The 144,179-nt window shown below is 49.3% G+C and overlaps 1 protein-coding gene across 1 annotated transcript; it reads right to left on the reverse strand.

Annotated features, from left to right (window-relative positions):
- Nucleotides 1-12,164: 12,164 nt before the first annotated feature.
- On the reverse strand, nucleotides 12,165-14,246 carry LOC135375867 (uncharacterized). The gene has a single exon (XM_064608504.1). The coding sequence runs from the start codon at nucleotides 14,195-14,197 to the stop codon at nucleotides 12,260-12,262; it is 1,938 nt and encodes a 645-aa protein (XP_064464574.1). The 5' UTR covers nucleotides 14,198-14,246; the 3' UTR covers nucleotides 12,165-12,259.
- Nucleotides 14,247-144,179: the final 129,933 nt, after the last annotated feature.

Here is a 144,179-nt window from a genome sequence, read left to right on the forward strand (position 1 = left end):
ACGCAGACTTGTTGTTGACTACCGTAAGCTAAATGGGAAAACCGTCAAAAGAGTGTATAGTATGCCTCGAATTGATGATACTGTTGACAGAGTAGGGAAAGGCAAATACTTTTCCACTATGGACATAAAGAAAGGTTACCTAAACATCAAAATAAGGGAATCTGACCAGCATAAGACAGCTTTCATTACACCTGACGGTCTTTACGAATTCGTTCGAATGCCTTTTGGTCCAACTGGTGCTCCCGCCACTTGGCAAGCAGTAATGGATGAAGCCTTTCATTCCCTCAAGTGGAAGGACGTTGTAATCGTCTATTTCGATGACATCTGTATCTACACTTCCACCATAGACAAACATCTCGATGTTCTTGACCAATCTATGTCCATACTGGAAAATTATGGTTTCAAAATCGAGATCAATAAGTGTCAGTTCATTCAGACCCATATAAAGTTTCTGGGTTACATTGTATCTCATGAGGGTAAACTGCCAGATCCGGAGAGGTCAGCTGCTGTTGACAAATACCCCGATACATTGAACACAATACAAGACGTAAAGAGATTTTTGGGCTTTGCTTCTTACTTTCGCAAATTCATCAAAGGTTTTGCTGAAATTGCGCGACCTCTATCACTCCTCTTGCGAAACAAGCAACAGTCCAAAAGCACTGGCAAAACCAACATTACGTCAGAGTGGACACCTACACACACTGAGGCTGTACGTAACCTCAAATCTCTCTTAAAATCACCACCTATTTTGGCTCATTTTGATCCAGACAAAGAAACTCATGTCTATGTTGACGCTTCAGCGAAACATCTAGGAGCGTTCATCTCACAGAAACACGATGGAAAAGAGTACGTTGTTGAGTATGCCAGCAGAGCAACCAACACAACAGAGGAAAAACTGCATTCAAACATGCTCGAATGCATTGCTCTTCATTGGGCACTTACAGACAAATTTCGTATTTATGTGTACGGGTTGCCTATCGTCCATGTTTGGACAGACAACTACAGTGTCTCCTTAATGACCAATGCACAGCAAATCAATAGAAAATTTGCTCGCATGGTTCTCGATCTTCAAGAACTTCCTCTGAAGATTCACCATCGTTCGGGAAAAACCAATGTTGTCGCTGATGCTCTATCACGCATCCCACAAGCTTTGGTTGCGTCACTAATTCTCACTGCCGAGAATTCTCATCTCTCCAATCACCAACAGTCAGATCCGTCGTTATTAGAGATTTTTGAAGTCCTCAAAAATCCTAATAGTTCTTCTCGCAAAGCTGAGAACATGCGGAATACATTCATGTTGTCAAATGGCATACTCTGCCACAAAACCACTCAACAAAACGGACTGACAAAAACAAGGATTGTCATACCAGAATCTCTTAGGAAAGAGATACTGCTTAAGTTTCACGATAAACGTGGTCACATGGACAAATTCAAGACCAAAAGCAGTATTCTGAGTAAATACTGGTGGTCGTCCATTAATAAGGACGTCAAAGAGTACGTCCAGGGTTGTAACATTTGTCAGCGCTTCAACAGACAAACATCGAAGCCCGTGGGATACTTACATCCTCGACCAATTCCCACACAACCTTTCACCACAATATCCCTCGATCACATTGGTCCACTTCCGGAAACAGGAAATGGAAACAAGTACATCATTGTATGTGTTGACCACACTACACGCTTTGTAGTAACACAGGCTGTGAAATCAACAGCATCGTCACATATCATACATTTCATTAAGGAAAATATCAACACAACTTTTGGTATTCCTATGACAATTGTTTCTGACCAAGGTTCAGGTTTCATGAGTCAGAACATGGAAAAATTCCTAACCACAACAGGAATTGAACACACAACTTCTTGTCCTTATTTCCATCAGGCAAATGGTCTCGTGGAAAGATCTGTAGCCACCATAAAGAATATTCTCAAAAAATATTGCTTTGAGAATCCGTCAAAATGGGACCAATACATTGCAAACACCACTTCTTTCATAAACACTTCAAGACAAGGTTCTACTAGATTTTCACCACATTTCCTTCTCTTTGGATTTGAACCTCGTATTGAAAACGAGATTCAGGTTGGTGTAATCGTTGACGACATGTCGCGACTTCAGAGCATTGAAATGCTACACGACATACGTGCAGAAGCACGGGAAAACCTAGGAAAAGCTCTATCCTCTCAGAAGAGACGTTACGACTACGGTCGAAACCCATCGCAGTTCTCTGCGGGTGACTTAGTTTGGATAGAATCCTTTTCAACTTCACCTTTTGATCCTAAGTACAAGGACAAGGTATTCAAAGTTATTTCCACTCATCCCCATGACATTTGTACTGTTCAAAGTCTGGATGAAGGAATAACAAAAACAGTTCATGTTTCACAAATGAAACTGTTCAAGGATCAGCCAGATTGGGATCCTAACATTACGTTTCATCATGCAGACAGTGACGAGAATGTCTCTGTTAATCAAGACAGTTCTTCAGAATCCGAAGAAACACTTAGTCCACCTTACACGACAAGGTATGGACGCGTCACCAAACAAAGGGTACCATTACATGCGTACGACCTTGTTTGACTGTTTCAAAGTACATACATTCCATAGGGACGCCTTGGTGAATGTCGTTCATTCATGGACAGGGGACGCTCTGGTCCATAAATGACTTTGTACTACATTGCGTTAAATGTATCCAGTGTCTGCAATATGAATTTTTGCGGTCATTTTTGTGCTTTTCGCTTTGGGTTACTTCCACATTTCTTAGTTACTCACGCACACACCCACACTCAAACACACGCTTACATTGTTGCTGTTTAGCATTTCCCTTCTACTGACCTCTTCAGATCAACTTTCTGCATTTCGAATTTAGTGTTTCGAATCTAGTGTTTCGAATTTAGTCACTACTTCACACTAGTTCTCTTCATTTTCGTATCACTGCATGTACTGTGTATGTACTGCATGTCACAATGCTATTCATGCTATGCTGTGCTATGTCATGTACTACGAACTTGAACTACGAACTTTCTTCTTCAATGTTAACAAATTCACAATGTGTTTAGAATCAGGAGATTCTACTACTTCCTTTGAGGGTGGATTATCAAACTCTCTTAAATCTAGGTTGTTCTGCATTTCAGGACAAAAGATGCTGCATGCTTCTGCCAAGGGCCCTGGCATGAATCATGTTCTCTTTTGTTTGTTTTTTATCCTGTTTCAGAACAGCTTCGATGTTCAACTTCTGCATTAACGCTATTGTAACGTTTCATTTTTCCTCAGTGTAATAACGAAATGAGGACATTTCTTCTTTTTGTTAGAGGTGGGCGTGTGAGAGCCAAACTGTTCAATTCGGCCTCACCGTCATCGTCATAAGCCAGCAGTGGCGCCGCTACATGCTTATAAGCGCGCGCCACGTGCTGTTCTGAGTTCTTTCATTGTACGACGTTCATCAACATACGTCGTTAGTCTGTTGGATCCTCGCATTAGCTCATTCGGCCCTTCATCACCCAAATTGCTAGGTATATCTTTCCTGTCTTTCATTGTATGTATCATACCAGAGTGTTAGTAAACTGTCTGTGTGTTATCCAAATGCCGTATTCCTGAATCTTACTTTTGAGTTTGGCAGATAGCCAGGGACATCGGGTCCATCACCCGCGTTAACACCTTTCTTCACCCCTTTCCCTTGGTCTATCTTGCCTCACACCACAGGCTGGGGGCGAGTGGCTTCCCCCTGTTATCCAGCAACATGGAAGCCAGACAAGAGGAGGGGACGACTCTTGTCTCAATGCCGGGGGTGGGTGGCTCCCCCCTGTTATCCAGCGACTAGGAGGCAGGTGTTGAGGGACAAGAAAGGGTCCGTACGTGCCTGTCGCCATTAGCGGGACCGTGTTGCGGCGGTCTGTCACCCAGTGAATTGGGCGCTGGCGGCTCGTATGTGCGGTTAGGGGTCAAACGATGCCCGCTGCAAGCCGTGGTGATGCGCAATACATAGCCTCTCCCATGGAAATGGTCAACTCCACCTTCTCGTGGTGCTACCTGTTACCCCTGGTACCGCTCCGGCGGGGCAGGGAACTAACGGAGCTGTGGCCTACTGACTTGGGCTGCCAACCCGGGTCAGCGGAAAATCCGCTAGGTGCAAGTCATGTTACAAGTCAAAGAGGAAGCCGACGCCGTGGGGCGCCGGCTCCTAGCGCTAACCCGCGCCCAACGGAACAACCCGCACCGGTCCAGGAAGTACAGCAACACCGAGACCCGTCTGGCGCCACCTGTTCTTGTGGCCGAGTCTTCAGTACCATGAGGGGCCTTCGGGTCCACGCGACTCATCATCAACATCAGCTAGTCTCTACTGCCGTTGACTCTGGGACGTCTACTTCTGCATCTGCTGCACCTTCTGGCGCAGCCGTTCCAGCCAACTCTTAAGTCAACCTGCGGCCTGATCTTTCCACTGCATGCCCGGATTGCGCTGCGGCATTTACCACGAAGAAGGGCCTTAGCCTCCACCGCCGAGCTGCCCACCCCGTGGCTTACCACCAAGAAATCAACACTCAGCGGTCAAGACCTCGGTGGGCTTCAGAAGAAGAACATGTCCTAGCAAGAGCAGAGGTTCGCCTTCTACAAGGACCCCCCCCCCCCCCGCTTTATCAATCAGGCTCTGCATGAACTGTTCCCGGATAGAAGTCTGGAAGCCATAAAGTGTCATCGTAAGAGGCCAGACTATCTCCTTCTCGTCCAGAGCCTCATACAAGATCAGCGTAGCCAAACCGAGAGAGGCCTTCCCGAGGAACAAGGGGCGGTTCCAGCCGAAGCTGATGTTCCCGAACCTACTCCAACGACTGGACCCTCCTCCGAGGATGGAGTCATCGAGACAGCCGAACCCGAAGCCGCTCCAGACAACCCACAAGCTCAAGAGCGAACACGACACCAAGTTATCTTGACAGAACTACGGAAGATGGCTAGCCGCCCTGCCCCAACAGGCTTCCAGGCGGCCCGACTGTTCGATCTAGCGCGCCAGGCTGCCGGCGGCTCCGATGTGGCCGTAGAGCTTAGGCGAGACAATTATATCATGGACGTTTTTATGGTTCTTGACAACCGAAAACCCCCGGCCACCCATCACCAACGACCACGACGCCCTCTAAGCCGTCGGAAAAAGAAGAGACTTGAATTTTCCCGCATCCAGAACCTTTTTCGACGTCGTCAGTCGGATTGTGCCCGCTCGATCCTCGATGGTTACGCGAGAGCTGCAGTCGAGGACGAGCGGGTATTCTTAGACAGCTGGGAAGGCATAATGACGAGTCCGCCCTCATCGCTCCCGGAGACCACACGAACTCCCGGAACACCGACTTTCCGCCCGCTATACTTGATCACGGCCCAAGAAATCAAGAACAACATGCCGTCACTCAACTCAGCCCCTGGCCCTGACAATTTCACGGCAAGAAGCCTACGAGCGGTGCCAATGACTGTGCTCCGAGTCTTAATGAATCTGCTGATAGTCGTGGGCGGGGTTCCTACCTTCGGAGGAACGCAAGGACAACTTTTGTCCCAAAGAAAGCTGATGCCTCACTGCCCACGGACTACAGACCGATCACCATCACTTCGGTTATCCTGAGACTGTTTCATCGCATCCTCGCCAAGAGACTATCTCTGCATCTTGACCTCGATTTTCGCCAGCGGGTATTTATTCCGGCGGATGGCTGTGCAGAAAACGTCACATTGCTCAGGACCATCATAGCGGAAGCAAAGTCGCAGGGCAAGTCCTTGTGCCTGGCCGTAACGGACCTCACCAGGGCCTACGATAGGGTTACCAGGGAGGCAATCTTCAGAGCGGCAATTGAGGCGGGCCTGTCTCCGGATTTTGTCGCATATATTACAGATCTTTACAGAGATGCCCCCACGCTGTTGCGGATCGGAGCGTCCACACGACTGGTTCAACCAACGACGGGAGTCCGACAGGGTGACCCTCTCTCGCCGATACTGTTTAATCTGGTGTTGGACGGATTCCTCAGAAAGGGAGGGGACGGCACTGGATTCAGGGTGGGGGAGTCGACGGCCTGGATGCGACGGCCGTGGATGCGATGGCCTTCGCCGACGACCTCATCCTCGTCGCGTCCACCCCTGTCGGCCTCCAACATCGCCTTCATGAAGCTGCCGCCTACTTGGCAGCACGAGGCCTCATCATCAACCCTGCTAAGACTTTTACTGTGGCCTTGGTACACGCCGGAAAGGAAAAGAAGATGAACGTAGATTCCGCTGCCATATTCAAAGCAGCAGGGCAGAGCGTGACAGCTGCAGGACCAGATTTCACATGGAAATATCTTGGAGTGGCTTTTACCCTGGCCGGTCGACCAACACCACCGACCCAGGAGCTAACCAACGTGCACCAACGCGTCCAGATGGCCCCCTTAAAGCCTCAGCAACGCTTGGTCGTTTTACGCTATTATCTATTACCGAGACTACACCATCGGTTGGTACTGGGATACTGGTCCCGAGAACTTTTGGAGAGACTAGACATCAACGTTAGGGCCGCCGTCCGTCGCTGGATAAAGCTTCCCCATGATGTCCGAGTGGCTTTTTTCCACGCGCCAGTGGCGGGCGGCGGCCTGGGAGTCCCCTCTCTACGCATCTCCGTTCCTACCCTCCAACGTGCAGGGATCCTGGGACTCCGAGACTCGACGCATCCGGTAGTGAGAGAAGCCACATCTACAACCTTTATGAAGAAAGCCCTGCAGAGAGCTGAGGAGGCGTCAACGTTTGAAGGCCGTCTCCTCCGTTCTGCCACAGCAACAAAGAAGTTCTGGTGCCGTCGTCTATACCAGACAAATGACGGGAAGTCGCTGGCAGACGCCCCCCTGGTGCCCTTCGCGCACTCCTGGGTCGCTGAGGGTACTAGGGTGATGCAGGGTAGACAATTTATAGATGCGGTCAAGGTACGCGTAAACGCTCTGCCCTGTCGTACCAGGTCCGGTAGGGGCATCGACTCGGAAAAACAGTGGCGAGCGGGCTGCCAGTCGCAAGAAACCCTCGCCCATATCCTACAGACCTGCCACAGGACGCATGGAGCCAGGACGCAGCACCATGATACCATCGTTCGCTATGTCAGCATGAGATTGCAGGAGCTAGGGTGGCAAACAACTATAGAGCCTGTCATCAGAGTGGCCGAAGGGACCTTAAAACCCGACATCGTGGCGAAGAGGAACGACCGGACCGTCGTGATCGATGCCCAAGTAGTGGGCACGGGTATAGCTCTAGAGTTAACCCACGGACATAAGGTGCTCAAATATAGTAGGCCGGAGATCTTCAACTATGCGTGTGGTGACGGCCCAGACCCCGAAGTTTCCAGTGTAACTTTATCTTTTCGGGGGATCTGGGCCCGCGCCAGTGCCGATACACTCCTGGATATGGGACTGAATAAAAGAGACATTTCTACGATTTCGATCATGTCACTGCAGGGGAGTACTCGATGTTACAAGGTTTTTGGACGTATGACCGCGGTGGTCTCCCACCGGTGAAGGAGGTGCGGGCTCCTGCGGCACGCGGTGTCTTTACCCTCTATTTGTAACTTTCTTTTTTGGGGAAGGTTTTGAGGGCATGTCTTCCCATTGTAAAGACAGAATGATTAAAAAAAAAGACACAAAGCACGGCCAAGTATGACTCTCACCATGTTTTTGAAATGCAATCCGTTCAAAGACGAGTGATAGGCGGCAGTAAGAATAATCTGCCTTCGGTAGCTAAATGGCACAAAGCACGGCCAAGTATGACACCCACCACGTTTTTGAAATGCAATCTGTTCAAAGACGAGTGATAAGCGGCAGTAAGAATAATCTGCTTTCGGTAGCTAAGTAACACAAAGCACGGCTAAGTATGACTCTCACCATGCTTTTGAAATGCAATCCGTTCAAAGACGAGTGATAGGCGGCAGTAAGAATAATCTGCCTTCAGTAGCTAAATGGCACAAAGCACGGCCAAGTATCACGCCCACCATGTTTCTGAAATACAATCCGTTCAAAGAAGAGTGATAAGCGGCAGTAAGAATAATCTGCTTTCGGTAGCTATATGACACAAAGCGCGGACAAGTATGACACCCAGCATGTTTCTGAAATACAATCCTTTCAAAGACGATGGATAGGCGGCAGTAAGAATAATCCGCTTTCTGTTACTAAACTAAAGCCGGGGAAATGGCTCTGAGAGCTAGGAGTCGTGGCGAGCTCCTGTAACCCAGCTTGTTGGGGGCTGGAGGTGTTGGGGGGTAAGCCTTTGCGGAGAGGCCCCCTCTGGCATTACGCACTGGAGATGAGGTGTAGGACAGCCCTTGCAGGCCTACTGGCTGTGGCCGGCCCATTATCTCCAGAACCCTGGGAAGGGACGCTGGCATTGCCGACCTGGATCGTTGGCTTATCGAGTTGGGTAGCACTGGGACACGGCAACCTCCCCGCCGACCCCTTCATACTGTACCATCATCTACTGTGTCGAATCGGGTTAAACGTAGAAGGCAGTATGCGGAATTTCAGCGCCTATTTCACAAAAACAAGCGGAAGCTTGCGTCCAAAATTTTTTACGGCGACAAAGAATGTCGTGGTGATCCTTCTGAGATTGTCGAGTTTTGAGCCCGTATTTTTGAGGAGGAACCTGAGACTGCATTATTTGATGAATCTCGGTGCAGGGCGAGGTCCTTTTGTTTAAACCCGATAACCTCTGCTGAGGTCTCGAAAGCATTATAGGGTCAGTCTTCCGCACCTGGGCCTGATGGTATATCTCCCATTGACCTTTGTAGAGTACGTCCTGAGGTCCTCGCGGCTCTATTTAACTTTTTTTTTGTGGCTGCGTAAGTTGCCTCCTAGTCTCACTATGTCTACAACTGTTTTTCTTCCTAAGGTTGCGCTGAGTGTTGCGCCTATTCTATGATCGTGAGAACATTCCATAAAGTTCTAGACGCACAACTTCGCTCCTCGTTAACTTTACATGCTTGTCAACGTGCTTTTCGGGCCACCGAGGGCACTTTTGAAAACCTGTTCTTACTTCGGCACCTAATCAGAGCAGCTAGGCGTGGGTGTAGGGGTCTTGCTATAGGGGCAATTGATCTTAAACGGGCGTTTGATAGCGTCCCGTATCCTGTAATTTTGCAGATCTTGAATCGTAATGGGATCGACCCCATTGTTGTCGAATATATCACTAATTACTACGCTTCCAGTTCTCTGGTACTGGAGTCTGGTAGCTGTTCCAGGCTTGTTATGCCGCGCCGGGGAGTCCGCCAGGGGGACCCTTTGTCCCCATTATTGTTTAACCTGGTTTTAGATTCTTTCATCCAGGAACTTCCTTCCCACATTGGAGTGGACATAGGGTCCCTGCGCATCTCAGCGTTGGCTGTCGCCGACGATGTGGTGCTAGTGGCGGAAACCCCGGGCGGGCTCCAGGACTTTCTGGACAGGTTCACCCTTTTTACGGGTGCCAGGGGTTTAGAGATCAATGCTGCTAAGTCATATACCCTCACTTTGGAACCTTCCGGTAGGCAGAAGTTGGTAAAAGTTACCCCAGAGTGTTATTATGTTGGACAAGAAGCATTGAGTGTTCTCTCTGTTACGGACTCTCTACGCTACCTTGGAGTACAGGTCGACACTTTCGGTAGGGTGACCCCTCAGATTTCTAATATATCAGTGCAGCTAAGAAATCTAACCAAGTGTCCCTCGAAACCCCACCAAAAGCTAGTAATGTTATTCTATCATCTTTTACCTGGTGTAGTTTATGATTGGTCGGTGGCCGAGGTTAACCTTCCTCTCCTGCAACGTTGTGACCGAAGTATTAGGGCGTTCACCAAGCAGTTCTTACACCTGCCTCATGACACCCCTAATGCTTTCCTCTATACTCCCATTTCCTTAGGGGGCCTGGGGCTGCCTTGTTTCCAGCTGGCCATTCCCTGGATCAGGCGGGATCGCATCCTCGCTTTCCAGAGTAGAACGGATGACCCAGCCTTGGCGGCCTTGGTGGGAGAAGATATATATATATATATATAAGGCAACTCTCCAAGCTGCACGATGCTCTCCAGTGGGGTCGCTGGGACCTGGGAACGAAGGGTGCTCAGCACGAGTATTGGCGATCCCGCCTGGTCCATTCTACAGATGGTAAAGGGCTCCGGCAAATTAAAGGGAATCCTTCTGCCTTTTGGATCTATCACCCCCCCCCCCCCCGCTTTCTTACAACTAACGAGTATGTCGACCTCCTTAAATTACGCACACATGCTCTCCCAACTAGGGTACGCTGTGCTAGGGGTCAGAGAAAGGTTACGCGCTGTAGCGCCGGGTGTCTCATGGCGAAAACATTTCCCATGTTCTTCAATCCTGCCCGAGGTCTCATGCTGCTCGCATCAAACGCCACGATAGAGTGGTTCGAAAAATTAAAACGACGTTAGAGCAGCAGGGGATTATGGTTTTTAAAGAGCCTCGCATTCATGTTTCTGAGTGCCTTTTCATACCTGATGTTGTTTTCTGCAGGCAATCCACTGCTGTGGTTATGGACATTCAAGTGAGGGGAGAGTTTAGGGCTCTCTCGACGTTCGCCATGGAGAAAACGCAGAAATATGCCATCCCGGAACTTGAAGAGAAAATTAAAGATCTTTCCGAAGCGGTGGACCTTGTTCACATGCCCATCACGTTCTCCGAACGTGGCGTAATGGAGAGGATGGCTATCTCCTTCCTCCGTGAATTGGGATGGCCGTAGAGGACCCTGGCTCTCGTGTCACTATTGGTAGCTCTGGGGTCTATTCACTGCTTCCGAATGTTTCGCGGCTCAACCCGCCATGCTTTCTTTTAAGCTTTTGTTGTAAAAGCAAATGATCTATTGGACTTTGTGGTCAATAAAGTATTAATAGGGTGTTTTCACGTCAGATGAGCCAGTTTTGTCTGGACCACATCTCCGATTTTTCTGAGAACACGACACACTATGCCCCAACACCTATTTAGTGCATTCATACCAAGATTAGTTCAAAATATTTGATATTTCGTTTCCTCAAAAGCGCAAAAGCTAAGAAGGTATGCCGTGCACTTTCCAAGTTTAGCATTTTTTGGCAACTTTAGGCCCCCGTATCGCAGAGACTTGTCGTGGTAAGAGAGTGAAAATTAGTAGGATAGAAGACACCCACCTTCTCCCTCTCTATGTGAATTTTAATCGCTGCAGATCTAGCAGGTAACTCTACATAAATTTCCAAACTTCGAGAAAATTGAGTTTTTCTCTTAAGTTTGACATTTAATTTATCTGAAGGGTGTTTTCACGTCAGATGAGCCAGGGTGGTCTGGACCACATCTCCGATTTTTCTGAGAAGATGACACACTATACCCCAACACCTATTTAGTGCATTCATACCAAAATTAGTTCAAAATATTTGATATTTCGTTTCCTCGGAAGCGCCAAAGCTAAGAAGGTATGCCGTGCACTTTCCAAGTTTAGCATTTTTTGGCAACTTTGGGCCCCCGTATCGCAGAGACTTGTTGTGGTAAGAGAATGAAAATTATTAGGATAAAAGACACCCACCTTCTCCCTCTCTATGTGAATTTTAATCGCTGCAGATCTCGCAGAAAACTTTACATAAATTTGCAAACTTCGAGAAAATTGAGTTTTTCTCTGAAGTTTGACAATTAATTTCTCTGAACACATTTGGAATTTATGGATGTGTTAGGTATCATTTTGTTTAGGGTAACATGCTCATTCTGCTCATATGTCTTCTCCTTCGCTAAACAAAAGGGTCTCTGCACCTGGGACGTTCCTAACGGAGCCACTCAGCGAAAATTAATAAGTTTGAGGCGCCTCGTTCTCAAAAACACCCACTTCGATTTCGTTGAAATTGCTCACCATGCTAGGCCAATGTATCAACATCAATATCTGACAATCAAACTTGCCATAAATCAGCTGGAGGTGAAGTGCGGCCATTCCCGCGTACCCTATCCAAGCACTGCGTGTGGGCCTGCGCGCTGTGGCGCAGTCGAGAGATCGTACTGTTCTCCCTCTCATGTATTGCTCAAACATGCGTCGGTATTGTTTGTGAGCGGATTAAGATAAACAAATGGTCTGAAAGCAAGGCCCCGAAGAGGATCTCTCTTTCTTTCTTGAAAGCAATCGGCGGAACTTTGACCGCTGGTGTTCGATTACGCTTACTTCCGAAAGCGGCATCGGAACTGCTGTTGGCTTCGTTGGCGCGGCTACATTCCACTAATAAAGTGACAGTGAGAAAAAAGATTATGAAGCGTGCAAGCACACGCGTTCATCTTTATTGCTGAACGCTGCAGTTTCCTAAAACACCATTTTAGGGTCGCTCTTCGCAGTCCTCGCCATGTACACCTGGCGAGTCCCGTTGGTTGCATTACATATCCACATATGAGACATCTGTATCCCAGGAACACCTTTTAAGCCCTCCCATTCCTGTTTCTTAGCTGCACGAAACGATGAAACATGCTCTGCAGGAAGAAGCAACAGGTGTACTCCTTTTAGCTTCGTTGAGAGCCGATGGATGATATCCTGGGGCGTCATGATGGCTTCTTGTGGTAGAGATCTCAAGTTGTGAAGTGTAGCATGGTGCTTCAGAACTCCCCCTACTCCATCACATGCGCTTTTCCCATGTCCGGTGGCTGTGAAAATCCATCTTGCTTCGACAAACCCAGTCTTTGAAAGCTCATACAATCTGAAACGCTTCTTAAAATGGCTCGCTGCACCATCTGACATGTACACCACGTTCGTGGCAATAGTTCTATTTTCGTCAAGCCACTCCTCGATAGCTTCCGTTGCAAACAGTGCATGCGCGGAGTCATGAGAGAGGTCCTCACTTACTGCAGCAAAACACAGTCTTTCAAGTTGTGTGGTAACAACACACGTGAAGATTGATATCTGCTTCTTGCTCCAATGGTACAACTGCACTTCATCTGGTAACACAACCGTCCAATTTTCAGCGAAGTCAAAATGAACTATGTACATTCTGGGTGCTGGACACGACTTATATTCATGAATGACGCTGCTCTGAATAGCCCTTATGTGCTCGTGAGTAACATGTGCAGACGTCCACTTCCTCACCTCTGTGAGGAAAACAGACGCCTCCACTTCCTTCTTCACCAGTGTTCCACCCTCCCAGGTTGCCACTTTAATTTCCTCGTCGTCTTCGATGTTTAGTGTTTGCAGTGAAATCCCGTTCTCGCCTGGGCAGTTATTACAATTCTTCAGGCGACAGGCCTCCGAAGCGTCACTACAGAGGTAGTAAGACTTAAGTAAGTCCCCGCTGAAGGATCGTCGAGTACTGTTTCGGATAGCAGAGACGCACAACTGGAAATTAGCGCAGTACACACAAACGCACACCTCTTGCTGAGGGTTTGCTTTTACCCATTTTGGACGTAGTGAGTAAAACTTTGTAATGCCCATCTTCAGGTCTGGGTGGTGCTCCTTGAAGAGGTGATATGTCTCACGTATCGAGCGCGTCATGTATCTCTTCGTCACCTCGACTTTCTCATCGTCAATTAGCGCAGTCACTACGTCTTTTCGATTAGGGCTCTGCAATGTGCATTGCATGTCATCATCTGTATAGTACTTCACTGCTGTGGCCACATCTTCTTCTTTGAGCTTCTTTCCTTCGTACCTGTCGGGCTCTGCCCACACACCGCTCCTACTTTTCAGCTTGCGAGCCTTGACAACCATATATTTTGTAGCCTCTGGAATCAGTCTTCTGATGTCGTTCATTGACAGTTTGTCTGGGATCAGAGTGCAGAGGCGACAACGCTCTTGATGGGTAGTGCAGGCCAACAATGCGCCACGAAAGTTGTTTACCCATTCCTTACAAATTTCGCAAGAGGCGTCATCTTCTGACGTTTCGGTACCGTAAACTGCATTTAGCTTGCGAGACAACTCGTGCTGAATTTCACTGCTCTTCCTTCGGGTGTACGACACGCGCAACTGTTTTTTTATTGCACCAGAGGGTTTTAGAGGAGTTACGTCGATATTCGCTAGAGGTAGGCTACGGTTTACGTCAGCGAGAATATCATCTGGCGAAACAAACGTCCGATCTGATAGAGAATCACTGATTTCCTCATTTACTGCAGTAATCTTTTGCTGGAAGCGCCGAAAACAATTCTGACAGATGTAGTCCTCGTCGCTCACCTGTGATGCTTGCCCAACTGTTAGGACCAACTTGAGTGATGCGACGTCCAAGTCCGAGACCTTTCTTCTCCTTCTTTTCTCAAGCAGCATCTTCTTCTTGTGCTTTCCTTCATAGTCGGCACAAAATATCCGATCTGTACTGTACGCCCGTTTCATAGCGTGCGGCGTTTGTCTAAGCGAACTCCTCAGGAGAAGACACCAAAGACACCGTGGATTCGAAAGTAAGCGTAATCGAACACCAGCGGTCAAAGTTCCGCCGATTGCTTTCAAGAAAGAAAGAGATCCTCTTCGCGGCCTTGCTTTCAGACCTTTTGTTTACCTTAATCCGCTCACAAGCAATACCGACGCATGTTCGAGCAATAAATGAGAGGGAGAACAGTACGGTCTCTCGACTGCGCCACAACGCACAGGCCCACACGCAGTGCTTGGATAGGGTACACGGGAATGGCCGCGCTTCACCTCCGGCTGCTTTATGGCAAATTTTGATCGTTAGATATGGATGTTGACACATTGGCCTAGCATGGTGAGCAATTTCAACGAAATCGAAGTGGGTGTTTTTGAGAACGAGGCGCCTCAAACGTATGAACTTTCGCTGAGTGGCTCCGTTAGGAGCGTCCCAGGTGCAGATACCTTTTTGTTCAGCGAAGGGGAAGACCTATGAGCAGAATGAGCGTGTTCCCCTGAACAAAATGATACCTAACACAGCCCTTAATGAACATCTGGACCCCCATATCCTGTGCAGAAGTGAGTGCAGCTCTTCCAGATAGAGGTTCATCACCCGGCCCCGACGGATTTACACCAATGGCGTTGAGGCGCTGTCACCCGGCGACGTTGGCCATAATATGTAACCTGGTTATGGCAACAGGAGAAGCGTTACATTACCTAAATAAAGCTCGGGTGACGCTCATCCCGAAAACGCAAGCCCCAACGGGACATGGAGATTTCAGGCCTATTGCGGTGGCTCCGGTACTCTTGCGCCTCCTGCACAGAATCCTGGGGAAACGGCTAGCTGTGGAGCTACAGTTAGATGCCCGCCAGAGAGGGTTTATTAGCGCAGATGGCTGTGCTGAAAATGTTACACTGCTAAACTCTCTTATTATGGAGGTCCCTCAGCGTCTGCGTCCTCTATACTTGGCGATGCTCGACTTGAGGAAGGCTTTTGACAGCGTCTCCTTCTCAGTAATCCAACATGCCATGAGGACAGTCGGTATCCCGCGTCAGATGCAGAACTATCTGCATTGAGCATATCATTGTGAGGTGACCTTAACCTCATGAGCTATCAAAGCAACAGTGGTACCATCACGGGGTGTCCGCCAGGGTGACCCCCTTTCGCCCCATCACTTCAGCATCGTTATGGATGGGTTCCTGAGATCGCTACCTGAGGCCGTTGGATACCAGCTGGGGGAGGTGCGTGTAAATGCACTCGCCTTTGCAGACGATCTCGTCCTGGTCGCCTCCACCCCCCAAGGGATGCAGCAGGCCTGCAGGGAGCAAGGGATGCAGCAGGCCTGGACCTACGCATCCGAGCGGCGGTGAGGTCTTGGCTAAAGCTACCTCATGCCCTGCTGGAAACAGTCTCACTGAAAATCCTCTGAAAATCTCATTGAACCTAGTAGACACCATGTACACAAATCTCATTCAGTGACCAGGAAAATTCTCATTTCCAATAGATGATTTGGGACAAAAATAATATTGAAAATGGTGCAATATTCAATGAGTCTCAATGAGAAATCATAGTAAGTGTGAATGAGATGCAATGAGAAGTTGTGCTTGAAAGATCATTAAATATCCCCCTCACGTCTCATTGAACCAATGAGCCACAGCTGCAGATTTCTCATTGGAGCAGGCCTCCATTTCTATTTGAGCAGAGCTATTCTCCAGTGAGCTTTTTGGGGTATATTCACATTAGATGTGCGCAGCTTTCCAATGACTATAAATGATTTCCTGCAACAACGAATTAGACTCAATGTGACTTCAACTTTATTTAATCAAGGCATTACATATGGTATGGTATATATTACAGCACATATATCCCAGCTTGGGTGTCATACAAGGGATAAACTGATGTTCTGAGGCTGGAACAACATAGAAGGGACAGATACAAACAAAGCCAGTATTTGAGGCTGAGTAAAATGAGGCTGAGAGAGGCTTGAGTAAAATTTGAGGCTTTGTTTGTATCTGTCCCTTCTATGTTGTTCCAGCCTCATGAGGCTGAGAGAGGCTTGAGTAAAATTTGAGGATTTGTTTGTATCTGTCCCTTCTATGTTGTTCCAGCCTCAGAACATCAGTTTATCTCTTGTTCAACAGGTGCCGTTTGCGTCGATTTCCGTCGTATGAATGTGTGTATGAGTGAGCAAAAATGTAAGAGTGAAAGGAGGGTGAGTGAGAGTGAGTGGCTGGTTTGTCGCCCCTTCAGATGACGCACCCCGAAAGTCACTGGAGAGGCGTGTTAGCTTAGCTCAATTGGTAGAGCCCTGGACCGGCAATCCAGAAGATGTGGGTTCGATCCCTACAGCTGGCTAACCTTTTCAGTGACTTTCATCTTTCATGGGTGTCATAATCTGAATTGTCCTGTACCTTTACAGAGCGCATTGTTTGACTAGAAATAGTGACTATGGTGAATTATTTAGTGATAGATACAATTGCATAGCGAAATTCCGCGACAGATATTTCAACGCACGTGCGCGTTGTGTATTTTTTCAACATGGAATTAGTTTCGACGCCGAATAGATCCCGTTCTGTTATTTCGCCTTTGCGAGAAGTCCCCTAATTAAAAAGCTAATGAACTTTAGGTAATTCGTGATCATATAGTTGCATGATTTTCTTCGAGCAAATGTTCGCCTGGCCATATAACTCAACTGGAAAATGGCATCTATTTTGCTCTACTAGTTTTTAATAAAAATGTTGTAGCGAATAAAAACAAACACCCTGTGTTTGCAGGAAACAAACAATAATCATCATTGATCATTGATAATCCAGCCTGGAAGCAGAGGGGTGCGGGGGGCTTTGGAAACACCCTGCGCTATTCATCGAGTGGTCTGGTGTGAGGGCGCTAGCCGGTGGTGGGTCGTTGCCAGGCACGTACCTCGGCCAGCTGGGGCCTCTCTCAGGGTTTATCTCTGTTGGGGGGTCTCGGCTATGTACGGCGAGCACTGCCGAGTCATCAAGTGTGCGACAGATGGCAAGGGGTGTCTCCCGGTAGGTCCTGTACTGCAAGTGGGGGCACTCCGCGCCAGACATACATAGCTAAATGCCACAAAGGACGCCAAAGTATAATACCCACCATGTGTTTGAAATACAATCCATTCAAAGACGAGTGATAGGCGGAAGTAAAAATAATCTGCTTTCCCCGCCGCCGTCAATCGAAGAGCCAATGGTGGTTAATCCCCATCAAACGAACCCAATGTACGTGATAACTGCACAGGACGTAAAGTCATGTCTGCCTTCTCTTCGATCAGCCGTGGGACCGGATAACCTCTCATCAAGAAACTTTCGGAAAGTGCCCTCCGTAATCCTGCGGGTACTATTAAATCTTCTCATGCTACTGAAGAAAGTGCCGACGACCCTGAGGAATGCACGTACGGTCTTTGTTCCTAAGAAACCAGGAGCCACTGCGTCGGGCGACTTTCGACCCATCACCGTCAACTCGGTGATTTTTAGAATTTACCATCGGATCCTAGCCAAGCGTCTACTTGCTTTTGCGGGCTTCAACCATCGCCAGAGGGCGTTTATTCCGGTTGATGGATGTGGCGAAAACATTGTGCTCCTTAGCACTGCCCTAGCCGAAGCCAGAAGAAGATGCCACTCTTTATTCTTAGCCACTATTGATCTCTCCAGGCCTTTGATAAGGTCTCGCACGAGGCCATAATTCGTGGAGCCCAAGTAGCTGGACTGGACTAGGATTTTATCGAATACCTAAGTGACCTATACGCAGATGTACCAACACTGTTGACCCTGCAAGGAGAGGGGCTCCTGGTCCACCCCACCACGGGCGTTAGAAAGGGCGACCCGCTGTCTCCTGTTCTCTTTAATCTGATGTTAAATGAGCATCTACAGCAGGTCGAGAATTGGTTTTCCTATCGGCAACACGAATCTAGACACCATGGCCTTCGCGGGCGACGTCATCCTCGCGGCTTCCACCCCGGCGGGCCTACAGTCAAGACGGACCTCAATTGTGGACTTTTGGAGAGCGAGAGGCCTAGTGGTCAACATCAACAAATCCGTGACTATCTCCCTATTGGCGTCAGGGCGACAAAAGCAACTACGCATCGACGAGCGCCAGTGTTTCATCGTCAACGATAGAGGACTTCAGGTCGCAGGTGCCCAGCATATATGGAGATACCTTAGTATTTCCCTTAAGCCAACTGGAAAAGCTAAACCCATATTTGATGAGCTGAAGGAGTGGATCGGGCGAGTGTCCGTGGCCCCGTTGAAGCCGCAGCAGAAGATGGTGTCCCTTAGATATTATGTTATTCCACGGCTATATCATAGCCTGGTGCTGGGCAGATGGAACCTCACGAACCTGAGAAACGTCGACAATCTAACTCGGGCGGCGGCAAGAAAATGGCTCCATTTCCCCCACGATATTCCTACTGCCTTCTTTCACACCTTGGTGCGATGGGGGGGACTAGGGATCCCATCGCTTCGGCTTACCATCCCAGCACTTCAACTTAGGAGATATCGTGTGTTTGAGACCTCCTCACACCCCGTTGTCGTGGAGGCAACTAAGACACCTTTCATCCAGGAAATCATCAAACGCGCTTCTGCCTGCTCCATGGAGGGAACACGTCCTTTACAGACGAAGGAGGCGATCAAAAAATCTTGTGCACGGCAGCTGTATCCCGCCAATGATGGCCGGCCCCTGGAGGAGGCAGCTCTTGTTCCAGCAGCTCACAAATTGATTCTGGAGGGAACCCACGGGATGCAAGGCCATCAGTTCGTAGACTGCATCAAAGTTAGGATAAATGCCCTGCCCTGCATGACTAGGTCCAGACGTGGAAGAGAGGGAGAGCGAACGTGCCGCGCCGGATGCTCAAGCCATGAAACACTGGCCCATATATTGCAACAGTGCCATATGACTCATGGCGCCCGATGCCGGAGGCACAACAACGTTGCCGAGTACGTAGCCCGCCGAATCCGGAGCAAACGTTGGGAAGTGCGAGTCGAACCAAGATTTCAAGTATCTGAAGGCATTTTACAACCGGACCTGGTCATCGGGAAGGGCGACGAGGTACAAGTGTTGGACGTTCAAGTCGTCGGAACAGGGATTGCATTAGGTCTAGCGCATGCTCACAAGAGACTCAAGCACGACCGCCCCGAGGTACTATCGGAAGCTTGCGGGGACACCAGCACTTCAGGCCTCTCTGTCCCTGTCTCCAGCGTGACCCTCTCATTCAAGGGAATATGGGCAGCCAAGAGCGCCGAGAATCTGCTAAGACTTGGACTTACGAAGAACTACATATCATTTATGGCAATCATAGCTTTGCAAGGAGGAGTACGGGCCTACCGGACCTTTGGCCACATGACGAGCGTGGTTACCTATGACGGATGAAGGTTCTGCTGCCCTAGGGTGCGGAATTATGGGTGGGGGATGGGTACTCATTCCCTTGTAAGAAGGAATTTAAAAAAGCTAACTGGCCACAAAGGACGGCCAAGTATAACACCCACCATGTGTTCGAAATACAATCCATTCAAAGACGAGTGATAGGCGGAAGTAAGAATAATCTGCTTTCGGTAGTCTGGTGGGAACACGCCCGCCGCTGTGTGTTTCACACAAGTCTTCTTTTTACACAGGTTGGTTGGTTGGCTGGTGGTTCGTTGGCTGGTCGCTGAACGTGTGGACGTTGTGGAGCAGTAGGAAAACATCGACTGGTGCTGTGGTGGCGAACTATCTCCCTGAGTGGTCTACAGAGAAGCAGTGGTGTTCCGGACTGTGGAAGCGGGCTACGGCAACGGCTGCTGGCTGCGTGAGCCTCACGTGGCAGCTAGTCTTCTTCTTTTTTTTTTACATACCCGTTATACGATGTCCCCGATGTCCACACTGTTGCACTTCGTAGGCAACAATGTGATAAACCCCTACGATAGTACGTGGGGTGTACGTCGTAATAGCCACCAGAGGGCTCAACTGTCCAACAAGTGCAGTTTCCAACCGCATGGTGGAGTAATGCCTTTAAAGCCCATTGGGCGCTGCGAACGAGTCCATTTGCATACCTTCGACCACCCAATCCTGTGCAGCGTGGCATCTATTTAGGAACCACTCTCAAGTCTACCAGCGTAGTCTGGTGGGAACACGCCCGCCGCTGTGTGTTTCACACAAGTCTTGTTTTTACACAGGTTGGTACTGCAAATTTTTACTTCTAGTATTAATCCCACCAGACTACGCCAGCGCATAGTGTTACTAAGAAGTAATGCAAGCTGTAGCATGCAACTTCCCCAGATTATGTGGTATTTTTTGTGTATGTATATATGTAGCTTTTTGTCCCCTTTTTCCACAATCGCAAGATGTTCTGTATTGCCATATTTCCTTGATGGACCTGAGTGGTCTAGAGATTTTGGTCTTAGTGTGAGTGCTATTAATACCGCCGGGACTAGTATAAACGCTATAGATATGGCAGCCCGTCAGGCGACGGGTCCTGCGGAGACCGCTGAGTGTCCCAATTGTCACAGAATTTACAAGAAAAGGGGACTCACTTTACATCTTAGAGTGCCCCAGAATTAGCAAATGCCAATGTTGTTCTAGAAAGAACAAAGAGAAGATGGAATAGAGAGGAGTTGGTACTAATGGCTAGCAAGGAGATAGAGCTTATGAATAATCTGTCGCCACCTAAATTCATCAATCAGGCTCTGGCGGAAATATTCACGACACGTACGTCTGAACAAATAAGATATAAGATAGAGTCAGCAGCGTACCATACCATCATTGCTGAACTACTCATGGAAGATGACAGGAGAAGAGAAGCTGACAGCAATAGGGGGGCTGCTGAAGTAACATCTCAGCTACCTATGACTAGTAGAAGCAACACTGGACGGAGCGATAGACCGAGTAGCCCAGGAGCGTCGGCCGTGTGGAACTCCCGTGCAAATACCTAGGGACCACCCTCCACCGGATCTGGACAACAGTACGGCTGCTAACATCGGGCCAGAAGACCAAATAGGAATTGCCCAAGGACAAAGCTGTCCTGAGGAGCCCACGGATCTCTCAAACCTGGCACAAGAGATAGCCGAAGTTGTACTGGAAGATCAACTGGAGTCTGCTAGGACCCCAAGCAGGAATATACCTGAAAGTAGGGAGGTAAGCTACGTTGATATGTATAACTCAAGATTTGACTCTCTGGCCACGTGTTCTGCGGACCCATTATCGGACACCCCCAGCGAGGAGGTGGGAACGATAGCTCGACTGAAGAACGCTCTTCGTGAGCACTGTGCTACTGTAGCTACACGCGAAAGATCGAGGGAACTAAAAAGAATCACTAATCATATCTTACGATATGACTTCAGCTATGCCGATCTGGATCGCTGGATACAAACCCTAATGAAGCCTATACCTCCTAGACCTGAGCATCACGTCCACCTGGAGAACCAAAGGCCGAGTGCTTCTGGACGAAAGGAAATGGGAAGAGAATACGCTAGACATCAAAGGCTATTCTATCGTGACAAGAGGAAGCTGACGGCTGCATTGCTGCAGAGGAAGTGAAAGAGTCAAGGCAACCCTCAGGAGGTCGTGCAGGCATGGGGGAAGATTCTCATGGATGCTCCGGATATGATGCTGATGGAGGCCATGACCCTGCCCTCAACCACGATGCAGCTAGACCCAGTGACAGCGGAGGAGGTGCGGAAGGTGGTTGCCGACATGAAGTCCTGTCCCGGGGCCGCCCCAAGAACACGCACGGTCCTCAGGATGTCCCCACAGTATCATCGTGTCCTCGTCCTTCGAGGTGTATCCCCAGAACATCCTGAGGATGACACTCGCGGACTGTCCGTGAAGAGTCATTCAGGTACGTCCTGTGCCCGTCCCTGTGGGTAGACAGTGGGACGAGAAATATTACTTTGTTTAGTTTACCAGCTCAGACTCCCTAAACACATTTTTTTTCTTTTTTCGGCCGATCCTTGGACCCGATTGACATTCTTCTGAAATAAAGGGTGGTCTAGCGTAAAATTATCTGCCTCCGAAAAGGATGACTGTCTATGATACATGGAGCATTTCTCGTGGAAATGGACAGAAACGCGCGATTCTGTTATACTGCTTTTGACTTGCAAAGGTCCTACCTGAATGTCTCAAACCAAAATGAGTAAGAAACATAGACTTTGCAGTGATGCAGAGCTAACACGTCAATCAATTCCTCGCTTTTAGTATATTTTCTTCACGTAATCGGAGGAAACATGGACAGCTCACCCTCTGTTTTGTGTCGCAGACGAGCATGGCTGTCGAATTTACGGAGGGTCGCGGGGCGTAATAAGCAATAAACTGTATCTGTTTCTGCTTCGGAATGGCGCGGCCGATAACAAGGTCGTCGGGGCAGTACAGCTTGCGATGCTGTTCCGGGAAAGAATTTTTCTTTCCCCTTTCGGAGTGATTTTCTCAGACTTTTCTCTGCGTCTGTTATATTTCTATCTGCTTTCTTTTTAAACCGTTGCTAAGATGCATGAGGTCAGGATGCGACTGTTTTCTGTGCAATAAAAAAAAAAAACATTGATATGGGTTCTCCGGCGAGTTGGGGGCTATTTTATAAGTGTGTATACTGAAAAAGGGATATGAATATAAAAAAAATGGTGCATCCTAGAAATGCTCTAGCACTGTTCTCAAGTGGTCCTCACGTAGGATCTGTGGATGATCTGAGGATACCATGGGGACGCTATATAGTGCCAAAATGACATGTTGAGGATGATTTGAGGATCAGATTCACCATCCTGGGGATGTCACCCCCGTCCATGCATGATGCTCTTAGGATATCCCTGGGATGACAGTGTGTTGTTGGGGCGATGGTGTGACGGGGGACGATCCTCGATCTCTCGCCTGTGAAGACCTGGCCGCACTCTTCAATCTGTTCCTGCTGCAGGGCAAGCTACCCCCCCCCCTCCTGACATCGGCACGCACGACCTTCCTTCCGAAAAATGAGTTGATCCTTCTTACTATCGGCCCATCACCATAGCTACTATGTTGATTCGCGCTTTCCACAAGATTCTGGATAACTAGCTTCGCAGTTTTGTGACTCTGAACTACCAGCAAAGGGCTTTTAGACCCACGGACGGAACATTTGAAAACGTAATCTTTTATTGAGGCATGTCATCAAACAAGCCCGTAAAGGATGCAAAGGGCTTGCCCTCGTCTCGATAGATTTCAGACGTGCATTTGACAGTGAACCGTTCAACGTGACTTTTCGGGCTCTGCGTGCGCGAGGAGTCGATCCCTACCTCATCGAAGATCTGGAAAATTTCTATAATAACAGATCCACCACGCTTCAAATGGGGAATGTGGAGAGAAGCATTAGACCGAAGAAAGGCGCGCGTCAAGGAGACCCGTTATCCCCTCTGTTAGTCAATCTGATCATTGACGAGTTTCTATCAGCACCAAGTCATCAAATTGGTCCGGAAGTTAGTGGGACACGTCTGGGAGCACTGGCTTGTGCAGATGACGTCATTCTGCTTGCAGAAACCCCTCAAGGGGCTCCAGCATGTCTTGGATATCTTCACGTTATTTGCTTGTGCACATGGACTGCACATCAACACTTCGAAATGTGCTACGTGGACGTTACTGCCGCCAGGTCAACAGAAATTAGTGAAGGTCACCCTGCATGAATATCTCGCCGGACAGGAGCCCCTACCAGCACTATCAGTAACTGACAAGCTGATCTATGTGTGCGTGTCGACGCGTTCGGCAAAGTTACGGCGGACAAGACATTAGCTTCATCACATCTAGAATCTCTGCAGTGCTCTACACTAAAACCGCACCAGAAGCTAATAAGTCTGGTGTATTACCTGCCCCCTCGCTATGTTTATGGCTGGACCCTCGCTGAACTAGATATCCGATTACTATAGAAATGCGACAAAGAGATTAGGAAGTGTCTCAAACAATTTTTGCACCTGCCTCACGATGTTCCGAGTGCCTATTGTTACAGCAGCATCCCAAATGGCGGACTGGGAATACCTTCCTTCGCCTTGGCGATACCCAGGATGCGTCTGGACAGACTTACCCGACTAGCAGTGCACCAGGATGATGAATTTCTACGAGCCCTGGCAGCGCCCACCTACGCTAGCGAACTGGCCAGGTTACAGGGAGCACTGCAGCAGGGTGGTTCCAATCTTACCACCAAGGTGGATCAACTGAATCATTGGCGACCACGACTACTGGCGACTACCGACGGTAAGGGGCTAGGTGAAGCTTCGGGTAGCCCCCCTCCTTCCTGGTTCTTTAGCCCGCCAAGTTTCCTGTCGGCAGCAGAATGGGTGAACCTGGTTCGCCACAGGATCCATGCTCTCCCCACCCGTATGCGATGTGCTAGAGGCCACTGTAAGAAGACAAGGTGCTCTGGTGGATGCTTGTCTGCGGAAACCCTGGCCCATGTAGTGCAAGCATGCCCGAGGACTCATGGGACCCGCGTGGCCCGTCATGACGGGGTGGTTAAGTATATACAACACACGGCAACGAAACTTGGGTTGCATGTAGTACGGGAGCACCGTGTGGTGGTGGAAGAAGAGGTATTCCGACCGGACTTAATAATATATGCTCGTGGAGTGGCCGTGGTCACCGATGTCCAGATCCGAGGAGACTACCGACCTCTGGCAGCGTTTCGTGAAGAGAAGCGAAGAAAATACGATACGGAGAACTTCAACGAGAAGGGCCGGGGTCTAACGGACTGTGAAGACTGTGAGGAAGTCTACCATGAACCGATAACGCTAAATCAACGCGGTTGTATGGAGAAAGGTGCTGTACGCTTTCTAAGAAACTTAGGGCTAGTCAAACAGCAGATTTCACATATATGTCTACTGGTGGCCCTGGGATCAATAAAGTGTCTCTTTTCTTTTATGCGGGGCACCAGCCGTCATCTATAATTGGTCAATCTCCCATGTAACCAGAAAATGATTTGTTGATTGCAATAAAAGTTCCTAGCTAAATGCCACAAAGGACGAGCAAGTATAATACCCACAATGTGTTCGAAATACAATCCATTCAAAGACGAGTGATAGGCGGAAGAAAGAATAATCTACTTTCTGGCACTGGGGTTGCCTGCCACAGTGCCGGTGTTCAATTGGCACTTCACACAAAGAAAGTTCGAGTTCGAGACCCCCCGCCTCTGCATGGTGGGTCGCAGTTGCCCCCTAGGATGCCTTGCCTGTGTCTTCGGTTGCTGCTCTGCCTGCTGTACCTGCTAATGTGCCTGCTGTGCCGCCTGCGAATGCTTCTGCCCTGAAGGGTATCGTCTGCCCTGTGTCCTCCTGTGGCCGTGCCTTTCCTTCCAAGAGGAGCCTGGCCCAGCACCGCCGCTGGTCCCATTCACAGGTCGTCGAGAGAGGTGCTCTACCTGGGCCTTCAAGGTCCCTGGCTTCTTCCTCCGCTACGTCGGGAACCTTACATGTTACGCCTACTGCCGCACACCTGCCGTGTCACCTACAAGAGTGCCGGACCTATCATCAACGCATCCAGAACCCACGCCTGCTCTGACTTCATCTTCATCACCGACTGCTACCGAAGTGCGAACAGAGGTGGGTCAGCTCGCTTCGGGTCAGCCTTCGACCTCCCGCTACCCGTGTCCGGTTCCTAACTGCTTCAGAGTGTTTACATCCTCTGCCGGGGTTGGCCAGTACGTCTGGCGCACTCATCCCGTGGAAGCGAATGCTGCAATCGTGGTGGAGAGGAAGAAGGCCCGCTGGTCTCCGGAAGAGTCCCGTCTTCTGGCCGAGCTCGAGTTGGACCTGTCACAAGAGGGGGTGCCACCAGCTGGTATCAACCAAGGAATCATGGACAAGCTGCGGGCCCGGGGTGAAACCCGTTCTCGGGAGGCCATGAAGTGCCGCCGTAGAGGCTGGGCCCATAAATCTCTCCTGGACGAGCTGCGGGCCAGACGCTCCCGAGACTCAGCAGCTGCGGGTCCCCTTTTCCTGACGAGATGGGTCGTCCCCCCCCCCCCCCCCCCCGTCGTCGCCAGAAACGATTCGACCGGAAGAGGATGAGATGGTGGGGCCCTCCCCCCAAAGTGCTGTGTCTACTCCCGCTTCCCTCACCTCAGTTCTGCACTCCCAGATGGTAGAGAATGACTGTCATCTAGTGACTCGCACTGGTGTTTCCGAAGGCTCCTGTCCTGTAGGGTCACCTGCAGATAACATTAAATACATTTTGGGTGATCTTGCGCAAAAGTTACCAGACCATCATACCCTGACCCCGAAGGTTAGAGGGCTCGTCGGTCTCGCCCTGATGGATGATCTCTCTCTATCCGACTTAGACAACTTTTTTGTCACTAACTTTCCCCCGAGACCTCGACCTCAACCGCGGCATGCGTCTACCCCTCCGCCTGTGAGCAAGAGGAAGCAGCGTCGCCAGAACTACGCTTTTGTGCAAAGACTGTATTACAAGAACAGACGTGCATGCGCTCACCGAGTGCTTGATGGTCCCCCCGCTAATGTGGCTAGGGATGACGTGAACTTTATTGCTTACTGGGTTTCTGTGTTTTCTTCTCCTACAGAAGCGGTGCGTTTAGGGCCCCCCAAGTGTCGGGCCCCCCTGCATGGCATAAGGGGCCCTATCACTCCTGAGGTAGGTTCTACATGTTTTCCTGCAGTAGGTGTGGCTCCCGGCGCAGACGGTTTCACTGCTGCGGAACTCCGAAGATTGCCTCCGGTGCTGGTAGCCACGATTTGTAACCTGATGCTTCTTCTGGGTACCCCGCCAGCGCTGTTCCTGTCATCCAGGGTGGCCTTCATACCAAAGTCAGAGGTCCCTCAGTCGCCTGCGGAATGCAGACCCATCGCCGTGGCCTCAGTGTGGCTCCGGCTTTTACATAATATCCTGGCGAAGAGGGCCTCTACAGCAGTGGACTTGGATCAAAGGCAGAGGGCCTTTATCCCAGCGGATGGATGCGCGGACAACCTGGTATTGCTGAACGCGCTCATCACTCACGCACGTCAACAACTCCGGCCACTGTTCCTGGCTACGTTAGATATCCGTAAAGCCTTCGACATGGTCACTACTGAGGCGAACCTCCGCGCGGCTGCCCGGATTGGCCTTCCCCAGGAGCTGGTGGACTACCTAGTCGTCCTCTACAGCGGAGCCAGTGTGTCCTTGACATCGGGGAGTGTGTCCTGTGTCCTGTGTTCACCGTGACGCCATCCAGAGGCGTGCGTCAGGGTGACTCCCTGTCGCCCCTTTTATTTAATGCTGTTATGGACGAATTCATCTCAGAGCTCCCTGAGTCAGTCGGCTTGCAACCCTTGCGAAGCAAGGGTAAATTGTCTTGCCTTCGCGGATGACCTTGTCTTGGCGTCATACACGCCTCAGTGACTCCAGCTGCTGCTGGATAAGGCCGCAACCTTCTTCGAGCAACGAGGCCTCCACTTTGGCATCCCGAAATGCCAAACCTTATCCCTGATTCTTTCAAGTAAACAGAAGAAGTCGAAGGTCGCTGCTACGAAGTTCCACATCTGCTCGGCTGTACTCCCGATGGCGGAGGTTCTGGACTCCTGGCGTTACCTGGGTGTCCTGTTCAACACGGATGGATTTGCGGCCGCGTCAGTGCCAGTTCTCCAAGACCATCTCCAGAGATTGAAGGTGGCGCCGCTGAAACCTCAGCAGCGTCTCTACCTTCTCAAGACCTATGTACTCCCGAGATATTACCAACGCCTCGTCTTTGGTCGGCTCTCGGTGGGCCTTCTGCGACGCCTCGACATCCGGATTCGTGCGGCTGTGCCTGCCTGATTCAGGCTCCCACACGATGTCCCGGTGCATATCTGCATGCTGCCGTTGCGGATGGAGGTCTGGGTGTGCCGTCTCTGGAGCTCATCGTGCCGCAACTGAAGCTGGTCCGACTCCGTTGCCTGCTGGACTCCCCCATCACCGCATTCCGGTAGGCTGCAGCATCGAGGAGTGCCATGCGTGATGCCTCCATGGCGGAACGGGCCCTAACCTAGGAAAGCCTCCTCCTGGATTCCGCTGGTGCTGCCAGAAGCTTCTGGGCCTCCTCCCTCTACCGGTCTGTGGATGGCAGAGACTTGAGCATGGCAAACCGGGTGCCCGCTGCCCACTCGTGGGTCTCTGATGGTTCCAGGATGCTGCGTGGCGCAGCATACGTCGATGCCGTCCGCCTCCGTATCAACGCCCCGCCGACCCGCTCCAGGACGTCAAGAGGTGTGGAGACTCCAAGATCATGCAGAGCCGGGTGCCTGGTCCCCAGCACACGGGTCCCCGTCAGGGAGTCGCTCAACCACGCCCTCCAGAGGTGCCATCCGACGCACGGAGCCAGATTCCAGCGTCATGGCAACATCTTTGCCTATGTGTGTGGCCGCCTCAATCAGGCGGGTTGGACGGTACTCAGGGAGCCAGCGGTCCGTACACCGCTGGGAGTACGGAAACCGGACATCGTGTGCCGACGAGATGCCGAGTCAGCTATCTTGGATCTGCAAGTCGTGGGCGGCCGATCCCTGGCCATGGCCCACCAGGACAAGATAGCCTATTACACGGTTCCGGAAGTCGTCGACTTCGCCCGAGAGGATCGCCTGGATCCACCCCTGGTGTCCTGCATCACACTGAGCTACAGAGGCGTCTGGGAACGACGTTCTGCGAGGGATCTTCTCTCCGTTGGACTAATTAAACCGGACCTGAAGACCGTGGCGGTGCGGGCATTGGAAGGGTCCTCGAGGATCTGGCGAATTTTTAACCGCGCCACGTGATGAGTTTCCTGGTGACCACCTTTAATGCCTATGGTCACACAGTTACGTGTGAGCGCCTCGGCGCAGGTTCCTGGCGGGCCACCTTCATGGTCTAGGCCCTGCTTGATTTGTTAGCGCTGTTGCGCAGGTTTGGTGTTCAGCTTTAGGGTGCTGCCTGCCCTCTGAGGTACAACTAAAAGAACTCATAGCTAAATGCCACAAAAGACGACCAAGTATAATACCCACCACGTGTTCGAAATACAATCCATTCAAAGCCGAGTGATAGGCGGAAGTAAGAATAATCTGCTTTCGGTAGCTAAATGCCACAAAGGATGACCAAGTATAATTCCCACCACGTGTTCGAAATACAATCCATTCAAAGACGAGTGATAGGGGGAAGTAAGAATAATCTGCTTAACCCGCCTTCCCTTCAACTTTGGACCTGGTGGCGCCCTTTTCTGCTGAGGAGATCGTGGCTGCGTTCCCTTCTACGGTGACTGCCCCGGGCCCCGATGGGGTCACTTCCGCTAATTTGCGGGCAGTTCCAGTGCCTGTGCTCGACATAATCTTGAACCTCATCCTGCTTGCCGGTGAAGTTCCCAAGTATCTCCAGGAGTCACGTGTTGTCTTCATCCCCAAGGTTGCCCGGCCAGCCTCTCCTGGGGACTTCAGGCCTATTGTCATTTCTTCAGTGCTTCTTCGGCTACTGCATCGTGTCCTGGCCGCCCGTTTTCGCGTGGCCTGTCCCTTGGCTGACCAGCAGAGGGCCTTTATATCTACCTGCTTCAAACTGTTATCAAGGACGCTCGCCGTCGGCATCGTCCGCTTTACATGGCTACCCTGGATCTGAGGAAGGCCTTCGACACGGTCTCCTTTGGAGCCATGTTGTCGGCCGCTCGGCGTGCCGGTGTTCCCTCACAGTTGTTGGCCTATGTGAGAGGTATACTGACAACTGCTCTGAGCGAAGCGAGAAGACAGAAGAAATCTCTTTATCTCGCCGTCGTCGATCTAGCAAAGGCTTTCGATAAAGTCTCCAAGGACGCCATCTGCGAAGCTGCTGAATCGGCTGGTCTGGCCTCGGACATCCTGGGTTACCTTCGTGACCTCTACAACGACGCTCCTACTCTCCTAAGCGCTGGCCGACACCAGCGACTGGTCCAACCAACAACAGGAGTTCGACAGGGCGACCCTTTCTCGCCAGTGCTTTTCAACCTCGTCCTCGATGGCTATCTTTCAACCGTGAATCCCGGCGTGGGCTTCGGCATCGGGGAGAGATCCTTAGATGTTATGGCCTTCGCCGATGACCTGGTCATCGCAACATCATCGCCAGTTGGCCTACAGCATCGGTTGGACGAGGTTGCCACTTAACTGAAAGAGAGGGGCCTGGAGGTGAACACCTCTAAGACGTTCACTGTTTCCTTGGTGGCATCAGGGAGAGAAAAGAAGGTGAAGGTGGAGACGGAAAGCAGATTTTGCGTCCTTGTGGATCCGGTTCCTGCAGCGCCTCCGGGATTTATATGGAAGTACCTGGGCGTCACCTCTTCGACCTCTGGACGTGCTAAGCCAGCGCTTGAAGATATGGATACTTGGTTGAAGAGAGTCCGCACTGTGCCCTTGAAGCCACAACAACGGCTGGTTCTGCTCAGATTCTACCTGCTCCTTCGAATCCATCACCGGTTGGTCCTTGGATCCTGGACAGTGCAACTACGCCGCAAGGATGACGTAACCATTAGGAACGCGGTTCGTCAGTGGTTGTGCTTACCGCACGACACACCAGTTGCGTATTTTCACGCCCCTGTCCCCTCGGGTGGATCGGGGATTCCATCATTGAGAGTGAGCGTCCCCGTTCAGCAGCGTCAACGTCTCATCAAGCTCTCCAGATCTTCCAATCCGGTCGTGAGGGAAGCTCTTCACAGTGCAGGTAGTGCAGCAGCTTCAGAAAGCTAAAATGTTCTCCTTTCATGTAGGGAAGTTGTTGTCTACAACAACCGCTGCGAAGAAGTACTGGGCATCAGTTCTGCATTCACCTCATGATGGTAAAGCCCTCATGGACGCTGAGCTTGTGCCCTATGCCCACCAATGGATAGGGGAAGGAACCAGAACCCTACCTGGGAGGCAGTTCATCGACGTTGTAAAGTTGCGTATTAACGCCTTGCCCAATCGGACCCGTTCCGGGAGAGGGATCATGAGCGAGCGAAGCTGCCGGGCTGGTTGCAAGTCCGAGGAGACGTTGTCGCATATGCTGCAATCATGTCATCGCACGCATGGCGCACGAACAAGACACCACGACAATATTATCAAGTTTGTTAACAAGCGACTCATCGAAGGCGGATGGACCATAGAAGTTGAGCGCTCCTACCATGTCCCTGAGGGTACCCTCAAGCCCCATGTGGTTGCAAAGGGGAACGGCCAAGTCGTGGTGTTAGACGCTCAAGTGGTCGGCACAGGCATCGCGTTAGAGCTAGCGCACGCCCACAAGGTCCTCAAATATGATCGCCCGGATATAACGGAGCCACCGAGGGGCGCTTCTCGGGGCGAGGCGATTGTGGGTAGCATCACCCTCTCCTTCCGCGGTGTATGGGCAAAGGCGAGTGCCGACCAGCTTTTGGACATGGGCCTCACCAAACGGGACATTGCGATGACAGTGATCGCGCTACAAGGGGGGGGGGGGGTCCGCTGCTACAGAATCTTCAGTAAAATGACGACGATAGTTAGCAGCCATCGGTGAAGCGGGCCCCGGACCTGGAGGGATGCATTTTTTGGGGGGCTGTGTTACAGTCCCTGTTTGGGTATTGCTCCCCTAGAGCAAGAATTGTTTAAAAAATATAGCTAAATGCCACAAAGGACGACCAAATATAATACCCACCACATGTTCGAAATACACTCCTTTCAAAGACGAGTGATAGGCGGAAGTAAGATTAATCTGCTTTCAGATTCCGAGGTTGCGGTTGGCCCGTATTCTTTCCTTGTCTACCTCATCCTGGAGTGCGGCGGCTGCCGCCTTTACTCAGCCTCCTATGCGGTCTGAGTTAGCGTGGACCAAGCGGGCGGTGGTGTGGAACGGCCGGTCACTAACAGCGGCCCACCAAGTCAGAAGCCATTGGGCCAGGCAGTTGTATGCCACGATAGATGGACGTGGCCTTAGGGAGGCCCCAGCCCAGCCCTCGACCCATTCGTGGGTATCTGATGGAACAGGCTTGCTGTCGGGGCGTAACTATATTGATGTAGTCAAAGCCCGTATCAACGCTTTACCGACTAGGGCTAGGTGCTCTAGGGGCCGTCCTGGCACATCGCACGAGTGCAGGCTGGGTTGTCATGCGTCAGAAACTCTAGCGCACGCGGTACAACACTGTCCTGCTGCCAACGCAGCAAGGCATCACAGGCATGACAAAGTTGCCAGACATATAGCCACCAGCCTACGTGCCAAAGGCTGGTTTGTTCAGAGGGAGCGGCACATCCCAACTAGTATGGGATTACGTAAGCCGGACATTGTGGCCTCTCGACCCGATGCCATCTGGGTCATTGACGTTCAGGTCGTGGGATGTTGCAGGGTGTTGAACGTTCTTCACCGACAGAAGGCTTCCGTGCATAATGTCGCGGAGATTGCTGACCGCCTTCGTGCCTCTGCCCTGCCTACCACGCCGGTCATGTTTACCTCTGCAACCTTGAATTTCAGAGGGATCTGGTCATCTGAGTCTGCTGCGGATCTGCGCTACCTAGGCTTTCCCATGTCGGCTTTGAAGCTTGCGTCTGTTATGGCCCTGAAAGGTACAGTCTTCGCTTGGCGGACATTCAAGAGCTCCACCGCTCGTACCACCTCTGCAGCTCTTTGCCCGGCTTAGCCTTGCTACTCTGAAAGGTATGCTCCGGTCGCTCTTAGCTTTTACACAGCCTTGTACGAGCCCCAGTGGGTCGAAGACTTCTGTGCGGCGAGCTCCCGCCTGGTAGGAGTTTAGTATTGTCTGAGCCCGGTCGGGACGAAGAAATATGTACGGCGAGCTGCCGCCAGTAGGAGCTAGAATTGTTTGAGCCCACAGGGACGAAGATTTCTGTAAGGCGTGCTCCCGCCTCGTTGGAGGCGCGTGCTTCAGCCGTCGCGGCTAACGGCCACTTTTGTAAGGTGTACTCCGGCCTAACGGGAGGAATGTGTTTTATAGACCAGGGTCTAATAAACATTTTCATAGCTAAATGCCATAAAGGACGACCAAGTATAATCCCCACCATGTGTTCGAAATGCAATCCATTCAAAAACGAGTGACAGGCGGAAGTAAGAATAATCTGCTTTCCGTCCATAATAGAGGGCGTGGCTGTGCGCAATTTGCATATCTACTGCAGCTTCGACCAATCACACGCCTCTCGGCTAGGCATATAAGTGGTGCTCGACTTGCCTGGATCTGCAGTCTGGTGGGACTCCATCAGAGACCTAACTTGCTCGACTCGACCTTTTGCTGTACAGGTTGGTACCTGAATACTATCTTTCAATCAGTTTTCTGTTCCCCCCAGGCTGCAACCTATGAGTGTGTTATGTCATGTCAAGTGTGGGTTTTTTCCGCCCCTTTTTACCGATCTATAATATTGTTGTTAAGTGATCATGGTGCCCCCTTGCCCCTTGTCGGGTAAGGGGCTTTGATCTTGTGTTATAGTATTTTCTCCACGGGAACGTGTAGTACCCCTTGTTGTTCCCTCCATCAGGTGATGGAGCCCGTGGCGATGGAACGTTGCCCACGATGTAGCCGCATGTTTAAAAAAAGGGGCCTTACGCAACACCTTCGTTTTTGTGCCCCGGAGCTCGCGAAACAGAGAGTTAGTACTGCCAGGCACAACCTAGTTTGGACCCGTGAAGCGCTAGTGCTATTGGCCCAGAAGGAGGTCGAACTTAAAGAATCTGAGAATCCTAAATTCATTAACATGTCTTTAGCGCGTTGGTTCCCTGAGATAACAGTGGAACAAATCAGATATAAGCCTAAGACAGCACCCTACAAGACCATCCTTGAGGAGATCGGATTGGAAGCGTGCGCTAGCTTATTAGCCCGCGAGTGCTCCCCTCCCCTAGTACGAAGTAGCCGGAGTTCGTCTCCCACTGTGGACCTATCAAAGGGTTGTATCCCCCTGGAGTCAATACCATCTAGAACGGTATTCGAGCAATCGTTGAGGGAGTTTTGCGAACAGAGGATAGTAGGGGGTCCTGAGCGGGAGCTTCAGCGCATTATATCGCGCTTCCTGGGGGGCGATGTTGGGATGGCGGATCTGGATAGGTGGCTCATGGCGCTGGGGGGCGAAAAGAGGCACCCCCGGGCAACCACAATTCCACACCCCAGCGACCGGGGCATCTCGGGAGGTAGGGCGCGTGGACAACGTTATGCGGAATTTCAGCGTCTCTTCGCGCGGAACAAGAGAAAACTAGCAAGCAAATTGTTCGACGGGGATAAGTGTGGCACTCCTCAGCCGGAAGAGGTGGTGCAATTCTGGGCTGATGTATTTTCACAGGAGCCAGACGCCGCCATTTTTGATGATCCCGCCCAGGGTCCGGGGGCCTTTACTTTGACTCCAGTCTCAGCGGATGAGGCCAGTTGGCTCTGCACCAGCAGAACTCAGCCCCCGGCACGGATGGCATCACGTTTGATCACTTAAGGCGTCTTCCGGGTGAGGTAGTGGCCGCTCTTTTTAACCTTATCTTATTGATGGGTCGTCTTCCCCCGAGTTTTCTAGTAGCGAGAACCGCGCTGCTACCCAAAAAGGATGTCAGCACGTCCCCTGATCACTTCCGCCGAATCTCCATCGCCTCCATGGTGGTGCGTACCCTGCATCGGGTTCTTGACCAAAAGCTTCGTGCGTCTATTTCGCTCAACGATATACAAAGCGCTTTTGCGCGAACGATGGAACCTTTGAGAATATCCATATGCTTAGGTACTTGTTACGGGACGCGCGTAGGCGGTGCAAGGGCATTGCCCTTGCGACAGTGGACCTACGCCGCGCTTTTGATAGTGTGCCCTTCACTGCTGTCCAACATGCCCTAACTAGCCGGAACATAGATGAAATGGTCGTTAGTTATATAACCAACTGCTACAACCACAGCTCGGTTACGCTTGAAATGGCGGGGTTAGTAGAAATGTTCGTCCTAGGCAGGGGGTGAGGCAGGGTGACCCCTTGTCTCCCCTACTGTTTAACATGGTTCTAGACTCATTCATTTCGGACCTCCCTCCTTACATTGGACCGGAAATCCAGGGTCGCCGTGTGGCTGCCCTGGCTTTCGCGGACGATGTTGTATTGGTAGCTGACACTCTGGGGGCCTGCAGTACCTCCTCGATGCGTTTACTTTGTTCGCAGCGGCACGGGGGCTGCATGTCAACGCAGCCAAATCAGCAACCCTTACTATTATACCCTCCGGCCGCCAGAAACTGTGTAAAGTGGTGGAATCCACTTATAAGGTTGGGTCTGAGGATTTGCCGAATATGTCAATAACAGACCATATGACTTACCTTGGTGAACAAATCTATAGCTTTTGCAGAGTAGCCCCGAGGTTATCCTCTATTGAAGGGCAACTGAGGGCTCTGAAGACCTCTCCGCTAAAGCCTCACCGGAAACTCATATTGCTCTTATATGATCTTTTGCCCAGGGTGACCTACGAGTGGTCGGTCGCGGAAACATCCATCCCTCTCCTGCAGCGCTGTGACAAGAGTATTACGCGGTTTGTAAAGGCCTTTTTACATTTGCCTCACGACGTCCCTAGCGCTTTTCTATATGCATCTGTGGCGGACGGTGGTTTAAGCATCCCCTGTTTCGAGTTAGTTATCCCTCGTATCAGGCTGAATCGTGTGCAGCGTATATGTAATAAGCCCGAGGATGTTTTCCTGATGGCAGTGTCCCAATCAGTACAGTTTACTAAGGACACCCTTAAGCTACGGGGGATTTTGCGCAGAGGAAATGACGTATTGGATACAAAAGAGGCGCAACGCTCGTTCTGGGCTACCAGATTATGGTGCACCACGGATGGAAAGGGATTGGTCGAATATCGGGGCAATCCGACCCCAACCTGGATAAGGGACCCACCCCGGTTTCTCTCACCTGCGGAATACGTGGATATGGTAAAATTAGGATTCATGCTCTCCCCACTAGGGTACGGTGCAGTAGAGGGAGGAACAAGACCACGTAGTGCAGGCTGCCCCATGTCCGAAACGATTCAGCATGTTCTGCAGGCTCGCCCCCGCACACATGGCCCTAGGGTCAAGCGTCACGATACAATAGTGCTAAAGATCAAGAGTAAGCTAGAACGTGATGGAACACGTGTATACAGAGCCTCAGATAAAAATTCATGACAATGTGTATAAACCTGATTTGGTGTTTTGCAGAGACGGGGCGGCTTTTGTGATGGATATACAGGTCCGGGGAGAGTATAAACCGCTGCCGTCATTTGCCCTGGAGAAACTCCGGAAGTACTCCTGCCCAGGATTCCCCGAGAAGATTGCTGATCTCACCGATGCAACACAAGTACGACACGTACCGGTGACCTTCTCTGCCAGGGGGATCCTGGAAAGGGGTGCTCTTTCCTCCCTCAGCGAATTGGGCTGGACGAAGCGGGGTATTGCTCTCCTCTCATTGTTCGTCTGTTTAGGATCGTTGCGTTGCTTTCGCACGTTTCGTTGTGCAACTTTCTATCATTCTTAGGTTTACTCTTTCCTGTAAAAAAGATAATGATTTATCCAGTGTATGTGCATTGAATAAAGAGTTCGTAGATAAATGCCACAATATTAAACGGTTGGGTAAACGGCGGGAGCAACTATGACTCTCTTTCCTCGGGTCCGAGGGTCCTTGGGTCCTCGGAGGAATCTAAGGGCTCATTATAGGTCAGAAGCTCCTCGGAATGTCGGAAACGGTCTGGCCTGGCTCCTCAACCCCGCCTCCTCGTGGCAGGACACGGGCAACGCCATTGGCGGCTAAAGGGGGCAACTGAGGCAACTGAGGGCAGCGACGGTCTCGCAGCAGTCCCAGTCCCGGGAGATAGGAAACGTGATGGCTCTTAGGGTTCATCACTGGTGTCCTTTCACGTCTCCAACGGCGGCAATCCCTGGTGGTACCTGGTGTTCGGGAACAGTTCCTGTGGCTAACTTCCGTGGCGAGTGGTTGTAACCCAGCTTCTTGGGGGCCAGAACCTAGCCTGCAAGACACGAATACCGGGAGGTGTGGCGGCCTCTTGTAGCAGCAGCCGTACGGGATAAAACCCTGTTTCCTTTTGCTGGGTTTAATTTCACTGGGACCGCTTTGTGGTGAAGGGGAAGTTTACCCGTCCCCTTCCCCGTTCCACAGGGGCCCTCAGGGAGGCTAGGAGGGGTGACGTCCTCCTGTATCCAGCCTGGAATCTGAGGGGTGCGGGGGGCTTTGGCAACCCCCGGCGCTATCCGTCGAGTGGTGTGGTGCGAGGGCGATAGCCGGTGGTGGGCAGGAGCCAGGCACTATCTCGGCCAGCTGGGGCCTCTCTCAGCAGGTGTTGAGGGACAGGAAAGGGTCCGCACGTGCCTGTCGCCCTTAGCGGGAACGTGTTGCGACGATCTGTTACCCAGTGAATTGGGCGCCGGCGGCTCGTGTGTGCGGTTAGGGGTCATACGATGCCCGCTGCAAGCCATGGTGATGCTTTCCTGTGTTCCTGCGGCCGGGCCTTCAGCACTAAGAGGGGCTTGCGTGTACACGCAACCTATCAGAAGCACCCCATTGACGACCCCGCTGCAGGACCCCAGTTACCTGATCCTGAAACCAATGTCCAAGGGGCCCAGTCCGGCAACCCTTTACTTGCTGCTCTACCTGGACCAAGCGAAAATCTTCCAGTGGACCCTACTCAGTCTGCAACAGTGCCTGAACCTATGCCGCCTAGCTGTCGATGTCCTGAGTGCGGTGCCTCCTTTACGACACGACGTGGCCTCAGTCAGCATCGTTGAGTTGCCCAGCCAGCGGAGTACCACCTACAGATCGACACGCAGAGGGCCAAAGCAAGATGGTCAGCGGAAGAAGAGCGTACCCTGACCCTAACTGAGGTGCGAGTGGTTCGACAGGCGAACCCGCCTCGAACCTGCCCACGACATCGAAGAGTTACTACGGCGCATCCAACGTGCCCCACTTAAGCCCCAACAGCGGTTGGTGATATTGCGGTAATATCTGATTCCGCGACTTCACCACCGTTTAGTGTTCGGCTATTGGTCCCGAAAGATCCTTGATAGACTTGACGTCAATGTGAGGAGCTCCGTCCGCAAATGGCTCAGGTTACCTCATGATGCTCCTTTGCCCTTCTTCCATACCCCAGTCTCCCATGGAGGGCTGGGCATTCGTTCGTTCAGGACAAGCATCCCTACAATGCAGAGAGCCCGATTGCTAGGCCTCAGGGGCTCTACCCACCCTATACTGAGGCAGGCCATGGCGATGAGATGCATGTCTGGTGCACAGGAGAATGCAGTGGCGGGATGCACGCACGAGGGGCGGCTGCTTCGTTCGGCGGAAGCAGTCAAGAAGTTCTGGGCACGAAGAGTGTATGCCTCAAATGACGGGAAGGCCCTAGAAGACGCCCCCCTCGTACCCCATGTACACACCTGGATAGGCGAGGGTACGCGTGTGCTGCAAGGCCGCCAATACATTGATGCGATGAAACTGAAGATTAATGCCATGCCATGCAGAACCCGATCTGGCCGAGGACTACCGTCGGAGCGCTCCTGTAGAGCAGGGTGCCAGTCCGACGAGACGCTGGCGCACGTTCTGCAGACTTGCCATCGAACCCCAGAACATCGAGCCAGGACACGTCGTCATGATAATGTTGTCAAGTTTGTGACTAAAAGGCTTCGGGAGATTGGGTGGACGGTCACTGTGGAGCCTGTGTACGGATTGATCGTCGGCAGCCTCAAACCTGACATCATCGCTGTGAGGGACGGGCAGACTGCTATCCTGGACGCACAGATCGTGGGCACGGGGAAAGCACTCGAACTCGCCCATGCCCACAAAACTTTAAAGTATTGCGGACCCGACCTCTGGCTACAAGTATGCAGCACTGGCCCAGAACCGCTGGTATCCAGTATCACGTTATCGTTTCGAGGTATCTGGGCCAAAGCCAGCGCAGATACCCTGATCGACTTCGGCCTGAGCAAGCGTGATTCGCAACCATATCTATGATGACCTCACAAGGAGGAGTACCGTGCTACCGAATCTTCGGACGGATGACAACAGTGCAACCACGCTGATGAAGTAGGTGCGGGCCCCCACGGCACGCGGATTGAGCTGCGATTGTAATTTACTTTTACGCAGCGGTGTTTCGGGTAACTTCTTCCCTGTAAAGAAGGAATTAAAAAAAGCTAAATGCCACAAAGGACGACCAAATATAATATCCACCATGTGTTTGAAATACAATACATTCAAAGACCAGTGATAGGCGGAAGTAATAATAATCTGCTTTCGGTAGCTAAACGCCACAAAGGACGACCAAGTATAATACCCACCATGTGTTTGAAGTACGATCCATTCAAAGTCGAGTGATTGGCGGAAGTAAGAATAATCTGCTTTCGTGACATCGTGTGCCGACGAGATGCCGAGTCAGCTGTCTTGGATGTGCAAGTCGTGGGCGGCCGATCCCTGGCCATGGCCCACCAGGACAAGATAGCCTATTACACGGTTCCGGAGGTCGTCGACTTCGCCGAAGAGGATCGCCTGGATCCACCCTGGTGCCCTCCATCACACTGAACTACAGAGGCGTCTGGGAGCGACGTTCTGCGAGGGATCTTCTCTCCCTTGGACTAATTAAACCGGCCCTGAAGACCGTGGCGGTGCGGACATTGGAAGGCTCCTCAAGGATCTGGCGGATTTTTAACCGCGCTACGTGATGAGTTCGCTAGTGACCACCTTTAAGGCCTTTGGTCACGTAGTTATTTGTGAGCGACTCGGCGCAGCTTTTCGGCGGGCCACCTTGATGGTCTAGGCCCTGCTTTATTTGTTAGCGCTGTTGCGTCTAATGTTCAGCATTACGGTGCTGCCTGCCCTCTCAGGTGCAAATAGAAGAATTCATAGCTAAATGACACAAAGGACGACCAAGCATAATACCCACCACGTGTTCGAAATACAATCCATTCAAAGGCGAGTGATAGGCGGAAGTAAGAATAATCTGCTTTCTGTTTGATCTGTTAATCTATTTGAAGTCATCACCACCGATGATGTCCGCAGAGCTTTGGTCGGTATGAAGTCTGCCCCTGGCCCGGATGGTACGACCTGTGATGCCCTGAAAGGCGTCCCGGCAGAGGACCTTGCTGCCATCTACAATTTGCTGTTGTGGATTGGTCGTCTTCCTCCCTTTCTAACCGGAGCCAGGACCATCTTTATTCCTAAAACAAAGATAAGTACAAATCCGTAGGACTTTCGCCCGATAACAATTGCGCCAGTTGCCCTCCGCGTCTTCCATAAAATTATTGACCATCAGCTCAGGCGTTCTATTAACTTACATACGGTCCAGAGAGCTTTTAGGCCCAGTGATGGCGCCTTCGAGAATCTAACCTTACTCCGAACAATGTTGAAGGAAGCCAGAAGAAGATGTCGGGGCCTGGCTCTTGTATCAGTAGACCTCAGACGGGCATTTGACTCGGTTCCATTTGCCGCCATCTTTAAGGCCTTAGAACTACGAGGTGCTGATCCGCTGGTGAGGGAGTACATCCGAAACTTTTATGAGAACAGTTCTGTTACCTTGGAGTTTATGGGTTCCACTAAAATTGTTAGGCCAGCAAAAGGAGTGAGGCAGGGTGATCCCTTTTCTCCCCTGTTTTTTAACGTTATAATTGACAGTTTCCTGGCTACACTTCCGGAACACATCGGGCCCGATATCCAAGGGCAACGGTTAAACGCATTGGCTTTTGCCGATGACGTTATCCTCCTGGCCTTCAGCGTCTTCTTGATCAGTTCACGTTGTTTGCCGGCGCAAACTCTTTAGAATTTAATTGAGGGAAATGCGCCTCCCTGACCCTTACTCGTTCCGGCAAACAAAAATTGGTTGCAGTAACCCCACATCAATATCTGGTGGGAGCTGACCACATTCCGGTGCTCACAATTTCAGAAAGATTAAAATATCTAGGCGTCTGGGTCGATTCCTTCAGGCGAGTTTCCCCTTGTCTAGATTCAGCAGGAGAGGACCTTTTGCCCTTCGCAATAGTCCGCGAAAGCCTCACCAGAAAATGGTAATCCTACTATATTACTATCTGCCTAGGCTAACCTATGACTGGTCAGTCTCCGACATCAATATCCCGATGATTCAGAAATATGACCGGCTGATCCGTAAATGTGTTAGAGAATTTATTCATCTACCCCGCGATGCTCCCAACGCATTCCTCTACACGAAGTTGGCTGATGGCGGTTTGGGCATTCCGTGTTTAGAATATAGCCTACTGAGGATACGGTTATCCCGGCTTCTGGCCATCCGGAATAAAATTGATGACCTCTATCTGATGGCTCTTGCAACATCTCCCTTTATTGTGAAAGAATGTAACAGGATTGTACACCAATTACAGGTCGGCAGTCATGATCTGACATCGAAGCTAGCTCAGCAGCACTACTAGAGAATCCACCTACTCGGCACTACTGATGGACGAGGCCTGGAGGAGATGCGGTCGTCCCCGTCAGCCTTTTGGATCAGGGACCCTCCAGCCTTTCTGTCGGCGGCCGAGTGGGTGGATCTCATAAAACACCGCATCCACGCCCTTCCAACACGGGTGAGATGTGCACAGGGCCGTTTTAAAATAACTAGGTGTAGTGCTGGGTGTCACTATGCAGAGACTATAGCACATGCAATACAAAGCTGTCCCAAAACGCGTGGTGCACGCACTAAGCGTCATGATAATATTGTACTTAAATTACAGAATTGGTTAACTGGTATTGGTGCTACTGTGTTAACGGAACCGAGGATACTCATCCAGGAGAATGCATATAAGCCAGATTTAGTAGTTTGCAAAGATGTAATCGCATACATAATGGACGTACAAATAAGAGGTGAATTCAGACCATTGAGTGTATTTTCACGTGACAAGATTCTAAAGTACTCCATTTGTGGGTTTGATGACAAGATTATTGAATTAACGGAAGTTTCGAGGGTGTTGCATGTTCCCATAACTTTCTCGGAACGTGGTTGTCTGGAAAGGAGGGCCAGCACAGTATTAAAGGACCTGGGTCTGTCCCCCCGGTGTCTGGCCCTTCTGTGCTTATTTGTGTGTCTTGAATCGCTGTACTGTTTTAAATTTTTCTTCAGGTCAACCGGCCGTGTGTAAGGGTTTTTAGCTCTTCCCGAAAAAGAGCAAAGAATTTATTGTACTTTCCTGCAATAAAAAGTTGAGAGCTAAATGCCACAAAGGACGACCAAGTATAATATCCACCATGTGTGTGAAATACAATCCATTCAAAGACGACTGATACGCGGCGGTAAGAATAATCAGCTTTCGGTAGCTAAATGCCACAAACGACGACCAAGTATAATACCAACCATGTGTTTTAAATACAATCCATTCAAAGACCAATGATAGGCGGACGTAAGAATAATCTGCTTTCGGTAGCTAAATGCCACAAAGGACGACCAAGTATAATACCCGCCAGGTGTTTGAAATACAATCCATTCAAAGTCGAGTGATAGGCGGAAGTAAGAATAATCTGCTTTCGGGATCCGAGTACATAGACCTCGTGAAACTCCGTGCGCATGCTCTTGCTACTCGGTTCAGATGCTCCAGGGGACGGAGTAAGAACACAAGATGCAGTGCGGGCTGCAACATGGCCGAATCTGTGTCTCATGTCATCCAGAGCTGCCCGAGAACCCATGGAGCGCGGGTTAAGCGCCATGATAACCTGGGGTCGGATTCACAAAGAGCTCGTGCGACGGAATCTGTCGTATCTCCGTCATACGGGAAGGTTACGACGAAGTGTAGATTCACGAAGAGCGCGCGTCGCAAAATCTTCGCAGCTTAAGGCGGAATCCTGCGAGAGCACTCGAGCAGTCTTACGAAGAAAGATGGCGGCGTTATTTGGCAGCGGTGGATTTGGAGACGGCAAACAAAGACTCCGTAATACGCGCCAACGCATTGCACTTTGCCACAGAACCTTTGAGACCATCCCCGAAGTGACATTGAGGCACTTTTTTGACTCTCAAAACTGAGTGCCACACACCGCTTACAAAACACCCTCACCCACCCCCTCCTCGAGACGAACATACTGGGAATAGATTGCTGTGTCATCGAACGCGTTTCGCCTGTGATTGCATGGCATCTATTATGGTTACCGAAAGACCGAGAGCACGTGCAGTAATAAAACATTTGGGGATGAACAACTTCGTCTTCTTCTAACGGGACGACTGTTTGGTGCGACTACAAATTTTCGTCGTCGTTACCACAGCAAAAACATGTCCTGCAGGAAAGTGCCTCGCACCCGTTGGCTGTTTCTCTCCGAGGTGCACGTGACAAGAAGCGATCAACTTCCTCTTCCTCGTCAAAGGGGGTACCCTCTCCACTACGATAGCTTTGTGAATCGCGCTTACGACGCCGTGGTACGCACATCGCAGGCTACGACGTCTTAGCCCATCTTAGCGTAACTTACGATCGCGTTTGTGAATCAAACCCCTGGTCAACATTATTAAGAAGAAGATTGAGGAGGACGGAACGAGAGTGTACAAAGAACCCCAAATTAAGGTGAACGACCTTGTCTTCAAACCAGATCTGTTTTTTTTTGCAGGAACAACCAGGCGTTCGTAGTGGATATTTAGGTGCGAGGATAAATTAAGACGCTGACCTCCTTCGCCAACGAGAAGAAGAGAAAGTACGGGGTCCCTGGCCTAGAAGAAAAGATAGGGGACCTAACCGACTGCCAGGTGGTGGTCCACCAACCGATTACGTTCAGCGAGCGGGGGATTATGGAGAAATGGGGGCTGCCCTTCTTCATTCTCTCGGATGGTCCAAAAGAATGGTGACCTCTCATACGCTAATTGCCGCGCTAGGGTCGGTATACTGTCTCCGCACATTCCATCTGGCAACCTTCCGTCAGAATCGGTTTTAATCTTTTTTCCGGGAAATAAAAGAGAAGGATTTATTTGTACCTTGTGCAATAAGGAGTTTATAGCTAAATGCCACAAAGGAAGACAAAGTATAATACCCACTACGTCTTCGAAATCTTGCCTTCTGCCTGGATCCAGGACACCCGTCTCGGAGAGCGTAGGACATGTGCTGCAGAAATGTCATAGGACACACGGCCTGCGTGTGCAGCGGCACGATAACGTCCTAGCTTATGCTTGTGATCGTCTCCGCCAGGCGGGATGGGATACTACGAGGGATCCCCCCATTGCCACAGCTGAAGGAACCCGGAAGCCAGACATCGTCGGATTCCGAGCAGACACCTCTATCATCGTTGATGTTCAAATCATCTCCGGAACCCGTGACCTCGCCCTGGCCCATGCGGACAAGGTCAACTATTATACCAAGCCCGAGGTGATGGCCTTTGCCCAAGGACCTCGTCCTACTCCTCCAGAGGTCGCCTCGGCTACATTGAGCTGCCGGGGAGTGTGGAGCAGGGAGTCAGCAGCCGATCTACTGCACCTAGGGTTGAAGAGGAACGACATCAAGATGATGACTGTCAGAACCATGGAGGCTTCGTCACGAATCTGGAGGACCTTCATGAGGAGCACACAGCGAGCGCCAGCAGTCCCCCACCGTGGGCCACAAAGAGAGGACCTTGGATCTCGCCGACAATGTCCCCAGCAGCCGCCTTAGGGCCTTAGGCTGATGGGTTATTTGTTAATCGTTAGGAATCAGTGCTATTTTGTTATCTTTTTTCTTTTGGGTGCTACCAACCCTATTTGGTATAAATAAAATAAGAAATAGCTAAATGCCACAAAGGACGACCAAGTATAATACCCACCATGTGTTCAAAGTACAATCCATTCAAAGACGAGTGATATACGGCAGTAAGAATAATCTGCTTTCGGTAGCTAAATGCCACAAAGGACGACCAAGTATAATACCCACTATGTGTTTGAAATACAATCCATTCAAAGTCGAGTCATTGGCGAAAGTAAGAATAATCTGCTTTCCATTCCATTTCGCATGGCCCCTAGGGCTAGGCGAGCTGACGGTTTTTTTCTTGAACTTGAAGCATTCCTAACCCAGTGTATCCGCAACCCCACCTCCTCGTTGTAGGGGCCGGGCCCATCCTTGTGGTGGGGCTAACGGGGCTCTGCGGTACACTCCCCCTTGGCTCGCTCTGAAGTGGCCGGGGGAAAATTTGCGTTGGGTCAGAGCAGACGAACCTAATATTTTCTACGCATCAGCAAGTTGCTGTTGCTCTCAACTGGAACCCACCCGACACTCGGTTTACAATGTACAGGTGTTCTTGCGGCAGGGGCTTTACCACGAAGCGTGGGCTCGGAGTCCACATGACGCATGCAGGTCATCTGCCAGCGCAGGAACCTGAGAGTGGGGACTCGGGCCCTACTGTGGCTGAGGGTCCCGTGGTTGTTGAGGTCCTTCCTCATGTGTGTCCCTTATGTCAGAGGGGATTTTCGACAGCAACTGGTCTGGGTCTGCACAGGAAAGCAGCTCATCCGGAGGCGGTGAACGCCGAAATTAGAACTGAAAGATTGAGACCAAGATGAACGATCGAAGAATCACGTCGTCTGGCGCGTCATGAACTTCGCTTGAAAGCAGCTGGTGTGAGATTTATTAACCAGGAACTGGCTAAGTACTTTCCAGGTCGCACTCAGGAAAGCATAAAGTTCCATCGGTAGTATGAAACTTACCGATCGTTGCTCCAGGAACTGGCGGATCACGATGCCCAGGTTCATATGGTTCCCCAGGACGTGGCTTTAGGGGAGCCTGATGTTGTAAATGGTCTGCTACCTGTGACGGAGAATGATACCCCGAGTGGTCAAGAACAGGAAGCGATGCACACAGTTCGAGTGAGTTCGGCGGAAGAGATTCGTGCTGTGCTAAGGGAACGAACAGAAAGAAGCCCACCTGTTGGGTGTCAGGGTCATAGACTCTGGCACATTATATGGTCGGCGGTGGAAGGACATGACTTCGGGCCCTCGTTGAACGATTATCTACGCGAAGTCTTCTTCAGAGATCCCGCCCCCTGGAACACCAGTCGCCCTCCTGGTGACCGTTCAGGCCCTAGAGTCACCAGGCGTAAGGAGAAGAAGCGTGCCTATGCAAGGACTCGGGAGTTATTCAAGAAGCGCCAAGCTGAGTGCATTAGGCGTATTTTGGATGGGCCGAGTGATGTGGCGGTAGAGGATCTGACCGTCATTCTGGATGAATGGAAGAGAGTAATGGAAATGAGTACCAATGCTGGAACTGGTCAGACTGAGTGCTTCACGTCCGGCCGAACGATTGATCCTTTTGGACCAATCTCGGCTCAAGAGATCCGCCAGGTGTATACGAACTTTCGGAGTGCTCCAGGCCCGGAGGGTCTCACCCCTGGCGAGCTTAGGAAAGCGTCAATGATCATTCTTCAGACAATCTTCGATCTGATTATGTTATACGGCAAGCCCCCAGTGTGCCTTGCTGGGGGCTAGGACAATTTTCATCCCTAAAAGCCCCGGAGCCAAGGAAGCAAAGGACTTCCGCCCTATAACTGTGACCCCAATACTATTAAGACTTTTTCATAAGGTGCTGGCGCGGCGTCTCTCGGCTGCTGTGGATTTCGACGTTCGGTAGCGTGCTTTCCAGCCTATTGATGGGTGTGCTGAGAACATTATGGTTCTGGCAACTGTTCTCCACGAGGCAAGGTCCAAATGTAGACCATTGTATATGACTAGTGTTGATTTAAGAAGAGCCTTCGATAGTGTCTCATTGTGGGTAATTCTGGAAGCGGGACGATCGCGCGGACTTTCTCCAGGATTTTTGAGTTACCTAGAGTACTCATATCGGAATAGTACGAGCGTGCTGAGTTTCGGAAGGATTACCGCTCTGGCCAAGCCCGCAGAGGAGTTCGACAGGGTGATCCCCTTTCCCCGCTGCTTTTTAATCTGGTACTGGACTCGTTCCTCGCCAGCGGGAAAGGGGATGTTGCCTTCAGAAGTGGCACCTTGGTGGTCGACTCCCTAGCTTTCGCAGATGATATTTGCCTCTACTCCGGATGGTCTACAGGAGCGTTTGGTGGCAGCCACCGCTTTCTCCGAGAGTAGAGGCCTGGAGATTAATGTCTCGAAGTCTTCTACACTTTCACTCGTTCCGTCTGGTAGTGAAGCGAAGACGAAGGTTCTAGATACGACTTTTCAAGTGAATGGAGTCAACTTGCCGACAATGGGTACCGCCAACACGTGGCGTTATTTAGGAGTTCAGTATTCTACAACTGGCCTCGTTAAGCCACTGCCACTTGTTCAAGAGGTTGGAGCCATGCTTGATCGCCTACGAAAGGCCCCTCTCAAGCCGCAGCAGCGACTGGTGGCCCTGCGAGGATATCTGCTGCCTCGACTTTGTCATCGTTTGGTGTTAGGCCCGTGGAAAATAGCCTTGCTCATGAAGATAGACTATGCTGTGCGAGCCTCCGTCCGCAGGTGGCTCCGTCTGCCACATGATGTGCCTTTGGGCTACTTCTATGCCCCTGTTGGTGAAGGAGGGTTAGGGATTCCCTGTTTACGGACTGTTATACCCTACCTCAATCATGATCGGATATCCAGAATGGAAGATTCGGCGGCGGAACTGGTCAGGAACATCACCCTGTGCAAGCTGGTGAAGGATATCATTACACATGCAAAACACTGCATGCGGTACGAAGGAAGGTGTTTGTCTTCAAAGCAGAGTGCAACCTCCTTTTCGTCGGCGGCTCTTCATTCGTCGAACGACGGGAAGCCCTTGAAGGATTCGAAGAATGTCACTGCAGCTCAGAGATTTGTTAGAGAGGGCACTAAGCTCCTGCCAGGGAGAGAATTCATCGATATCAACAAGCTTCGAATTAATGCCCTCCCTACTCTGACGAGAACGAAGAGAGGTAGGGAAACGTCGACCTTGTGCAGGGCTGGCTGCGACAAGAACGAGACGCTCTCCCACGTTCTGCAGCAATGTCACAGGACGTACCAGGTTCGGATGAAGAGGCATAATAATCTCGTGAAATATGTCTCTCATTGTTTGCTTCAACTTGAATGGCATGTGAAGGTTGAGCCAAGGGTGAAAACCTCTACCGGTCAAGTCTACGTCCCGGACATCGTCGCATATAAGGGTGACACCACAGTGATCATCGACGGTCAAGTAGTGGGGTGTGGACTACCCAGTGAGTGCGCGCATATTAGCAAAGTCCGCGACTACACGGTGCCCAGTCTTCTGGAGTCGGTCTGTGAGGGTCGTGCGGGGGACCCTATTGTAACCACAATAACAATGAACTGTTGTGGCGTTTGGTCGAAATCAAGTGCTGACTGTCTGCTGGACCTCGGCCTGAACAAACAAGACTTGAAACTTTTAACAGTGAGGTGCTTGCAGGGCGTTGTTCGCTGTTTTAAAGTGTTCAATAGGACCACGTCTGTAGTCCGCTTTCACCGCGCTGTACACTGATGTGTTGGGTGGATGCAGTGTTTTTTTTTTTTTTTGTTATCTCACTGTTATTTGGGTTTCTCTGCCCTGTGCAGCCGTACATAAGAGAGTCATAATAAAGAACAAATAGCTAAATGCCACAAAGGACGACCAAGTATGATACCCACCATGTGTTTGAAATACAATCCATACAAAAACGAGTGATAGGCGGAAGTAAGAATAATCTGCTTTCGGTAGCTAAATGCCACAAAGGACGACCAAGTATAATACCCACCATGTGTTCGAAATACAATCCATTCAAAGACGAGTGATACGCTGCAGTAAGAATAATCTGCTTACTGTAATCTGCTGGCCCCTAGGGCTCGGCGATCCTGTTCGCGTCTCTCCTTGTGAGTGGCGTTGCGTTCAGAGGAACCGTGCTCGTGCTTCCGCAACCCCACCTCCACGTGGTAGGGACTGGGACCCACCCTAGGGTGGGTGCTGACGGAGCTCTGCGGCACACACCCCCTCGACTTCGTGGCATTGTTAGCTGCGAGTGCGAGGGAAAATTTGGCTGAGCATTGGGTTCAACAGTTCTAAGAATAAGCTGTGGCGAGTCGCCCCCGCTCTCAGCCTGAACCCGCCCTTCTTGTTACGATGTTCCAGTGCTCGTGTTGTCGGCAGTTTACCAGTGTACATATTGCTCATTCGGGTCACGTTCGACCCACCTATGTTGAACAGCTGAACGCGCAGCCAGGCCAAGATGTCCTGGTACGGCACGCTGGGCCGAGTCTTCAGAGAGTGTCACAGGTGATGTCAGATACTCAAGAACTGGCAAGCAGTCATGGAAATGAGAATATCCCAATTGGTACAGAAAGGACGGCACCTCAGATGTTTCAGTGCGTCAATTGCTTGAAAACCTTCACTACCAATACTGGGTTGGGTGTACATCGTAGAAGAGCTCACCTCGATATTGTCAATCTTGAGGTGCAGACAGAGAGGACGAGGCCGAGGTGGTCGGTTGAAGAGGAAAGACGTTTGGCAAGACAGGAGGTCCGCTTGCAACAACTTGGCGTCCGCTTCATCAATCAAGAAGTATGGAAACTCTTTCCAGAAAGGTCACTGGATAGCATCAAGTCGCGTCGAAAGCAAGCCACGTATAGGACCCTTGTGCAGGAGATGTTCGAGGAGGAAGTTGAGCCCACGGTTGAGGATCAGGAGGCTGGGCCTAGCAACGATCGTGATATAGTGACCCCCGATGGGGATGTCCTTGAAGATGTCTCGCGTCCCTTTCATAACCCCTTCTTCGGAGGAGGATCTGCGGGCTGCAGTTCGGTGGCTCTTGAAAAGAGGCCACCTTCTACCCATCAAGGTGGCCGTCTCTGGGACATTGCCAATATAGCTCTACTGGGCCACGACTTCTGCGGTCCCTTGAATGACTATGTTCGGGATTTGTTCTTTCGTGACAGTCCGGCAGGCTTCCGAGCGGATAGAGGTTCTTCCCATTCCCAAGCGCCGTTGAGTCGAAGCCGGCAGAAAAAAGTCGACTATGCGAAGACCCAGTCCCTCTTTCGACGAAGACAAGCTGACTGTGCCCGGCAAATATTAGATGGGCCCTGTGCGGCGGATGTCACTGATAAGGATCGTTTTCTGGCGGATTTGGAGGATGTATTTAAACCGTAGCGCCGCCCCTCGAGGAGGACTTAGATGTGCCCGGTGGGGATATGGGCATCCTGGGCCCTGTTACTTCACCGGAACTGCATGAAGCCAGGCTGAACGGCCGTGCTGACGGCCTGATGCCTAGGGACCTTATGAAAACTCCTTTTCCGGTGTTGGAGATGGTCTTAAACTTGCTGTTGCTACTAAGGAGGCCTCTGACTTGTTTGATGGGGGCACGGACTATCTTCATACCCAAGAAGCGCGGAGCCCAAGTTTTTGGCGACTTCCGTCCGATTACAATTGCACCTGCCTTGTTGCGGCTGTACCACAAAATCTTGGGACGGCGTATCGCATTAAAGGTTGAATTCGACTTTCGCCAGCGAGCTTTTAGGCCAGCAGATGGTTGCGCTGAGAATGTGCTGTTACTCGTAACAGTTCTACATGAAGCTGTGGCGGCTCGTGGAAGACGACGACGACGCGCCTCTGCTGCCACGCGCTACGGCGCTGGCACGGCAGTTCTACCGGCACCGTCCTAGTGTGAGGCCACGTCCATCTGCCCGCTGGGACATTCCATCATCGCCGGTCAGGACTCATGTAGGGGAACACCACCTCCTCTACATTTGGCGACCCGAACAACGAACACCATGTTCGGCGTAATTCGGCCACTCAACATCCTAAATTTTTCGTCGGCAAACCAGCAGCGAACGACCCTATAGCAGGCAAGGCGCACCGGGACCACTGTTCCACCGGGGACCCGCAGGGAGACCACAGTAAGCTGGCTTTCCGGCCTCCACCTGCTTCATGATGGTCCTCCCCGGCACTTCTCTGGCGGCAACCGGCATTCACGCTGTCGTACCGGTCGCGGTACTGTCGCCCACTCAGCAACTCAACACAATCAGCAACAAACACCTCTCAACAACGATCACTCAACGCACTCCCTCAGCAACAAGCAACGCAGCAACTCAACGCCACACAACGCACTCAAGCACTCAACCACTCAGCACTCACAACTCATCTCTGGAACCCGCCCGGATCCAGCGCCCTTGTTCCCGCCATCCCGCTGCTGCATCAACAGCCACAATCGCAGGCCGTATCTCCAATCGTCCACCATCCACGAGTCGTCCTCATTCTCCTCTTCATGGTATCGACGCGGACCTCAACCGCATGCACCGCTACGGGTCTGAGGGGGGAGTGATGTGGCGGCCCGTGGAAGGCGACGACGACGCGCCTCTGCTGCCACGCGCTACGGCGCTGGCACGGCAGTTCTACCGGCACCGTCCTAGTGTGAGGCCACGTCCATCTGCCCGCAGGGACATTCCATCATCGCCGGTCAGGACTCATGTAGGGGAACACCACCTCCTCTACATTTGGCGATCCGAACAACGAACACCATGTTCGGCGTAATTCGGCCACTCAACATCCTAAATTTTTCGTCGGCAAACCAGCAGCGAACGACCCTATAGCAGGCAAGGCGCACCGGGACCACTGTTCCACCGGGGACCCGCAGGGAGACCACAGTAAGCTGGCTTTCCGGCCTGCACCTGCTTCATGATGGTCCTCCCCGGCACTTCTCTGGCGGCAACCGGCATTCACGCTGTCGTACCGGTCGCGGTACTGTCGCCCACTCAGCAACTCAACACAATCAGAAACAAACAGCTCTCAACAACGATCACTGAACGCACTCCCTCAGCAACATGCAACGCAGCAACTCAACGCCACACAACGCACTCAAGCACTCAACCACTCAGCACTCACAACTCATCTCTGGAACCCGCCCGGCTCCAGCGCCCTTGTTCCCGCCATCCCGCTGCTGCAGCAACAGCCACAATCGCAAGCCGTATCTCCAATCGTCCACCATCCACGAGTCGTCCTCATTCTCCTATTCATGGTATCGACGCGGACCTCAACCGCATGCAGCGCTCCGGGTCTGAGGGGGGAGTGATGTGGCGGCCCGTGGAAGGCGACGACGACGCGCCTCTGCTGCCACGCGCTACGGCGCTGGCACGGCAGTTCTACCGGCACCGTCCTAGTGTGAGGCCACGTCCATCTGCCCTCTGGGACATTCCATCATCGCCGGTCAGGACTCATGTAGGGGAACACCACCTCCTCCACAAAGCCAAGAAGAAATTTCGTGACCTCAACATGGCGAGCCTCGACTTACAGAAGGCTTTGGACAGTGTCACTTTCAAGCCATATGTAATGCTGCTCGAAGGAAGGGGCTGTCTGATGAGTTTATTCAATACCTCAAACTGCTGTATGCTGACGGTTCGACAGTGCTGACCTTCCAAGGGTGTACCCGACTTGTCAAGCCTACACGCGGTGTATGCCAGGGAGACCCGTTGTCGCCCATACTCTTCAACTTTGTGTTGGATGAGTTTCTGAGTAGTGGTTCTGGGGACACGGCCTTCAGGAGTGGTGAATTTGTGGTGGACAGTGCGGCCTTCGCCGATGATCTGCTGATCTTTGCAACTACGCCTGCCGGTTTGCAAGAGCGATTGAACCAGGCCATGTCCTTCTTTAGTGATCGGGGCCTGGTTATTAACGTGAGAAAGTATTTTGCTCTTTCACTGGCTTCATCCCCTCGAGACGGCAAGGTGAAGTGCCTCGACAGAGGATTCAAGATCGGCAGGGAGACTCTCCCGGCCAGAACCACCTCCGACGTTCGGAAGTATTTGGGCGTCACCTATTCTCCTCTTTGCTTGAAGAGGACATCACTGGAAGCTGAGGTGAAGATGCTCCTTGAGCGAGTGAAGAAGGCTCCCCTGCGACCTCAGCAGCAATTGGTGATCTTGAGGTTTCATCTTATGCCTCGCCTGTACCACCCTCTTGTGCTGGGACCATGATCTACGACCCTTCTCGACAAACTAGATCGACTGATCCGAGCCTCAGTGAGGCAGTGGACAAAGCTACCGCACGATGTGCCCCTAGGATATTTTTATGCCCAGGTAGGTGAGAGTGGCATGGGCATTCCCTCTCTCCGGACGAGCATCCCTTATTTGAAGAAGGAGCGGCTGTCCAGATTGGAGTTCTCTACCTCTGACACCATTGTGAAAATGGCCGCTTTGCCCATGGTGAAGGATGCATTGAGGCATGCTGACCGTTGTATGCGGTACAAGGGCAATTCACTGGATACAAAGCGCAAGATTCAGAGATTTTGGGCAGACTCGCTACACCGCTCCAATGATAGCGCTCCGTTGACGGTGTGTAAGAAGTTTCCTGCGGCCCAGTCCTTCATGGGTGAGGGCACTCGTCTCTTGCCTGGTAGGCAATTTGTCGACATAACGAAGTTGAGGATCAACGCCCTTCCGACGTTGCCCCGTACGAAGAGGGGACGCAATATAACCACACTATGTAGAGCTGGATGTTCAGCCAATGAGACTCTTTCGCATGTGCTACAGACCTGCCACCGAACACATTCTGCGCGGATTCGGCGGCACAACAACTTAGTGAAGTTTGCGGCAGCTTGCTTGGAGAAACTCCACTGGGAAGTGAGTGTGGAGCTACATCTGCGGGTACCTGATGGTACTATGTTTGTTCGGACCTTGTTGCTTATCGGGGCCAGAACTCCGTCATTATTGACGCCCAGGTAGTGGGAAGCGGAGTAGATTTGGACCTCTGCCACCAGAGCAAAGTGAGGGATTACTCCCGTACCGATCTTTTGGAGTTGGTTCGCGGTACGCGTTCTTCAGAACCGCAGGTGACGTCCCTGACCCTGAATTACAGGGGCGTTTGGTCGAGAGGGTCGACGAAGGACCTCCTCTCCCTAATAACTAATGACTCAGCAAGATTTCAAGTTAGCTACGGTACACTGTCTTCACGGGGGAGTGAGGTGCTTCTATGTATTTAATAGCACCACGAGTGTTGTACGTTTTGTGTGGGAACGTTAGGCTAGTGGGGAGGACCAGTGTTTACACTGGTTAGGTTTCGGTTCCTCTTCCGGGAAGAATGGTATTGTGAAAAAAAAGCTAAATGCCACAAAGGACGACCAAGTATAATACCAACCATGTGTTTAAAATACAATCCATTCAAAGACGAGCGAGAGGCGGAAGTAAAAATAATCTGCTTTCCACCCCACGCTCGACTAGGCTACTTACCTGCTCGCGTGAAAATTTCCTAGGTGCAAGTCAGGAAATTCAACAAAGAGATAGCCGAGGCCAAGCGGCCTTGGCCCCTAGTGCCAACCTGCACCCACCTGCCTCCTCCACCGCCAATCAAGACGCCCAAAACTTCTTGACGCCACCTGTGTTCGCCTGTTCCTGCGGAAAAGTATTCGCTACACGTAAAGGCCTTCGAGTGCATTCTTCACTAAAGAAGCACGTCCTCCCCAAGTTCATGGAACCCCTGGATACTTCTTCCCACCATACCACGACCTCTCTGACTGGTTCTACATCTCCTAGGCCTGGGACTTCTCGTGACCAGCGGGCAGCTGGATCTCCGGCCCCAGGTGCAAGCACGGATCCTACCTCACGTCGAAATCCATTGACTCATGAAGACTCCCCTGATGGCGCCACTGCCCTGAGCTTCCCCTGTTCGGACTGAGGAGCTGCCTTTCAGAAGAAGGTTGGCCTTAGCCTACATCGCAGAGCAAAGCATCCAGCGACCTATCATGCGGGCATCAACACTCAACGAGCGAAGGCCCGATGGAATTCCGAGGAAAACTATCTCCTAGCCAGAGCGGAGGCGCAGCTGCTTGACAACGAAAACCCCACAACGTTTATGAACCTTGCCCTCCAAGACCTCTTCCCCGCAAGAACGGCGGAAGCCATCAAGTGTCACCGAAAGGACCCTGCCTACAGAACGCTGGTGTGTGACCTGCGTGCACCCGGTTTAAACTTGGATCCCAGCCTTGGTCACAGTTCATCACCGCACCAGCCTCCTGTGATGCCTTTCCCTAATGCACCTGCTGATACGGATCGAGTCTTGGTTTGGAATCTTCCACCTGTGGGCGCCGCTCACGATGACCTACCGTTCGATCCCAGTTCCATCCAGTCACCTAGGACCACAGCTTCAGGTCCCTGGCCGACTCTGCTTTGGTACCGTTTGCCCACTCCTGGGTTGGAGAGGGCACCAGGATCCTCCAAGGACGGCAATTCATTGATGCTGTCAAAGTTCGAATCAATGCTATGCCCCGTCGGACTCGCTCTGGGAGAGGCGTGGTGTCTGAGCGGTCGTGCCGGGCGGGGTGTCAATCTGAGGAGACCCTGGCGCATACACTCCAAATCTGTCACAGGACCCATGGCGCCAGGACCCGCCGGCACGACAATGTCGTCAACTACGTGGCCAAGCGACTCGCCGAAAATGACTGGGCCGTCAGCGAAGAGCCGATCTATCGAGTGGCCGACGGAGCCCTGAAGCCGACCTCGTCATTTCAAGAGGCGAGACGAAGATGGTTCTCGACGCCCAGGTCGTCGGGACTGGAATACCGCTGGTGTTGGCTCACGGGCACAAAGTACTTGAATACAGTCGTCAGGACCTGCTGGACCAAGTTCGCGGAGGATCCGAGACGGACCCCTCAGTCTCCAGTATCACGCTATCCTTCCGTGGCGTTTGGGCGCGAGAAAGTGCGGACACTTTGTTAGGCTTAGGACTGACTAGAAGAGACATTTCCTTGATTAGTATAATTGCCTTACAGGGCGGCGTAAGATGTTACCGCGTGTTTGGTCGTATGACCTCGGTGTTGACCCGCCGGTGAAGTGGTTGTGGGGTGGTAGTGTGGTGTGTGGACTTAGCCTTCGGGCGTTGCCGGGTATCTCTTCCCTGTGTAAAAAGAGAATTATTAAAAAAAAAGCTAAATGTCACAAAGGACGACCAAGTATAACACCCACCATGTGTTTGAAGTACAATCCATTCAAAGACGAGTGATAGGCAGAAGTAAGAATAATCTGCTTTCCGTCTAAAATCCTTCCGTCTGGCGACATTACTGCAAGTTTTGACAAGGTAAAAGCGGCGATACTCAAGCTTTGCAAGACACCATTGAAGTCTCACCAACGGTTGGTCCTGCTCCTCTGTCATATTCTTCCTCGTTTCATCTATGAATGGACTGTATCAGATATTCATATCAACGAGCTCCAGAAGGTGGATAGAATAGTGCGTAGCCATGTAAATGCGATGTTGCATCTCCCACATGACGTACCGTCAGCGTTTCTTTATTCCTCCATCAAAGACGGGGGTTTGGGAATTCCGTGTTTTGCTCTCTCAATTCCAAGGTTTAGACTGGCAAGACTTGTAAGGTGTACCATGAAAGATGACCGATTCCTGAACTATCTCACTTGTACAGACTTCTATCACAGGGAAGTGTCCAAACTCAAAGGGTTCCTTCTCAGAGGAGATGTCCTGGACCTTTACCTCGCACCTCTACGCATCGACGGATGGGAAAGGTCTGCGAGAATCTAGAGTCTCGTCGTCTCCATTCTTGCTGAGAAGTCCACCTCGTTTCCTGAAATCATCAGAATATATTGATATCGTGAAACACCGAATACATGCTTTACCTACTTTGCAGAGATGTGCTAGAGAGAGAGAGAGTGCTAGGGGACGGAATCGTGGTACCCGTTGTAGGGCTGGCTGCAACATCGCGGAAACCAACGCTCACGTTGTACAAGGATGCCCAAGAACCCATGGCATTCGAGTCAAGAGACACGACAGGGTCGTGAAAAGGATCCAGCAGCACCTGTTGAGGCTGAACAAAGATGTTGTAAGGGAGCCACTGATAAAAGCAGGTGATGAGGTGTTCAAGCCTGACCTTTTGCTCACGGAGGACAGGGTAGTCAGACTAATCGATGTACAGATTAGAGGAGAATATAGGTCACTACGAGACTTCACGAGAGAGAAAGAAGCAAAATATTCACGGAGTACCATTACGGAAGCAATTCGTTCTACGTATGGGGTCGAATTAGTACATTGTATGGCAATAACCTTTACGGAAAGAGGTCTTCTACGTAGATCTTTCCAAACTTATCTTTTTTCATTAGGGATAAGTAACTTTGTCATGGGTCTGTTAAGTTTTTGGGTCTGTCTTGGGTCAGTTAACGCATTCAAAGGGCACTTATGGGCCCTAAAGGGCACTTACGTTCCGCACTTAACGTTTCTATCAAAAAGGGAACGATTTATTGTACACTGTTGTGTCCAATAAAGTATTTATAGCTAAATGCCACAAAGGACGACCAAGTATAAAAACCCACCAGGTGTTTGAAATACAATCCATTCAAAGACGAGTGATAGGCGGAAGTAAGAATAGTCTGCAGAAGTAAGAATAATCTGCTTTTTGGGGGAGGAAGTCCTTGCCAGTACCTCCACGTGGTGTCCCCTGGGCCCTGTCTTGGTGTGATGCTAGCTTGGTTGATCGGACAGGTTGCTAAATCTGGTTAAGGTGTTAAGGTGGTGAAGCTCTTGGTGCTGTGCTCTCTGCTCTACAGCGCCCCTCTGCCGACACGTTGTTACCGATTGTTCCGTGCCTCACCGCCACGGCGTTCTGAGGTCCGGCAGCCAGTTTTGGACGCCGCACTATGTTTGTCTGTGCCTGCGGTAGGTCCTATGCCACACGGCGGGGTCTTCTCCAGCATCACAGGCACTCACATGCGCCTGACTCCCCAAGTAGGGAGCAAGCTGTTCCTGTTCCTGTTGGTGTTGTTCTTGTTACTGATGATCCACCTGGAGGAGCTGTTCCAGATATCCTTGTTCCTGAGGATACTCCTCCTAACCCAGCTGTTCCAGCTAACCACCCAGCCGTCTCACAAGACGGGAGACGCTCTGCAAGTTCCGTCAGCGAGGAAGTCCTGCGGCGGGCTCCTGCAACTGCTCCTGCTGTTCCCTGTTCCAGGTGCGAACGACAATTCTCTTCGGTTTCGGCTCGAAGGGCCCATCACAGCTTGCGACATCCGGGGGATGACATCGTCCTGCCCCCCACTTCTTCTAGGCCTGGGACCCCTGATGCCCGCTCGGTGGGGCATGCTGACCTACAATGCCAGGTTGCGGGTTGAGGGCCTGGTGGGGGGGTTGGGGGTTGGGGCCTGGTGGGGGGGTTGGTTGTGGGCCTCGGCCAACATATGCCGCTGTCAACGTCGCCAGGACGCATGCTCGCTGGAGTGAAGAAGAACGACAGCTCCTGGCGTATAAGGAAGCTGAACTGACTGTCCAGGGTGTCAGGTTCGTGAACGTTGCCCTGGTATCGGAGTTCCCAGGCCGAACCCTCGAGGGTATCATGGGGATTCGGCGCACTGAAGAGCACCGTCAACGTCTTGCCGCGGCTGCTGCAGTTCTCCAGCACAGACCCTCCGCCGTAAGCCCTGTTCGGGGTCCCCCGGTGTCGCCTTCTGATGTCGGTACCAGTCCACCACAGTTTTCTGCCTCCGGGATTGGCTCTGCTTCATTGTCTGCGCCTGTGCTCTGCTCTGGTCACGTGGGAAGCCCTGACTCTGCCACCTCATCAGCCTGGCCCTGACCCTCTCCTTGGACTGAGGGTACACCTACATAAAGATCAGAAAAAAGATACATACAAAAAAAAATACAAAGACTGCCCCTCCGCACCACACGAGGTATCGCAGAGGAAACAGCCAAGAAGGAGTGAAAAGCAAAAGAGGCCAAAAAAATTGTGAAGAAAGAAAGACCGACAGAACCCCCCCACCCCACCCGAGTTAAAAGAGGAAATCAGAAAATAGAAGAGAATTATTAATTACACTAACGAAACCACAGGCAAGTGAACGGGCCAAGCAAACCAACGGCGTTTATTGAAAACACACCATAGAAAAAAACAAGAAAGCCCCCAACAATAAAAGCAAAAAAAAAATTCCGTCACTTGACTGACAAAATGCACTTCCAGGACGAGCTCCAGCCTCCAGTTCCAATCCAGAGTACCAGCTCCAGAGTACCTTCAACTCGAAGTCGCAGTCCATGACCATGTACTGCCAAGGTAACATAACCACCACGAGCTCCTGCCTAAAGAATCTAGAAAAAAACGAGGATGCCCCCAGGCAAGCCACACCCTAACCCTAAGTAATAAAAATAAAAAAAAAACGTTAATAATAACAATACCTAATATACATAATATATGTATATCATAATAATGTAAAAAAGAGAGAAGAGAGAAAAAAAAACTACTCATAGCCGATAGCCAATATGAAATCCAGCAAGACCACCAGCCACACACTGTAACTGAGACAATGTCCTCCGATGCGGCCACACACACCACAACCCCAACATGTAGAGCAGGCAAGGCCGTGAATAGGAGAAAAAAGAAAAACAAGACGAAAAGGACAAAAAATCACATGTCCAAGAAGAAAAAAAACTAACACGCAGACAAGGCAACCCACCGGCAAAAAAAAAAACTAAAACAATAACAATAACAATAAAATAAAATAAAAAATAAGACCAAGAAGTGCCACCGAAATGCCAGAGCTACCTCAATCCCTACGAGACCACGGGCTGCAGCTAACGCGTAACCACCCGCAAGCGCAGGCGGCCCCCCGGTCCGGCGGGGAAACAACGACCACGTCACCACCCCCCCCCCACGCCGAGCCCCACCACTCAACTAGGTCGGGACGAGGCACCAAAATCTCAAGAAACAGAACCAAACAAAATACCCACCCCCACCCCCATCAAGCCGGGCACCTGCCGGCGACACCGGCTGCAGCCTAAGCCTAACCACCGAGAACGCAGGCGGGCGCCCAGCCCGACCGGGGAACGTAAGAGAAACAACAAAACATAGTGACAAACGCTACAGTTGCGGAACCCCCAAGAAGTACGGGTCAGGGGGACACCAAGGCGGGGATGAGCCACACCTGCGTATCACGCAGCCAGTAGTAGTACCTGTGTATTTCACCCCACCAAGAACGCCCCCCCCCTTCCGAAGAGGGACACACAACCCGCAGTACGCACAACAACCTTAAGTAAGAAAATAAAATAAAAATTGAGAGACAAACGGTCAGCATGAAAGGACTACGCAGTGTATCCAATAATCCCAGACCAACAAGGCTCCGAGGAAGTAAAAACAAAATCAAAAGCAAGCAAGCGCACAACCCCAGACGCGGCAGTGCTCCCAACAATAAGCAAAACCGGGGAGAAAAAAAAAGATCCCACGGTACGAAAATGATATGACCAACCCCATATGTTCAAAAGTGATAGCGCACTCTCTAGTGATAGCCACTCTCCAAGGTCGAAAATAAAGTTGTTGTTTCTAGGGGGAAAAAACCCCAAAGCCAGTGCCACGAGCGCACGTGTAGTATGTAAGTACGTGTCACAAACACCTCACAACCCTGTGTCCCAAAAAGACACGGTGTTGGGACAAAGGCACGGTGTGTGTGGGCCGAGGTCCCAGCCCCAAGTGCTCAAGTAGCACGGCAACGCCCCCAAACCGGCCACATGAACTCTGCATCGCACCCTAATATCAAATAATATGGACCACAACCAACCCAACCGCCACACCAACGGCATGGCGGCCAAGAAAAAAAAAAACTAAGTCTGCGAAAGCAAACAAACAAAACATGAAGTAAGAATAATCTGCTTTCCTGGGTCCTGGGTCCTCGGAGGAGTCTGAGGGCTCGTTATAGGGCGGAGCTCTAGTTGAGCGTCGGAAACGGTCTGTCCTGGCCAACCAACCCCGCCTCCTCGTGGTAGGACCTGGGCAACGCACAGAGGCATTACGCCCTGTCCGGCTGAAGGGGCTCTGGAAGGCGAATCTCGCAGTGGGAGGTAGCTGCCCCACGATGCTGCGCACCCTATGGGTTGACCCTCACTGGGGAAGCCTCCAGGATGACGTAAGGCCGTGGTAGGGTATATACCGGAGTGGTTATTCCCCAATGGTACTCGGCGCCCGGGCAAAGTCCCTTTGGCTAACTTCTGTGGCGCGTGGTCGTAACCCAGCTTCTTGGGAGCCGGGACCTAGCCTGCGTAACACAGGTACTGGGAGGTCTCGGTTCGTCCGATGTTATGGCAGCCTCCTGTAACGGTGCCTACGGATTTATCCGCAAACCGGGGAAAGGTTGGTCGAGGTCTCTTTGGGGCCCTCGGATGAGGCCGGGAGGTATTGCTACCCTCCTGTAATCCAGCACATTTGGAGGCTGAGGGGTACGGGGTATACCCTTGTGCTACCCATTTCCGGTATGCTTTTTCCACAATGGCCTGAAGTCGGAGTGGTGGTGGAACCTTTTAAAAGGCCGTCAGGCGACATGCCTCGCAGCATCTCCCTGCCGGGAGAGAGGAAACGTGATGGCTTCTTTTGGTGTTCATCACTGGTGTTCTTTCACGTCGCCAACGGCGGCAATCCCTGGTGGTACCCGATGTTCGGGCAAAGTTCCTATGGCTAACTTCCGTGGCGTGTGGTTGTAACCCAGCTTCCAGGGGGCCGGAACCTAGCCTGCAAGACACGAATACCGGGAGGTGTGGCGGCCCCTTGTAGCAGCAGCCATAGGGGTAAAACCCTGTTTCCTTTTGCTGGGTTTAAGTTCATCGGGACCGCTTTGTGGTGAGGGGAAAGTTTTTCCGCTCCCTTCCCTGTTCCACAGGGGCCCTCAGGGAGGCTAGGAGGGGTGGCGTCCTCCTGTAATCCAGCCTGGAAGCTGAGGGGTGCGGGGGGCTTTGGCAACCCCCTGCGCTATCTGTCGAGTGGTGTGGTGCGAGAGCGCTAGCCGGTGGTGGGCCGGAGCCAGGCACGTATCTCGGCCAGCTGGGGCCTCTCTCAGGGTTTATCTCTGTTGGGGGGTCCCGGCTATGTACGGCGAGCACTGCCGAGTCATCAAGTGCGCGAAAGATGGCAAGGGGTGTCCCCCGGTGGTCCTGTACTGCGAGTGGGGGCGCTCCGCGCCAGACATACATAGCTAAATGCCACAAAGGACGACCAAGTATAATACCCACCATGTGTGTGAAATACAATCCATTCAAAGACGAGTGATACGCGGCAGTAAGAATAATCTGCTTTTAGCAGCAGCAAGCAGCAAGCAAGCAAGCGAAGGCAGCGAAGGCGTGAAAACGCCAGAACTCAGTATTTATACTCGAAGAATCGTCGTGCCTGTGCTGATAGAATCTTGGACGCCAAGGAAGAGGTGCCTGCAAGAGGTGACATGAATTTTGCGGCGTATTGGGTCGCAAATTTCACTATGCCTCCCCCCGTGGTGCGACTCCCGGAGCATGTCCCAGTGAGGCCCCCTAATGCTGCCCTATGGTCGCCCATCTCGGTCCATGAGGTCCTTCAGAACTTGCTCAGGAGAGACTCTGCGGCGGGTCCCGATGGCTTTCTACCGAGGCAACTACGGCGACTTCAGCCACCTGTCCTGGCGATTATCTGCAACCTAATCATGAAGAGTGACCGAATTCTGAGTTACCTGCTTCATTCAAGAGTAACTTTTGTCCCGAAGATAGATGCACCTCGGCTAACTGGGGACTAGCGGCCGATTTCGGTAACACCATTGATGCTTCGTCTGCTTCATGGCATATTGGTGAAGAGGGTGTCCCAGTCGTGTGCTTTGGATTTGAGACAGAGGGGTTTAGTCAGTGCTGATGGCTGCGCCGAGAACTCAGTCCTGCTACAGGCGTTAATTACGGAGTCTAGGCGTCGGCTATCCCCTCTGTTTATGGCCACATGGGACTTAAAGAAGGCGTTTGACCTGGTGACAACTCAAGCGGTGCTTTTAGCGGCAGAGAGGACGGGACTTCCTGGAAGTTTCCGAAGCTACCTGCATCAACTCTATTCAAGTTGTGAGACTGTCATAACATCTGCGCAAGTATCTACTAGAGTGCTCCCGGCTAGAGGGGATCGGCAGGGTGATCCCCTATCGCCCTACCTATTTAACCTGTTGATGGACGAATTCCTGTGTGAATTGCCGGACTCCATTGGTTTCCAGGTCGGTGAGGCGAGAGTCAATGCCTTAGCATTCGCTGATGATTTAGTTTTGGTGGCGACGACTCAGCAGGGTTTTCAGCTTCTCCTGAATCGGGCGACGACCTTTTTCGGGCCACGTGGACTGGAAGAAAATTAAGATTGCGGCCGTCTCTTTCACCATCAGTGGGGAAGCTCTCCCAGTGACAACCTGTATGGAGGAGTGGCGATACCTTGGACTATCGTTTAGTTGTATGGGTGTGACAGTGCAGGGTGGTGAAGGTCTTGATGAACTCCTGCGTCGGCTCACCAGGGCGCCATTGAAGCCTGAACAGCGGCTTGTTATTTTGAGAACTTTTCTTATGCCCAGACTTTATTACCACCTCTCTCAGGGACGTTTGTCGGTGAGGTTGCTCAGGAGACTGGACAGTAGTGTGCGGAATGCGGTGCGAGGATGGCTGAGGCTCCCCCACGATGTTCCTCTGGGTTTCATCTACGCTTCGTCCCAGAGTGGAGGCCGGGTGTGCCTGCCTGGAGTTGCTGATCCCACGTCTGAAGCTAGCCCGGCTGCAGAGGTTACTCTCCTCGAGGGACGTCATCTTCAGGGAAGCAGCGTTGGTTCCGGCGGTACAGGCTGAGCTGGACAGGGCGAGAAGGTGTCTACACTATGGGGACGTCTACCTTGACACCAAGGCGCGTCAGCGTGTCTTCCGGGCTCGACGGCTCAATGAATCTACCGATGCCGGGGCCTTGCGAGAAGCTAGACGGGTTCCTTCCGTGCACACGTGGCTCACGGATGGGAGTCGACTTATGACTGGTGCCTCTTTCCTGGATGCTGTGAGGATCCGTGCCAATGCCCTTCCCACCCATGCGAGGATGTCACGTGGGCAACCGCAGCGGGAGCGCGACTGCCGGGCGGGGTCCCTGATACAGGAAACGAGGGTCCCTATGTCTGAGACACTGGCTCATATCGCCCAGAGTTGTCCACGGACACATGGGGCCCGCATTCGTCGCCATGACTCCATCGTCAGCATCGTGGGAAACCGGCTCCAACAACAAGGGTGGTCCATGCTGCGGGAGCCCGTGTACAACACGGGTGCGGGTCGGAGGAAGCCTGACCTCGTGATCAACAAAGGCAACGACTCGGTGCTCTTGGGTGTCCAGGTAGTTTCCAGGCAAACCTTGGATGTCCAGGGCCTGCCTTGAGGGATGCCCATCTGCGGAAGATCGACTACTATTCTACGAGGGAGGTGTTGAGTGCGGTACAGGGGGATAGATCGTCGATACCCAGTGTAACTTCTGTGACATTGACCTATAGGGGAGTGTGGTGCCGGGACTCGGCGGATGATTTAACTTGAGACTCACCAAGAGTGACTTAAAAGTGATTGCGGTGCGGGCGCTTGAGGGAACGGCGGCGACGTGGCGAATGTTCAACAGGACGACGACTCGGACTGATGGCCGCCCTCCTTAGGGTTTGGGTCCCCAGTTATTTGTGAATGTGAGGTGTATTAGTTAATGTTAATGTTAGTGTTAAACTGGTTATTACTTCATACTCATTCTGCTTCTTTAACAAATTTAGCTAAATGCCACAAAGGACGACCAAGTATAATACCCGCCATGTGTTCCAAATACAATCCATTCAAAGACGAGTGATAGGCGGAAGTAAGAATAATCTGCTTTCGGTAGTTAGATGCCACAAAGGACGACGAACTATAATACCCAACATGTGTTTGAAATACAATCTATTCAAGACGAGTGATACGCGGAAGTAAGAATAATCTGCTTTCCGTAGTTAAATACCACAAAGGACGACCAAGTATAAATACCCACCATGTGTTTGAAATACAATCCATTCAAAGTCGAGTGATAGGCGAAAGTAAGGATTATCTGTTTTCCGTAGCTAAATGCCACTGCTAAATGGCTCCTGCTCTTCTTCCCAATGCGGCATTTTCGGCCTCGACCACTCCTGACAACCAGACTAGGTGTGGAACCGGTGCTTCGGCTCCTGCTCTTAGTGCGGCATCTTCGTCCTCGGCTGGTGATGCTGAACCTGGCACTTCTCAAACGGCTGCTACTTTCAGATGTCCAGAATGTGGAATGTCCTTCACAACGAAAATTGGCCTCGGCCTCCACAGGAAATCTCGTCATCCGATCGTTTACCACTGTGGACAACAGAAGACGAGCTACTTCTGGCAAAGGCGGAAGTGCGTCTCCTTCGTCAGGAGAGGCCTCCAAGGTTTATTAATATTGCTCTACAGGAGGCCTTCCCTGAACGTACCTTAGATGCCATAAAGTGCCATCGAAAGCAGACTTCCTACAGGAATCTACTGCAGTCCCTCGTCGACCTTCCCACAGCTGCGGAGGAAAGTCATCCCGCACAGTCACCGGCCCAAGACCACCAGCCTGTGGAACAATCAGAATATCGCCCCGGTCCGTCCAGAAGACAAGCCATCCTCTCCGAAATTGGAAGAATCGTCGCCCGTGCACCCCCAGAGAGTTACCAAGGTGCCAGATTATACGACTTGGCGCGAATGGCCATTAATGGGAGTGATATTGCGTCCTCATTCAATGACTACTTGAGGGACGTTTTCACTCTACCTGATCCTCCATCCAACAACTTCCGGGACCGAGTAACAGGAGCCCACCTACGCTGAGTAAACGTCCCCAGAAGAGGATACAGTATGCGAAGACGCAGGATCTATGCGGCCGTTGTGAACCCAAGTGTGCCCGTCTCGTCCTCGATGGTTACGCTCCGGCTGCAGTCGAGGACGAGCGGGCCTTTCTGGACAAATGGGAGGAGACTTTTACTAGTTCTGAAGAATTCCCCACTCTCGAGCACAATCGAGTAAGGACTTCCGTTAATCCATTCTACTTGGTCACCGCACAAGATATTCGCCGGAACATGCCTTCTATCAACTCAGCCCCAGGCCCCGAATATTTTACTGCTCGTCAACTGCGAGCAGCGCCATCCACTATTTTGCTTTTAGTCCTGAATATCATTATTATTCTGGGGAGACCACCGAAAAGCCTCCGCAACGCCCGGATGATATTCATTCCTAAAAAACCGGAAGCTCAGCAACCCTCGGACTTCAGGCCTATAACCATATCATCAGTACTCCTGCGCCTCTTCCATCGTATTCTTGCTAAAAGGTTGCTAAAAACTTCTTTCGTGGACTTTAATTTTCGACAGCGTGCTTTTCTACCACTAGATGGATGTGCCGACAATGTCTTGCTGCTCCGTACTGTCATCGCCGAGGCGCGGCAAAAGAAGAAATCTCTGTTCCTGGGTATTCTAGGCCTGACAAAAGCTTTTGATCGGCTCTCCAGGAGCGCCATCCTCCAGGGGGTCCGCCTAGCTGGTATCTGTTCGGACTTCACTGACTATCTGGAAGACCTGCTACAAGACTGTCCGACTCTACTTTGCGTCCACGAATCAAAACGCCTCATCCAGCCGACAACTGGGGTTCGTCAAGGTGACCCCCTTTCCCCCATCCTGTTCAACTTAGTTTTGGACAGGATGTTGAGGGACACTGATTCTGGGATCGGCTTTCCAATTGGTGAGGCGACACTTGGTATGATGGTGTTTGCGGACGACCTTTGTCGTGGCTGCTTCTCCGCTGGCAGGACTACAACACCGTCTGGATAAAGTGACTTCCTTCCTGAAGGAGCGACGCCTCCGAGTGAATACCAATAAGACCTTCACGGTGTCCCTCGTATCATCTGGACGTGATAAAAAGATCAAAGTGGACACTCAAAGGCAATTCAGCATCTTGGGCTCTCCAAGTGCCGCAGTTGGCCCATAATTTGTCCGGAGATATTTAGGGGTACAATTTGATCCCTATGACAGGGCTCAGCTACAATGCCTGGATTTATTCCAAGGCCTCAGCAAGATAAAAAAAGGCACCACTAAAACCTCAGCAGAGAATGGTTCTTCTCCGGTTTTACTTACTTCCACGAATCCAACATCGACTAGTGCTCGGACGCTGGAATATCAAACTACTCAATAAACTGGTCCTTGCCATCAGAAACGCTTTAAAGAACTGGTTGTTCTTACCCCACGACACGCCAATAGGTTTCTTTTATACTCCTATTAAACTTGGAGGCCTGGGCGTGCCATCTCTTCGTGTGGGAGTACCTGTTCTTCAGCGAGCAAGATTTCTACGGTCGTCATCGTCCACTCATCTTGCGGTAAGGGAAGCCTTGAAGACTCCATCGATCCAGTAACTTCTGAGATGCTCAAAAGAGGCATCGACCCTCGACGGATGCCTCATCCGGACTCCTCATGCCATCAAAAAATACTGGGCTGCCCGCCTATACGCGAGCAATGATGGCAAAGCTCTATCCGAAGCATCCGCGGTGCCCTTCGCCCACACTTGGGTTGGTGAGGGTACGAGACTCATGCAGGGCAGGCAATATGTGGACGCGGTGAAGATACGAATAAATGCCCTGCCGTGTAAAGTTCGCTCTGGACGCGGATTTTCTTCTGACAAAATCTGCAGGGCCGGGTGTCGTGCCCTGGAGACTCTAGCACACATCATGCAAGTGTGCCGAACCGAACATCGTCGCAATGAAAGGAGAAGAAAAGGTCATCCTAGACGCGCAAGTAGTGGGCACAGGGATCGTCCTCGATCTAGCACATGCCCACGAAAAATTAAAGTACGGAAGGGAAGATGTGCTTCAGAGAGTAAGGGAGAATGACGAGGGCCCTGTGATCGCCAGCAGCGTAACAGTTAACTTCAAGGGACTCTGGTCACCGAAAAGTGTACAATAACTTCTACGAATGGGACTTACAAAGCGCGATATTAGTACGATGTCTGTTGTAGCTGTGCAGGGGAGTGTCAGAAGTTACTGGATTTTCGGCAAAATGACCTCGGTGCTGTAACCCAGACTTGTTACGGTATCTCTTCCGTCTAAGAGAGATTTGATTAAAAAATAGCTAAATGCCACAAAGGACGACCAAGTATAATACCCACCATGTGTTCGAAATACAATCCATTCAAAGACGAGTGATAGGCGGAAGTAAGAATAATCTGCTTTCTTTCAGGCTCTCAGGCCAGACCATCGGCCAAGCAAACCCCACCTCCTCGTGGTAGGGCCCGGGCAACGTTCCACGGAACGGCTAACGGGGGCCATGCTCTTATGCGGCGGCGCCGCCAGTGGCGACAGCGTGCTGTGGGTGGCACATCCACTAAGCAGCCCATATCTGTTCCACGCTCCCGCTGGAGATGTGGCCCACCCTCCCAGAGGCCCTGGTGTTGGGGACGGGAGGCCCTAGCAGTTGGTGGGGAGGAGGGGTTGAATCCTTGCCATGCTCTATTGGGATTATTCCATACAGGCACGCTTTGGAAAAGTTCCGGGTGGCTCCCGCCTCGTGCGGATGTTGATGGTAGGCCCCTGTAGCGGTAGACTTGGAAACTAAAGCCGGGCAAATGTCCTCAACTAGGACCGTATGGCTCCTATAGCCAGGAGTGGTGGCGTACTCCTGTAACCCAGTTTCTGGGGGGCTAGAGATGTTGGAGGGTAAGCCTTTGCGGAGAGGCCCCCTCCGACAGTACCCATTAGCGATGAGGCGTAAGACAGCCTTGGGTGAATCTTTGCTATGCTTGAGTGGGATTATTCCATACAGACACGCTTTGGACAAGTACCGGGTGGCTCCCGCCTTGTGCGGATGTTTAATGGTAGGCCCCTGTAGCGGTAGCCTTGGAAACTAAAGCCGGGGAAATGTCCTCAACAAGGATCGTTTGGCTCCTTACGCCAGGAGTGGTGGCGGACTCCTGTAACCCAGCTTCTTGGGGGCTGGAGATGTTGGAGGGTAAACCTTGCGGAGAGGCGCCCTCTTGCATTACCCACTGGAGATAAGGCGTAAGACAGCATTGCCGACCCTTGGCCATTGCCGACATTGTCGACCATTGCCGACAACATTGGCTCTGGCCGGCCCGTGACCGGGGTGCTGGGATCCTCCTGGAGTTTATCTCCTTCGGGGGACCTGGCTAGTTCAGGGTGGAGTACTACCCCACCATCAAGTGTACGAATCATGGCCGGGGGCGAAAGCTTCGTGGCGGTAAACCCCTTATGCCGCGGAGGGAGTTCCCTGTGCCTACAGAACTAGCTCAATGACACGAAGGACGACCAAGTATAATACCCACCATGTGTTTGAAATACAATCCATTCAAAGACGAGTGATAGGCGGAAGTAAGTATAATCTTTTTCGCGAGTGTGTGTTATCACCCTCAAGTTTTCAACCGCAATCAACCAATCCGGCGGCAGAAGGGGGTTATATAACCTGTCCCATCCCGAGGAATCATCGCAGTCTGGTGGGACGCTACCAGCAGTTAGTAACTCTTTACCTCTTGCAGGTTGGTATTAGTAGCCCTTTTTTTGTCTATGTGTTTGTCCCTCCAGACTGCTAATAGTGTTTAGGCCTTGCCTAGCGTGGTGTGCGGGTTTTTAGCATTACCCCTTTTCCCGTATTTTGTTGTTGCTATAATTTACCACTGTACCCTGAGGCGACTGCCAGTGGGTTTTGGTACCATTTGTAGTTTATTCTCTCACGGGTAGTTTTGTATCGAGCAAATTTGGTACCCTGTCAGGTGATAGGGCCCGTGAGTGATGGAGGGTTGCCCACGTTGCGGGAATATCTATAAAAAAGGGGGTTTGACGCAGCACTTACGGAAGTGCGCCCCCGATTTCGCAAACGCTCGTGTCAATCTTCAACGTCACAACTTTGTTTGGAGCGAAGAACTCATGTAGCTAGCAGCGCGGAAAGAGTTAGAGCTCAGAGAAGATAACCCACCCACCCACATCAATGTTACACTAGCACATTATTTCCCTGGGATAACGACCGACAACCTGAGGTATAAAAGGAAAACACCGGCCTATAGGGCTATTTACGAAGAGTTAGAACTTAGCCACCTTGCCGAAGTAGTCGCGGAAGCCGCGGACGCAGATGAGGCTCCGCCGTCGAATACCTCAGAAGCAGAGGATCCCCAGGATACGAGGCAACTCCCGCAGGAAGCCTTAACCAGTTTTGTTGCAGCTACCCCACCTGGTGATGGGGTTCGGGATCTCCAGCGCATTGTTAATAGAATTCTCCTTGGAGAGTCCGGCTTAGCGGATATGGACCGCTGGATCCTGGCGCTCCCAATGACCCAACGAGAGGCAAAAGGCAGGGCAGCGGATAACTCACGACCCGCTACTTCGAACAGGCGGGCCAGGCGGCGACGCTATGGGGAATTTCAAGGACTCTTCAACAAGAACAAGAGGACCCTGGCCGCTCGTCTTCTCGAGGGGGACAAAAAGGCAGAATGTGACAAGGGAAAAGTTATTGACTTCTGGGCGAACATCTTTCAGGAACCTAGCGATGAGGTAGTGCTGGGGAACTGCGAAGCCACAGGCCCGGGTCTCCTCATAACCCCGGTTACACCTGAGGAAGTGACCGCAGCATTGAAGCATAGTAGCTCTGCCCCGGGACCGGACGGCCTGATGGTGACCACGTTGCAGGAGCTCCACCCGGCCTCCCTTGCCATTTCAGCATTAGCTTTTGCTGACGACGTTGTCCTGGTTGTTCGTACTCCGCAGGGCCTTCAGACTATCCTGGATAACTTTACGTTGTTTACGAGTGCCAGGGGGCTCCACATTAACGCCGCGAAGTGTACTGCGCACACCATCAGCCCGTCGATCAGGGAGACAGATGCTTACGAAGGTAATCCCGCACGGTTACTTCGTAGGGGATGAGCAGATCCCTGCCCTTCAAGTGCAGGACAACTAAATTTACTTGGGTGTGGATATTAACTCCTTCAGGAAGGTCTCCCCCGTATTAACGACATCACACTGCAACTGGAAGCGCTTCGTAGATGCCCATTGAAACCCCACCAGAAGTTAACCATGCTTCTCTTCTATTTGTTACCTCTGCTCATCTATGACTGGTCCGTCTCTGAAGTCGACACCGCTAGGCTACAATTCTGGGACAGGCGGATCAGACATTACGTAAGAAACTTTTTGCACCTTCCTCACGACGTGCAAAATGCATTTACCTGTAGTGCTGTAGGAGATAAAGGTCTCGGCGTCCCTTCATTTGAGCTAGCACTCCCACGGATACGTCTGGCCAAGTTGAGCAGAATGAGTGAAAGAGACGACGATCTGCAAGCGGAAGTCTCAGCGTCTCCCCTGTTTCTGAAGGATTCCGCTAAACTCCAGCACCATCTACATCGTGGGAATACCGTTCTGGATTCACCAGCGGCACAAAAAAACTACTGGAAGACCACCCTGTATGCTACGACAGATGGCAGAGGGCTCATGGAAGCTTCCAAGGGGCCAAAGCACGGTTGGATACGGGAGCCTCCTAAATTCATCTCGGGATCAGAGTACATCGATCTAGTGAAGCTCCGAGCACATGCATTACCAACTCGGCTCAGGTGTTCCAGGGGTCGGAACAAGAACTCAAAATGTAGTGCGGGCTGTAATACGGCCGAGTCCATATCACATGCGTTACAGAGCTGTCCGCGGACCCATGGAGCCCGGATCAAGCGCCATGACAGCCTCGTCAACAGGATTAAGAAGAAGATTGAGGAGGATGGCACGAGGGTGTTTAAAGAACCACAGATTAAGGTGAACGACCTCGTTTCTAAAAACGAGACCTCGTCTTTTGCAGGAGTGGCCAAGCATTCGTAGTGGACATTCAAGTGCGGGGGGAATTCAAATCACTAACCTCCTTTGCCAATGAAAATAAACGGAAGTACGGAATCCCCGGCCTGGAAGAGAAGATAAGGGACCTAAATGATTGCCAGATAGTGGTCCAACAACCCATCACGTTCAGTGAACTTGGATCCATGGAAAAATCGGGGGCAGCATTTCTCCACTCTTTTGGGTGGTCTAAGAGATTGTTGACCTCGCTTACGTTAACTGCCGCACTGGGGTCAGTCTATTATTTTCGCATATTTCACAGGGCAACTTTCCATCACATCCGGTTTTAATCTTTTTCCTTTGATGAAAGAGAATGATTTATATGTACATTGTGCAAATAAAGAATTATAGCTAAATGCCACAAAAGACGACAAAGTATAATACCCACCATGTATTCGAAATACAATCCATTCAAAGACAAGTGATAGGCGGAAGTATGAATAATCTGCTTTCGGTAGCTAAATGCCACAAAGGACGACCAAGTATAATACCCACCATGTGTTTAAAATACAATCCATACAAAGACGAGTGATAGGCGGAAGTAAGAATAATCTGCTTCGGTAGCTAAATGCCACAAAGGACGACCAAGTATAACACCCATCATGTGTTTAAAATACAGTCCATTCAAAGTCGAGTTATAGACGGAAGTAAGAATAATCTGCTTTCGGTAGCTAAATGCCACAAAGTACGACGAACTATAATACCCACCATGTGTTTGAAATACAATCCATTCAAAGTCGAGTGATAGGCGGAAGTAAGGATAATCTGCTTTCTTGCGTATCTTCCCTAATTAATCTTCTCTGTAATCTTCTCTGTAACTTCTGCGGTGTCAGTAAAGCCGTTTTACATCATCACGTCACAAGATATCAGGAAGATTATGAACTGAACTCGTCGCCAGGACCTGATAATTTTTCGGCGCGCCAGCTGCGCGCAGTTCCAGTTCCAGTGTTTCGTCTCATACTAAACATCATCATGATGCTTGGAAGATTACCAACTGCCCTCCGTAATGCCAGAACCGTCTTCATCCCCAAGACCACCCAGGCTAGGCAGCCGTCGGATTTCCGTCCAATAACAATTTCCTCTGAACTTCTTAGACTATTTCATCGGATAATCGCAAGACGTTTAACGACTTTCCTCAACTTCAACTATCGACAACGTGCCTTTTTACCACTCGACGGATGCGCGGACAACATCCTACTGCTCAGAACAGCAATTGCAGAGGCACGCCGCAAGAAGAAATCCCTGTTTTTGGGAACCCTCGATTTAACGAAGGCTTTTGATCGAGTATCGAGGGAAGCTATATTGCAAGGAGCGATTCTGGGAGGTATTGCACAAGATTTCTCGGATTACCTTTCAGATTTACTACAAGATTCACCCACCCTGTTTTGCGTTCAAGGCAACCAGCGCCTTGTTCAGCCCACCATTGGTGTCCGCCAAGGGGACCCATTATCACCCATCCTATTCAACCTAGTGTTGGATAGCATGTTGCGTGAAACAGAGAAGGGCATTTGTTTCCCGATTGGCGAAGAATCACTGGATATCATGGCTTTCGCTGATGATTTGGTTGTCGGCTTGCAACATCGGTTAGACAGAGTAGTGAAGTATCTACAAGATCGAGGCTTACAGGTTAATGCCAACAAGACCTTCACTGTCTCACTAGTGGCCTCAGGGCGCGATAAGAAGATAAAAGTAGACGACCAAAGGCGTTTTACAGTTAAGGTTGCGCCCGTCCCTGCAGCTGGTCCACAATTCGTGTGGAAGTATCTGGGGGTACAGTTTGATCCCCATGATCACGCTATGCCGCAGCTTAATGACCTTGTTGAGGGCTTGAAGAGAATTCAAAAAGCCCCCCTAAAACCTCAGCAAAGGATGGTTCTACTACGTTTCTACCTTCTGCCAAGAGTTCAGCATAGACTGGTCCTGGAACGTTGGAATCTACGGTTATTGGACAAACTGGACCTTTCCGTTCGCAATGCAGTGAGGAGGTGGCTGGTACTACCACATGACACACCTATCCGTTTTTTTTATACCCCTGTTAAAATGGGGGGTCTCGGAGTCCCTTCTCTCCGTATGGACATTCCTGTGAACCAAAGGGCTCGCTTCCTGCGACTATCCACGTCGTCTCATCCAGTTGTGCGTGAGGCATTGAAGTCCTCCACAGTGCAAGACCTTCTGCGGCGATCCAAAGAAGCCTCTACCATTCAAGGAAGACACCTCCGGACGCCCTACCAAGTGAAGAAGCACTGGGCTACCCGCCTTTATGCCAGCAATGACGGGAAGGCCATCAGTGAAGTTGCCGCGGTCCCCTTCGCCGATACGTGGGTGGGGGAAGCCACGCGCCTTATGCAGGGCAGGCAGTATATCGACGCAATTAAAATAAGAGTAAACGCGTTGCCCTGCAGTGTGCGTTCCGGAAGAGGTCGCTCCGTGGAAATAAGTTGCAGAGCTGGGTGCCGATCACAAGAAACTCTAGCGCACATTGTCCAGGTCTGCCACCGCACTCACGGAGCTAGAGTCCGCCTACATGACAACGTTGTACGTTATGTCGATCGCCGACTACGAGACCTAGGGTGGACCACGGAGGTCGAACCCATCATCGACGTCCATGACGGGAGGCTGAAACCTGACATCGTAGCAAGGAAAGAAGACCAGACAATAATCCTAGATGCCCAAGTAGTGGGCACAGGCATCGCCCTCGATCTGGCTCATGGCCATAAGTCTTTAAAGTCATAAGTCTTATGGGCGGGACGATGTCTTCAGGGAGATCCGGAATGGGGCTGACGCTGAAAAGCGTTGGCCGAGGTCTCTTTGGGGCCCTCGGATGAGGCCGGGAGGTATTGCTACCCTCCTCTAATCTAGCACATTTGGAGGCTGAGGGGTACGGGGTATATCGTTGTGCTACCCATTTCTGGTTTGCTTTTTCCACACTGGCCCGAAGTCGGATAGGTGGTGTAACCTTCTAAAGGCCGTCAGGCGACGTGCCTCGCAGCATCTCCCTGCCGGGAGAGGGAGATAGGAAACGTGATGGCTTCCTTTTTTGGTGTTCATCACTGGCGTCCTTTCACGTCGCCAACGGTGGCAATCGCTGGTGGTACCCGGTGTTCGGGCAAAGTTCCTGTGGCTAACTTCCGTGGCGTGTGGTTGTAACCCAGCTTCGTGGGGGCCGGAACCTAGCCTGCAAGACACGAATACCGGGAGGTGTGGCGGCCTCTTGTAGCAGCAGCCATAGGGGTAAAACCCTGTTTCCTTTGCTGGGTTTAAGTTCACCGGGACCGCTTTGTGGTGAGGGGAAAGTTTTTCCGTTCCCTTTCCCGTTCCACAGGGGCCCTCAGGGAGGCTAGGAGGGGTGGCGTCCTCCTGTAATCCAGCCTTGAAGCTGAGGGGTGCGGGGGGCTTTGGCAACCCCCGGCGCTATCCATCGAGTGGTGTGGTGCGAGGGCGCTAGCCGGTGGTGGGCCGGAGCCAGGCACGTATCTCGGCCAGCTGGGGCCTCTCTCAGGGTTCATCTCTGTTGGGGGGTCTCGGCTATGTACGGCGAGCACTGCCGAGTCATCAAGTGTGCGAAAGATGGCAAGGGGTGTCTTCCGGTGGTCCTGTACTGCGAGTGGGGGCGCTCCGCGCCAGACATGCATAGCTAAATACCACAAAGGACGACCAAGCATTATACCCACCACGTGCTCGAAATACAATTCATTCAAAGACGAGTGGTAGGCGGAAGTAAGAATAATCTGCTTTCGAGTTGGGCTCTGGCTTCGGTCTGAGCCGGGCGTCATATCGGGGATGGCACTGTCTGAGCAGTCCCTCTCCCCATTCACCGGGTGGTGTTGCGGCCACCTGTAACCCAGTTAATTGGGGGTGAGGGTGAGGCGCGTCTCAGTGGGGGGCTTGAACCGTGTGTCGCCACAAGCCGAGTGGATGTGCAATACATAGCCTCTCTCTCGGAAGTGGTCATCTCTACCTTCACGTGGTGCAAGCTGCTAACCCTTGATCCTCGCGGGTCTTGGGGACAAACGGAGCTCTGACCCAACACCGCTCTGCAGAGGCTGCCACCCTATGCGGAGTGTATCACACTAGGTACGAAGAAAAAAAACATATTCAAGAGGAAGCGAGCGCCGCACGGCGCAAGCTCCTAGTGCCAACACGTGCTGCGTGAGCCACTCAGTACCTTTCCAAGCATCTACAAGCGACGCTCGTCCGGAGGCCTTCCCATGCCCCTGTAGGAGAGCTTTATCTTCTCTTAAAGGTGTACGAGGGCACGCAAGTCTAAAGAAGCACCAGCTACCATCGACTTCCTCAGCAAATCTTCCTGCTTTATCAGAAGGCTTAAGAAAAAGTGGATCTGAAGGCTTGGGAATGAGTGGACCAGAAGGCGATCGACGGAATACGGGGCCCTCGGGAGCCAGTGCATCAGGGGGTCATGGATCTACCCCGAACCAGCCCCAAAAGCCAGGGAGACGTCTCCAGTTCAGAACAAGCAAAGTGGCCTTGTGTCATATGTGAACGAACTTTTACAACCAAATCCGGCCTCAGTCTGCACCATAAGGCGAGGCATCCTGAAGACTACAACAGGGATGTACAGGTTGAAAGGACTAGACCCCGATGGGTGCCAGAAGAAGAAGATCGTTTGGCGATGATGTAGGTTGCCCTGAAGAGGAGTCAAAACCCACCGAGGTTTTTGAATATTGCTCTCCACGAGCGCTTCCCGGAGAGGACATTGGAAGCCATAAAGTCACATCGAAAAGACCCACACTATCGACGGAGAGTCCAGGACTTGCTCCTTAGCTACTGGAACCAGTAGTTTTACCTGGACCTCATGAAGAGTCCCGGCCAGTTGCTGAAGAAGAGACGGCAATGGAGGCCCAGGAGGTGCCCGCGGACCCGTTTGTGCGGTATGGAAGGGAGATCCCGCCGTCACGTCTTGAAGTTATCAAGACGGAGGTTGAGAGAATTGCAGCTAGAACGCTACCAACTTCTTTTCAAGGAGACAGATTATATGACATTGTGAACCAGGCGGTTCGAGGTGTCGATGTCATATCAATGCTCAACGACTATTTGCGTGATGTCTTCACTCGTGACATGGAGAGACGGGCGGCGTGCCCCGAAACTGCTTCTCTGCCTGCGGGCCTCAGCAGAAGAAAGCAGAGGAAGGCCAACTATAGGAAACTTCAACTGCTCTACCGGCGACGACAGAGGGATTGCGCGAGACTCGTCCTCGATGGTTACGGTACGCCTGCAGTTGAGGACGAGGTCTCGTTCATGAACTCATGGGAAGCCATCATGACGGGGACAGTTCCCCCTCCGATGGATGAAGATGATGAAAATGTGGTGCCGGTAACGATCGACCTTTTCTACGTCATCACGGCCCTGGATGTAAAGGCAAATATGCCGCCACTTGCGTCGGCGCCTGGACCTGATAACTTTTTACCAAGGAGCTTGAGAGCTGTGCCTTCAACAATTCTACGACTCATAATGAATCTTCTGATGTTATGTGGAAGACCGCCAACGGTCCTGAGGAATGCTAGGACAATATTTGTCCCGAAGAAACCGGACGCTAAGCTTCCCCAGGACTTCAGACCAACCACGATAACGTCGGTTCTGGCCCGACTAGTCCACCGTATTATGGTCAAAAGACTTTTGGCATTCGTCAACTTCAACTATAGACAAAGAGCCTTCATCCCTGTTGATGGATGCGCTGAAAATGTTATGCTTCTGAGTACAGCTTTGTCTGAAAGCTGAAGACTGAATAAATCATTGTATATGGCCAACATCGATCTGGCAAAAGCCTTCGATAGAGTTTCGAAAGAAGCGATCCTGCGAGCCGCTAGGAGGGCGGGCCACTCTGGGAGCTTTGTCATACCTTCGGGAGTTATATGACGATGCCCCAACGATGCTACAACTACCAAGATCAAGTAGACTGGTGAAGCTGACTACAGGCGTCCGTAAAGGGGAGCCACTCTCGCCCATTCTCTTCAATCTTGTGAGTAATGAGCTCCTAAAGAAGGTGGATACGGGCATCGGCTTTGGTGTCGGGGGAAGTTCCCTCGAGATCATGGCCTTTGCCGACGACATTATACTCGTTGCATTGACACCAGGTGCGCTTTAGGCTAGACTAGACGCAGTGGTCGAATTTATGAAAACGAGAGGACTGCAAGTTAACGCTGCAAAATCAGCGACCATCCCGTTGGTAGCCTCCGGGCGACAGAAGAGAATGAAAGTCGATGACCAACCGTGCTTCAATATTGACGGAGTTGCCCTGCCTGCTATGACCCCCGAGATATACAAGGAAGTATTTGGGTGTGACGTTCCGTCCTGATGGAAGAGCTACTCCAGCTACCCATGACCTCGAGGATGGCCTCAGAAGGATCCAAACTGCTCCCATGAAACCCCAACAGAAGCTTACAATTCTCAGATGGTATTTATTACCGCGCTATTACCATCGACTGGTACTAGTACAATGGAGCACGAAGCTACTAGATAAGATGGACGTCCTAGTGAGAGCTGCCATCCGCAGATGGCTACATCTTCCCCATGACGTGCCGGTAGGCTTTTACCATACCTCAGTCAAGCGAGGAGGACTGGGGATTCCCCCTATGCAGTGGACAATACCGATACTCCTGAAGAAGAGGATTGCTGCCCTCCGTTCTTCGACGAGCCCGGTGGTGAGGGGGATTATGGATACGCCCTTCATGATGAATGTTTCCGCGAAGACGGAAGGTGCGTTACGCCGAGAAGGTCGGACTATACGGATGGCTGAAGCCATGGACAAGCTATGGGCGCATGCCCTATATGCCACCAATGATGGAAAAGCGTTAAGAGAGGAAGCAGAGGTGCCCGATGCCCACCAATGGTTACAAGAGGGAACTAGGATAATGCAAGGCAGTCAATTCATTGATGCCGTCAAAATAAGAGCCAATGCACTTCCCTGCCTCACGCCATCGAAGAGGGGCCGAGATGGAGATAGAGGTTGCCGCGCTGGCTGTAACAGCCACGAAACTTCGGCACATATCCTCCAGGTGTGCCACCGGACTCATAGTGCGCTTTGTAGAAAACACGACAACGTGGTGCGCCTAGTGGCGAAGAGGCTGGTGGAAGTAGGCTGGAAAGTGGAAAAGGAAAGAAAGCTCAAAGTATAGGACGGATTCCTGAAGCCCGATCTCATGCCCAGAAAAGATGAACAGGTGCAGGTTCTAGATGCTCAAATCGTTGGCACTGGTATCGACCTCCCAGCAGCACACGCACATAAAGTGTTGAAATATAATAGACCAGACCTGATTGATGCCATTAGGAAGGAAGATGCTGCGGGTGATTTCCAGATTGGAAGTATCACCATGTCGTTCAAGGGGATCTGGGCCAAGGATAGTGCTAACCTACTACTGGAGATGGGAATCCGTAAGACCGATATTAAGTTATTGTCGGTGACCGCTCTACAGGGAGGCGTCCCGGACTTATAGGATGTTTGGACGCCTGACGTCCGTGATATAACCCCACGGCTGAAGAAGGCATTGCTGTTACGCGGCGCGGAGTTTATGGGGTTTGGGGGGAGAGGTACCTCTTCCTTTTAAGAGGGGAAAAATAGCTAAATGCCACAAAGGACGACCAAGTATAATAGCCACCATGTGTTCTAAATACAATCCATTCAAAGACGAATGATAGGCGGAAGTAAGAATAATCTGCTTTCTCTCAGGCCAGACCATCCGCCAAGCAACCCCCACCTTCTCGTGGTAGGGCCCGGGCAACGTTCCACGGAACGGCTAACGGGGGCCGTGCTCTTGTGCGGCGGCGCCGCCAGTGGCGACCGCGTGCTGTGGGTGGCACGTCCACTAAGACCCTTATCTGTTCCACGCTCCCGATGGAGATGTGGCCCACCCACCCAGAGGCCCTGGTGTTGGGGACGGGAGCTCTAGCAGTTGGTGGGGAGACGGGGTTGAATCCTTGCCATGCTCTATTGGGATTATTCCATACAGGCACGCTTTGGACAAGTACCGGGTGGCTCCCGCCTCGTGCGGATGTTGATGGTAGGCCCCTGTAGCGGTAGCCTTGGAAACTAAAGCCGGGGAAATGTCCTCAACTAGGACCGTATGGCTCCTATAGCCAGGAGTGGTGGCATACCCCTGTAACCCAGCTTCTCGGGGGCTGGAGATGTTGGAGGGTAAGCCCTTGCGGAGAGGCCCCCTCCGACAGTACCCATTAGAGATGAGGCGTAGGCCAGCCTTGGCTGAATCTTTGCCATGCTTGAGTGCGATTATTCCATACAGGCACGCTTTTGACAAGTACCGGATGGCTCCCGCCTTCTGCGGATGTTTGATGGTAGGCCCCTGTAGCGGTAGCCTTGGAAACTAAAGCCGGGGAAATGTCCTCAACAAGGACCGTATGGCTCCTATAGCCAGGAGTGGTGGCGGACTCCTGTAACCCAGCTTCTTGGGGGCTGGAGATGTTGAAGGGTAAGCCTTGCGAAGAGGTGCCCTCTGGCATTACCCACTGGAGATAAGGCGTAAGACAGCATTGCCGACCCTTGGCCATTGCCGACATTGTCGACCATTGCCGACAGCATTGGCTCTGACCGGCCCGTGACCGGGGTGCTGGGATAATCCTGGAGTTTATCTCCTTCGGGGGTCCCGGCTAGTTCAGGGTGGAGTACTATCCCACCATCAAGTGTACGAATCATTGCCGGGGGCGGAAGCTTCGTGGCGGTAAACCCCTTATGCCGCGGCGGGAGTCCCTGTGCCTACAGAAGTAGCTCAATGACACAAAGGACGACCAAGTATAATACCCACCATGTGTTTGAAATACAATCCATTCAAAGACGAGTGATAGGCGGAAGTAAGAATAATCTGCTTTCCTTGTATAATGTATTTCCTTGAATAATCTGCATGCTTTCCCAATAATCTGCTTGGGTCCTGGATCCTCTGAGGAGTCAGAGGGCTCGTCATAGGGCAGAGCTCTAGGTGAGCATCGGGAACGGTCTGTCCTGGCACCCCAACCCCGCCTCCACGTGGTAGGACCTGGGCAACGCCTTTGGCGGCTAAAGGGGCAACTGGGGTGCGAACTTATCAGCGGGAGTGGCTCCCCCGCGGTCGTAAGGCTTCGTGATGTGCAGTTTCTCGACCCAACCTTTTCTCCCCCCCGTCAGTTGACGTGGCCGCAGCACCCCCCGATGGAGGGTAAGGAAGCGTAAATGGTCCATGGGTCTGTTGTTCGAGTTCCTGCACGTCTCTAACGGCGGGGCTCCCGGAGGTACCTGTTGTTCACCAAACCCCCCATTGGCTGAGTTCCGTGGCGGGTGCGTGTAACCCAACTTCTTGGGATCCGGGGGATTTGGCGCAAGACACGATGACCGGGAGGTGTGGCGGCCTCCTGTGGCAGCAGCTTTAGGGGTAACGCCCTTTCCCACTCACGGGTGCTGGGTCAATGTTCATTAGGATCTCGCAGGCGAGAGACGTGAATTTGCCCACACGTCTCGAGTCATGGGCCCTCAGGGAAGCTAGGAGGTGTAGCGATCTCCTGTAATCCAGCGATTGGAGGAGAGGGGTACTGGGAGGCTTTGGCAACCTCTTGGTGCTACCCGTCGAGTGGAGTGGTGTACGTGGCTGGTACGGACTCAGGCCGTGGACCCAGTACGTCTCTCGGAAGAGCTGGGTCCCCTCTGGGAGCTGTCTCCTTTGAGGGGTCCCGGCTATGTCAGGCGAGCACTGCCGAGAACATCAAAGTGTGCAAATGATGGCAAGGGGTGTCTCCCGGTGGTCTTGTACTGCGAGTGCGGCACTCCGCGCCAGACAGACATAGCTGAATGCCACAAAGGACGACCAAGTATAATACCCACCACGTGTTCGAAATGTATCTTCATCGCAACCAACCAATCCGGCGGCAGAAGGGGATCCCGAGGAATTATCGCAGTCTGGTGGGACGCTACCAGCAGTTAGTAACTCTTTACCTCTTGCAGGTTGGTATTCGTAGCCCTTTTTTTGTCTATGTGTTTGTCCCACCAGACTGCTAATAGTATTTAGGCCTTGCCTAGCGTGTTGTGCGGGTTTTTAGCATTACCCCCTTTTCCCGTATTTTGTTGTTTGTATAATGTACCATTGTACCCTGATGCAACTGCCAGTGGGTTTTGGTACCATTTGTAGTTTATTCTCTCACGGGTAGTTTTCTATCGAGCAAATTTGGTACCCTGTCAGGTGATACGGCCCGTGAGTGATGGAGGGTTGCCCACGTTGCGGGAATATCTATAAAAATAAGGGTTTGACGCAGCACTTACGGAAGTGCGCCCCCGGTTTGGCAAACGCTCGTGACAATCGTCAACGCTACAACTTCGTTTGGAACGAGGAACTCATGCAGCTAGTAGCGCGGAAAGAGTTAGAGCTCAGAGAAGGTAACCCACCCACCCACATCAATGTTACACTGGCACATTATTTGCCTGGGATTACGGCCGACAACCTGAGGTATAAAAGGAAAACACCGGCCTATAGGGCTATTTACGAAGAGTTAGAACTTAGCCAGCTTGCCGGACTAGTCGCGGAAGCCGCGGACGCAGATGATGCTCCGCCGTCGAATACCTCAGAAGCAGAGGATCCCCAGGATACGAGGCAACTCCCGCAGGAAGCCTTAACCAGTTTTGTTGCAGCTACACTACCTGGTGATGGGGTTCGGGATCTCTTCCGCATTGTTGATAGAAATATCCTTGCAGAGTCCGGCTTAGCGGATCTGGACCGCTGGATCGCGACGCTCCCAAAGACCCAACGAAAGGCAAAAGGCAGGGCAGCGGATCACTCTCGAACCGCTACTTCGAACGGGCGGGCCAGGCGGCAACGCTATGGGGAATTTCAAAGACTGTTCAACAAGAACAAGAGGACCCTGGCCGCTCGTCTTCTCGAAGGGAACAAAAAGCCTGAATGTGAGGAGGGAAAAGTTATTGACTTCTGGGCGAACATCTTTCAGGAACCTAGCGATGAGGTACTGCTGGGGGACTGCGAAGCCACAGCCCCGGGTCTCCTCATAACCCCGGTTACACCTGAGGAAGTGACTGCAGCATTGAAGCATAGTAGCTCTGCCCCGGGACCGGACGGCAGGAGCTCCACCCGGTCTCTCTTGCCGCTTTATGCAATCTACTGCTTTTCTTGAGACGATTACCACCATCTCTAACGTCAGCAAGCACTATCTTCCTTCCGAAAAAAGATGTGAGTTCGAAAGCTGAGGAATTTAGACCAATTACTACTGCCTCCACATTCATCAGGATGTTTCATCGAGCGCTTGACTCTAAGCTCAGAGCTAGTATTCAGCTGAATAGCACCCAAAGGGTCTTCCGGCCAACAGATGGCACCTTTGAGAATATTTACTTTCTCAGATACCTCCTCAAGGATGCCAGACGCCATTGCAGAGGGCTGGCGCTAGCCTCCATCGACCTCAGGCGGGCCTTTGACAGTGTCCCTTATGATGTCATCTATCGGGCTCTGGCAGGAAGGCGTGTGGACAATGTATTTTTGGACTACCTCAGGGCATTCTATGGGAGCAGTGCTACGACGTTGGAGATGGGTAGCACCCAAAGGACAACCAAACCAGCAAAGGGCGTCCGGCAGGGGGATCCGCTATCTCCCCTGTTATTTAATCTAGTCGTTGATGAGTTTATCGCAGGTATGCCATCCAACATAAGCCCGGTGTTGGTGACCACACCATTTCAGCATTAGCTTTTGCTGACGACGTTGTCCTGGTTGCTCGTACTCCGCAGGGCCTTCAGACACTCCTGGATAACTTTACGTTGTTTACGAGTGCCAGGGGGCTCAACATTAACGCCGCGAAGTGTTCCGCGCTCACCATCAACCCGTCAGGGAGACAGAAGCTTGCGAAGGTAATCCCGCACGATTACTTCGTAGGGGATGAGAAGATCCCTGCCCCTCAAGTGCAGGACAACTTAAGGTACTTGGGTGTGGATATTAACTCCTTCGGGAAGGTCTCCCCCCGTATTAACGACATCACACCGCAACTGGACGCACTTTGCAGATGTCCACAGAAACCCCACCAGAAGTTAACCATGCTTCTCTTCTATTTGTTACCTCGGCTCATCTATGACTGGTCCGTCTCTGAAGTCCACACCGCTAGGATACAATTGTGGGACAGGCGGATCAGACATTACGTAAGAAACTTTTTGCACCTTCCCCATGACGTGCCAAATGCGTTTATCTATAGTGCTGTAGGGGATGGAGGTCTCGGCGTCCCTTCATTTGAGCTACCCCTCCCACGGATACGTCTGTCCAGGTTGAGCAGGATGAGTGTAAGAGACGATGATCTGCTAGCGGAAGTCTCAGCGTCTCCCCTGTTTCTGAAGGATTCCACTAAACTCCAGCACCATCTACGTCGTGGGAATACCGTTCTGGATTCACCAGCGGCACAGAAAAACTACTGGAAGACAATCCTGTATGCTACGACAGATGGCAGAGGGCTCATGGAAGCTTCCAAGGGGCCAAAGCACGGTTGGATAGGGCAGCCTCCTAAATTCATCTCGGGATCAGAGTACATCGATCTAGTGAAGCTCCGAGCACATGCATTACCAACTCGGCTCAGGTGTTCCAGGGGTCGGAACAATAACTCAAAGTGTAGTGCGGGCTGTAATATGGCCGCGTCCATATCACATGCGTTACAGAGCTGTCCGCGGACCCATGGAGCCCGGATCAAGCGCCATGACAGCCTCGTCAACAGGATTAAGAAGAAGATTGAGGAGGATGGCACGAGGGTGTTTAAAGAACCACAGATTAAGGTGAACGACCTCGTTTTTAAACGAGACCTCGTCTTTTGCAGGAGTGGCCAAGCATTCGTAGTGGACATTCAAGTGCGGGGGGAATTCAAATCACTAATCTCCTTTGTCAATGAAAAGAAACGGAAGTACGGAATCCCCGGCCTTGAAGAGAAGATAAGGGACCTAACTGATTGCCAGATAGTGGTCCAACAACCCACCACGTTCAGTGAACTTGGAATCATGGAAAACTCGGAGGCAGCATTTCTCCACTCTTTTGGGTGGTCTAAGAGATTGTTGACCTCGCTTACGTTAACTGCCGCACTGGGGTCAGTCTATTGTTTTCGCACATTTCACCGGGCAACTTTCCATCACATCCGGTTTTGATCTTTTTCCCTTGATAACAGAGAATCATTTATATGTACATTGTGCTAATAAACAGTTATAGCTAAATGCCACAAAGGACGGCAAAGTATAATACCCACCATGTGTTCGAAATACAATACATTCAAAGACGAGTGATAGGCGGAAGTTAGAATAATCTGCTTTCGGTAGCTAAATGCCGCAAAGGACGACCAAGTATAATACCCACCATGTGTTTGAAATACAATTCATTCAAAGACGAGTGATAGGTGGAAGTGAGAATAATCTGCTTTCGGTAGCTGAATGCCACAACGGACGACCAAGTATAATACCCTCCATGTGTTTGAAATACAATCCATTCAAAGTGGAGTGATAGGCAGAAGTAAGAATAATCTGCTTTCGGTAACTAAATGCCACAAAGGACGGCCAAGTATAATATCCACCACGTGTTCGAAATACAATCCATTCAAAGACGAGTGATAGGCGGAAGTAAGAATAATCTGCTTTCGGTAGCTCAATGCCACAAAGGACGACCAAGTATAATACCCACCATGTGTTTGAAATACAATTCATTCGAAGTGGAGTGAGAGGCGGAGGTAAGAATAATCTGCTTTCGGTAGCTAAATGCCACAAAGGACGACCAAGTATAATACCCACCATGTGTTTGAAATACAATCCATTCGAAGTCGAGTGATAGGCGGAAGTAAGAATAATCTGCTTTCGGTAGCTAAATGCCACAAAGGACGACCAAGTATAATACCCACCATGTGTTTGAAATACAATCCATTCAAATACGAGTGATAGGCGGAAGTAAGAATAATCTGCTTTCAAAAAACAAACGTAAATTAGCTAATAAGATTTATGATGGAGACAACAGGAGCGAAGGATCTCCTAGTGAGATAATCTCTTTCTGGTCAGAGATTTTTTCTTCCCCACCTAAAACCTCCCCTACTTCTACTATAGTAGATAGTAGTATTGTAGATCAAACATCACCTACTATAACTCTTTCTCCAATATCTGCGGATGACGTTAAACGAGCCTTGAGAGGTCAGAAATCCTCTCCCGGTCCAGATGGGATCACAGCTGACGACCTCCGCAGAATACCTCCTGAGGCGTTGGCAGCTCTCTTTAATACTTTCTTATTTATCGGAAGGCTCCCGTCTAGTTTACTGATGGCCAGGACCATATTTCTTCCAAAAAAGCAAGTGAGCCAATCCCCGGCTGAGTTTAGACCCATCACGATTGCTTCTATGGTGGTTAGGGTTTTTCATAAAATCCTAGACTGGCAATTAAGGTCATCCTTAACCTTGCATAACCTGCAACGAGCCTTCCGCCCAACGGACGGAACGTTTGAAAACATTTATTTGTTGAGGTACCTTATTAAGTCAGCTAGACGCCATTGCAAAGGGTTGGCCCTGGCCTCTCTCGATTTAAAAATGGCTTTTGATAGCATACCCGTGCATGCCATCTTGCACGCCCTGCAGCGCCAAGGGATTGACGAGATATTTTACACCTATCTCTCGAACTTCTATCGTGATGGATCTACCACCTTGGAGGCCGGGGATTGTAGCAGAAACGTAAGACCAGCCAAAGGAGTGAGACAGGGTGACCCCCTGTCTCCCCTACTTTTTAATTTGGTTCTCGATCATTTCTTTAACCATCTTCCTGCTCGCATAGGTCCTGACATCCAAGGCACCCGCATATCAGCTCTTGCGTTTGCTGACGATATGGTACTGATTGCCGAAACCCCAGGAGGCCTTCGTCAACTGTTGCAGGAGTTCTACACCTTTGCGGTCGCTAATGGCCTTCAAATCAACGCGAGTAAGTGTGCCACTTTAACGTTGGTTCCCTCGGGTTATCAAAAATTAACTAAAGTATCCACGGAGACTTATTCCGTTCAAGATAGCCCACTTCCTTGCTTAAACGTCAAAGAGTCACTTAGCTATCTAGGGGTCACCATTGATAGCTTTGGCAAAATACGGCCCCAGATTACCACCATCAACACCCAACTAGATGCGCTTCTGAGGTCTCCTTTGAAACCTCATCAAAAATTCACCTTACTATTATACTATCTATTACCCCGAGTCATTTACGACTGGTCGGTGGCGGACATCGATATGCCTCTTTTGCAGCGTTGTGATAGAAGTATCCGTCGATACGTACGCAGTTTCCTCCATTTGCCGCATGACATCCCGAACGCCTATCTTTACGCGTCGACCCAAGAAGGAGGTCTGGGGATTCCATGTTTTGAGTTTATGATCCCCAGAATTAAGTTAGATCGGACGCGAAAGATGGCCATGCGACCTGAGGATGAATTCCTGCAAGCAGTTTCTAACTCGACCCTGTACCTTAGAGATACAACGCGTCTGCACAATCTCCTCTATAGAGGGGGTAGTGATATCGCATCTAAACAGTCTCAAAACCAGTACTGGTATACTCGACTGATTGGTACTACGGACGGAAAGGGGTTAAGGGAGGTTATTGGGAATCCGAATCCATTTTGGATTAAAGACCCGCCCCGTTTTCTGAGTGCTTGTGAATATGTCGACCTCATAAAACACAGGATTCACGCACTGCCCTCCCGAGTCCGTTGTGCCAGAGGTCGCGATAAGAACACTAGATGTAGTGCTGGTTGTTGTGCCTCTGAAACTGTTGCCCATATCATTCAGAGTTGTCCTCGGACGCACTCCACCAGAGTGAAGAGGCACGATTCGATTGTACAGAAGATTAAACGTAAGCTCGAGGCTCAGGGTATGGTGGTATTTATTGAACCGCGTCTAATGGTGAATGATATGTGTTTCAAACCAGACATTATCTGTTGCAGAGCCGGCACTGCCCTGGTTATTGATGTTCAAGTGCGGGGAGAATATCGGCCCCTCTCCCACTTCGCCCATGAAAAAATTAGGAAGTACTCTTTTCCAGGTTTGGATGACAAAATTAAAGAGTTAACTGACGCCACCGAGGTAACTCATTGCCCCATCACCTTCACGGAACGAGGCGTCATCGAGTACACAGCAGCATCCATCCTTCTTGATTTGGGTTGGGGGAAGAGGGGCCTTGCTCTCCTAGCACTATTTGTGTGTATAGGTTCGGTACATTGCTTCCGTTTGTTTCAACGAGCAACCTTCCATTGTTATGGTTAATTTTTTCCTGGAAAAAGAGAATGATTTGTTGTATTGCATAGCACTCAATAAAAAGTTTATAGCTAAATGCCACAAAGGACGACCAAGTATAATACCCACCATGTGTTTGAAATACAATCCATTCAAATACGAGTGATAGGCGGAAGTAAGAATAGTCTGCTTTCGGTAGCTAAATGCCACAAAGGACGACCAAGTATAATACCCACCATGTGTTTGAAATACAATTCATTCGAAGTGGAGTGAGAGGCGGAGTAAGAATAATCTGCTTTCGGTAGCTAAATGCCACAAAGGACGACCAAGTATAATACCCACCGTGTGTTTGAAATACAATTCATTCGAAGTGGAGTGAGAGGCGGAAGTAAGAATAATCTGCTTTCGGTAGCTAAATGCCACAAAGGACGACCAAGTATAATACCCACCGTGTGTTTGAAATACAATTCATTCGAAGTGGAGTGAGAGGCGGAAGTAAGAATAATCTGCTTTCGGTAGCTAAATGCCACAAAGGACGACCAAGTATAATACCCACCATGTGTTTGAAATACAATTCATTCGAAGTGGAGTGAGAGGCGGAAGTAAGAATAATCTGCTTTCGGTAGCTAAATGCCACAAAGGACGACCAAGTATAATACCCACCATGTGTTTGAAATACAATCCATTCAAAGACGAGTGATAGGCGGAAGTAAGAATAATCTGCTTTCGGTAGCTAAATGCCACAAAGGACGAGCAAGTATAATACCCACCATGTGTTTGAAATACAATCCATTCAAAGACGAGTGATAGGCGGAAGTAAGAATAATCTGCTTTCGGTAGCTAAATGCCACAAAGGACGACCAAGTATAATACCCACTATGTGTTTGAAATACAATTCATTCGAAGTCGAGTGATAGGCGGAAGTAAGAATAATCTGCTTTCGGTAGCTAAATGCCACAAAGGACGACCAAGTATAATACCCACTATGTGTTTGAAATACAATTCATTCGAAGTGGAGTGAGAGGCGGAGGTAAGAATAATCTGCTTTCGGTAGCTAAATGCCACAAAGGACGACCAAGTATAATACCCACCATGTGTTTGAAATACAATTCATTCGAAGTGGAGTGAGAGGCGGAAGTAAGAATAATCTGCTTTCGGTAGCTCAATGCCACAAAGGACGACCAAGTATAATACCCACCATGTGTTTGAAATACAATCCATTCAAAGACGAGTGATAGGCGGAAGTAAGAATAATCTGCTTTCGGTAGCTAAATGCCACAAAGGACGACCAAGTATAATACCCACCATGTATTTGAAATACAATCCATTCGAAGTCGAGTGATAGGCGGAAGTAAGAATAATCTGCTTTCGGTAGCTAAATGCCACAAAGGACGACCAAGTATAATACCCACCATGTGTTTGAAATACAATTCATTCGAAGTGGAGTGAGAGGTGGAAGTAAGAATAATCTGCTTTCGGTAGCTAAATGCCACAAAGGACGACCAAGTATAATACCCACCATGTGTTTGAAATACAATCCATTCAAAGACGAGTGATAGGCGGAGGTAAGAATAATCTGCTTTCGGTAGCTAAATGCCACAAAGGACGACCAAGTATATACCACAATGTGTTTGAAATACAATTCATTGAAAGTGGAGTGAGAGGCGGAAGTAAGAATAATCTGCTTTCGGTAGCTAAATGCCACAAAGGACGACCAAGTATAATACCCACTATGTGTTTGAAATACAATTCATTCGAAGTCGAGTGATAGGCGGAAGTAAGAATAATCTGCTTTCGGTAGCTAAATGCCACAAAGGACGGTCAAGCAATTGTAATGGCCCTGCGGGATCGTCTTGAGAGAACCCCGCCGGAAGGTGCCCAGGGATTCAGACTCTGGGATATTGTTAGGCTAGCTGTGGATGGACACCCATTCGAAGTTCTGCTGAACGGGTATATCCGTGATGTTTTCTTCCGTGACACTCCACCGGCTGGAAGGAACCCGAGGCAGGAGGTTGTAGTCCAGTCTGGACGACCTAGTAGGAGGAAGCGCAAAAGACGGGAGTACGCCCAAACCCAGGAACTGTATAAGCGCCGCCAGGCCGAGTGTATTCGCCGTATCTTGGATGGCCCGAATGAGTCTTCCGTTAGCAACCCCCAGGACTTCCTGAGGGAATGGAGTGAAGTAATGGAGGGAGGTAGGCCTTTGCCGCCTCTACAAGATTCTACTGAGCCCCCACGTCACCTCATGGACCCCTTCGGGCCGGTATCTGCGCAAGAAGTCCACCAAGCACATGCCAAGAACAGTAGTGCACCTGGCCCTGATGGCCTTACGCCGGGTGATTTAAGGAAAACTCCGATTGTGGTACTGCAGACGGTACTGGACTTGATAATGTTGAGTGGTAAACCCCCTGTGAGTCTTCTCGGCGCTAGGACTGTGTTTGTTCCGAAGTGCTCGAATGCGTCTGAGGTTAAAGACTTCCGGCCAATTACGGTTGGACATGTTCTCCTGAGGCTCTTCCACAAAGTGTTGTCTCGACGCCTTTCACTGATGATTGACTTCGACATCCGCCAACGTGCGTTTCAGCCTCTGGACGGCTGCTGTGAAAACGTGCTACTTCTGGCCACAGTGCTCCATGAGGCCAAAACGAAATGCAGACCGCTGTTCATGGCCAGCGTGGACCTCAGACGCGCATTCGACAGTGTTTCCCTGCACGCCATTCTCGAGGCTGGTCGGCGGCGGGGTTTGACGGAAGCCTTCTTAAAATATCTGGAATTCTCCTACAAGAACTGCTCGACGGTGCTGACATTTATGGGCAAATCTAGAGTGGCCAGACCATCAAGGGGAGTACGTCAAGGCGATCCCCTCTCCCCTATCTTGTTCAATCTTGTGATTGATGCTCTGCTTAATGATGGAGAGGGCGACGTGGCCTTCAGAAGTGGCGACCTGGCTGTGGACGCTTTTGCATTCGCAGATGATTTGCTCATCTTCGCCTCTACAGCAGAAGGCCTGCAAGCTCGCCTCGACAGGGCCTACTCCTTCTTAGCAGAAAAAGGGCTTGAGATCAATACAGCTAAGTCGTTTACCCTAGCCCTAGTGCCGTCTGGACGGGAGTCGAAAGTAAAATGTATTGATACTACCTTTAGGGTGAATGGCACGGCTCTGCCGTCGCTTCAGACAACAAGTGTGTGGCGGTACTTGGGAGTGCGCTATTCGCCTGATGGCCGTGAAAAGCCGGTCTCTATGGTGCAGGAGCTGAGTGCTCTTTTAATCAGGCTGCAGAGAGCTCCTCTCAAGCCGCAGCAACGCTTAGTAGCCCTACGTCACTACCTGCTTCCGAGGCTATATTATAGACTGGTGCTGGGACCGTGGAACTGTGGTCTATTGGGCAAATTGGACTCCACCATTAGGGCTTCAGTCCGGAAGTGGTTATGCTTGCCGCACGATTCGCCAATTGCCTACTTTTACACCCAGGTTGCTGAGGGAGGCTTGGGAATCCCTTGTCTACGAACGGCGATCCCCTACCTATCATATGACAGATTGTCCCGCCTGTGCTATTCCACTTCAGATTTAGTGAAGAAGGCGACCTCCTGTGCCCTTATCAGGAACTCGACGGCCCATGCCCTAAAGTGCACGTCCTACAAGGGACAAGCCCTCACCTCGAAGAAAAGGGCTCTAGCCTATTGGGCGACTTCCCTACACTCGTCCAACGATGGGAAACCACTTCGGGACTGCTCCTTGGTCCCCTCTGCGCAGCGGTTCATTGCGGAAGGGACGAAGCTCCTGCCGGGCAGTGAGTTTATTAATGTCAACAAGCTGCGTATCAACGCCCTTCCTACACTATCCAGGACCAAGAGGGGCAGGGACGCATCTACCGCCTGTAGAGCCGGCTGCAACAAGAATGAGACGCTGTCTCATGTGCTGCAGCAGTGCCATCGTACTCATCACGCCAGGATAAGAAGGCACAATAACCTGGTTAAATTTGTCTCCCAGCGCCTGCTTCAGCTGCAGTGGCACGTGAGGATCGAGCCCCGCCTTCACGCCTCCAACGGACAAACGTTTGTTCCGGATATAGTAGCTTACAAGGAACAAGCCACTGTGGTGATAGACGCGCAGGTGGTTGGGTGTGGACTACCCCTGGAACTTGCACATGCAAGTAAAGTGAGAGACTATGATGTGCCCCCTGTGCTGGACATAGTGAAAGGCGACCGTGCAGAACCTCCCAGAGTGATGTCCGTGACGTTAAATTACTGTGGGGTGTGGGCGAAGACCAGTGCGGTTGGTCTCTTAGACCTAGGGTTGTCGAGGCAAGATCTGAAGCTGATGACTGTGAGGTGTTTGCAAGGTGGTCTGCGGTGTTTTAGGATTTTCAATCGAACGACTGCTGTGTGTAGATTCCGTAGAGAGCACTGAGTGCCTTGTTTGTTATTGAGTGTTTATTGAATGCTGTTCCTCAATTGTGCATTCCACTCTGTGTTATGTCGCACGGTGTCGCGGTGTCGCGGTTATTATGTCGCGTTGTCGTCTCGCGCAGGTACCTGACGCGCATTATTTTGCCGCGGTGTTGTGTCGCGCTGCTTTGGGTGGTACAGTTGGGTTTTTTGTCCATCTGTGTGGATTCTTTCAGGGTTCCTCTTCCCTTGTACTGGTAGTACTTAAGAGTGCAATAAAAGGTTTTCCTAGCTAAATGCCACAAAGGACGACCAAGTATAATACCCACCATGTGTTTGAAATACAATTCATTCGAAGTGGAGTGAGAGGCGGAGGTAAGAATAATCTGCTTTCGGCAGCTAAATGCCACAAAGGACGACCAAGTATAATACCCACCGTGTGTTTGAAATACAATTCATTCGAAGTGGAGTGAGAGGCGGAAGTAAGAATAATCTGCTTTCGGTAGCTAAATGCCACAAAGGACGACCAAGTATAATACCCACCGTGTGTTTGAAATACAATTCATTCGAAGTGGAGTGAGAGGCGGAAGTAAGAATAATCTGCTTTCGGTAGCTAAATGCCACAAAGGACGACCAAGTATAATACCCACCATGTGTTTGAAATACAATTCATTCGAAGTGGAGTGAGAGGCGGAAGTAAGAATAATCTGCTTTCGGTAGCTAAATGCCACAAAGGACGACCAAGTATAATACCCACCGTGTGTTTGAAATACAATTCATTCGAAGTGGAGTGAGAGGCGGAAGTAAGAATAATCTGCTTTCGGTAGCTAAATGCCACAAAGGACGACCAAGTATAATACCCACCATGTGTTTGAAATACAATTCATTCAAAGTGGAGTGAGAGGCGGAAGTAAGAATAATCTGCTTTCGGTAGCTAAATGCCACAAAGGACGACCAAGTATAATACCCACCATGTGTTTGAAATACAATTCATTCGAAGTGGAGTGATAGGCGGAAGTAAGAATAATCTGCTTTCGGTAGCTAAATGCGACAAAGGACGACCAAGTATAATACCCACCATGTGTTTGAAATACAATTCATTCGAAGTGGAGTGAGAGGCGGAAGTAAGAATAATCTGCTTTCGGTAGCTAAATGCGACAAAGGACGACCAAGTATAATACCCACCATGTGTTTGAAATACAATTCATTCGAAGTGGAGTGAGAGGCGGAGGTAAGAATAATCTGCTTTCGGTAGCTAAATGCCACAAAGGACGACCAAGTATAATACCCACCATGTGTTTGAAATACAATTCATTCAAAGTGGAGTGAGAGGCGGAAGTAAGAATAATCTGCTTTCGGTAGCTAAATGCCACAAAGGACGACCAAGTATAATACCCACCATGTGTTTGAAATACAATTCATTCGAAGTGGAGTGAGAGGCGGAGGTAAGAATAATCTGCTTTCGGTAGCTAAATGCCACAAAGGACGACCAAGTATAATACCCACCGTGTGTTTGAAATACAATTCATTCGAAGTGGAGTGAGAGGCGGAAGTAAGAATAATCTGCTTTCGGTAGCTAAATGCCACAAAGGACGACCAAGTATAATACCCACCGTGTGTTTGAAATACAATTCATTCGAAGTGGAGTGAGAGGCGGAAGTAAGAATAATCTGCTTTCGGTAGCTAAATGCCACAAAGGACGACCAAGTATAATACCCACCATGTGTTTGAAATACAATTCATTCGAAGTGGAGTGAGAGGCGGAAGTAAGAATAATCTGCTTTCGGTAGCTAAATGCCACAAAGGACGACCAAGTATAATACCCACCATGTGTTTGAAATACAATCCATTCAAAGACGAGTGATAGGCGGAAGTAAGAATAATCTGCTTTCGGTAGCTAAATGCCACAAAGGACGACCAAGTATAATACCCACCATGTGTTTGAAATACAATCCATTCAAAGACGAGTGATAGGCGGAAGTAAGAATAATCTGCTTTCGGTAGCTAAATGCCACAAAGGACGACCAAGTATAATACCCACTATGTGTTTGAAATACAATTCATTCGAAGTCGAGTGATAGGCGGAAGTAAGAATAATCTGCTTTCGGTAGCTAAATGCCACAAAGGACGACCAAGTATAATACCCACTATGTGTTTGAAATACAATTCATTCGAAGTGGAGTGAGAGGCGGAGGTAAGAATAATCTGCTTTCGGTAGCTAAATGCCACAAAGGACGACCAAGTATAATACCCACCATGTGTTTGAAATACAATTCATTCGAAGTGGAGTGAGAGGCGGAAGTAAGAATAATCTGCTTTCGGTAGCTCAATGCCACAAAGGACGACCAAGTATAATACCCACCATGTCTTTGAAATACAATCCATTCAAAGACGAGTGATAGGCGGAAGTAAGAATAATGTGCTTTCGGTAGCTAAATGCCACAAAGGACGACCAAGTATAATACCCACCATGTATTTGAAATACAATCCATTCGAAGTCGAGTGATAGGCGGAAGTAAGAATAATCTGCTTTCGGTAGCTAAATGCCACAAAGGACGACCAAGTATAATACCCACCATGTGTTTGAAATACAATTCATTCGAAGTGGAGTGAGAGGTGGAAGTAAGAATAATCTGCTTTCGGTAGCTAAATGCCACAAAGGACGACCAAGTATAATACCCACCATGTGTTTGAAATACAATCCATTCGAAGTCGAGTGATAGGCGGAGGTAAGAATAATCTGCTTTCGGTAGCTAAATGCCACAAAGGACGACCAAGTATATACCACAATGTGTTTGAAATACAATTCATTGAAAGTGGAGTGAGAGGCGGAAGTAAGAATAATCTGCTTTCGGTAGCTAAATGCCACAAAGGACGACCAAGTATAATACCCACTATGTGTTTGAAATACAATTCATTCGAAGTCGAGTGATAGGCGGAAGTAAGAATAATCTGCTTTCGGTAGCTAAATGCCACAAAGGACGGTCAAGCAATTGTAATGGCCCTGCGGGATCGTCTTGAGAGAACCCCGCCGGAAGGTGCCCAGGGATTCAGACTCTGGGATATTGTTAGGCTAGCTGTGGATGGACACCCATTCGAAGTTCTGCTGAACGGGTATATCCGTGATGTTTTCTTCCGTGACACTCCACCGGCTGGAAGGAACCCGAGGCAGGAGGTTGTAGTCCAGTCTGGACGACCTAGTAGGAGGAAGCGCAAAAGACGGGAGTACGCCCAAACCCAGGAACTGTATAAGCGCCGCCAGGCCGAGTGTATTCGCCGTATCTTGGATGGCCCGAATGAGTCTTCCGTTAGCAACCCCCAGGACTTCCTGAGGGAATGGAGTGAAGTAATGGAGGGAGGTAGGCCTTTGCCGCCTCTACAAGATTCTACTGAGCCCCCACGTCACCTCATGGACCCCTTCGGGCCGGTATCTGCGCAAGAAGTCCACCAAGCACATGCCAAGAACAGTAGTGCACCTGGCCCTGATGGCCTTACGCCGGGTGATTTAAGGAAAACTCTGATTGTGGTACTGCAGACGGTACTGGACTTGATAATGTTGAGTGGTAAACCCCCTGTGAGTCTTCTCGGCGCTAGGACTGTGTTTGTTCCGAAGTGCTCGAATGCGTCTGAGGTTAAAGACTTCCGGCCAATTACGGTTGGACATGTTCTCCTGAGGCTCTTCCACAAAGTGTTGTCTCGACGCCTTTCACTGATGATTGACTTCGACATCCGCCAACGTGCGTTTCAGCCTCTGGACGGCTGCTGTGAAAACGTGCTACTTCTGGCCACAGTGCTCCATGAGGCCAAAACGAAATGCAGACCGCTGTTCATGGCCAGCGTGGACCTCAGACGCGCATTCGACAGTGTTTCCCTGCACGCCATTCTCGAGGCTGGTCGGCGGCGGGGTTTGACGGAAGCCTTCTTAAAATATCTGGAATTCTCCTACAAGAACTGCTCGACGGTGCTGACATTTATGGGCAAATCTAGAGTGGCCAGACCATCAAGGGGAGTACGTCAAGGCGATCCCCTCTCCCCTATCTTGTTCAATCTTGTGATTGATGCTCTGCTTAATGATGGAGAGGGCGACGTGGCCTTCAGAAGTGGCGACCTGGCTGTGGACGCTTTTGCATTCGCAGATGATTTGCTCATCTTCGCCTCTACAGCAGAAGGCCTGCAAGCTCGCCTCGACAGGGCCTACTCCTTCTTAGCAGAAAAAGGGCTTGAGATCAATACAGCTAAGTCGTTTACCCTAGCCCTAGTGCCGTCTGGACGGGAGTCGAAAGTAAAATGTGTTGATACTACCTTTAGGGTGAATGGCACGGCTCTGCCGTCGCTTCAGACAACAAGTGTGTGGCGGTACTTGGGAGTGCGCTATTCGCCTGATGGCCGTGAAAAGCCGGTCTCTATGGTGCAGGAGCTGAGTGCTCTTTTAATCAGGCTGCAGAGAGCTCCTCTCAAGCCGCAGCAACGCTTAGTAGCCCTACGTCACTACCTGCTTCCGAGGCTATATTATAGACTGGTGCTGGGACCGTGGAACTGTGGTCTATTGGGCAAATTGGACTCCACCATTAGGGCTTCAGTCCGGAAGTGGTTATGCTTGCCGCACGATTCGCCAATTGCCTACTTTTACACCCAGGTTGCTGAGGGAGGCTTGGGAATCCCTTGTCTACGAACGGCGATCCCCTACCTATCATATGACAGATTGTCCCGCCTGTGCTATTCCACTTCAGATTTAGTGAAGAAGGCGACCTCCTGTGCCCTTATCAGGAACTCGACGGCCCATGCCCTAAAGTGCACGTCCTACAAGGGACAAGCCCTCACCTCGAAGAAAAGGGCTCTAGCCTATTGGGCGACTTCCCTACACTCGTCCAACGATGGGAAACCACTTCGGGACTGCTCCTTGGTCCCCTCTGCGCAGCGGTTCATTGCGGAAGGGACGAAGCTCCTGCCGGGCAGTGAGTTTATTAATGTCAACAAGCTGCGTATCAACGCCCTTCCTACACTATCCAGGACCAAGAGGGGCAGGGACGCATCTACCGCCTGTAGAGCCGGCTGCAACAAGAATGAGACGCTGTCTCATGTGCTGCAGCAGTGCCATCGTACTCATCACGCCAGGATAAGAAGGCACAATAACCTGGTTAAATTTGTCTCCCAGCGCCTGCTTCAGCTGCAGTGGCACGTGAGGATCGAGCCCCGCCTTCACGCCTCCAACGGACAAACGTTTGTTCCGGATATAGTAGCTTACAAGGAACAAGCCACTGTGGTGATAGACGCGCAGGTGGTTGGGTGTGGACTACCCCTGGAACTTGCACATGCAAGTAAAGTGAGAGACTATGATGTGCCCCCTGTGCTGGACATAGTGAAAGGCGACCGTGCAGAACCTCCCAGAGTGATGTCCGTGACGTTAAATTACTGTGGGGTGTGGGCGAAGACCAGTGCGGTTGGTCTCTTAGACCTAGGGTTGTCGAGGCAAGATCTGAAGCTGATGACTGTGAGGTGTTTGCAAGGTGGTCTGCGGTGTTTTAGGATTTTCAATCGAACGACTGCTGTGTGTAGATTCCGTAGAGAGCACTGAGTGCCTTGTTTGTTATTGAGTGTTTATTGAATGCTGTTCCTCAATTGTGCATTCCACTCTGTGTTATGTCGCGCGGTGTCGCGGTGTCGCGGTTATTATGTCGCGTTGTCGTCTCGCGCAGGTACCTGACGCGCATTATTTTGCCGCGGTGTTGTGTCGCGCTGCTTTGGGTGGTACAGTTGGGTTTTTTGTCCATCTGTGTGGATTCTTTCAGGGTTCCTCTTCCCTTGTACTGGTAGTACTTAAGAGTGCAATAAAAGGTTTTCCTAGCTAAATGCCACAAAGGACGACCAAGTATAATACCCACCATGTGTTTGAAATACAATTCATTCGAAGTGGAGTGAGAGGCGGAGGTAAGAATAATCTGCTTTCGGTAGCTAAATGCCACAAAGGACGACCAAGTATAATACCCACCGTGTGTTTGAAATACAATTCATTCGAAGTGGAGTGAGAGGCGGAAGTAAGAATAATCTGCTTTCGGTAGCTAAATGCCACAAAGGACGACCAAGTATAATACCCACCGTGTGTTTGAAATACAATTCATTCGAAGTGGAGTGAGAGGCGGAAGTAAGAATAATCTGCTTTCGGTAGCTAAATGCCACAAAGGACGACCAAGTATAATACCCACCATGTGTTTGAAATACAATTCATTCGAAGTGGAGTGAGAGGCGGAAGTAAGAATAATCTGCTTTCGGTAGCTAAATGCCACAAAGGACGACCAAGTATAATACCCACCGTGTGTTTGAAATACAATTCATTCGAAGTGGAGTGAGAGGCGGAAGTAAGAATAATCTGCTTTCGGTAGCTAAATGCCACAAAGGACGACCAAGTATAATACCCACCGTGTGTTTGAAATACAATTCATTCGAAGTGGAGTGAGAGGCGGAAGTAAGAATAATCTGCTTTCGGTAGCTAAATGCCACAAAGGACGACCAAGTATAATACCCACCATGTGTTTGAAATACAATTCATTCGAAGTGGAGTGAGAGGCGGAAGTAAGAATAATCTGTTTTCGGTAGCTAAATGCCACAAAGGACGACCAAGTATAATACCCACCATGTGTTTGAAATACAATTCATTCGAAGTGGAGTGAGAGGCGGAAGTAAGAATAATCTGCTTTCGGTAGCTAAATGCCACAAAGGACGACCAAGTATAATACCCACCATGTGTTTGAAATACAATTCATTCGAAGTGGAGTGAGAGGCGGAAGTAAGAATAATCTGCTTTCGGTAGCTAAATGCCACAAAGGACGACCAAGTATAATACCCACCATGTGTTTGAAATACAATTCATTCGAAGTGGAGTGAGAGGCGGAAGTAAGAATAATCTGCTTTCGGTAGCTAAATGCCACAAAGGACGACCAAGTATAATACCCACCATGTGTTTGAAATACAATTCATTCGAAGTGGAGTGAGAGGCGGAAGTCAGAATAATCTGCTTTCGGTAGCTAAATGCCACAAAGGACGACCAAGTATAATACCCACCATGTGTTTGAAATACAATCCATTCAAAGACGAGTGATAGGCGGAAGTAAGAATAATCTGCTTTCGGTAGCTAAATGCCACAAAGGACGACCAAGTATAATACCCACTATGTGTTTGAAATACAATTCATTCGAAGTCGAGTGATAGGCGGAAGTAAGAATAATCTGCTTTCGGTAGCTAAATGCCACAAAGGACGACCAAGTATAATACCCACCATGTGTTTGAAATACAATTCATTCGAAGTGGAGTGAGAGGCGGAGGTAAGAATAATCTGCATTCGGTAGCTAAATGCCACAAAGGACGACCAAGTATAATACCCACCGTGTGTTTGAAATACAATTCATTCGAAGTGGAGTGAGAGGCGGAAGTAAGAATAATCTGCTTTCGGTAGCTAAATGCCACAAAGGACGACCAAGTATAATACCCACCGTGTGTTTGAAATACAATTCATTCGAAGTGGAGTGAGAGGCGGAAGTAAGAATAATCTGCTTTCGGTAGCTAAATGCCACAAAGGACGACCAAGTATAATACCCACCATGTGTTTGAAATACAATTCATTCGAAGTGGAGTGAGAGCCGGAAGTAAGAATAATCTGCTTTAGGTAGCTAAATGCCACAAAGGACGACCAAGTATAATACCCACCATGTGTTTGAAATACAATCCATTCAAAGACGAGTGATAGGCGGAAGTAAGAATAATCTGCTTTCGGTAGCTAAATGCCACAAAGGACGACCAAGTATAATACCCACCATGTGTTTGAAATACAATTCATTCAAAGACGAGTGATAGGCGGAAGTAAGAATAATCTGCTTTCGGTAGCTAAATGCCACAAAGGACGACCAAGTATAATACCCACTATGTGTTTGAAATACAATTCATTCGAAGTCGAGTGATAGGCGGAAGTAAGAATAATCTGCTTTCGGTAGCTAAATGCCACAAAGGACGACCAAGTATAATACCCACTATGTGTTTGAAATACAATTCATTCGAAGTGGAGTGAGAGGCGGAGGTAAGAATAATCTGCTTTCGGTAGCTAAATGCCACAAAGGACGACCAAGTATAATACCCACCATGTGTTTGAAATACAATTCATTCGAAGTGGAGTGAGAGGCGGAAGTAAGAATAATCTGCTTTCGGTAGCTCAATGCCACAAAGGACGACCAAGTATAATACCCACCATGTGTTTGAAATACAATCCATTCAAAGACGAGTGATAGGCGGAAGTAAGAATAATCTGCTTTCGGTAGCTAAATGCCACAAAGGACGACCAAGTATAATACCCACCATGTATTTGAAATACAATCCATTCGAAGTCGAGTGATAGGCGGAAGTAAGAATAATCTGCTTTCGGTAGCTAAATGCCACAAAGGACGACCAAGTATAACACCCACCATGTGTTTGAAATACAATTCATTCGAAGTGGAGTGAGAGGCGGAAGTAAGAATAATCTGCTTTCGGTAGCTAAATGCCACAAAGGACGACCAAGTATAATACCCACCATGTGTTTGAAATACAATCCATTCGAAGTCGAGTGATAGGCGGAGGTAAGAATAATCTGCTTTCGGTAGCTAAATGCCACAAAGGACGACCAAGTATATAACACAATGTGTTTGAAATACAATTCATTGAAAGTGGAGTGAGAGGCGGAAGTAAGAATAATCTGCTTTCGGTAGCTAAATGCCACAAAGGACGACCAAGTATAATACCCACTATGTGTTTGAAATACAATTCATTCGAAGTCGAGTGATAGGCGGAAGTAAGAATAATCTGCTTTCGGTAGCTAAATGCCACAAAGGACGACCAAGTATAATACCCACCATGTGTTTGAAATACAATTCATTCGAAGTGGAGTGAGAGGCGGAAGTAAGAATAATCTGCTTTCGGTAGCTAAATGCCACAAAGGACGACCAAGTATAATACCCACCATGTGTTTGAAATACAATTCATTCGAAGTGGAGTGAGAGGCGGAAGTAAGAATAATCTGCTTTCGGTAGCTAAATGCCACAAAGGACGACCAAGTATAATACCCACCATGTGTTTGAAATACAATTCATTCGAAGTGGAGTGAGAGGCGGAAGTAAGAATAATCTGCTTTCGGTAGCTAAATGCCACAAAGGACGACCAAGTATAATACCCACCATGTGTTTGAAATACAATTCATTCGAAGTGGAGTGAGAGGCGGAAGTAAGAATAATCTGCTTTCGGTAGCTAAATGCCACAAAGGACGACCAAGTATAATACCCACCGTGTGTTTGAAATACAATTCATTCGAAGTGGAGTGAGAGGCGGAAGTAAGAATAATCTGCTTTCGGTAGCTAAATGCCACAAAGGACGACCAAGTATAATACCCACCGTGTGTTTGAAATACAATTCATTCGAAGTGGAGTGAGAGGCGGAAGTAAGAATAATCTGCTTTCGGTAGCTAAATGCCACAAAGGACGACAAAGTATAATACCCACCGTGTGTTTGAAATACAATTCATTCGAAGTGGAGTGAGAGGCGGAAGTAAGAATAATCTGCTTTCGGTAGCTAAATGCCACAAAGGACGACCAAGTATAATACCCACCGTGTGTTTGAAATACAATTCATTCGAAGTGGAGTGAGAGGCGGAAGTAAGAATAATCTGCTTTCGGTAGCTAAATGCCACAAAGGACGACCAAGTATAATACCCACCATGTGTTTGAAATACAATTCATTCGAAGTGGAGTGAGAGGCGGAAGTAAGAATAATCTGCTTTCGGTAGCTAAATGCCACAAAGGACGACCAAGTATAATACCCACCATGTGTTTGAAATACAATTCATTCGAAGTGGAGTGAGAGGCGGAAGTAAGAATAATCTGCTTTCGGTAGCTAAATGCCACAAAGGACGACCAAGTATAATACCCACCATGTGTTTGAAATACAATTCATTCGAAGTGGAGTGAGAGGCGGAAGTAAGAATAATCTGCTTTCGGTAGCTAAATGCCACAAAGGACGACCAAGTATAATACCCACCATGTGTTTGAAATACAATTCATTCGAAGTGGAGTGAGAGGCGGAAGTAAGAATAATCTGCTTTCGGTAGCTAAATGCCACAAAGGACGACCAAGTATAATACCCACCGTGTGTTTGAAATACAATTCATTCGAAGTGGAGTGAGAGGCGGAAGTAAGAATAATCTGCTTTCGGTAGCTAAATGCCACAAAGGACGACCAAGTATAATACCCACCGTGTGTTTGAAATACAATTCATTCGAAGTGGAGTGAGAGGCGGAAGTAAGAATAATCTGCTTTCGGTAGCTAAATGCCACAAAGGACGACCAAGTATAATACCCACCATGTGTTTGAAATACAATTCATTCGAAGTGGAGTGAGAGGCGGAAGTAAGAATAATCTGCTTTCGGTAGCTAAATGCCACAAAGGACGACCAAGTATAATACCCACCATGTGTTTGAAATACAATTCATTCGAAGTGGAGTGAGAGGCGGAAGTAAGAATAATCTGCTTTCGGTAGCTAAATGCCACAAAGGACGACCAAGTATAATACCCACCATGTGTTTGAAATACAATTCATTCGAAGTGGAGTGAGAGGCGGAAGTAAGAATAATCTGCTTTCGGTAGCTAAATGCCACAAAGGACGACCAAGTATAATACCCACCATGTGTTTGAAATACAATTCATTCGAAGTGGAGTGAGAGGCGGAAGTAAGAATAATCTGCTTTCGGTAGCTAAATGCCACAAAGGACGACCAAGTATAATACCCACCATGTGTTTGAAATACAATCCATTCAAAGACGAGTGATAGGCGGAAGTAAGAATAATCTGCTTTCGGTAGCTAAATGCCACAAAGGACGACCATGTATAATACCCACCATGTGTTTGAAATACAATCCATTCAAAGACGAGTGATAGGCGGAAGTAAGAATAATCTGCTTTCGGTAGCTAAATGCCACAAAGGACGACCAAGTATAATACCCACTATGTGTTTGAAATACAATTCATTCGAAGTCGAATGATAGGCGGAAGTAAGAATAATCTGCTTTCGGTAGCTAAATGCCACAAAGGACGACCAAGTATAATACCCACTATGTGTTTGAAATACAATTCATTCGAAGTGGAGTGAGAAGCGGAGGTAAGAATAATCTGCTTTCGGTAGCTAAATGCCACAAAGGACGACCAAGTATAATACCCACCATGTGTTTGAAATACAATTCATTCGAAGTGGAGTGAGAGGCGGAAGTAAGAATAATCTGCTTTCGGTAGCTCAATGCCACAAAGGACGACCAAGTATAATACCCACCATGTGTTTGAAATACAATCCATTCAAAGACGAGTGATAGGCGGAAGTAAGAATAATCTGCTTTCTTAGCAGATTCTGACCCTTGTGTATCCGCAACCCCACCTCCACGTGGTAGGGGCTGGGCTCACCTTCGGGTGAGGCTAACGGGGCTCTGCGGAACACCCCCCCCCGGCTCGCTCTTTAGTGGCCGAGGGAAAATTGTGTTGAGCTTGGTGCTATTCTTCTTCATTCTCAAGCTTCAGCTGAGCTGCTGGAGCTCTCGACCTGAACCCACCTGTTCAGTGCTGTTGCAACTACAATTATGTTCAAGTGCTCCTGTGGGAGGGACTTTACGACCAAGCGTGGCCGCAGTGTTCACATGACTTATGCAGGCCATACGCCAGTGTCGGAGGGTGTTGATGACATCGTTCCGCAACCAGTGGAGGAAGTGTTGCCCCATGGGTGTCCTCTGTGTGCGCGGAGCTTTGCTTCCGCAATTGGTTTGGGGTTGCACAAGAGGGCTGCCCATCCCGAGCAATGGAACGCTGAAATCAGGACCGAACGGGTCAAACCGAGATGGACCCTAGAGGAATCCAGACGTTTGGCAAGGCAAGAAATTCGACTTCAGAGTGAGGGAGTGAGGTTCATCAATCAGGAACTTTTCCATCTGTTCCCGGATCGCTCCTTAGAGAGTATAAAGTGCCATAGGAAACAAGCAGTATACAAAGCATTGCTGCAAGATCTGCTGAATGAATCTGTCCATGAGCCTCCTCAGGCTGTAGCGGACGTAACCGCAGAGGCTATTCCTGGAAATCAAGAGAATTTCGATGGTGAGATGACTACTTGTGAGGCAATCGTAGCGGCCCTGCGGGATCGACTCGACAAATCTCCACCACAAGGGTCCCAGGGTTTCAGGTTATGGGACATTGCGAGGCTGGCGATCGAGGGGCATCCGTTTGATGCCCCCCTAAATGATTATATACGGGAAGTGTTCTTCAGGGATTCCTGCCCTTCACAACGAAACGGACGACCCCCGTCACGAAACCGGCGCCCCCATCTCAGTCGCAGGAAAAGGAAGCGCCAAGAGTACGCCGCCACGCAAGAGTTGTACAAGAAGCGACAATCGGAATGCATTCGACGGATCCTAGACGGCCCCAATGAGGCCAACGTCTCTGACCCACAAGCCCTCCTCGAAAGCTGGAAGGAAGTCATGGAGGAAGATGCCCCACATGTGTTGTCTGCTGCTCAATCATCGGCTCGTCGAACTCTTGACCCGTTTGGGCCCGTGTCTGCGCAGGAGATACAGGTCGCCCGTTTTAAGGCACGAAGCGCACCCGGCCCTGATGGGTTGTTGCCCCAGGATCTAATGAGGACTCCGGTGGTAATCTTGCAAACCATTCTGGATCTTTTTATGCTGAGTGGAAAGCCACCCCTGTGCCTGTTGGGAGCTCGGACTATTTTTATTCCAAAGTGTTCCCAGGCGTCCGAGGCTAAAGACTTCCGGCCCATCACGGTGGGACCGGTCCTGCTCAGACTGTTTCATAAAGTGTTAGCCCGTCGCCTCTCAAACCTCCTTGATTTCGACATCAGACAGAGGGCCTTCCAGCCAGTTGATGGCTGTGGAGAAAACGTGCTGCTTCTATCAACAGTACTTCACGAGACCAAGACCAAATGCCGACCATTATACATGGCAAGTGTTGATTTACGGCGGGCATTCGATAGTGTGTCCCTGGAAGCCATCCTAGAGGCTGGCCGTGGACGGGGCCTTGCGGAGAAGTTCATCACCTACCTCGAGTACTCCTACTTGAATAGTACTACGGTCCTGTCCTATAAGAAGAGTACAGTTCTTGCAAGACCGGCCAGAGGCGTGCGCCAAGGCGATCCCCTCTCCCCCATCCTCTTTAACTTAGTAGTGGATGGCCTACTGAAAGCCGGGAGTGGGGACGTCGCCTTCAGGAGTGGTGACCTGGAGTTGGACGCGCTCGCCTTCGCCGACGATCTTCTTCTTTTTGCTTCTACACCGGCCGGCCTTCAGGACCGTCTGAACGAGGCCTTCGCTTTCTTCTCCGTGAAGGGTCTCGAAATCAACACTGCCAAGTCCTTCACCTTATCGATGGTGCCTTCGGGTAGGGACGACAAGGTCAAGTGTGTCGAGCGTCTCTTCTACATCAACGGCACGGCCCTCCCAACTACGAAGTCTGCCGACGTCTGGCGCTACCTCGGTGTGCGTTTCGCCCCCGAAGGACGCGAAAAACCTTTGTCCTTAATACAAGACGTCTCTATCCTGTTGGAGCGGTTGTTAAAGGCGCCCCTCAAGCCGCAGCAGCGCCTGGTGGCCCTACGGCATTACCTACTTCCACGCCTATATTACAGACTGGTGCTCGGCCCGTGGAATATCGGGCTATTATGCAAAATGGACACTGCCGTAAGAGCCTCGGTGAGACGTTTTCTGAGACTACCCCACGATACTGCGATGGGTTACTTCTATGCCCCAGTGGCTGAGGGCGGCCTTGGTATCCCCTGTTTGAGAACCTCCATCCCCTACCTCACATATGATAGACTTGCGAGGTTGCCCGTCTCTTCATCGGCCATCGTGAAGAAGGCCGCGGCTTGTGCATTATTAACGAATGCGACAGCCCATGCCCTCCGTTGTACGAATTTCAAGGGCCAGGCGCTCACGACGAAGAAAAGAGCCCTCTCGTACTGGGCTAGTGCCCTGCATGCTTCTAACGACGGACGTCCCTTGAAGGACTGTGCCATGGTCCCGTCCGCTCAGCGTTTCATGGCGGAAGGCACGAAACTCCTTCCCGGCAGGGAGTTCCTGGATATCGCTAAGCTGCGCATCAATGCCATGCCAACCCTTTCGAGAACCAAAAGAGGCAGGGATTCATCTACCTTATGCAGGGCTGGTTGTGACAAAAATGAGACCCTATCGCACGTCCTCCAGCAATGCCATCGAACACATCAAGTTAGGATCCGAAGGCACAATAATCTGGTGCGCTACGTCTCCCAGCGTCTGCTACAACTTCAGTGGCATGTCAAGGTGGAGCCGCATCTCCGAGTCCCCTGTGGGCAGGTATACGTCCCCGATATAGTGGCCTATAAGGGGCAGGCCACCGTTATTGTCGATGCTCAAGTTGTGGGTTGTGGACTGCCAGTTGAACTAGCACATGCAAGTAAAGTTCGTGATTACAGCTCGCCCTCCTTGCTCCAGTTGGTGAAGAGTGATCGCGCAGAGACTCCGGTTGTGACATCTGTGACAATGAACTTTTGCGGGGTATGGTCCAAGACCAGTGCGGGTGGTCTTCTCGATCTGGGCCTAACGAAGCAGGACCTAAAACTGTTGTCAGTGAGATGCCTTCAGGGTGGTGTCCGGTGCTTTCGGATCTTTAATAGAACAACTACTGTGACCCGTTTTCGTAGGGACCATTGACTCTCTGCATTACCTGTTGTTGTGTTTTTCTGTAAAGGTGATGTTGTTGAATTCATGTGTTGTGGGTGATTTTGCGGTTGCCTTGGTCGGGCGTATATGTATATCTTATTACCACTGCGCAGTGAGTACTAGGTCGATTTTTGTTGTGTGACTAGGTGTTGTATTTGCTTGCCTGTGTCTTTTGCGACCCTTGACGTTGCGTGCACTGTTTCGGGTGGATCAGTTGGGGTTATTCTCTAACTGCTTTCTTAGGGTTCCTCTTCCCTGTAATGGTGTGTTACTCAAAGAGTGGAATAAACAATTTCAATAGCTAAATGCCACAAAGGACGACCAAGTATAATACCCACCATGTATTTGAAATACAATCCATTCGAAGTCGAGTGATAGGCGGAAGTAAGAATAATCTGCTTTCGGTAGCTAAATGCCACAAAGGACGACCAAGTATAATACCCACCATGTGTTTGAAATACAATTCATTCGAAGTGGAGTGAGAGGCGGAAGTAAGAATAATCTGCTTTCGGTAGCTAAATGCCACAAAGGACGACCAAGTATAATACCCACCATGTGTTTGAAATACAATCCATTCAAAGACGAGTGATAGGCGGAAGTAAGAATAATCTGCTTTCGGTAGCTAAATGCCACAAAGGACGACGAAGTATAATACCCACCATGTATTTGAAATACAATCCATTCGAAGTCGAGTGATAGGCGGAAGTAAGAATAATCTGCTTTCGGTAGCTAAATGCCACAAAGGACGACCAAGTATAATACCCACCATGTGTTTGAAATACAATTCATTCGAAGTGGAGTGAGAGGCGGAAGTAAGAATAATCTGCTTTCGGTAGCTAAATGCCACAAAGGACGACCAAGTATAATACCCACCATGTGTTTGAAATACAATTCATTCGAAGTCGAGTGATAGGCGGAAGTAAGAATAATCTGCTTTCGGTAGCTAAATGCCACAAAGGACGACCAAGTATAATACCCACCATGTGTTTGAAATACAATTCATTCGAAGTCGAGTGATAGGCGGAAGTAAGAATAATCTGCTTTCGGTAGCTAAATGCCACAAAGGACGACCAAGTATAATACCCACTATGTGTTTGAAATACAATTCATTCGAAGTCGAGTGATAGGCGGAAGTAAGAATAATCTGCTTTCGGTAGCTAAATGCCACAAAGGACGACCAAGTATGATACCCACCATGTGTTTGAAATACAATTCATTCGAAGTCGAGTGATAGGCGGAAGTAAGAATAATCTGCTTTCGGTAGCTAAATGCCACAAAGGACGACCAAGTATAATACCCACCATGTGTTTGAAATACAATTCATTCGAAGTCGAGTGATAGGCGGAAGTAAGAATAATCTGCTTTCGGTAGCTAAATGCCACAAAGGACGACCAAGTATAATACCCACCATGTGTTTGAAATACAATTCATTCGAAGTGGAGTGAGAGGCGGAAGTAAGAATAATCTGCTTTCGGTAGCTAAATGCCACAAAGGACGACCAAGTATGATACCCACCATGTGTTTGAAATACAATTCATTCGAAGTGGAGTGAGAGGCGGAAGTAAGAATAATCTGCTTTCGGTAGCTCAATGCCACAAAGGACGACCAAGTATAATACCCACCATGTGTTTGAAATACAATCCATTCAAAGACGAGTGATAGGCAGAAGTAAGAATAATCTGCTTTCGGTAGCTAAATGCCACAAAGGACGACCAAGTATAATACCCACCATGTATTTCAAATACAATCCATTCGAAGTCGAGTGATAGGCGGAAGTAAGAATAATCTGCTTTCGGTAGCTAAATGCCACAAAGGACGACCAAGTATAATACCCACCATGTGTTTGAAATACAATTCATTCGAAGTGGAGTGAGAGGCGGAAGTAAGAATAATCTGCTTTCGGTAGCTAAATGCCACAAAGGACGACCAAGTATAATACCCACCATGTGTTTGAAATACAATTCATTCGAAGTCGAGTGATAGGCGGAAGTAAGAATAATCTGCTTTCGGTAGCTAAATGCCACAAAGGACGACCAAGTATAATACCCACTATGTGTTTGAAATACAATCCATTCAAAGACGAGTGATAGGCGGAAGTAAGAATAATCTGCTTTCGGTAGCTAAATGCCACAAAGGACGACCAAGTATAATACCCACCATGTGTTTGAAATACAATTCATTCGAAGTGGAGTGAGAGGCGGAAGTAAGAATAATCTGCTTTTTTTTGGGTAAACGGCGGGAGTAACTATGACTCTCTTTCCGTAACCTCCCACCACAGGCTGGGGGTGAGTGGCGTCCCCCTGTCATCCAGCAACTTGGAAGCCCGACAGGAGAAGGAGACGACTCCTGTCCTAGCGCCGGGGGTGGATGGCTCCCCCCTGTTATCCAGCGACTGGGAGGCGGGTGTAGAGGGAGAAGGAGAGGGCCGGAAGTGCCTGTCGCCATTAGCGGGGCCGCGTTGCGGCGGCCTGTTACCCAGTGGATTTGGGCGCTGGCGGCTCGTGCCGACGACTCGGAGTCTTAGGATCCTCCCCGTTGCAAGCCGAGTGGATGCGCAATACATAGCCTCTCCCTCGGAAGTGGTCAACTCCACCTTCACGTGGTGCTACCTGTTAACCCTTTCGGGGGGACGAACGGAGCTCTGACCCACCCAAAGCTCCACGTGGGCCGCCAACCCGCGTGGAGCTAAAATCTCACTAGGTGCAATGAATCAAATAAGCCAAAGGGGAAGCCACAGCCTAGAGGTTGCGGCTCCTAGTGAAAACCTGTTGGCACCTCAGCAGTCGACATCTGACATGAACTCCGGTGCACGAGATCTTCCCTTTGTGTGCTCATGTGGACGTAACTTCACTACGTCAAGAGGACTTAAAGTCCATGCTAGGGCTAAAAAGCACAGCCTTCCAGAACCGCCCCAAGCCCTACAACTCAATCAATGTACCAACATGAATGCTCCTGTTGAACAGCAGAATCAGGAGGCTAGCTCGATTTACCCTACTCAAGACTCTACTCTGCAATGGCCGTGCGGGCTGTGTGATCGACGGTTCGCCTCCAAGACTGGACTGGGACTACATATTAAAGCAAGGCATCCCGGCGAACGCAATCAAAATATTGACACGCAAAGAGTGCGACCGAGATGGCCTCCAGAGGAAGACTATAGGCTGGCTAGAGCTGAAGTGGCTCTCAGGAAAGGCCCACACCCTCCAAGATTTATTAACATCGCCCTCCAAGAGATGTTCCCGGATAGGTCCCTCGACTCAATTAAATCGCACAGGAAGGACATCCGGTATCGAGAGCTGGTCGCATCTCTTATGACCCATGACCAGTTGGAGCGAGAAGGAGGTCAGGTTGTGGTCGAGGGGCCCCTCCCTCTCGACAATGTGGGTGAAGATGGTTCCCAGAATCTTGGAACGGATGTTGTTGAGCCTCCACCCAGAAGGTTGCAAGGTGTTGCCTCTACCCGGCGCGAGACGATCCGCCGGGAATTACACAAGATTGCCTCCCGACCCAGTCCTACGGTCTTCCAAGGAGAACGGCTCTTTGACATCGCCCGGCAGGCCGCTGACGGTGTGGAAGTTTACCAGGCCTTGAACGATTATATTCAGGACGTATTTGTTAAAGAAGCTCCAGCATCAGCAAACCTGATCACCAACAATTCTGGCCAAGGGAGACCGATCCCTACGAGGCGGGTTCTTGGGAGGAGGGAGAAGAAACGGATACAATACATCCAAACGCAGGCATTATTCCGACGGAAACAGCCACAGTGTGCCCGCTCGATCCTCGATGGTTACGCGAGAGCTGCAGTCGAGGACGAGCGGGCGTTTCTGGGAGGCCATTATGACTAGGCCGTCTCCCCCTCCGATGCCTGAACCAATGGTCTCGGCGACTCAACGAATCGACCCCTTTTATTTAGTTACAACCCAAGACATTAAGGCCAATATGCCCCCAATGGCCTCAGCTCCGGGACCTGATAATTTCACCCCACGGAGCCTGCGAGCTGTGCCTCTTGTCTTACTAAGAGTATTGTACAACCTCATCATCCTGGAAAGAAGGGTACCTACTACCTTGCGGAATGCCCGAACATCTTTTATTCCGAAGTGCAAGGAGGCCTCCGATCCAAAGGACTTCAGGCCGATTACCATTGCCTCTGTGATCATCAGATTGTTTCATCGTATTCTGGCAAAAAGACTTACTTCATTCCTTGATTTCGACCATCGCCAAAGAGCTTCTATTCCAGTCGACGGCTGCGCCGAAAATGTGACAGTGCTGGCTGCGGCGATCGCGGAAGCCAGACGGAGGAAAGCTGCACTATATATGGCCATGATTGACCTCTCTAAGGCGTTTGATAGCGTCTCAACGGATGCCATTCTACGAGGAGCCAAAGTCGCCCGGTTATCCGAAGATTTTCTACTCTATCTGGAGGACCTATACTCGGATGTCCCCACGTTGTTGCGAATAGGGAGGTCTACCAGATTGGTAAACCCTACGACTGGAGTCAGACAGGGAGACCCGCTCTCCCCTGTGCTCTTTAATCTGGTTCTTGACGAATATTTACGACACGTGGACGCCCGTGTTGGATTCCAAGTGGGAGAAGCCTCGATAGACGTTATGGCATATGCAGACGATTTGACACTGGTTGCCTCAACGCCTGGTGGACTGCAGGCCCGAATTAACTCTGCGATCGATTTCTTCGAGTGTAGAGGTCTGAAGGCTAACATCTCGAAGTCAATGACAATTGCACTTGTCCCACCTGGCAAGGACAAAAAGATGAAAGTTGATCAACAGAGGTCTTTCTATATCTACGACACAGAAATCCCCAAAGGTGGACCCGATGACACGTGGAGATATCTCGGAGTTGTGTTCTCTCCCACTGGGAAGGTGAGGCCAGCTTGGCAAGATCTCGATGAGTGGCTGGTGAGAGTTAGGCAAGCCCCGTTGAAACCCCAACAAAGATTGGTAGTGCTACGTCACTACCTTATTCCCAGGCTCTACCATCGTCTGGTACTCGGTAGGTGGACGAAGAATCTCCTCCAAAGACTGGACGTGAACATTCGGAGTGCAGTGAGGACATGGCTTAGACTACCCCATGACGTCCCGACCCCTTTTTTCTATGCGCCCATCGCAAGTGGTGGCCTGGGAATTCCCGCCCTTGCCATTTCCGTACCAGTGCTGCAGAGAAGGAGGTTAATTCCCTTGGCCGAATCTACAAACCCAGTGGTCCGTGAGGTGATGAAGACGCCCTTTGTACAGCAGCTTTTGGAGAAAGCTAGGAGGTCTTCTGCCCTCGGTGACCATGTTCTGCGCACCAAAACAGCAATCGGGAGGTACTGGGCTAAGAAGCTTTACGATACTAACGACGGGAAACTTCTGACAGAAGCAGCGGATGTTCCCTTTGCCCATGGATGGATAGGGGAGGGCACGAGGATCATGGCAGGCCGCCAATTTATTGATGCCGTGAAGATACGGATCAATGCCCTCCCCTGTAGGACTCGCTCGTCACGCGGCCGCGAAAGTGAAAAGCGATGTAGAGCCGGCTGTCAAAGTGATGAGACGCTCTCACACATCTTCCAACAATGTCATAGAACGCACTGGGTGCGAACGAAGCGCGATGATAATATTACAAAGTATTTGACTCGAAGGCTCCGTGACATTGGGTGGACAGTGACGTGTGAACCGGTGTGCCATGTCCCTGAAGGAACTTTGAAGCCGGATTTGGTAGCCGTGAGAGGTGACAGCCTCCGAATAGTGGATGCGCAAGTGGTAGGTGGAGGAATCTCGTTAGCCCTTTCGCATGCCCATAAGGTCTTGAAATACCGTCGCGATGACCTTATCGACTGTGTGCGCGGGAGTGTACCTAAGGACGGCGTGGAAGTTACCAGTGCCACTGTGAATTATCGTGGAGTGTGGTCTAAGGACAGTGTGAGTGATTTAATGGACATGGGACTAACTAAGCAAGACGTTAAAATCATGACAGTCATAGCATTACAGGGGGGAGTGCGCTCGTATTGGGTTTTCGGTCGTATGACGGTGATGGTGGGAACCCATTCCTGAAGGAGATGTCGCTGGGTGTGTGTTAGCAGTTGCGTCCCTTTAGGGGGGCGGGTTTGTGGGTACCTCTTCCCTTTAAGAGGGTATTGTGAAAAAAAAAATAGCTAAATGCCACAAAGGACGACCAAGTATAATACCCACCATGTGTTTGAAATACAATTCATTCGAAGTGGAGTGAGAGGCGGAAGTAAGAATAATCTGCTTTCGGTAGCTCAATGCCACAAAGGACGACCAAGTATAATACCCACCATGTGTTTGAAATACAATCCATTCAAAGACGAGTGATAGGCGGAAGTAAGAATAATCTGCTTTCGGTAGCTAAATGCCACAAAGGACGACCAAGTATAATACCCACCATGTATTTGAAATACAATCCATTCGAAGTCGAGTGATAGGCGGAAGTAAGAATAATCTGCTTTCGGTAGCTAAATGCCACAAAGGACGACCAAGTATAATACCCACCATGTGTTTGAAATACAATTCATTCGAAGTGGAGTGAGAGGCGGAAGTAAGAATAATCTGCTTTCGGTAGCTAAATGCCACAAAGGACGACCAAGTATAATACCCACCATGTATTTGAAATACAATTCATTCGAAGTGGAGTGAGAGGCGGAAGTAAGAATAATCTGCTTTCGGTAGCTAAATGCCACAAAGGACGACCAAGTATAATACCCACCATGTGTTTGAAATACAATTCATTCGAAGTGGAGTGAGAGGCGGAAGTAAGAATAATCTGCTTTCGGTAGCCAAATGCCACAAAGGACGACCAAGTATAATATCCACCATGTGTTTGAAATACAATTCATTCGAAGTGGAGTGAGAGGCGGAAGTAAGAATAATCTGCTTTCGGTAGCTAAATGCCACAAAGGACGACCAAGTATAATACCCACCATGTGTTTGAAATACAATTCATTCGAAGTGGAGTGAGAGGCGGAGGTAAGAATAATCTGCTTTCGGTAGCTAAATGCCACAAAGGACGACCAAGTATAATACCCACCATGTGTTTGAAATACAATCCATTGGAAGTCGAGTGATAGGCGGAAGTAAGAATAATCTGCTTTCGGTAGCTAAATGCCACAAAGGACGACCCGGGACTCCCGGGACTAAAGATTACCAAATAAGGCAATGAATGAAAGAGGAAATATTTGTGTGCCCAGACATGCCTCGGCATGTTTCCGTTCTTATCGATAAGCAAGCGGGCGCATGAGCGGAAGTTTATTTAATCGGAAATGAGCAGCTGCGGATGTTTATAAAAACGGAAGTTCTTGCACTCGGTCCTTTCTCGTAGTTATCTTGCTGCGTTGGCTACAGGAAGGAGGTGGAAGGCGGAACTGCCGAAGGCAGCGACAAGCTCCCAGATTGAAGTGAGTTATATATTACGTTTATATTAATATATTTTTTAGTGGCTCATTTTATTGGTCATAATTATTTAGGTCCTGGAACAAATGATTTTGAAGCTCCTTCAATTGATGAAGATGATGAAATAGCAAGAATACATGACGAAGAATATCTTTTAGCAAAATCAGAAGAAGACATTCGAAAAGCTGATATAAAAGCTATTGGAAGTTTTCTTGCAACAAGATCTTTTGGAGGGACTCTTGGTGCTGTTGGGTTAACTGCAAAATACGCTATCGAATCTTTTACTGGCATTTTATATCCAAAAATGCCACCAACAAGAGGAGAAAAAAGACAACGAACAGAACCTGTAGACGACAGTGGTATAGAAAACCCACAAGATGCTTCCCAAAATCAAAACATTGCAGCTGATCAAGTTCAAAGACCACAAGCTGGATCATCAATGCCTGGTGGAACTGGAAGCGATGTTATGGCAACAATTATACGAGATCCTGGAATAACAAAAGTCCAAGGAATATATCGTAAAACTTTTCAAATTTACACTGCTGGATTACAATTTGGTATAAAAAATTTCGCTAATTGGAAAGATTTTTGGGATATAAATAACTTTGAATTATTAACTACTCCGTTTGCAGATATGACTCCCAATAATTTACAATTATTTATGAGTCCCACAGAATTCAGTAATCTACCTATAAATACATGGGCAAAAAGATGTCGAATTAAAGTAACTCCTTTAGGTTATAGATTACCTTTCGCAACTAATGAAGCAATATCTTCCTTTGCTAATAGCCAAACATTAGTTCAAATTGGATACGGAGTTGGTTTAAATAAAATTATGAATTATATTTCAACAAGTGTTGTAGTAGATCCTGCAGATTTAACATCCGTAAATGCCTTAGCAGATGCAATAGTACCTGCAAATACCTTGTATGGAATTGATAATTCAATAGGTTGCAATGTTGGAATTCCACGTCATTGGAATAAATATATTGTAATTCCGAAGGTAAAAAAACACAAAGGTACTCCTAACTTATTACGACATTATCAAATTCGTAATGTAAATGATTGCAAAGGAATACCAGTTATAGATTACAGCTACAATTACAAATGTGGTATTTTAAAATTTCCATATATGGCTCAAAGAAGTCAAACAACTGTTCCTATTGTTGAAGGTTTTACAAATGCTGCATGTATAGAAGTTGCTTCTAATTATACTATTGATACAGCAAAAACTTCAAAAGATTCTGTTAGTACTAAAATATCTGCTACAGCTTCCAAACCTTACTTTAGTGATCATTTACAATATAATAATATAATAGAAAAATCTGCATATATGCAAAGAAATGTTGGACATAGTTTAACTCCTGATGCTCCTCCTACTTTAGCTTTTGGAGTATTACCAGTACAAAGTAATGCAGCTTTATCTCCAAACGCAACTTTTGCTAATGTTGTTGTTCAATGGCAAATAGAAACTATGTTAGAAACTGAACATAATATTGATAGTATTCATCCAAATGTTAATATTCCAATCATACAGGGTTGGGATCCACAATATTCATCTATTAGTTTTGGAGCTGATGAATTGAACAGTGATTTAAATATTGCTTATATAGCCGGAAGAATTCGAAATACTAATAATTCAACCTTTAATGCTGGTATTACAAAACCAACTGCTTGGAAAGATAAATCTGGTTCTATTTATACTAATTATTATACAACCTGATACTTACTTGTATTTATCCAGTATTCCAGAAGAAATAAAATATGTTTCAAAGTGATTTCATTTTTTATTTATATATATTGTCACACCATATATACATTGTCATTTTATTGACAAGTGAAGTCAAAACACTTACATTAGATCATACTTATGAAACAAAGACAATAAAGCTTTGGGATTAGGATACCCCTTAACATTTTTCAAAAATGGAGCACATTTCCACGATTCTTTATACATTCTAGATAACCACACAGTTGTATTAGGAAATACAAAGTTATTTCCAGTAAAAATTAAAGGAGTCCGCGAAATTACGGAATGACCTTGGTACTTTACATTAGCTGGGCAAGGATCACCTCCAGCTAGCATCTTCACTGTGTCATATGCACTCGGCATTATAGATGGTTCATTCCAAATTAAAATACGCCTGGCAATGCAATCATTAAGCGGAAAATGTTCGCCTCGTACCATATTCGCAACATGTCCGACGTTTAGCATCAAAGCTGCTACACAGTCAAAAAAGAATGTTTTTCCAGAATTAGGTTCTCCTGTCACATACATTGTATTTCTTTTCGGTTCAGTTTTTTCAAGAATAGAATACAATCGAGATATAAATTCTTTAACTTTACCATCCTCGTGATATTGAAAGATCAAAAGTTCTTCTAAGATATTTAAAGAATCTTCTATTGAAAGATAGTGATCCATTCTTCTAGCGTAAAATACTGGTCCTTGTTTACATTCATTTATCCAACTTTCAATTTCTTTGAGAGTAAGATGTTGGCATTTACGTTGGACTTCATTAACCGCTCTTTTGTAATCATTATCTGATTTATCAAAGTACGCTAAGGAATCATTCGAAAGCCATTCTCTTAATTCACATGAACTGTAAAAAGGTACGCATAAGAAGTCTTTGATGGCACTTACTAAATCTTTGTGCAAATTTAAGCTTTTCTTGTGTCTGACTGTGGGAAACTGGTCTTCCGCACGTCTTTTGTGTCGTTTCCCAGACGAAGAAGCTCTCTCTGGATTTCTTTGATCAAGTTCTTCAATTTCTTGTACTTGTTCGGATTTCCCTTGTTCCAAAGACTGGCTTTGGCTCGGAAACTCGCATGTCGCCACAGGAACCTCTGAAAGCTCCCCTGAAACCCCAACAGAGGTTAGTCGTCCTAAGAAACTATCTGGCGCCGCGCTTCTACCATCGTTTGATCTTGGGCCGGTGGTCACTAGACCTACTGAGGAAAATGGATGTAAAGGTACGGGCTGCAGTAAGGAACTGGCTTAAACTGCCCCATGATACCCCAGTGCCTTACTACCACACTAACACGGCAAGTGGTGGACTAGGAGTGCCTTCATTCCGAGTCAACGTCCCTGTCCTACAACGACAACGATTGCAGGCCCTAAAGAACTCAACCAGTCCGGTGGTACGGGATGCCTGTGAGCGAGACTACATCTGCGCTCAACTCCACAAGGCAGCTGAGGCGTCAACACTGGACGGACGACGCCTCAGGACGACGGACGCAGCCCATAAATATTGGGCTAGTAAGTTGTACAGTACGAACGATGGGAAGGCTCTGGCAGACGCTCCGTTCGTGCCTTATGCACATAGATGGATTTCCGAAGGAACCCGAATTATGCCAGGCCACCAGTTCATCGATAGCGTGAAATTGCGTATTAACGCATTGCCGTGCCGAACCCGGTCCGGCAGAGGCCTGCAGGGAGAACGGGAATGTAGAGCGGGGTGCCACTCCCATGAAACTCTGGCACACGTGTTACAAGTATGTCACAGAACACACGGTGCTCGAGTCAGAAGACATAACAACGTTGTCAAGTACGCGGTCAGGAGACTGGTTGACCTTGGATACTCCGTAAAGGAAGAGCCCAAGCTATCAGTGCCGGAGGGAGTGCTCAAGCCGGATATAGTGGCCACCAAGGACGGCGCTGCGGTTATCCTCGACGCCCAGGTGGTGGGAACGGGTATCTCTGTCGCCCTGGCACACGAGCACAAGGTGCTGAAGTATGATAGACCTGACGTAATAGCCCGGGCTTCAGAGGTGCCCCCTGAGAGTACCACCGTCGGCAGCATTACTCTATCCTTCCGAGGCATCTGGGCGTACGAAAGCGCGCAACATCTCCTCCGGCTTGGACTAACGAAAAGAGATATAACAATGATGACAGTGATAGCTTTGCAAGGAAGCATCTTCGCATATAGAGTCTTCGGCCGCATGACGTCCACAGCGTGAGCTGTGGCTGAAGAACACTGTGTGGACCATTGGACGTGGACTTTTGGGGGGGACGGGTATCTCTTCCCTTGTAAGAGAGAATATACTAAAAAAAAAAAAAAAAAAAAAAAGCTAAATGCCACAAAGGACGACCAAGTATAATACCCACCATGTGTTTGAAATGCAATCCATTCGGAGTCGAGTGATAGGCGGAAGTAAGAATAATCTGCTTTCGGTAGCTAAATGCCACAAAGGACGACCAAGTATAATACCCACCATGTGTTTGAAATACAATCCATTCGAAGTCGAGTGATAGGCGGAAGTAAGAATAATCTGCTTTCGGTAGCTAAATGCCACAAAGGACGACCAAGTATAATACCCACCATGTGTTTGAAATACAATCCATTCGAAGTGGAGTGAGAGGCGGAGGTAAGAATAATCTGCTTTCGGTAGCTAAATGCCACAAAGGACGACCAAGTATAATACCCACCATGTGTTTGAAATACAATCCATTCGAAGTCGAGTGATAGGCGAAAGTAAGAATAATCTGCTTTCTGGGCAGTCGGGTGGGATCTGTCCGGGCAGTCGGGTGGGATCTGTCCCACAGTGCACTTACCTTGGATTTTGCTTTGCACAGCTGTATCCTGGACAACGGTTGGCAGAGGCAGGCGCCGGAAGTGGAGCCTTGACTTCATCGGAGAGGACCTGAAGCTGGTGACCAGCGGTGTGGACTTGGGGGATCCTGTTGCTGTGAAGATCCTGTGAAGACATATTTTTTTTTTCTTTTTACGATGTCCATTGGCCTGTTACGCCACACCTCCTGCATCATGTGATACCGCTTCACCAGTGATCGTTTGGAGCTGTCGCTTCCAGAGGACGCTACTTAAAGTCAACACTTCATTTAGCTGCCACTAGATGGCACGCCTGCTCTAAGGCCAGAGGGCGCTGCGATCGTCTCCAGGCGTAATTAGCATACAGCAAACGCTTCCAGCCAATGGGATACGCCTTGAATAGTATTTAAGGAACTGGAAACTTGGCAGTGCTGGCAGTCGGGTGGGATCTGTCCCACAGTGCACTTACCTTGGATTTTGCTTTGCACAGGTTGGTTATGCCTTTCTAAATTCTTTTCTTTTTGCATGAGTGTTGATCCCACCGGGCTGCCAAACTTTTAAGTGTGTTATAGTGATTGTTTGTGTTGATATTTTTGTTGTCAGCTTCTGCTGATGTTACGATAGGTTTTTTTTTTGTAATCCCCTTTTTCTTCCCGTAACCTAGGGGTGGGGGGTTCTTTGACCTTTTCCCATTGCCGATATTTACCTATCAAAATGGTTAGGTCCCTGAGTGTGTAGGTGTCCTGAGAGTACTATCTAATCATTTAGTGATAATCACTCGTCAGTTGACGAGATCTCTCAGGATGGAGCCTTGTCCTAAGTGCGGCGTACATTATAAAAAAAGGGGATTAACCCAGCATTTAAGAAAATGTGACCCTGAATTAGCCAATGAGAGAATAAGTACAAAAAGGAAGAATATATTTTGGTCAACGGAGGAGTTAAGAGTTCTAGCCAGGAAAGAGGTTGAATTGGTAAAGGCGGGATCTAGATTCATTAACCAAGCCTTACATAAGGAATTCCCGCAGTGGACAGTGGAGCATATTAAAGGAAAGAGGAAGTCCGTGAAATATAAGGAACTGCTTCAGGAAATACAGGAAGCACTGGAAACTACGGCCGAAGCGGAATGTTGTACTCCCGCTTCTCCTGAACCAGGAGGGAGTAGTGGCTTCAGGGCCTCGTCATGTTTAATAGCTGTGAATGAATATCTGATTAACTACACAGAATTGGACCATGCCGGTGCAAAGGAGAAAAAGTTAGCGAAAATAATTCAAGAGTCATTGCAGGGTCACCCTAGTTTTGCAGACCTGGACCGGTTTGTAGCCAATTTTGCCTCACCTAAACCCAAAGGAAGGAGAAAGCCTAAACGGAAAGCGGCCTCATCTGGTAGGAAGGGAAAAAGGCAGCGGTATGCAAGATATCAGAGGCTGTTCGACCTGGATAGGAAAAGGCTGGCTAGCGAAATTGTGAATGGTGAGAAGATGGCTGGTGGTGATGCTAACCAAATCCTAACGTTTTGGGGTAACGTTATGACGGAAGAAGCTGATACGCTTATTAATCATGGTATTCCTGGTGGTCCTCAGCTGGCTCAACCTATAGGCCCCATTACCCCAGATGAAGTGGTGTCGGCTCTTCCTAAAATGAAGACCTCACCAGGTCCTGACGGCACTACAGTGCAGGATATTCGTAAGGTTCCACCCACAATGCTGGCCGCATTGTTGAATTTATTCTTGTTTTTGGGAAGACTACCTGCCAGCCTGACAACAGCGAAAACTGTGTTTCTTCCAAAGGTTGAGGAGAGTGAGCAACCGGGTGAGTTCCGGCCTATAACGATTGCTCCGTTATTAACGAGAATATTTCACAAAATCTTGGAGAAAAAGATACGGAGATTGGTGATCCTAAGTGACCAGCAGAGAGGTTTTCAGCCGGTGGACGGGGCCTTCCAGAATGTATTACTGCTAAAGCAAACGATCAAAGAGGTGATAAGAAAGACTGGTAGCCTGGCTCTAGCCAGTATAGCCCTTAGAAGAGCTTTTGACAGTGTGGCCTTTGGAGCAATCTTTCATGCCATTAAATCAAGAAGAATTGATGATGTGGTAGCTAACTACATTGAATGGTTCTATAACAATAGCTCCACTACTATGCAGTACGGATCTGAGGAGAAAATGATTCGGCCAAGGAGAGGGGTGAGGCAAGGAGACCCCTTGTCTCCTATACTCTTTAATATGGTCTTAGATGATTTCTTCAAGGACCTGAACCCGGACGTTGGAGTTCCCATGGGCACCAACAGGATGGCTGCTCTTGCGTTTGCTGATGATGTTATCTTCATGGCAGAAACCAAGACTGGGTTACAGACCATCCTGGACTCTTTCATTATCTATGCGGCTTCAAGAGGTTTGGAAATCAATCCAAGAAAATGTCAAAGCCTCATCCTGTCCCCATCTGGAAGACAGAAAAGGGTAAAAATTTCCGATGAAATGGTTCTGGTAGGGGATGATCCACTGCCAGTCTTGGGACCCGGCGGAAATATGAAGTACCTTGGTGTCAGTGTACTGCCTACTGGAGATATTATTGCAAGTTTTGATGAAATCAAGGAGGCAATTGTTAAGCTAGGCAAATCACCATTGAAGCCACATCAACGGCTGGTTCTGCTTCTTTACCATATTCTTCCTCGGGTCATTTACGAATGGACAGTTTCTGATATTCGGATGAATGAGCTTCAGAAGGTGGATAGGATAATACGTAGCCATGTGAAGGCGATGCTTCACCTTCCTCATGATGTTCCGTCAGCATTTCTCTATACCTCAATCAGAGATGGAGGCTTAGGGATTCCCTGTTTTGCACTTTCGATCCCTAGAATTAGACTAGCGAGGCTAGTGAGATGTTCCATGACTGAGGATCGCTTCCTGGACTTTTTAACATGCACTGAGTTCTACCACAGGGAGGTGGCAAAGTTGCAGGGATTTCTCCTCACAGGATCAATCCTGGATACGAAAGAAGCGCAACAGGAGTATTGGACAGCCCACCTCTACGCAACAACTGATGGGAAAGGCCTAAAGGAGGCTAGAGATTCTCCATCTCCATTCTGGTTGCGAAGTCCTCCTCGATTCTTGAAATCGTCAGAGTACATCGATATGGTGAAACATAGAATTCATGCATTGCCTACTTTGCAGAGATGCTCAAGGGGCCGAAGTCGGGGTACTCGTTGTAGGGCTGGTTGCAACCTGGCTGAAACCAATGCACATGTCGTGCAAGGGTGCCCGAGAACTCATGGCATCCGGGTTAAACGGCATGACAGGATCGTCAAGAGAATCCAGCAGCATCTGCTAGGACTACGCAAGGACGTGGTCAGGGAGCCCCTGGTACGAACCGACAGTGAGGTATTCAAGCCCGACCTGCTGCTTAAGGAAGACGGAGTGGTCAGTCTCATCGATGTCCAGATTAGAGGCGAATATAAACCACTGCGGGATTTCACCAGGGAAAAGGAGGCAAAATACTCGCGGGGCGTCGTTAAAGAAGCAATTTGTTCTTCATATGGAGTAGAGGAAGTACGATGTATGGCGATAACCTTTTCTGAAAGAGGGCTCCTCTGTAAAACCTCCCAGGCATATCTTTCTTCATTAGGGTTAGCTAATTATATCATTAGTCTATTGTGCTTCTGGGTGTGTCTTGGGTCGATTAACGCGTTTAAAGTGCACCTAAGGGCAACGTTCCGTAGTTAACCTTCTGTAAAAAGGGAACGATTTATTGTGCATTGTATGTATGTTCAATAAAGTATTTATAGCTAAATGCCACAAAGGACGACCAAGTATAATACCCACCATGTGTTTGAAATACAATTCATTCGAAGTGGAGTGAGAGGCGGAGGTAAGAATAATCTGCTTTCGGTAGCTAAATGCCACAAAGGACGACCAAGTATAATACCCACCATGTGTTTGAAATACAATCCATTCGAAGTCGAGTGATAGGCGGAAGTAAGAATAATCTGCTTTCAGTAGCTAAATGCCACAAAGGACGACCAAGTATAATACCCACCATGTTTTTGAAATACAATTCATTCGAAGTGGAGTGAGAGGCGGAAGTAAGAATAATCTGCTTTCGGTAGCTAAATGCCACAAAGGACGACCAAGTATAATATCCACCATGTGTTTGAAATACAATTCATTCGAAGTGGAGTGAGAGGCGGAAGTAAGAATAATCTGCTTTCGGTAGCTAAATGCCACAAAGGACGACCAAGTATAATACCCACCATGTGTTTGAAATACAATCCATTCGAAGTCGAGTGATAGGCGGAAGTAAGAATAATCTGCTTTCGGTAGCTAAATGCCACAAAGGACGACCAAGTATAATACCCACCATGTGTTTGAAATACAATTCATTCGAAGTGGAGTGAGAGGCGGAGGTAAGAATAATCTGCTTTCGGTAGCTAAATGCCACAAAGGACGTCCAAGTATAATACCCACCATGTTTTTGAAATACAATTCATTCGAAGTGGAGTGAGAGGCGTAAGTAAGAATAATCTGCTTTCGGTAGCTAAATGCCACAAAGGACGACCAAGTATAATACCCACCATGTGTTTGAAATACAATTCATTCGAAGTGGAGTGAGAGGCGGAGGTAAGAATAATCTGCTTTCGGTAGCTAAATGCCACAAAGGACGACCAAGTATAATACCCACCATGTGTTTGAAATACAATCCATTCGAAGTCGAGTGATAGGCGGAAGTAAGAATAATCTGCTTTCGGTAGCTAAATGCCACAAAGGACGACCAAGTATAATACCCACCATGTGTTTGAAATACAATCCATTCGAAGTCGAGTGATAGGCGGAAGTAAGAATAATCTGCTTTCGGTAGCTAAATGCCACAAAGGACGACCAAGTATAATACCCACCATGTGGTTGAAATACAATCCATTCGAAGTCGAGTGATAGGCGGAAGTAAGAATAATCTGCTTTCGGTAGCTAAATGCCACAAAGGACGACCAAGTATAATACCCACCATGTGTTTGAAATACAATCCATTCGAAGTGGAGTGAGAGGCGGAGGTAAGAATAATCTGCTTTCGGTAGCTAAATGCCACAAAGGACGACCAAGTATAATACCCACCATGTGTTTGAAATACAATTCATTCGAAGTCGAGTGATAGGCGGAGGTAAGAATAATCTGCTTTCGGTAGCTAAATGCCACAAAGGACGACCAAGTATAATACCCACCATGTGTTTGAAATACAATCCATTCGAAGTCGAGTGATAGGCGGAAGTAAGAATAATCTGCTTTCGGTAGCTAAATGCCACAAAGGACGACCAAGTATAATACCCACCATGTGTTTGAAATACAATCCATTCGAAGTCGAGTGATAGGCGGAAGTAAGAATAATCTGCTTTCGGTAGCTAAATGCCACAAAGGACGACCAAGTATAATACCCACCATGTGTTTGAAATACAATTCATTCGAAGTCGAGTGATAGGCGGAGGTAAGAATAATCTGCTTTCGGTAGCTAAATGCCACAAAGGACGACCAAGTATAATACCCACCATGTGTTTGAAATACAATCCATTCGAAGTCGAGTGATAGGCGGAAGTAAGAATAATCTGCTTTCGGTAGCTAAATGCCACAAAGGACGACCAAGTATAATACCCACCATGTGTTTGAAATACAATCCATTCGAAGTCGAGTGATAGGTGGAAGTAAGAATAATCTGCTTTCGGTAGCTAAATGCCACAAAGGACGACCAAGTATAATACCCACCATGTGTTTGAAATACAATCCATTCGAAGTCGAGTGATAGGCGGAAGTAAGAATAATCTGCTTTCGGTAGCTAAATGCCACAAAGGACGACCAAGTATAATACCCACCATGTTTTTGAAATACAATTCATTCGAAGTGGAGTGAGAGGCGGAAGTAAGAATAATCTGCTTTCGGTAGCTAAATGCCACAAAGGACGACCAAGTATAATACCCACCATGTGTTTGAAATACAATTCATTCGAAGTGGAGTGAGAGGCGGAGGTAAGAATAATCTGCTTTCGGTAGCTAAATGCCACAAAGGACGACCAAGTATAATACCCACCATGTGTTTGAAATACAATCCATTCGAAGTCGAGTGATAGGCGGAAGTAAGAATAATCTGCTTTCGGTAGCTAAATGCCACAAAGGACGACCAAGTATAATACCCACCATGTGTTTGAAATGCAATCCATTCGGAGTCGAGTGATAGGCGGAAGTAAGAATAATCTGCTTTCTATAATCTAATAATATAATCTAATAATCTGCCTAGTTATAATACCAGATCTAAACTTGAAGATGCTCTACGTGATTTTTCATCTCTTGCCACTAACAACAGTGTTACTCATGAACTCCAGCGTATTGTCACTAGAACTCTTGCGGAGGATCTCAGTATGGCAGACCTTGACCGCTGGTTAGCGGGTATTGGTAAAAACATCCCGCCGGTAACGAGACCTTGTCAGTCTGGGGTGAATCAGTGCCATATCTCGAATAGGCGAGCCCGACGTAGGCGTTATGCGGAATTCCAACGCCTATACAACAAAAACAAACGTAAATTAGCTAATAAGATCTACGATGGAGAAAACAGGAGCGAAGGATCTCCTAGTGAGATAATCTCTTTCTGGTCAGAGATTTTTTCTTCCCCACCTAAAACTCCCCCTACTACTACTATAGTAGATCAAACATCACCTACTATAACTCTCTCTCCAATATCTGCGGATGATATTAAACGAGCCTTGAGAGGTCAGAAGTCCTCTCCCGGTCCAGATGGGATCACAGCTGATGACCTCCGCAGAATACCTCCTGAGGCATTGGCAGCCCTCTTTAATATTTTTTTTGCTTATCGGAAGGCTCCCGTCTAGTTTACTGATGGCCAGGACCATATTTCTTCCCAAAAAGCAAGTGAGCCAATCTCCGGCTGAGTATAGACCCATCACGATTGCTTCTATGGTAGTTAGGGTTTTTCATAAAATCCTTGACTGGCAATTAAGGTTAGCCTTAACCTTGCATAACCTGCAACGAGCCTTCCGCCCAACGGACGGAACGTTTGAAAACATCTATTTGTTGCGGTATCTTATTAAATCAGCTAGATGCCATTGCAAAGGGTTGGCCCTGGCCTCTCTTGATTTAAAAATGGCTTTTGATAGCATACCCGTGCATGCCATCTTGCACGCCTTGCAGCGCCAAGGGGTTGACGAGGTATTCTACACCTATCTCTCGAACTTCTATCGTGATGGATCTACCACCTTGGAGGCCGGGGATTGTAGCAGGAACGTAAGACCAGCCAAAGGAGTGAGACAGAGTGACCCCCTGTCTCCTCTGCTTTTTAATTTGGTTCTCGATCACTTCTTTAACCATCTTCCTGCACGCATAGGTCCTGACATCCAAGGCACCCGCATATCAGCTCTTGCGTTTGCTGACGATATGGTACTGATTGCCGAAACCCCAGGAGGCTTTCGTCAACTGTTGCAGGAGTTCAACACCTTTGCGGTTGCTAATGGCCTTCAAATCAACGCGAGTAAGTGTGCCACATTAACGTTGGTTCCTTCGGGTTGTCAAAAATTAACTAAGGTATCCACGGATACTTATTCCGTTCAGGATAGCCCACTTCCTTGCTTAAACGTCAAAGAGTCGCTTAGCTATCTAGGGGTCACCATTGATAGCTTTGGCAAAATACGGCCCCAGATTACCACCATCAACACCCAACTAGATGCGCTTCTGAGGTCTCCTTTAAAACCTCATCAAAAATTCACCTTACTATTGTACTATCTATTACCCCGAGTCATTTACGACTGGTCGGTGGCAGACGTCGATATGCCCCTCTTGCAGCGTTGTGATAGAAGTATCCGTCGATACGTACGCAGTTTCCTCCATTTGCCGCATGACATCCCGAATGCATATCTATACGCGTCAACCCAAGAAGGCGGTCTGGGAATTCCATGTTTTGAGTTTATGATCCCCAGAATTAAGTTAGATCGGACGCGGAAGATGGCCATGCGACCTGAGGATGAATTCCTGCAAGCAGTTTCTAACTCGACCCTGTACCTCAGAGATACAACGCGCCTGCACAATCTCCTCCACAGAGGAGGTAGTGATATCTCAACAAAACAGTCTCAAAATCAGTACTGGTATACTCGACTTATTGGTACAACGGACGGAAAGGGGTTAAGGGAGGTTATTGGGAATCCGAATCCATTTTGGATTAAAGACCCGCCCCCTTTTCTTAGTGCTTGTGAATATGTCGACCTTATAAAACACAGGATTCACGCACTACCCTCCCGAGTCCGCTGTGCCAGAGGTCGCGATAAGAACACTAGATGTAGTGCAGGTTGTTGTGCCTCCGAAACTGTTGCTCATATCATTCAGAGTTGTCCACGGACTCATTCCACCAGAGTTAAGAGGCACGATTCGATTGTACAGAAGATTAAGGGTAAACTTGAGGCTCAAGGTATGGTGGTGTTTATTGAACCACGTCTAATGGTCAATGATATGTGTTTCAAACCAGACATTATCTGTTGCAGAGCCGGCACTGCCCTGGTTATTGATGTTCAAGTGCGGGGAGAATATCGGCCCCTCTCCCACTTCGCCCATGAAAAAATTAGGAAGTACTCTTTCCCAGGTTTGGATGATAAAATTAAAGAGTTAACAGACGCCACGGAGGTAACTCATTGCCCCATCACCTTTACGGAACGAGGCGTCATCGAGTACACAGCAGCATCCATTCTTCTCGACTTGGGGTGGAGGAAGAGGGGCCTTGCTCTCCTAGCACTATTTGTGTGTATTGGTTCGATACATTGCTTCCGTATGTTTCAACGAGCGACCTTCCATTATTATGGTTAATCTTTTCCTGGAAAAAGAGAATGATTTGTTGTATTGCTTAGCACTCAATAAAAAGTTTATAGCTAAATGCCACAAAGGACGACCAAGTATAATACCCACCATGTGTTTGAAATACAATCCATTCGAAGTCGAGTGATAGGCGGAAGTAAGAATAATCTGCTTTCGGTAGCTAAATGCCACAAAGGACGACCAAGTATAATACCCACCATGTGTTTGAAATACAATCCATTCGAAGTGGAGTGAGAGGCGGAGGTAAGAATAATCTGCTTTCGGTAGCTAAATGCCACAAAGGACGACCAAGTATAATACCCACCATGTGTTTGAAATACAATCCATTCGAAGTCGAGTGATAGGCGGAAGTAAGAATAATCTGCTTTTGGGGACCAGTCCTGACCGGTACCTCCACGCGGTGTCCCCCGGGCCCTACTTTGTAGGTGGCTAAAGCCGGTTCAGGTATAGGTGGTGAAGGAAGATTGGTGCTTGCTGTTGTTTCAGGCACATTCTGTTGGCGCGTATTCTTCTTGAGTGTTTGCTCTCCCTGCCGCCGCTGCGGTCGAGGGTCCAACAGCTAGTTGGGGCCCAGTGCTACCAGTGCTAATATGACTGTTTGCGAGGTCTGCGGGCGTGCTTTTCGTACAGACCGCGGCCTGCGACAGCATATCCGCTTATCACATGCAAGGCAGAACGAGGAGCGCAATGACGGGCGCGACGTGGATCAAGACATGCACTCCCCCGCGGCTGAGGATCTTGCAGGGGGATCCCTGCCTCCACTGAACCAAGTATCCTGCTCCATTTGTGGACAAATGTTTACTGCCATCCAAGGCCTTCGAGTGCACCATCATTGGCGTCATCCTGGAACAGATTTGGCTCTGCCCGCGTCTGCTCCCCTGAGGCAGGCCACGGTGCAACCGAGTGATGGACAGTTTCTATGCCCTATTGAGGGATGTATGAGAGTATTTACTACAGCTAACGGAAGAGGTCAGCATTTACGACGAACCCATCCAGCGGAAGCTGACGACCGGGTGGTGACTAACCGCTCAAGACCGCGGTGGTCTGAGGAAGAAAGACAAATCTTGGCCTTCAGAGAAGTGGAATTGACGCAGGCTGGTGTACGGTTCTTGAACATGGCGCTTCAAGAAACTTTTCCGGAACGATCCATCGAAGCGATAAAGGGTGTTCGACGAACAACGGACCATCGAGAACGGGTCGCTGCAGCTACATTGACTCTCCAAAGAGTGGTAGCTTCGCCTTCTGGAGTGTTGCAACAGTCGGCGCCTCTTGGTGCACGACATCTATTACCATCTGCTGTGGTGACTTCGCCTGAGGCTGACATCAACCAGGATCGTGTATAGAATATCTCGGCTTGCCAGAGTCCCGAACTCTCGGATCCTTTGGGTACCACATCTGCTGAAGCTTTGCAAGCAAACATGACGTCCGGTACTATCGATAGTCCTCCTGCTCAGTCTGAGCCTGATGGAGAGGGGTTCTTGGACACTGCCCCTGAGATGCCTCGTCAACTGATGAATAAGGATCTTATGTATGAGGCCCTCACGGAGTTAATGGGACGTCTTCAAGTCACCCCTACAACAGCAGCCCTTCAGCGCATTGTGGATATTGCCGTGGCCGGACGTGGTTTTCTTCCTCAACTGGCATCCTTTCTTCGACAATTGTTCCCAACGAAGACTATTCCTAGTGGCAGATTCAAGCAAAGAGATGTCCCGTCGTCAGCTAGCTGCCGTAAGAGGCGACGTCAGGAATACGCACGTACTCAAGATCTCTTCAGGAGAAATCGTCGTAGGTGTGCTCAGCTAGTGCTCGATGGCTCCCCGGCAGAATATGGTGGGGATCCCGGCTCCTTTATTGATTTCTGGGTGGAAGTTATGGCGGCACAACGTCCCTCTTTTGAGGAACCAGTGGAAATTCTGCCGCTGTCTCCCTTACAAGGTCTCCTGGATCCTATTACCGTCGAGGAGACGAAGCTTGCCATGCCAACAGCTTCTTCGGCTGCGGGGCCCGATGGTATCTCCCAGGAAGACCTCAGGGCCACCGATGGACGGATCTTGGCCATCGTATTTAATCTATTCCTGCTGGTGGGAGATGTCCCCAACTTTCTCAAGGAGGCCCGCACGGTGTTTTTGCCGAAGACCATGGAGCCTACAGGTCCTGACCAGTACCGGCCAATTGCTATATCCTCTATCTTGTTGCGCACATATCATCGTGTCCTCGCAGCCCGTATCACGAGAGCTTGCCCCTTCCATCCTCACCAGAGAGCGTTTATCCAAGCGGATGGATGTACAGAGAATGTATTTACACTAAAGGCGATCCTGGTGGAAGCACGACGACGTTGTCGGCCAGTGTACGCTGCGGCCTTGGATTTACGGAAGGCGTTTGACTCCGTGTCTTTCGGGGCAGTGCTTGGAGCTGCCAGAAGAGCGGGAGTGCCGGATAGGCTCACTGCGTATCTCGAAAGGCTATACGAACACTCCACAACCACGTTGGCCATGGGAGGATGTAGAAAAACAGTTACTCCTTCAAGAGGGGTTCGCCAGGGTGACCCTCTTAGCCCTCCCTTATTTAACTTTGTACTTGATGGCCTGCTCAACGCGCTGCCCGGATACCTTGGGGCTCAACTGGGCAATGTGACTGTGAACTGTATGACCTTTGCGGACGACCTTCTGTTATTTGCGTCGTCCAAGACTGGTCTCCAACAGCTACTCAACACAGCAGACGACTACCTCCGGCCGCGAGGCCTGAGATTTAACATCGCTAAATGTCGCACCTTGTCGCTGGTACCCTCTGGCAAGGATAAGAAGGTGGTGGTAAAACCCACACTTTTCACTGTTCAAGGGGAGCCAATACCATCATCACACACTGTGACTCTATGGAAGTATTTGGGCGTCACCTTTGACACCACGGGTCCCAAACCTCCTTCTCCTCAAGACCAGCTGCGAAGCATGCTTGCAAGATTGACCAAGGCTGCCCTAAAACCTCAACAAAGGATGGCAATTCTTCGTACTGTGGTTATTCCAAGACTTCACCATTACTTGATCCTGGGCGGATGTTCCATGGGGCTCTTACAGGAATTAGACATATTGATCCGAGCTTCGGTGAGAAGATGGCTGCGGCTCCCGCAAGACGTTCCTGTGCCATACTATCATGCCGCCCCGTCTGATGGAGGCTTGGGGGTTCCAGCACTCATTACCCAGATTCCCCGCTTACGCCTGGCGAGGTTAGAAAATTTGGGCTGCTCGGATTGGCTGGTAGCGGTGGAAGCGAGTCGAACGCCTACTCTGCGTTCCGACATATGCTGGGCCCGTCGGGCGGTGACGTGGGGATCCTGGTCTCTTACAACATCACTCTTGGTGCGGAAATTTTGGGCTCCAAGGCTGCATGAGGCCTTCGACGGAAGAGGCCTTCGCGAGGCGGCAGTTGTCCCTAGTGTCCACTCTTGGGTGGTGGATGGAAGAAAGCTGCTTACAGGTCGGGATTTTATCGACCTCGTGAAATTAAGAATCAATGCCATCCCCACGAGGTCTAGGGCAGCAAGAGGCCGCCCCAATGAGGATCGTGGCTGCCGCCATGGGTGTTCAGCAACGGAGACTCTTGCGCACACAGTCCAACACTGCCCGGTCACCAACGTAGCCCGTCACCGTCGGCACGACGGTGTCTCCATATACATCTCAAAATGTCTTCGGTCTAAGGGATGGTTTGTGCAGAGGGAACGCCACATCTACACGTCGCATGGCCTCCGAAAACCGGATATCGTCGCATACAAGGACGACAGAGTTGCCGTGGTCGACACTCAGATAGTTGGGTGTAGCCGCCCCCTGGATGCGGCGCACTCGGATAAGGTGGCCATCTACCGAACCCCTGAGATGGTCGCCATTCTCACCAGCAATATGGAACCGGGTGCTTCCGTGACCTTCACATCGGCCACGATCAGTCTGCGGGGACTCTGGTCGGCTGCGTCAGCGCAATCCCTTACTCGGTTGGGGCTGAGCAAAGGACACCTGAAGGTAGCGGCCGTCAGAGCAATGCAGGGCACGGTCCGGGCATGGAGAACTTTTAAAAGTGTTACGGTGAGGTCAGCAGCGAACTTGTGTCCAGCGTGAGTGAGTGGTTTTGGTGTGCAGGGTGTGGTGTGTGTCGGTTGGTGAGTGATGTATCGGCGGGTGAGGTGTGTGTCGGCGGGTGAGATGTGCTCCATTGTATCATGCATAAGAACTTCGTTGATACACTGCAGGACAATATATGTCACGAGTATTGTGTCGTGGTGGGGGGTGCATGTCGGCCTATATTTGATTGCATGTATTCCTACGTGTATTATTTTCACGTTGCGGTATTTTGCCGGTTTTGTTCAAATGTATGTTGTGTTTCCAATTCTGTTCCTCTGCTTTAGGCATTGTGAGGTTTGATTGTGTGTAGCATTGTTATTGTATATTGTATAGCCTGGGCCCAGGGTTAGGATGCTGTCGCCTGCTTTAGTGGCGGAATGTGTTTTTGGAGCAATAAAGCATTTCAATAGCTAAATGCCACAAAGGACGACCAAGTATAATACCCACCATGTGTTTGAAATACAATTCATTCGAAGTGGAGTGAGAGGCGGAGATCAGAATAATCTGCTTTCGGTAGCTAAATGCCACAAAGGACGACCAAGTATAATACCCACCATGTGTTTGAAATACAATTCATTCGAAGTGGAGTGAGAGGCGGAGGTAAGAATAATCTGCTTTCGGTAGCTAAATGCCACAAAGGACGACCAAGTATAATACCCACCATGTTTTTGAAATACAATCCATTCGAAGTCGAGTGATAGGCGGAAGTAAGAATAATCTGCTTTCGGTAGCTAAATGCCACAAAGGACGACCAAATATAATACCCACCATGTGTTTGAAATACAATCCATTCGAAGTCGAGTGATAGGCGGAAGTAAAAATAATCTGGTTTCGGTAGCTAAATGCCACAAAGGACAACCAAGTATAATACCCACCATGTGTTTGAAATACAATCCATTCGAAGTCGAGTGATAGGCGGAAGTAAGAATAATCTGCTTTCGGTAGCCAAATGCCACAAAGGACGACCAAGTATAATACCCACCATGTGTTTGAAATACAATCCATTCGAAGTCGAGTGATAGGCGGAAGTAAGAATAATCTGCTTTCGGTAGCTAAATGCCACAAAGGACGACCAAGTATAATACTCACCATGTGTTTGAAATACAATCCATTCGAAGTCGAGTGATAGGCGGAAGTAAGAATAATCTGCTTTCGGTAGCTAAATGCCACAAAGGACGACCAAGTATAATACCCACCATGTGTTTGAAATACAATCCATTCGAAGTGGAGTGAGAGGCGGAGGTAAGAATAATCTGCTTTCGGTAGCTAAATGCCACAAAGGACGACCAAGTATAATACCCACCATGTGTTTGAAATACAATTCATTCGAAGTGGAGTGAGGGGCGGAGATAAGAATAATCTGCTTTCGGTAGCTAAATGGCCACAAAGGACGACCAAGTATAATACCCACCATGTGTTTGAAATACAATTCATTCGAAGTGGAGTGAGAGGCGGAGGTAAGAATAATCTGCTTTCGGTAGCTAAATGCCACAAAGGACGACCAAGTATAATACCCACCATGTGTTTGAAATACAATCCATTCGAAGTCGAGTGATAGGCGGAAGTAAGAATAATCTGCTTTCGGTAGCTAAATGCCACAAAGGACGACCAAGTATAATACCCACCATGTGTTTGAAATACAATCCATTCGAAGTCGAGTGAGAGGCGGAAGTAAGAATAATCTGCTTTCGGTAGCTAAATGCCACAAAGGACGACCAAGTATAATACCCACCATGTGTTTGAAATACAATTCATTCGAAGTGGAGTGAGAGGCGGAAGTAAGAATAATCTGCTTTCGGTAGCTAAACGCCGCAAAGGACGACCAAGTATAATACCCACCATGTGTTTGAAATACAATCCATTCGAAGAAGAGTGAGAGGCGGAAGTAAGAATAATCTGCTTTCGGTAGCTAAATGCCACAAAGGACGACCAAGTATAATACCCACCATGTGTTTGAAATACAATCCATTCGAAGTCGAGTGAGAGGCGGAAGTAAGAATAATCTGCTTTCGGTAGCTAAATGCCACAAAGGACGACCAAGTATAATACCCACCATGTGTTTGAAATACAATCCATTCGAAGTCGAGTGAGAGGCGGAAGTAAGAATAATCTGCTTTCGGTAGCTAAATGCCACAAAGGACGACCAAGTATAATACCCACCATGTGTTTGAAATACAATCCATTCGAAGTCGAGTGATAGGCGGAAGTAAGATTAATCTGCTTTCGGTAGCTAAACGCCGCAAAGGACGACAAAGTATAATACCCACCATGTGTTTGAAATACAATCCATTGGAAGTCGAGTGATAGGCGGAAGTAAGAATAATCTGCTTTCGGTAGCTAAATGCCACAAAGGACGACCAAATATAATACCCACCATGTGTTTGAAATACAATCCATTCGAAGTCGAGTGATAGGCGGAAGTAAGAATAATCTGCTTTCGGTAGCTAAATGCCACAAAGGACGACCAAATATAATACCCACCATGTGTTTGAAATACAATCCATTCGAAGTCGAGTGATAGGCGGATGTAAGAATAATCTGCTTTCGGTAGCTAAATGCCACAAAGGACGACCAAGTATAATACCCACCATGTGTTTGAAATACAATTCATTCGAAGTGGAGTGAGAGGCGGAGATAAGAATAACCTGCTTTCGGTAGCTAAATGCCACAAAGGACGACCAAATATAATACCCACCATGTGTTTGAAATACAATTCATTCGAAGTGGAGTGAGAGGCGGAGATAAGAATAACCTGCTTTCGGTAGCTAAATGCCACAAAGGACGACCAAGTATAATACCCACCATGTGTTTGAAATACAATTCATTCGAAGTGGAGTGAGAGGCGGAGATAAGAATAATCTGCTTTCGGTAGCTAAATGCCACAAAGGACGACCGAGTATAATACCCACCATGTGTTTGAAATACAATTCATTCGAAGTGGAGTGAGAGGCGGAGGTAAGAATAATCTGCTTTCGGTAGCTAAATACCACAACGGACGACCAAGTATAATACCCACCATGTGTTTGAAATACAATTCATTCGAAGTGGAGTGAGAGGCGGAGGTAAGAATAATCTGCTTTCGGTAGCTAAATGCCACAACGGACGACCAAGTATAATACCCACCATGTGTTTGAAATACAATTCATTCGAAGTGGAGTGAGAGGCGGAAGTAAGAATAATCTGCTTTCGGTAGCTAAATGCCACAAAGGACGACCAAGTATAATACCCACCATGTGTTTGAAATACAATTCATTCGAAGTGGAGTGAGAGGCGGAGGTAAGAATAATCTGCTTTCGGTAGCTAAATGCCACAAAGGACGACCAAGTATAATACCCACCATGTGTTGGAAATACAATTCATTCGAAGTGGAGTGAGAGGCGGAGGTAAGAATAATCTGCTTTCGGTAGCTAAATGCCACAAAGGACGACCAAGTATAATACCCACCATGTGTTTGAAATACAATTCATTCGAAGTGGAGTGAGAGGCGGAGGTAAGAATAATCTGCTTTCGGTAGCTAAATGCCACAAAGGACGACCAAGTATAATACCCACCATGTGTTTGAAATACAATTCATTCGAAGTGGAGTGAGAGGCGGAGATAAGAATAATCTGCTTTCGGTAGCTAAATGCCACAAAGGACGACCAAGTATAATACCCACCATGTGTTTGAAATACAATTCATTCGAAGTGGAGTGAGAGGCGGAGGTAAGAATAATCTGCTTTCGGTAGCTAAATGCCACAAAGGACGACCAAGTATAATACCCACCATGTGTTTGAAATACAATTCATTCGAAGTGGAGTGAGAGGCGGAGATAAGAATAATCTGCTTTCGGTAGCTAAATGCCACAAAGGACGACCAAGTATAATACCCACCATGTGTTTGAAATACAATTCATTCGAAGTGGAGTGAGAGGCGGAGGTAAGAATAATCTGCTTTCGGTAGCTAAATGCCACAAAGTACGACCAAGTATAATACCCACCATGTGTTTGAAATACAATTCATTCGAAGTGGAGTGAGAGGCGGAGATAAGAATAATCTGCTTTCGGTAGCTAAATGCCACAAAGGACGACCAAGTATAATACCCACCATGTGTTTGAAATACAATTCATTCGAAGTGGAGTGAGAGGCGGAGATAAGAATAATCTGCTTTCGGTAGCTAAATGCCAAAAAGGACGACCAAGTATAATACCCACCATGTGTTTGAAATACAATTCATTCGAAGTGGAGTGAGAGGCGGAGGTAAGAATAATCTGCTTTCGGTAGCTAAATGCCACAAAGGACGACCAAGTATAATACCCACCATGTGTTTGAAATACAATTCATTCGAAGTGGAGTGATGGGCGGATGTAAGAATAATCTGCTTTCGGTAGCTAAATGCCACAAAGGACGACCAAGTATAATACCCACCATGTGTTTGAAATACAATTCATTCGAAGTGGAGTGAGAGGCGGAGATAAGAATAATCTGCTTTCGGTAGCTAAATGCCACAAAGGACGACCAAGTATAATACCCACCATGTGTTTGAAATACAATTCATTCGAAGTGGAGTGAGAGGCGGAGGTAAGAATAATCTGCTTTCGGTAGCTAAATGCCACAAAGGACGACCAAGTATAATACCCACCATGTGTTTGAAATACAATTCATTCGAAGTGGAGTGAGAGGCGGAGGTAAGAATAATCTGCTTTCGGTAGCTAAATGCCACAAAGGACGACCAAGTATAATACCCACCATGTGTTTGAAATACAATTCATTCGAAGTGGAGTGAGAGGCGGAGATAAGAATAATCTGCTTTCGGTAGCTAAATGCCACAAAGGACGACCAAGTATAATACCCACCATGTGTTTGAAATACAATTCATTCGAAGTGGAGTGAGAGGCGGAGGTAAGAATAATCTGCTTTCGGTAGCTAAATGCCACAAAGGACGACCAAGTATAATACCCACCATGTGTTTGAAATACAATTCATTCGAAGTGGAGTGAGAGGCGGAGATAAGAATAATCTGCTTTCGGTAGCTAAATGCCACAAAGGACGACCAAGTATAATACCCACCATGTGTTTGAAATACAATTCATTCGAAGTGGAGTGAGAGGCGGAGATAAGAATAATCTGCTTTCGGTAGCTAAATGCCACAAAGGACGACCAAGTATAATACCCACCATGTGTTTGAAATACAATTCATTCGAAGTGGAGTGAGAGGCGGAGGTAAGAATAATCTGCTTTCGGTAGCTAAATGCCACAAAGGACGACCAAGTATAATACCCACCATGTGTTTGAAATACAATTCATTCGAAGTGGAGTGATGGGCGGATGTAAGAATAATCTGCTTTCGGTAGCTAAATGCCACAAAGGACGACCAAGTATAATACCCACCATGTGTTTGAAATACAATTCATTCGAAGTGGAGTGAGAGGCGGAGATAAGAATAATCTGCTTTCGGTAGCTAAATGCCACAAAGGACGACCAAGTATAATACCCACCATGTGTTTGAAATACAATTCATTCGAAGTGGAGTGAGAGGCGGAGGTAAGAATAATCTACTTTCGGTAGCTAAATGCCACAAAGGACGACCAAGTATAATACCCACCATGTGTTTGAAATACAATTCATTCGAAGTGGAGTGAGAGGCGGAGGTAAGAATAATCTGCTTTCGGTAGCTAAATGCCACAAAGGACGACCAAGTATAATACCCACCATGTGTTTGAAATACAATTCATTCGAAGTGGAGTGAGAGGCGGAGATAAGAATAATCTGCTTTCGGTAGCTAAATGCCACAAAGGACGACCAAGTATAATACCCACCATGTGTTTGAAATACAATTCATTCGAAGTGGAGTGAGAGGCGGAGGTAAGAATAATCTGCTTTCGGTAGCTAAATGCCACAAAGGATGACCAAGTATAATACCCACCATGTGTTTGAAATACAATTCATTCGAAGTGGAGTGAGAGGCGGAAGTAAGAATAATCTGCTTTCGGTAGCTAAATGCCACAAAGGACGACCAAGTATAATACCCACCATGTGTTTGAAATACAATTCATTCGAAGTGGAGTGAGAGGCGGAGGTAAGAATAATCTGCTTTCGGTAGCTAAATGCCACAAAGGACGACCAAGTATAATACCCACCATGTGTTTGAAATACAATTCATTCGAAGTGGAGTGAGAGGCGGAAGTAAGAATAATCTGCTTTCGGTAGCTAAATGCCACAAAGGACGACCAAGTATAATACCCACCATGTGTTTGAAATACAATTCATTCGAAGTGGAGTGATGGGCGGATGTAAGAATAATCTGCTTTCTCTCTGCAACTCTGCTCCTGGTGAGGACGGCTTAACCATAAACGCGCTTCGCCGGTTGCATCCCAAGGTGTTAGCAGCCTTCTTCAATCTTCTGCAACTCATGGGACGTCTCCCTCCATCATTGACATCCGCGAAAACTATATTTCTTCCGAAGAAAGAACGGAGTACTGACCCTGATCACCTAAGACCTATTACCATATCCTCTATGCTTCTCAGGACGTTTCATCGGATCCTTGATACTAAGATGCGTGTTGGTATTGCCCTGGACCCTATTCAGCGAGCGTTCAGGCCTACGGACGGCACTTTCGAAAATATTTACCTGTTGCGATATATGCTTCGACAGGCCCGCAGGCGTTGCAAGAGTCTGGCCCTTGCAGCAATTGATCTACGTCGAGCCTTCGACAGTGTACCGTTCAAAGTCATTTTTAGAATTTTGCAGCACAGGAACATCGATGACGTCCTGGTTCGATATATACGGGCCTTCTATGAGGGGAGCTCCACCACCCTCACTATGGACGGTCTTGAAAGGACAGTGCGTCCAGCTCAGGGAGTCCGGCAGGGGATCCCCTATCCCCCCTACTATTCAACTTAGTAATTGATGAATTTATTGCAGAATTACCTGAGGGGATTGGTGCAGAAGTTGAGGGGCGAAGCTTGGCAGCGCTCGCCTTTGCTGATGATATTATCTTAACAGCCAGGACCCCCGAGGGACTCCAGCAAATTATTAATAATTTTACCCTGTTCGCAAGCGCAAGAGGACTTTATATCAACACCTCGAGATGTGCTACCCTTACCATCATGCCTTCGGGTCGCCAGAAACTTACGAAGGTTGTTCCTGCAGAATACCGTATTGGTGAGGAAGTCATTCCTATCTTGGGCGTAGAAGATAAGCTCAAATACTTGGGGATAGAAGTGAATGCGTTCGGCAAAGTTGTACCATGTGTCACCAATCTCACCGAACAATTACAGGCCCTTCAAAGATCTCCTCTTAAGCCTCATCAAAAGATGATTATGCTATTGTACTATCTGCTTCCTAGAATGGTGTATGATTGGACGGTTGCCGAGACGGACGTCGCCAAACTACAGATGTGGGACAGACTGATTAGGCGCTATGTGAGGCATGTCCTCCATCTACCGCACGATATCCCTAATGCTTTCATCTACACAAGCATACCCGATGGGGGCCTAGGGGTGCCCTCATTTGAACTTTTCATACCAAGACTTCGCCTTCAAAGGCTTCAGAAGATGTGTGCAAAGAGCGACACCTTCCTCGAAGCAGTAACTATGTCACAGCTCTATTTTCAGGACCTTACTAAACTGTGCAATATCCTGCGAAGGGGGAGCTGGACTCTGGAATCCAAAGGTGAACAAATAAGCTACTGGAAGACTAAACTCTACTCCGCTGTGGACGGCAAGGGCCTCTGCGAAGCACCATTTAGTCCAAAAGCTACATGGATACGTGAGCCACCCCAATTCCTTACAGGAGCTGAGTATATTGATATTATTAAGCTTAGGGCACACGCACTACCTACAAGGCTGCGATGCGCTCGGGGACGGAACAAGCCATCACGATGCGGAGCAGGCTGTCCAACCTCAGAGTGAATTTCGTACATCCTTCAGGGATGCCCCCGTACTCATGGCGCACGGGTCAAGCGGCACAATCGGGTTATGGACCACATCAAGAAGAAGTTCGAGACGAGAAGTGTGCGGGTCTACAAAGAACCTCAATTGAAGCTCGGCGACACGGTCTACAAACCTGATCTAGTCTTCTCCATTGAAGGAACTACGTACGTCACTGACATACAGATTAGTGGTGAATACAGGCCCCTCATGGCATTTTCCTCAGAGAAAGTACGAAAATATAATGTTCCCGGTCTGGCAGATAAGATTTCTGAGTTAACAGAATGTCCGGTGGTAGTTCACCAACCAACACCAATCACTTTTACTGAACGTGGAATTATCCAACGCAAAGCGGCATCTTTCTTACGTAAACTTGGCTGGACTAACAGAATGTTAGCCTTCCTTTCCTTCCTTGTCTGTCTTGGGTCAATATATTGTTTTAAAACTTTCCAGCGAGCAACTTTTCACCCATTTAGGTTTTAAGGTTTTTCCATGTAATAAAAGTGAAAGATTTACTGCATATGTATTATGTCAATAAAAGGTTTCTACCTAAATCCCACAAAGGACGACCAAGTATAATACCCACCATGTGTTTGAAATACAATCCATTTGAAGTCGAGTGATAGGCGGAAGTAAGAATAATCTGCTTTCGGTAGCTAAATGCCACAAAGGACGACCAAATATAATACCCACCATGTGTTTGAAATACAATCCATTCGAAGTCAAGTGATAGGCGGAAGTAAGAATAATCTGCTTTCGGCAGCTAAATGCCACAACGGACGACCAAGTATAATACCCACCATGTGTTTGAAATACAATCCATTCGAAGTCAAGTGATAGGCGGATGTAAGAATAATCTGCTTTCGGTAGCTAAATGCCACAAAGGACGACCAAGTATAATACGCACCATGTGTTTGAAATACAATCCATTCGAAGTCGAGTGATGGGCGGAAGTAAGAATAATCTGCTTTCGCAAGAGTTTCGCAAGAACAGTCTTCGTCCCGAAGAAGTCCGGAGCGTCACAACCATCTGACTTTAGGCCCATCACCATCACCTCCGTGCTGCTGCGCCTCTACTATCGCATCCTGGCGAAAAGGCTCTCAACCCACCTGGACCTCGACTACCGACAAAGGGCCTTTATACCCATCGACGGCTGCGCCGAGAACGTCTTACTACTCAGGACGGCCATGGCGGAGGCAAGATTGAAAGGACGATCGCTCTTTGTGGCGGTCACAGATCTCACAAAGGCGTTTGATAGAATCACAAGAGACGCCATCCTCGCAGCAGCACATGAGGCGGGCCTATCGCCGGATTTCATCACCTACATCAGAGACTTGTACGCTGACGCCCCCACGCTTCTCCGAATGGGCGCATCCACCAGACTTGTACAGCCAACCACAGGGGTGCGCCAGGGAGACCCCTTGTCACCAATCCTTTTTAATTTAGTGCTGGACAGTTTCCTGAGAAAGGGAGGAGGAGGTACGGGCTTCAGCATTGGCAACGCCACCCTTGACACCATGGCGTTTGCCGACGACTTAATCATGCTGGCCTCCTGGCCCGTCGGCCTCCAACACAGACTCAACGAGGCATCAGCCTACCTAACAAGCAGAGGCTTAGAGATTAACCCCAGCAAGACCTTCACCATCGCCTTGGTATTCTCAGGCAGAGATAAAAAGACAAGAATCGACGCATCACCGAGGTTCCAGGTCGCCGGACACACCTTGAAGGCCGCCGATGCTGACTTCACGTGGAAGTACCTGGGGGTGGAGTTCAGCTTGACCGGAAAACCAACACCACCAACACAAGAAGTCTCCGATCTGCTCTTGAGGATACAAAGGGCGCCCCTCAAACCACAACAGCGGCTCGTGATATTACGGTATCACCTCATCCCCAGGCTCTATCACCGCTTAGTGCTGGGCCACTGGACCCGTGGCCTCCTCGACAGGTTGGACATCAACATCCGCGCAGCCGTTCGCCGATGGACAAAACTGCCACACGACACTCCTACCGCCTACTTCCATGCGGCGGTAGCGAGCGGCGGTTTGGGTATCCCGTCACTACGGATTAACATCCCGACGCTCCAACGGGCGAGGATACTGCACCTGCGGGATTCCTCCCACCCGGTAATCGAGCAAGCGCCAACTACACCCTGTATGACCGAGGCGCCGCGGAAGGCGGAGGCTGCCGCAACCTTCGAGGGCCGGCTGTTGCGATCCTCTACAGCGGTGAAGAAATTTTGGTCCAGGAAACTCTACTACAGCAATGACGGCAAGGCCCTGACGGACGCCCCCTTGGTCCCCGCTGCCCACGCCTGGATTGGCGAGGGTACTCGGGCAATCCAGGGAAGACAGTACATCGATGCCCTGAAGATTAGGATCAATGCGCTCCCGTGCCGCACACGCTCCGGTCGTGGCGTCGAGTCCGAAAAGAGATGTCGGGCCGGTTGCCAATCCAACGAGACCTGGGCCCACATCCTCCAGACATGCCATCGTACCCACGGAGCTCGGACTCGCCGCCACGACAACATCGTCAGGTACGTGGCGAAGCGGCTAAGAGAAGTGGGATGGGATACGACCATAGAGCCAGTCTTCGGGGTGGCAGAGGGTACCCTAACGCCCGATATCATCGCTAAGCGTGGAGACCAGAGCGCGATCATCGATGCGCAAGTTGTGGGGACCGGCATCGCATTGGAGTTGGCCCATGGCCACAAGGTGCTCAAGTATGGTCGACAGGACATCTGCGAGCAAGTGCGTGGTCTGTGCCCCGACCCCTTGGTGTCTAGTGTTACTTTATCCTTCAGAGGGGTATGGGCCCGGGCCAGTGCGGACACTCTACTAGATCTTGGACTGAACAAAAAAGACATCGGCATGATTACGATAATTGGACTACAGGGAAGTGTGCGTGCATATAAGATATTTGGGCGAATGACCTCGGTGGCACCCCATCGGTGAAGGAGGTGCGGGCCCCCGAGGCACGCAGTCGTTCTTGCCCCACATGTATGTTTGTTGTACGTTTTATATACATATATGTACTTTATTTTTCGGGCAAGCATTGTATTGGGTATGACTTCCCTTATAAGTCAGAATTGATTAAAAAAACAGCTAAATGCCACAAAGGACGACCGTGATAGGCGGAAGTAAGAATAATCTGCTTTCCACTCGTCGCCAGGACCGGACAACTTTTCGGCACGCCAACTTCACGCGGTTCCGGTCACAGTACTTCGCCTCATACTAAACATTATCATGCTCCTTGGAAGACTACCAACAGCCCTCCGGAACGCAAGAACCGTCTTCATTCCCAAGTCTACAAAAGCCAGGTTGCCCTCGGACTTCCGGCCGATAACAATCTCGTCTGTACTCCTGAGGTTATGTCATAGGATACTCGCAAAACGCTTAACCGCCTTCTTGGACTTCAACTACAGGCAACGTGCCTTTCAACCTCTTGACGGTTGCGCAGACAATGTCCTACTGCTTAGAGCGGCTATTGCAGAAGCACGCCTCAAGAAGAAATCGCTGTTTTTAGGAGTGCTAGATCTTACTAAGGCTTTCACCGTGTATCGCGGGAAGCGATAGTGCAAGGAGCGACCCAGGGTGGCATTGCTCAAGACTTCATTAATTATCTATCGGATCTACTACAAGACTCTCCTACCCTGCTATGTGTCCAATGCAGCCAGCACCTTATACAGACCACCATCGGCGTCCGTCAAGGGGACCCTCTATCGCCAACCCTGTTCAACCTGGTGTTGGACAGGATGCTGCGTGAAACGGAGAGTGGAATCGGTTTCCCGATTGGAGAAGAATCCCTTGACATTATGGCGTTTGCTGACGATTTGGTCGTGGCAGCTTCTTCCCCTGTCGGCCTGCAACATCGGCTGGACAAGATTGTAAAGTTTCTACATGATCGAGGCCTGCAAGTTAACGCGAACAAGACCTTCACCGTTTCACTAGTGGCCTCTGGTCGTGACAAGAAAATAAAAGTGGATGACCAAAGTGTGATGGTTGTGGGCACACCTGAGAAAAGGAAGAAGCTCGGGGGAAAACGTAGAAGGTGTGACGTAACGGGCACGGGCAGAGGTGCACGGGCGATTGGGTTCTGGAAGCGAAGCATTCCTGGCTGACGGTCGGCATCGTCTTGTGGGTCCTACCGCCTGGCTCTGGGTTTGAACGTCCACCTGGTCCTGGGTTCCTGGTGCTGGCTGCGGGTCTGCCCTACCAGGTTCTGGCTGCTGGTGTGCTCCACCGGGTCCTTGTCTCTGGCTCTGGTTGCGTGGTTGCTGGCGTTGTCCGCCCCCGAGGGTTACCCACGCTCACAGTAAAGATTCTTATTACCACCTTGTATGACTCTGTCTCGTGCTGGCTTCTGTCCGAACTACCCTGAGGGCTCTGGCGGCTACGTCCAGTGTAGGCACTGTGAATTGACC

Source organism: Ornithodoros turicata, unplaced genomic scaffold (genome assembly GCF_037126465.1).
Source record: "Ornithodoros turicata isolate Travis unplaced genomic scaffold, ASM3712646v1 ctg00000950.1, whole genome shotgun sequence".
NCBI classification, from domain to species: domain Eukaryota; kingdom Metazoa; phylum Arthropoda; class Arachnida; order Ixodida; family Argasidae; genus Ornithodoros; species Ornithodoros turicata.

Bases quoted from the DNA above. Each gene is read 5' to 3' on its own strand.
- LOC135375867 (XM_064608504.1), bottom strand. From the start codon at position 14,197: ATGCTGCTTGAGAAAAGAAGGAGAAGAAAGGTCTCGGACTTGGACGTC.